Source organism: Toxotes jaculatrix, chromosome 7, assembly GCF_017976425.1.
Source record: "Toxotes jaculatrix isolate fToxJac2 chromosome 7, fToxJac2.pri, whole genome shotgun sequence".
Classification (NCBI taxonomy): Eukaryota; Metazoa; Chordata; class Actinopteri; family Toxotidae; genus Toxotes; species Toxotes jaculatrix.
Genome location: NC_054400.1, coordinates 1,376,902 through 1,515,012, shown reverse-complemented (window position 1 = coordinate 1,515,012; position 138,111 = coordinate 1,376,902). Strand labels below are relative to the sequence as shown.

Here is a 138,111-nt window from a genome sequence, read left to right as displayed (position 1 = left end):
GGAGCGGAGATAAAAGGACGAATCCAGGGAATCAAAGCAGTTTTTGCCCAAAACTCCTCTCCGCCATATCTGCACCTGTTAAGACGCATCTCTCTCCTCCATCCTTCCCTCCTTCCTTCCCCTTGTAGTTTCCCCCCCGAAAAAAAAGCTCCAAAAAAAAGATGCAACTACCATCTCTACCACTCTTTTCAGCCGCACAGCTTTTCACCTTTTCCTCGCACAAACCTGCAAAGAATTTTTAAAAAAAGAAAGAAAAAGAAAAAATGAGAGGAAATGTGTTGCAGGTTCATGATGCACCTGCTCCGCCGCGTGTAGTTCCAGGAGAGGGGCTGGAAGCGGAGGTCCACTCCAGCGGCAGGAAAAACAGGCTGCTGATGGAAGCAGAGAGGCGGGCAGCGAGGCTGGATGTTCCCCGGATGGTCGCACGGAGGACGGGGTGCGAGCTGACGGCAGACCGCCGCCGCCGCCACCACCTCCGCCTTCTGTCGCTCCTGCTCTCCTCCTCATCCTCCTCACTCTCCTCCTCCCCTTCTGGCCGATTTGGGGGGCTTTTTCTGGGGCTCCTCCAACAATAAGCCCCGGTGCGTCCGTGTCACCGAGAGAGAGCTCGTGAGTGGGGCCGGTCCGCTCTTGGTACTGAGATTTGAATAAACACACACATACACACACACCGCGGGGGTGATGATAAATGCCCATTGTGCCCGGAGGAGGAGGAGGAGGAGAAGAAGAAGTAATGAATCTGCACAGAGAGAGAGAGAGAGAGAGAGAGAGAGAGAGAGAGAGAGAGAGAGAGAGAGAGCAGCTGCGAGTGGAGGACCAGCAAACCTCTTAAAGACACAACGGTCTCATTTTTCCTCTTTTCTTTCTCTCTCTCTTTTGCTTTTTCTTCTTTTCCAGTTACAATCAAAACACTGTTAACCCTCCTACACACACACACACACACACACACACACACACGACGTCTGCCTTTTAGCTGCTGCTGCTGTAAGAGACAGTTGGAGCTCAGAGGCTTCCCTCTCTGATGATGTGATGGTGGGAAAACAAAGCAAACAACAACAACAACAACAAAAAAAAAAACAACAAACAACAAGGTAAAGCAAACGAAATTCGTTGAAAATGACACCTGACAGCATCTGGTCGAAACGAACTGAGCTTTATTTTGAGGAAAATAAAATTTAAATACGTTTTATTTCGAGTTTTCGTTTACTTGTTTATTTATTGTTTAAAGGATTTTTTTCCTGAAGTATTTTCAGTTTTCAAAAACCTAATTTTGTTGTAGCTTCCGATGATGAAAATTTCAAATGGTCTCATTTTGAGGGAACAAATTTTAAATCAGCGTGGAAAAGAGCTCAAAGTGCTCAGAAAAAAAATGAACAAGAATCTGATCATTTACATTTGCACGAGGAAAATCCATCTACTGATGAAGATCACGTGAAATGATAGAAAGCTCCACAACAGTTACTAAATGAACCTTGATATGAGACTTAATCATTTTGAAAAAAACAAGTGATTTTATTCATGTTTTCAAAGTTGAATTGAGTAAAGTGATATGATTTTAAACATGTTTTTTTTTAAACCCCTGTTAAAAAAAAAAAAGAATAATGTGAAAATTTCATTTTTCTTCATAAACTGAGAAAAAAAACTGACCACAGATCATCAGGAGGCCAAAAAACAAAATGAAAGAAATTCAACTTATTTTTCTTTGTAAAAATAATAATCATGAAAATATGTAATTATATGAACAATAATGTTCCTTCAAAAAATCCTTATTTCAAGTTTTTTTTTATTGTTTTAAATTAATTAAATTATCAGTGATTATGATGAACTAGGCTAACAGTATCCCCTTACCTCCAGTCTTTGTGCTAAGCTAGGCTAAGCTCAATCTCTGTTCTGGACGCACACACAGGAAACTGAAACATCTGAACTTTTCTCCCTGTTAAAACACGTCACAGCCAATATCTCACTGATTCCTAAACCTACTTCTCTGTAGCAGAACTTAGACAAACCCTCCTGCAGGTTGTTTTCACGGTGGTTCATGGAGAAAATACACAGATTGTAATCATTTAATAAACAAACACCAAACAAAGTTTGGTGTGAAAAGAGACTGACTCTGTCCCAGCTGTCCTCTCTTAAACCTGCAGAGTCCAGAGATCCTGATTTGTCTCTACATGACGGATGTTTTTCTTCCTAAAAGAGCTGCAAACCCTAAAATAACTGAATTAGTCTGGTTGCAGAAGACAAGCTTTGGGTCTCATGAAGGGTCTAAATCCTCTTTTTAAGACATTCTTCCTCTTTTCTAGGACAGTGACAGAAGATGTCCAGAGCTGAATCAGACCAGGCTTAGGGTGCTGAACCTGTGCTGTGTACAGTACATCTAAGCCACAGGCTAGGACATTCATGGTCCCCACTGGATGAACCTTTCTGACTTCAGCTATACGTCTAACGTCTCAGCTCACTTTTCCTTTAGTGCCACACTGAGGTTTACATTTGTGGCTGTAGATGAAATATTTCGACACCTATAGGTTGCAGTACCATCGGCTTAAAGCCGAGTGTAAACAATTAGACATGAGGTTAAAGGATAAATTACCCAGCAGGCTTTGCCTTCAGGGCGATGGTGGACCCTTCCTTCCCCTCTCCTCAGACATGTCAGTGGATTCCCTCTGCCCTGCTCTGCGCGCTGAGTTAACATTTACGTTGCTGGGAACATCTTTGCACGTTGGATGCTCATTTGCCTCTTAAAGGGCCCCGCTGCTGCCTTTTCATGGTCCTGTAAGAATAATTTAGTGCGGGAGGCCCGAGATCACTGGAGATTATGGCTATGAAAGGGGAAAAGGACGCGTTATTAATGCTTGCTCATCGGAAAGAGGCGAATGAGAAAAGGATCCCCAACGGGCCTGGATTCACTGTAACACACGGCTCTGCCATGGGAAACCAGGAGCACTCCGGTCTCATCTGTGACGCTGGGAGAAAAAACAAGAAAAACAAAAACAGCCTTTTGAAAGAAAGAATGTGTGGTGATGCTGAAGGACACTGAGATTCACTACAGGTCCCTGCTGGAACATGACAGTAATGCATCATGAGATAATGTACATTAAGGTCACCATAAACTTACTATCAAACTCCACAATGAGTCCCTGCAGGAATATTATAGAAACAGCAAAAAGGCTCCATGAGATCAAAGGGGATCCAAACTACTCTGAGCCACAGAGACACCACAAGTCATGATATTAGAAATATATACGAGTTTTCAACCTTATTTTTACTGCATGCATCAGCAAACACGTGTAATCAATCTACTTATTGAAAAGAGTAGATACAGATGCTGCAAACGCCACAATCAGTGGTGTCGTCCTGAGTGACAGCAGATCGAACACCACGTTCCTCTGAAGCAGGCTGGTGGTGCAACAGGTTTCCAGTGGAACAGGGCCAGAAGAACCAGTAAGACCAGTAACACAACAGACAGGTCACAATGGTGTGAGGAGCTGTAACAGACGAGTGGTTCATAGCTCACATGAGCTCAGTACAGCTGCAGAGTTAGAGGGAATCTGTGACGTAAACTCCGTCGCATCACAGCCACTTGATTCAGTGTCAGGAGAACAACACTGAGAGTCTCATGCCAGCAGCTCTGTGAGGCTGTGCGTAGGCTCAGTGATACTCTGAGGTAAACGTCAACATGCTAGCACGCTCACAGTGCTAACACGCTGTTGTTTGACCATGTTTACCATCTTTTTTTAGCAGGAGCACGATAACACTTGGTAATTAGCCGTAAACACACAATCTGTTTGACAGTTGTTGAGATATTTAAATTAAAAGCACAAATGTGAGCCTGATGGTAGCGCTGGCACATCATCTGGGAACCTCGAATGTCTGTTCCAAAAAAAAAAACAAAAAACAAGCAGATGATGAGACTTTTCACTGTTTGATGAGTGAAAATTTCTGGGAGCACTTAAGTCAAAAGAATCCACCCTTCAGGGAGCATACAAGGAAAACTTCATGGGAATCCATCTTACAGTCGCTGGCTCATCAGAATCAGTAGGATTCATTAAGTGGGGGCCGTGAATGAACCAAATTTCAAGGTGTTCCATCCAGTAGCTGTTGAGATATTTCAGTCTGGACTGTGAATATTTCATTAAGCTCTTCTAATTAGCCTTCCCAGTGTCAGCGGAGTCACCGGGCTTGTTTTTTTGTTTCTGCAGAGTTAGCACATCTGTGGGAAGACCCCCCACCGGGCTGCTGTTAGCCCAGCCAGGCCTGGCTGTAGAGCGCTGGGGGAAGGTTGGGGGGGGGGATCTCATTCCTGAATAAATTTAGGGTCTCCTATAAAGGCCTGGGTGTCCAGCCCTGGTGCTGACCTCTGACCCCTGCAGAAGAAAAGTTATTGAAGCCACTGGTGAAGCCTCCTAAAGCTGACCATCAAGGAGGGGCTGGGAAAGTGGCCTGATGGAGGCGAGGGGTGGCTCAACGGGGTCACAGCAGAGAAAGACAGGAGGTTTTAGGAGGGTGAGGGGTGTTCAGTGTGTGTGTGTGTGTGTGTGGTGGGGGTTGTCATAGAGTGAAGAAGTTTCCTTTGAGTTGACCCCCCCGCCCCATGTCCACAAGTGTGTCCCTGCAGCTATTGTGACTCTGAGCTACGGCAGGACAGAAGGCCTCAAACAAACCGGGTCTAAACAATGTTTGGCTCCTTTTGTTTCTCGCCTGCTTTTCTTCTTCAGCCCTCCATCGCAATCTACTGGCCTCCTTTGTATTGATTTCCCTCATTCAGCAGCTCGTCGGCCTCTTTCCGCTGTTTTATGTGCTCTTTTCTGGCTTTTTTTGTTCGCCACCTCCGCAGCCAACCCCCCCCCCCCCACCCCTGCTCTGGCATTCTCTGCAGTGTGAGAACGCAGTGCGCCTTTTGACTGGATGCAACTCATTAAAGACACCTAATTGATGAAGAGTGTAATTAGTGTGACAATCAAAAGGGGAAATCAATATGTTTTTAGCCAAAAGAGCCAGATCAGGGAGGACGGGATGGAGGAGCAGTGTGTGAGGAGAAGCGTATGTTTGGGTGACAGCAGCATCCGGACGATCGCTTTCACTTTTACACACAAAAGAGGAGAAATTTAACTTCCAGAAAAAAAGGCTGCTTTAATTACTGACTTCTTGTCAGTCTATTAACTTACACACTTAACATACACACACATCAGTACAGTACATCCACTGGTGCTGCTGCTCTGAGCATTTACTTTCATACTGAGGCTTGGAATAAGAAATTAACGGCTCCCACAAACAAATTAAAACGCCCGAGGACATCTTCTGTCCCACAGAACAGCATCATGATCACGCAAAGGACAAAAGAACGAGTAACATGTGATTCTAGGCTCAGAGGTTTGACCCCTTAACTCTTAAACGCTTATAATGTTGATAAGGAAATTAAAATTTGGATCTAAAGCTGTAGACACTGAAAGAAGAACAAAATGTACGAGCACAGAAAGTGTTAATATTTAATTAAATATTTAAATAATATTCCATCATGAATCAAATAAAAGAAAACCAATTAAATGAGAACAGGAGAGCAGAACGTTTTCAGTCTTTAAAAACTGCTGATGTTCGAACACATCTGAAATAATCTGGTGAAGTGTCAGTTTAAAAAAAACGTCAGAACGAGCTGAAAACCAGACAGGTCCATACTGAACGAGCAGGTCCAGGACCAGGAGCAAAGTCCTTCATTAAGTGATGCTGAGCGAAGGACTCGGGGACGTAAGCAGTGAAATTTAGCTGCTGTTAGAAACTCACATCCTCAGGCAGGATCCACCCGATGAATGCACAAAGTTCAGGAAATCTCTGGAAATCTTTTCGTTTGCTTCAGGATCTGCTTCAGACACGTGCTGACATCATGTATTCATCGGGGGATGAATGCACCGGATCGTTTTTCTTCTGTTCACACACAGTAACTTGTGAGAAAACAGCAGCATGTTTCAAACATGTCACTTCCTGTAATGTCATAATCATTTCTTATGACACCTTCCGCACAGATCAAACCTTCTGCCACATCTGCCTGAAATCTGTTCTGTCTTTTCATGTATAGATTAGTTTAGATCTGTGTTGTGTCTTTTAAACGGACACTGGAGAATAAACAGTCTCACGATGAACCTTTTCCTCTCGTGTTTCATCCTGTGACGTGTTTCCTCCCCGAGGCAGCTGTGTGTTTGATGACAGTTCAGAAACTTTGAGTTTCAGCTCTGAGCGGCAGCAGAGTCCACAGCAGGAGACGCTGAGCGCTCCTTGTCCTTTCTCTTCTGTGCTGCTTGTCTGCCCCCTGCTGGTGAGGAGGGGGACTGGGAGTCCTGCTGGGAGTCTTTGTGGGAGAGCTCAGAGAGGAGGAGGTCCACGCTCTGGGCCAGAACAGAGTTTAGAACCTTCTGCTCCTCTGAGGAGAACCGGCCCAGGACGTGGCGCTCCACCGACGTTTTCCCCGTCGGCCGGCTGATCCCAACCCGAAGTCTGAGCATCACCTGCAGCAGACGAGAGGACGGGGGACGATCTCGATGATCTACACCCTGACTCACATGATCTGCCTTCACTCTATTTTGTGCTTGATTCTTTTTTTACTTTGAAAAGACAAAGATTTCCAGTGCGTTTGTAATTAGTGCCTCCCTTTGTTCTACATGTATGTGTGTACATGTTATTTCCACTCATATTTTATTTTGTACATATGGTCTACATTTACTGCATGTATTCATTTTGCTTTGGCTTCATCCATCTTTGGATTCCCTTCTGGATAAATAAAGTTCTGTCTTGTCTGATCAATAACCCTAACCTGTGAGCAGAGGTGTTTAAAGAAACTCTTGTACACTGGAGTCAGACATGTCTGAGTGTCACCATCAGTTTAACCAGCAGAACAAATAAATTAAATTAAAAGCAGGCACTTAAATCAATCAAATAAAATACAAATCAAGTGTAAACCTGAAATGTTGTGAGCATTTCCTCTATGTTTTATGTTAGTTACTGGACACTTACATCCGTGTGAAGACAGTCTACACAGGAGCGGACTCCATTATGACCTCTGTGAAGAAGAAGTCCAAGTTAACTTTGCAGCAGTGAGGTCTGATGTTTACAAAAAAAAAAAGTAAATTATGTATTTGCACGGCACGCTGGAGTTTTTACAGATAACATTCATTTCTTTAACATTTCAAACTTTCAAACTGCAGAGTGGAGACGTATTAAGTTCCATCACAACAACCGACCTGGCACTTCCCCCATGTTTGATGCTCATCTTCCCCAGAGGTTTGTCCAGTTCATCGTGGACCAGCAGGATGTCTTCAGGCTTGATGCCGTATTTAGCAGCTGGAGAAGAGGAAAATATTCAACGTGGCATCAGTTTCACACTCACACACGAGAAATGTCCAAATATTTACTGTAAACACACCAGATGCTGCATCAGTGTCAGTGTCACTGCGGTTGTTCATTTGATTTCTGTCCAATTAATTATTTGTCCAACAGAGTTGATTTATTAGATGTTTATAAAGCAAAGAGCACAGAGTTGGAACACACACACACCTGCTTTGGCCACCGACACCCCGTTGACGTTCATCAGCAGCCTGGGACGGAGCAGCACCACGTGTGTGTGCTGGACCTCTGACACGATGACCTCACCGGACACGTTCTTGTCGCCGCGCCAACGGTCAGCCACACCGAGCCTGGAGGCGAGAGCGCCCAGCACCGCCATGCCGATGCTGTGTCTGGTACCCTCCATCCCCGGGTTACCCAGCCCCACCACCTGAGACACACACACACACACACACCAAAGGTTTAATCATTAATATATATTTTTTTTATCATTTAATTTCATATAAAGTGCAGTAAATAAAAAAACTAAATCAGATCAGGATTTGGTGTGACCCTCCTCCTCAGTGCACCTGCACACAGTTTCTCAGCAGGTTGGCTAACATAAGGTTAGAAACCTTATGTTATATTGGGTAATAGCGTTATGAAAATGGATTTTGGTTTATTCTTTACAGAAAAATCCAGACAGAGCTGTATGTCCACTGAGGAGACAAAACACACATCCAGCCTCTGCCTTGTACTGATGGTACTGATCCACTGGCAGCATCAGCAGCTCTGTTAACAGAAATACTATAGACTACATTGTATTAGACTCTATGGCTGCTGACACACTGCAAACATTGTGTTCTGCCTCCACACACTGAGCTTTTATTTATTTTTACTTGAACAGGACGCAGTAAAAAGGCAAGTTTTTTTTTTTTTTTTAAGAAAACATAAGTGTCACACAGTTGTTCCTATGGTGCCAGGACCTGGTGAAATTATTGTAAACATAAAATATCTATTTTATGTTTGTTTGTTTTCCCTCCTGTTATTTTTGTGGCTATACTCAAAATGTCACTAAACCACTCACACCTGTAGTAAACAGAGAGAACAAGCCGAACTCCATTCCAAAATCTATCAATTCAACACCACCTTTATTAGTTCCAACCATATGCTTGGTTCGACTTAAACACAGTTTCTGAAGTCATGTCAGTTTAGATTGTAACACATAGCAGCACATATTCGTATGGCTGTTAAACCAAATTGTAAACTGACTGAGACTGACTCATAAAATGTCCTCAACCGTAAATCATGAGATGCATACGCTGACCAATCAGCAAAACAACACGCAGTTGTCAGATTTTTGAATGACCTTCCAGGCTGGTGACTGACTGTTGGTTAGTAAACACAGCAAACCGTAGACGATGTGAGGTTTAGCACTTACCAGCTTTCGGCGGCCGTGTGAGTGTATTTCTGCTTCGATGCCCATCGCTGGCGTAAACGGCTCACTGAGCAAAACTCGGTTTATCACTCTTGTCAAAAGTCGTCGCATTGTGACAAAGTTCAACAGCTTCTTGAACAACTGCGACAAATAACGACAAAATGTACTTAAAACCGTGACTTTTTTCATTCGGCCAGCAAAAACAGACTGTCTGCTCTTGTTAACAAGTCAAATTTCAGACGTTTTCCCAAGAATTCACGGCGATGAATCGACATTCGCCTTTATAATACAGTGTAATTTGAGTCTGTAAATTGACTGATTTCTCAATGGGATTCGCTGTATCTGAAATGAATATTTATCTGTATTTGCCTTTAGTGCATTAGCTCCGTTATACAAGAAGCTTCTCTCACTCCTCAGAAAACTGCAAAGTTTTTACATCGTATTTATGTCTTAATTGTGTGAAGGTAACTTTCACCGGCGTTGGTAGCATGCTAAGGTTAGCTTCCTGTACCTTGTTGGCTAACTCAGGTCAGCATAACAACGACAGACACACAGAAAACAACCACAAAATACGGAGAGAACACTGACACCAGGGCGACAGCCTATATTACAGGTTAAATTTAGAATTTATGTTTTTTTTAATACTTTTTAATTCTAATGTCAGGTAACATGAGCTAGCCCTACTGTCATGCCTCTTATCATACCAGTCAACGAGTGTCACAAAGACAACATGAGCCCGCAGGATCTCCCTGCTCTGCTCGGCTACAGCGCCATCTACCCCGGCGAGTGAGAAATACACTTCTACAGACGACAACATAAATGTTGTCTTTTTCAGAGCATGTACTCAAAGGAAAACACTTGGACACTGAATTTTCTGAGTGGATTAGTTCACACCGAGCAACAAAAAGTGGCTGCAAAGTAAAGTGTGGCAAGTGAAGGAGACTCCCACACACACCTGTGATTTCTAACACACCTTCAGCCAATCAGGACTCATGAGAACAGCTCAATCAAGAGCACACAGTTTGACCAATCAGCTGTCTGAAGACTGAGATCAGTTGATTAAATGAGTGGAGTCTGGTGTGCTGCTGCTTGGTTGGAGCAAAAACCTGCAGCCACACGGCCCTTTGTGGAACAGTTTGGACACCTCTGGCTGATAGAGTTTGGATCACTTTGTGGCCTTTGAATGTTAAAGCAGAGGAATGTAAACATAAAAATCTCAGTATGTTTCTAGTAAATAACCCATGTGGGTACACGTTACAATTCCTCACATTAACTGTATTTTTGGGTATTTTTTTAAACTCTGGTTTTGAAAGGTGTAATTTTGAAATGTGAATGCGATATCTTTAAAGCTGTTAAAGTAAGTGTACTTCAAGGTGGAATAAAGAATCTAGATTTGCATCTGGAAAAGTAGCAAGAGAAATAACTACTTAGAAAATGACATGCTGGTGACAAAAACTGGTCTACAATATCTCAGTTAAAGGAAGACAAGAAAAAAAGTCCTTGTAATATTTATTTGTTGGCTTATTTTATTTAGAAAACAGTTTTTTTCTGATTCTTTGCATTTTTGAGTTGTAAATTTAACGTTCAGCAGACTGATCATCAGTCTTGAGATGGGGAGCAGGGAACAGCGTCAGGCACTGGCTGACACCTCTCCACCACAGCGTTGATCTCGCCGACACTCACGCCATCGTAGGTGCCTGTGATATACGTCCAGTGGGTGTCTCCGTTGTGGTTGGTCCTGCTCAGCCTGCCGGTGAAGGGGATGTCAGCCGTCATCTTCCTGCCATCCATCCTCACAGTGCAGGAGTGGTTGGGTGGGACGAGCAGCTCCACAGAGACGGAGTGGCTGATGGACTCCACCGTGGTGGTCCCCTCTGAGAAGGTCACCGTCTGCTCCTTGGTGAAGTCCACTGTCCCCGGGCCGAGGATGGGCACTTTGGCCTTCATGGTGGAGATGGAGCCGTTGCGGGTCTCCCTGCCGATGTCCCAGGTCTTTTCCACCGTGCTGGTCTTCTCCAGCAGCACCTTCTTCTCCACATTTCTGCACTCCAGGTTGGTGACCTTGGTGAGCTTCAGGGCCTCTGGAGGATGGTGGAACAGCTCCATCTGGTCTATGCCATACTCCACATGAGAGATGTGCTGGCTATAGCTGTCTCTGTTGATAGCCAGGACCTGGTATTTCTTGTACCAGTACTCATCGCCCTCCCAGGGGAGGAAGAAGGCCTCGTGTTGTGTCACCACTTTGCCAAGACCGTATTTGTTTTTCCCCACATAGATGTCTGAGTTGGGGCAGGTTTTGACAGCGTACTGGGGGACGGACCCGTATGAATCTTCAACCCACTGCAGGAACTCAAAGTGGTCCACGTTGACCAGCACTTCAAACTTGGAGGATGCATACTCTTTGTCAGCATAGGGGTACTGGCAGAAGCTTCCTTTGCTGGGAGTGTAGAAGCCAGCCTCGCAGTTGACTTTGCACACATAGTCGGTGCGCTCGGTGTAGCCGTTGAAGATGGCGACAGCGCCATTTGGGAGGGAGCCATTCCATGTGACCCACTTAAGGTTGACGTGTTCGCCAAACATGGGGAAGGAGTGCGAGGCCGTCTCAGTTTCTGGGATCTCCCTAATTTTGGCAGGGTTGGTGACTTCCCGGGAAGGGACAACATCTTCAAGTGTGGGGTCAAGCCATGGCTCTAAGTGACAAGACAGAAAGAAGTTTGGACAAAGTTTAGCTGTGTAGCTTAAAGTACTGACATGGAACGTCTGGAGACTTCATGACCAAACAGGCAGATACAGTACACCAAGTCAATACATGGGGTGGCAGATATTATTAATGTACTTGCCTGTGTACTTTGGGTGTACCTGGATATTATAAAAATACATCTACTCATTGGCAGATGAGCATTTTTGAAGAGCAGGCATCTTCAGTATTATTATGAAGTGACTCACTGATGGGTTTTTCTTGTTCGTCCTGCAGCTGGGAGACGTAGAGCAGTGGGTCAGACTGCAGAGCTGGGCTGCAGAGCTGCAGCACTGCCAGGACAACAGCGACACACCACATCATCTGGCCACACAGGGAAAACACCACCGACGTGGGAAAGCATCATTTGAGCAGGTTTTAACGTTCAGCTTCCTTTTGATTATTTCCCATTTAAACATCTTCAGGGTTAGAAAAATCCTTTAGTTGTACACAGTGTGACACAGAGAATATTCTTCAAAACAACATGATGTTTTTTATGTCTGCACCGATGAAGAGGTTGAAGGCAGTGCTACCTTTGCCTGATAAATAACCTCTCACATGTCCCTTTTTTGATAAGTGCATTATTTTGCTGCTTTGTGCAAATGTGATTGTTGTTGTGTAAAGACCATTGTTTATGACAAAGGACTGTGCGAGAGAGCAGAAAGCTACGTTGTGTAGATGTTGTAATTCCTCCTGATTGTCTGTAGAGGCCGATAAATAACAGATATTGTGTAATGCTCCTTCTACAAAAACCATTTTAAAGTTTTTGATCACAGATTATAAAGATGTTTGAGTCTTGTTTTTGAGAGCAAGATGTATTTGGCCTCAATTTCCTCAGCGTATTGTCAAAATTAGAGTAAGAACTTTACAAAAATTGTATAATATACTGTACACAGTGTAAAAAGGTACCTGCATATAGTGTAAAGAAGAAGAATGTTTCATTTACACACATCTATGAAATGAAGTCAGAAGTGTTTTTAATCAGACGCCACTTGATGGATATTTTATTATTATTCTGAAAACAGAAAAAAAAGCAGCATCTCCTGAATGATTTCAGATTCTTCACATATTTTAGATCCATTTATTGCTGATTATCAATTATTTCTGTGTACAACAATCATTAGGCAGTGAAATGATGCAGAATGTTGTCAATCAGCTCTGATTCAGATGTATAGAAGCAGTTTTTACCTCGACAGGTTCCTCCTGCAGTGACGCTACCTGCAGCCTGTGCTGAGTTTTAAAACCTCCCTGCAGACTTATTGCCCCCAATAAACGGGAGAGTGAGCAGCAGCAGCTTCTCGCCCGTTGACCCAGTGTACACGCTCTCCTGCTGCTCACTTTAAATCTGATGTGTTAGTGATGAAGGAAGGACTCACAGCACAAAACAACCACAATTAAGAAGTTTAAAAGTCGTTTGTGGAGGTAGGAAGGTTGACTGAGCATGTTTGGCCTCTTCTGCCTCGGTGACGTTGTCCCTCTGGGAGCACCTGACCAGTCAACCACTGTCCTCTACTGTCAAGACTCAAGGACGCCTGAAAAGCAGTCGCTCTGGAAAGAGACAGGCTTTCCCAGCATGGACTGGATTCACAGATCCAGCAGACTTAATCCTCAGGAATGACACCTGAAGACCAGTTATATTTACATGTGTTTAATAACAGCAGACAGTTCTCTCAGACATGTCTCTTTGAACAGAAGAACACATCCGTGCTCTGCTTTGAGCCTTTTGTTGCCGCCATGTGAAAAGGATTTGTGTCCAAACTGGCTGATTTTAACGCTTTCAGTTGATTTCGAGGAACATTTGTTCCTCTGTGGGCTTAGAAAATGGTTCCTGTTCTTGGGCCCATAATCAAAGCTCAGTGGATCATGTCACAGCGCTTAGTTTCCTGCCAAACCAGAACCAGTTAGAGAGACTATGGTAAAGCTCATCACGCTGTTTTGACATGAGACCTACTTTGTCCTTGACCAGGAAACATCTATCTCCAGCTCTCCAGGAGTGCAGAGAGAGTTGTCACGGTGATAATGATAACAGAACCCTTTATTGATCCTATGTAGGAAGCAGCCACCGCCCTCCTCTCTGTGAAGTTACTCTTTGATGAGACTGTTAAAAGTGCTTCATAAATAAATTTGCCTGGATTTAATGTCCCGTATCTATCAGGGGACAGAGGATTGCATGATGTCCAAAGTGCTGTGGCGCTCTCTCTCCATTGATGACAAGATACTGTATGTTTAGATAAGCTCAGACTGGGAACAAAGTGATTAGATCTGCTGTAATAGTGGGTCAGTGATTAAGACGGCCCTTGTTGCGTAATGTCGCCGGCTGCCAAGATTAAACCAGAGGAGAAGCCGCTCAACACGGACATTGTTCTCCACGCACAGCCCTATCATTGAAAATCGCTGATGTCAGTCCCATCTGCGTGCGCCCTTGAGACAGAAAGTTATTATCAATTTATTTATTTAGGTCTGAATGAGGACTCTGTGTGAAACAAGGCTGTGTAAAAGTCATTTACACTGACAAAACTGCACTGTCACAGCCTTCAGCTGCTCCAGCATTCAGCTGGGCGTCAATGCTTGTAATGAACTTGTCATTCAAACAACGCAGGAACTTTATGTCATTCAGATTCAAAGGAAGTGTGTTATTCAGACGTACAGGGTGAGTGTGACAGGCAGTGGCTCAGACTGAGGCACAGTCAGTGTCGTTGTGAAACGGTGTCTCCCTTCTTTATTAATTCACTGCTGGAACATTTTGTCCAACATGAAATGAATCATAAAAACAAACTGTTGGATGCATGTTCACCTGAGTGAGGGGAGCACCTGTAACACCTGTAACACCTGTACCAAATTTCATGGCAAATCCAAAAATCTAAAATCTAAAATTTACTGAGAAGCACAAAAATATTCCTACAGCAGTCAGCATGTGCACAAACAGAAAATATTTTCCAATTCAAAAGAGTGTGAAGAACAACCTGTAAAAGGTTTTAATTCCTGTAAATAATGTGTTAGAAGTTTCATTGCAAATAAATATATAACTGCACACTTTTAAAGTTCTATTGCTGCAACTGAGTGTTTTTTTTTTTTTGTAAAAACCCTGGGTCTGTTTGAGTGCCCTTAATTTCACTGCAAATTTGTTTGGGTTTGCCAGTAATAAAAAAAAACTAATTAGTCCTTACTAAATATTTAAACACAACAAAACAAAAAGTAAACTACTAATAATTTAGCATAATTTTCATTTTGAATGGAAAATGTTTATCTGCAAAGTTACTTATGTCTCCAGCAGAAAAGTACAGTGGAGAAAAATTTACATTTTCCTCTGAAATGTTGTTTGGGAAAAGTTCACAAGAAACTCCAAACTGCACTAAAGGACAGCAGTGAGTAAAAGCACCAAGTGTTCCTGATTTTAAAGGTTAAAGTGACACGTGATTTTGTTTTTGAATTTATTTTTATTGTAGTTTAAGTTTTCTCTCAGCACTAAAGACATGTTCCATTTACCACACAACGTGTATGTCATTGTTTTTATTGTGACACATCATTTGTTTACAACATCACACACTTCAGATGTTTAAAAAATCTGATATTTTCATCAGTCTTTTAGGGACAAGGCTTGGCATCAGCCACAGGTTCACAGCGGTCCACCACAGCCCGAACCTCTCCGATCTGGACTCCATCGTACGTCCCAGCGATGGACGTCCACTGGGTCTCTCCGTTGCGGTAGGTGCGGCTGAGGCGAGCTGTGTAGGGGATGTCGGCTTTGATCTTACGTCCCTCCATACGGACTCTGCAGGAATGGTTCGGCGGGACGGTGAGCTCCACGGACACGGTGTGGCTGAGCGACTCCACCATGGTGGTTCCCCTGGAGAACTGCAGCGTCTTCTCACCGCTCAGTTCGATGCCCCCGGAGCCAATGAGGGGGATTTTAGCTGTGATGCTGCCGGTGATGCCCAGCATGGTGGCTCGGCCGATGTTCCATGTTGTCTCCACATCTGTCGTCTTTGAGATGGTGACTGTCTTCACCACCGTCTGGCACTCGTTGTTAGTGACCCCAGAGATGCGCATGGTCTCAGGAGGATACTGGAAGATGGCGACCTCATCAATGGCGTACTTGACGTCGGTGATGTGCTGGGTGTAGGCGTCCCTGTTGATGCTCAAGACCTGGTATTTCTTGTACCAGTACTCATCGCCTTCCCAAGGCAGGAAGAAGGCCTCAAACTGAGGAACAACCTTCCCGAGACCATACTTGTTCTTTCCAACGTAGATGCCAACACCTGGGCAGGTCCTGACCGAATGCTGTGGCACTGAACCGTAGGAACCTTCTTTCCACTCCAGGAATTCAAAGTTGTCTTTGTTGGCCAGGATCTCAAACTCAGGGGCGTAGTACTCACGGTCTCCGTAGGGGTAGCGGCAGTAAGGGCCCAGGTTGGGGTTGTAAAAGCCGGCCTCACACTTGTACTTGCAGATGTAGTCGGTGCGCTCGGTGTAGCCGTTGTAGATGGAAACGGCTCCGTTGGGCAGAGAGCCGTCCCAGGTCAGCCACTCCAGGTTGACGTTATCAGCGAACATGAAGGACGAAGGCAGGTCCTGCTGCTGCTCCAGGTCAGCAGGAGTCAGAGGACCCGACACCACACTGCTACCAGCTGGTTCAGGCACCAGGTCCTGCAGCTCTGGGTTCAGTAAGGAAACTGTGTAAAACAGAAAGTTTCTACATTAAACCCAGAGAGAACTTTTCATCAAATGCTATAAAACCGATTTAGCCTCCATGGTTTGGTAAATACTACGTATGTAACACAAAGCTCCCATCTGTATCTGTTTATGACCAAAGCTAAACATGAAGTACAGGAAACCTTTTCTGAGCTGTGAGCTCTTCTTCACGATGTCCTGCAGACTGGCTGAGGACAGAGCCAGCAGGGCGGGCAGCAGCAACACAGACAGCTTCATCTGGAGACGAAACACACGGTTTATTCTTATTTTTACCCTTTGAACAACAGAACAGTTAATAAACCGGATCCAGACATTCCTTCCATTCTGCCCTGAGAGAGGATGTCAATCTCAGACATTAGAGTGGACAAACCCGACTTCATCCAAAAACCAAATGGACCCAGATTTTTTGGGGGGGACACAACAAATATTTTACAATTGCAAATGTGATTTTTGTCTTTTGAACATGTTACACTGAAGCGACATGTTACAACCTTTATCTCTGTCACAAGATCAGCTGTTTAACAGTGTGAGGTCATATTTACAGCATATTTCAGTTTTATAATAACTCTGTTTTATAATAATATTGTTCGCTGCAAAATAGTTGAATGTTTGCATTTGGGGCGTGTGTACATTTTTTAAATTTTTATCTTGAATTTTTATTTTTAGTACACTTTGATCCTTTGATTCTTTTGCACACCACATCATATTTCACTGCAGATATTACGTGTTTGTGAGAAATAAACTTTTGAATCCTTTGAATATTACGAAAATAGCATATTATGATGTTATCATATAATGATAATAACAACTGAAATATGAGTCACTTTTTATCAGTTGTTTGATAAAAACATTTATCATTTATATTTTTATTATATTGTATATTAATAATGATTTAATTTATTGATTAAGTTCAATTCAGTTAAAATCACTAACTTCATTCACTGACATTTGATAAAGCTAAGTCCTCATCTGACACATCTTTACAAAACAAAGTCAGAAATATTAAATCACAGAAAAATACACTGTAATTGATTAATGCAAACTGGTTACCAGAGATTTTTGCAGATTTTTGTTGATCGTGATAATCAGAGATAATCAGTGATAATCAGTGATAAACAGTCCTGAGTCTGACTGACTGCAGGTGAAAAGACACTGAGCAGCACTCACCCTTACAGTCGCTCCCCACTGAGTCCACCTGCAGTCACCACCTGGTTTATATACACTGGTTTATCGCTGAATCATAAAGCAGACTGTGTACTCTCTCTCTGTGTCTGGGCTCTGGCTTTGACCAATAAACACAACTGGTGCACTGGGTTTGTTAACACCTGACGAGGACGGATGGTTGTTCTCGTCCGAGCACAGAGACACGTCCGTCACAGCTGACAGGACTGTGGTGCTGCCAACTCCTGTTTCTCTCTGATGATGTTCGATCACATCTATCTGGACAGACGCACCTGCAAAGTTATCACAGAGGAATGGAATCAAGTACCTAAGGTTAATAGTCGCTGTAAAAAGACACAGACAGTAACAGTAACCCTCTGGAAACCAGTCTGGATCCAAACCAGTCCACTAATTTCAGTGTGAATCCACTGATACGTTTTGATGACAGAGAGCTACATGAACAAGATGAGTTCATGTTTCATGCACGATTCATATGTAAAGGAAAGGATGGACATCTTCAGCTCTGAGCAGAAATAAACATGCTCCACCCTCACACCAAATAATCTGACACTGTCTCACTGACTGGTGTTCCACTGGTTTCCACTGGTCGCTCTCCCTGAATTATCTTTTACCACAGCACCCTGTCTGAGCTGGACACATCTGGACTGAGTCCACGTTGAAGAGCGTTGAGTATGAGGCCACATCTCAAACAGCATGTTCTTCAGTGGGAAGCTGAGGCAAAACAGCTCAATGATCAGAGACTGACCAAGTCAAACACGATCCAGTGGAGATCCTGAGATTTTAATTCAATCGTGCTATTAGCTGTTGTAAATAAATCAGGGAATGCCTTTTGGAAGTAAGAGATTTGTGGTTGAAGGGTTGCTAATTGGAATTCCCAGACACGTTTAGAAATCAGAAATGAGAACTGGATTTTAAACCTGCCACTGCTTCTGATGAACTGCCAGAAGTTTAATGATTCTGGATCGGTTGATGTTACCGATCTTTTGTTTGCAACAACCCTGCTGCTGCCTTCATGTTCTCTCAACCCATTTCAGAATGAGTGCAGATAAATCCAGGATAAGATTCAGGATTATTAACATGTTAAGGAAAACAGACTGATAAGGGTGTGAGTTATCAGTTATCTCTGTCCTCCAAACTATCACACAGTATCAGTGACCTTCGGTGTATCAGCCACGCATTGCAGCACCTATTAGTGCTTCCAATCACCTGTAACAAACTCAGAAAGCTCCTCACGCGACGATTGGAAAATTAAATCGCCAACGTAAAGGTGAGTGTGCCAGGTCTTCTTCATCCTCGTGCTTTAGATTTACCGAGCCCGACTCTGGACACTGAGCCAAACCTCAAAGGAATAATCCACCAAAAAAGATGGAAGCTTAATCAGCTCGGATTCACAGCAGCTTCAGCTCTGATGATCAGTTCTGTGTGTCACACCTGATCTTCACTGCACAGCTGCAGGAGATGATGAGCTGCAGGTCTTCATGCCGTCGACAATTTGTGGTGAGCAGTTAGTGATCTTCCACTGCCACCTGCTGGATTTATTGGTAATTTCAGCTAAGGTGTTATTTCACTGGCTTGTCACTCAAAACCACAAATGTCAACCTCATGGTGGCCCTACAGGAAAACTCATCAAGATACACAGCTGTCTTCTCTGCCACCATCTCGTGTCTGTCTTGATCCTTCCCTTGAGTGTTTTTTTTTTTTTAATCATTTGCCTTTCCTCATTTTGGATTCTCCTAAAGTTCCATGTGTTTTACTGTGGCATGGATTACTGGTCCACGTGTATTCTCCTGCACAGTCTTATGCATTATATTTATGTTCCTCTTCGTATGCTGACTTCAGAAGATGTGTTGTTTTATTTGGTTTTTAAAGGGCCTCTTGAACAACTTGCCCTGGGAAAACCTGCACATTTTCCATCAAATCTAATCCCAGAAGGATAAATAAACAAATACATTTAAAAATGTGGGCTTGTCAACAAGAGAAATGAAAAGTTAATGATTAAACCAGCACTGGTGATGACGGAGCAAAGCAGTTTAGGGTTTAGGAAAAATACATCTAAGATTGAGAAAATCTGGTAACACTGAGAAAAAGAAGAATCATCATCAGAGATATCACAGAATAAAACCTGAGAAAATACTGTCCCTCTACTGCTACCTGCGTTTTTTTTTCACAAGTTGTGTTCAATTAAGATTCAGATAAACTCTGCCTAAACAAGCTGCACAATCAAATCATTCATCGTCACTGCTAAGATGTGTAATGCTCATCAGGTGAAAGGTGTTTCTATAACGAAGCCAGAGAGAAAATACTCAAACATGTAAATGTGAAGAGCAAACGAGCAGAAAGAAATGCACCATACAAGGTGAAACCCACAAACATGCGTGTGCTTTCACTGAACTGTGACAGGAACAAAGTTGTCCTTTCAAATTTCAGGCCTTCAGGGAGGGGCCAAAAACGCAATCGTAAATGATAAGCTCTGAATGTAAACAAGACTCTACTTCCTTAAGAGAAAAAATCCCCTTATAAACCATGGTCAGGTAAAATACAGACAAAGATAAGGCGGTATTAGACGTAAAGCATAATCAGTAATTCATTAAATAGCTGTCGAGACATTTCAACCAAAACCAAAAATGTCAAACTCGAGGTGGTGCCAGAGGAAAAGTCAGAGGGTCACCAGCATCTGCAGGTTTCATCCTCTGGGAGCCATGAATGTCTGTACCACGCTGACGTCTGTCTGACAGACAGAAAAACCACCAAACGAAACCCAAAGTGAGGCTCACACAAAGAGCCGAAGCCTGAGCAGACACACCTGCTGATAAAAGAGCTGAACCGTCTATCTGCCCAAGGCTTTGTCCCCTATTTATTCCTCTCACTTCCTTGACTTCTTTGATAAGTTAACATTCACAAATGGGGAAACACTATTATTCATTATCATGTCTGTGTTTGTAATTGCACATTTGTACGATAACCTGATGATTTTTTTCCACGTCTGGTCACAGGTGGTACTGCAGCCCCCTTCACCACCTGGATTTTTTTTTTTTCAGCAAAAAATCTGTTGGTTTCTTTTGCATTAAGTTAAGAAAGGAAACAATTTGTGCGTCCACAGGCTGTCAGCCACGTCTCTGCTGCCTTCACAGGAGAAGAACCACTCAGAGCCGAAGCAACAAAAACACTGAAGCAGTTTTTAATCTTGCAGTGCACAAACTGTTAGATGTTAAAGTCAGGTAAACAGTAACGGGACCAGTTACTGTTTACTTGTCAAGATAAAGTGAAAGTATGCACCATGTTTATTCAATGACGCAACCAAGAAGCAGCTTCAGTATATAAACCAGAGGGAGACTGGAGACTGGAGGTGCATCGAGTGATGGACTCTGTGATGGTGAGTACTTTTCATCTTAAGTTCTGTAAGAACTCAGTTAGTCAAACTGTGAATCTGCATCATGTAAAAGTATGAAAATATTTCTGCACATTTCAAGGTGCAATTTAACGAGAGTCCAGATTCAGTGTCTGGATGAAGCTTGTGTTTCAAGGTTTGTTTAACACAGTTTAATCATCTGTCGGTGACCAACAGTGACCTCTAACCCCGGCTCTGTGTTTCATATCCAGATGAAGCTGTCAGTGTTGCTGCTGCTGGTCCTGCCGGCTCTGTCCTCAGCCAGTCCTCTGGACACGGGGGACAATGCTGAACAGAGAAATGGTAAACGCAAACTGGTGTTATGAATTTGGGGAATGGGGTAAAAAGCTTTTTGGGATCTGTTCATCATAAATAATAATAATAATTAATTCACAATGGAGTAAAACAACAACAAACAAACAAAACTGATCAGTGAGTCAAACCTTTGTGTGTTGTTTTAAAGGTGAATATAACTCTCACAGCTCTGTGCCTTGTATTAAAGCAAACTGTGCTCTGTCCCTTTCTTTTGTCCAGTCTCCTTAATGAATTCAGATCCAAAGGACAAACCTGAACTCAGATCAGTGCAAACAGATCTACCTCTTCTGAGTGTTGCTAAGTTAAGGCAGAAGAGGCAGATTCCGTCTTCACCCTTTGTGTCTGGCGATGGCTCAGACCTGCAGTGGGTGACCTGGAACAACTCTCTCCCAAAGTATGCTGTTTCGATCTTCAATGGATACGCCGATCGCATCGACTACGTCTGCAAATACAGGTGTGAGGCTGGGTTTTATACCCCCAGCAAGGGTCCCTACTGCCACTATCCCAACAAAAACAAAGAATATGATGGTTCACCCTTTGAGATCCTGGTGAACCGAGACAACTTTGAGATCCTGGAGTGGAAGGAGGATTCGTACGGCTCGGTTCCCCAGAACTCGGTCAGGACCTGCTCCGGGGAGAACATATTCATAGGGAAGAACAAATATGGACTTGGGAAAGTGTCTCCTCAAGACAAAGCCTTCTACCTGCCGTGGGAAGGTTATGAATATTGGTACCATTACTATCAGGTCCTGACTATTAACAAGGACATAATCAGCCAGCAGATTTATGATGTTCAGTACAACGTCAATGAGTCTAAACTCTTTTACTATCCTCCAGAGGTCCTGCGACAATCAGCCATCAGTAACTACGAATGTCGCCCAGTGCTGAAAATAGATTCCCTCTCAAAGACATACCAGGTGGAGCAAAGCTGGGACGTCGCCGTTTCTATCGGCGCAGGTGTTAAAACCAGCATCACTGCCTCCCTCCCCCTCATCGTGTCTGTGGGTATCGAGTTCAGCACCGAAGTGACGCTCCAGTTCTCCTGGGGAAACACGGTGGCAGAGGCCACCACTGATACTGTCACTGTGGAGCTCACTGCCCCGCCAAACCACCTGTGCGTGGTTAAAACGGTGCAGTATAAGTACAAAGTTGACATCCCGTTCACTGCACGTCTCAGCCGCACCTACGGTAACGGGGAGATCCACACGATGTCCATCAGCGGGACGTACGACTGCGTTCAGGTCGGGGAAGTCCGGGCTGTGGTGGACAGATGTGAAACTCTGAACAACTCCACGCCTTGCACGTGAGAGCAGAGCGTGAGAGGCAGCAGGGGGCAGCAGCACACCGTGACATGAGTTTTCTATTCTCCTCACTGTGTGTGTGTGTGTGTGTACATACACCTCAGAGTGTGTGTATTTTTATATCTTCCTCTGTTTTATTGTGTATCTGTTTTATTGTGTATCTGCTCTTCTGTTTTGTTCTAATTACTTTAAGACCAAAATAAATATCAATCAGTCAGTGTAATAAACCTGCCTCAGTGAATAATCAGTGACGATGGTTCAGCCTTTGCTCAGAGGCACTCAGGCCGGACAGCTAGGCGAGTGAAATGGTCTCATCCAGCAGTTTTACTGCAGCTCTCACTGCCACTTTATCAGAGATGAATAAAACATAAACTCCCATCTTTCTCTCTGTCCATCCATCTCTCTCTCTCTCTCTCTCTCTCACGGCTCTGATGTGTTTATTCACCGTGTGGCTTCACCCTTTCTCTGCCTCCTCCACCATCTTTCTGCTCTCAGCAGCGTTTTAATCATAACAAACTGTATAAAGTGGTGCTGTCACTTTCCATCTGAGCAGGATGAAGAGAAAAAAGCAACAATAACAACAATAATAATAATATTGACCATACTCTCTCAATGTAACTGAATTACAACATGCACCTCTCTATATCTTGTGTTAAGCTAAATGCTAACAGCAGCATGCTAACACGCTCACAGGTCTCAGCTGACCTCAGCCAGATATGTTTTATTTGGGACTTTTAGTTTTTAGTGACAGGCTGAAAAATAAATAAAGAAAATGAAGGACAGCTAAATGCACAAGTGAAATGAAAATAAGTGAAAAGTTGAAAGGTCACAGGTCACAGGTCACGCTCTGTGAGCGTCACAGCAGCAGATTTTGCAGACTGAGTGGACAGTGCGTCCGTCAGAAGGTCAGAGAGAGACGCTGCCGTGTGTTTTAGGCGAGCCTGCACTTCGCTGTCAGGCTTCATTTCAGCCGAGTGAGCTGTTCCGGTCGGGGTGGGCGGATAGATGGCCGCCCGCGCTCTCAGGGTGACAGCGATCAGGCAAACAGCTCATTAACCGCGGCCCGGCTAACAGGCCGCGCCTGTTTTAATGAGATCCCGTGAGTAACGAGCAGTTTAGTGCCTGAAGCCACTGTTGGCTGAGCTGAGTTATTATCTGTCAGTCACACATAAACATCAAGACACAGAGCAGATACACCACAGGCTGCGTATGTTTGCATGCTCCACCCCATACCTGAAACTTATTTATTAACAAATAATTATTTGAAATAGTGGTATTTTATTTAAAAAATGGAGTTTGTACAGTATAAACAGTTACACTTTGTTATTTTAATGTTGTTATATATTTGATTTAATTATAAATTTATGTCACAGGAAACAACATCATCCTGTGCTGATTCGTCCTGATGTATGTTAATTTAACATGTAAACAAACAGCCTTAGGCACTGTGGTGAAAACTGTGTGTGTGTGTTTGTTTGTTTGCTGACTGTTCTCTCTCTCACACACACACACACACCACTCAGTTGCAGAGGATCACAGCTGTATAGACGCAGTCAGCAACCACACAACATTCCCACATTCTAATGTAACACGATTCATTATTAATCACATAAAGTAGATTTCTTTTCCAGCCAGCCTCAGAGGTCAGAGGTCAGAGGTCAGGAGCGGAGCAGTGCACCGGGAGCTGGTTGGGTCTCAGCTTTATTTTTGTGATGTGAAAAGTGCGAGCTTGGTGTGAACTGAGAGGAGAGTCTGTGTTTTCAGATTTCATCAGGTTAGTGTGGATGAACAGGAGCTTCAGTGTTGTGCTTCAGTGCAGCACATGGGTAATGACCTATATCATTATTTTTAAGGGACATCACAGAGTATATATAACACTTCATAACAAAGACACCACGATTCCTGCGGTGCAGAGCTGAATCTGTTCCAGCGAGCGAGGTGCGGATTGGATTTGTGCCCGTGGTCGCACGCCCCACTGGGCACACAGGACCATAAGAGCTCATTGTCATGTCGGAGGAGCGAAGCTGCCGTGTTCGCCATGAAAAATGCATCTGCTTTTTCTTTGAGCACATTTGCATCTCACAGCGTCATCTTACCTGGCATCTCACGGCAGCGTGACGGCAGCTGCCTCGTTGTGTTTCGGTGTGTGCAGACACGGAAACGGGAACTGGAGGGAAACAAAGTGCTTTCCACGCAGCAGCCAATGTGTCCATTAAGTACCATTAATTAATGAAGTGCTGTCAAAGTGATGTGAAGACGCACCTTTCCATCCTTAACTCCCCATTTGTTGTCCCACACACAGAGGCAGAGTTGTCTCAGAGGTCTGAGGAGGGCCTGCAGCGGCCTGTCTTCAGGCCTTTTCAGGAATACTGCAATGCTGCAGAGAACTTTTTGCACTCAACCCACCAGATCCTCGTCAGCTTAACGAGGTGGACAACTGGAGATCAAGGGTTAATTAGAACTCAGTGGGAAGAACCAGATGACTGTAGTGTAATGCGGAGCAGGTTGGCTCTGACAAATAAAGACCATTAGCCTGAAGCAATCAGCATCTTCTTGCTGCTCCTCACACTCAACTTGGTCAAAGTAATTTACACTGTGAAACTGAGTTAACTGAGACAGGTCAGGTGCCTCAGCCACACCTCCAGTTACCTGTCAACATATAACTCAACCCATCATGTTCAGTTTGTATCAGATTTCTCGACCCACCCTCACTTTACCTTCTGCAGCTTCACTCAGCCGCAGAGATTCGCTCCGTCTCTGAGTCTACGTGGACTTTTTGTGAAATGTCTCCTTTGCTGCCACCGCTCCCCGTCAGGCCTCCTGCGTCTTCCGTGACCTGTTCGCTTCATGAACGTGATGAGCGTTGACCTGCCATCCCCTCCGGGCCGCGATCTGCCCACTCTCTCTGTGCCTGCCCTCTGACTCATCTGTTCCCCTCACACTGATGTTTATGTCACTGGCTATGCTAATATCCTGAACAATATGCTAATGTGGGTCAATGAATATTCATTAACGGATGGGAACACATTCAGGATGACAGCTGGGAGCTGAGACGCGTTGTCATTGGAGGAAAGGTACGACTTAAACTTTGTGACTCTGTGTGAACTTCCTGTCAGGATGAGTCACCAGGTGATCTGAGGTAGTTAATGAAGTTGCAGGTGAGTTATCAGAGAGATGTGTCCCTGTGGGCAGGTTTCTCATTGATCTGAGCGGTGAGCTCTTCAGGCAGGAGATTTTTTCCAAGCTAATGTAAATTTAATGAATAAAATGTTACTACAGTTTTAAATTAAATGCAAATGATTCTGCTTCATCAACACGACTCCCTCTCATCCCACCATCTACCGGAGGTAAAAGACAGGAAGCTAAACACAAAAACAAATCAATCAGTGAGCGATCAGTCACATCAGCTGCTGAAACACGAATCCTCTTTAACATTCATACTTTTCTGTTCTAAGAGCTTTGACCTACAAAAAGCCTGGATGGTTGTAAACGGACAGATCTGTTTATGACCATCCAAAAAGTTGTTGCTGTTCAGGATATTAGCATGTCGACTGACAGTTAAACCATTAGATGTAGATTAGATCCACGCCTGTGAACCAGAGAGTGGTGGATAACACTCAGGAAGTGACAGTTTCTTTCTCTGACTTTCATTTTTATGCACAGTTTGTTGAAGTGATCACACACTTGGACCTCATCTGCATATCTTAATGGTCTGACCTCGGCTGTGACAACAATTTAACCTTCGTTTATTCATGGAGGACTTTTCCAGCAGCGTCATGCTTCATATTGTCTCAAAGTGCAGCACAGCCAGCGTGTTCCTGCTGGTGTCTGTGGAGCTCCACTGCAGCAGCACAGGAGGGATGGTGCCTTACTGAAGGGGTATAGGTCTTAGTAACTTGAAGAGAGAGAGTGTGTGTGTGTGTTCCTTTCTACACATACATTTTCTCAGCATGTGCACGTTGTGTTTGGAACGTGCTGACCATGACTCTGATGTAACCTTCACTGATTTTAATTTAAATAAGTTTAACGTGAGAAGAAGTTTCCCTTTGCTGTCACGAAGCTTGAAAAGGAAAATACAAAATCTCTTTGATCATTTGAATCATCTTATTCAGCTCAGCACAAACATCCCACAGTGCAAAGCTGCTTTTACTGGGATCAAACTACAAAACCACAGAGCCTATATATACACACACACACCTGTGGAGTCACAATTAACCAGGTGAGGACACTCACGTCGTTAGGCTGAACATAGAAATGCTGCATCTAGATTCACATCATACACAAAATATAGAAAGAGTAGAACATGTAAATAAAACCATAAATATACAGAACCAGACCAGGAAAACTCTCCTGCAGAAAATGACAAAAAGAAGAAAAAGAAAGAGACGTCACAAAATCAGAAAACAGAATTTACTCGAACATCAGGATCTACGTTTAGGTTTTGATGGCCTGAAGGTTTCGAGGCAGTTGATCCACGCTGCCTCTCATCTCAGTTAAACATCCGATCTCTGTTTTAATCCTGTTTTCAGTACCTGCAGAGTGAGGTCGGTGGTCGCTCTGTGGGGAAGTATGAGCACATTCTGATTTCCTGTCTTTGATTCAATATGCAGCATTTCTGTGTTGAAGCTGACGACCTGAGTGGACTCACCTGGTTCGCTGTAGCACCTGCAGGTATATATCTGAGGTATTTCATGTGTAAACATTATGTAGACACTGAAATGTTTAAATCCCAACAAACAAAAAACAAATGTGTGAAAGAAACAAACGTGCTGCTTCACTTTTAGTTTATCTTATCAACCTGGCATCTCACTGACCAGGTGTGTTTTCACCTCACTTTGTGAGTGAGACAGATTCCTCTAAATTCAATGCAGCTGATGGGTGAAGAGATGTGGTTTGAGTAGAATGAATAATCCTCCTCCCAGCTTCTGATATCTGACATGTGTGAACCATCTCCTGCAGTGTTAGTGGGGCAGAGGAGGCTGCGATGGCGGTCAGGTGCTCTCAGGCTCCATATCCAATAAAAGCCTTCTCAAACAGAGATGCTCTCCACGCGCTTCAGTGGAGACGAGCTGGAATATTCCTTGAAAAAGCCTTTTTCCTTCTAAAAGTGGGGTCAGAGCGTCAGAGGGAGGGCCACACCATCAAGTAGAAACCTTTGTGTTTCATTATTAATAGTACCGCTCTGTAGGAGGGGGAGGAGGTGTCTCTGAAACAAGCTGTGATGTATTGTACTGTCTTAGACCAGCCTGGTCTCACCAAGACTGGACTGAATAACCACACACCAATTTCTTTAAGTCATTTTGTCACATGAGCTCATGTAACTTAGAGAAACTCTGAGAACTTCAGAATGTTTTTGTGATACTGCTGTTAAATCTCTCCTAATCATCTGGTTTAAATTGATTGAAATGCCAACTGAAGGTTTTCAGAGCCCCAAAATGAATTTCAGCCATGACCTGACCACTCAGTTGTACTTGTAGTTGTATCTCAGCGGTGGTATTTTAGAGAAGCTGTCTCATTGTTTAAATGTCATTTTGTAATTTAACTGTTTGAAAAATACATGCAGGAGCACTTATCTGTTCTTCTACATCAGCTTTTGGTTTGTGAACAAACTGTGGGAGGACAAACAAACTAGCTAACTTCTAAGACGCTAGCCAGTCATGTCACGTGACATGTGATTCACCGTAGCCTCCCAGTCCACAAAGCTAGGCCGGAACAAAGATACTCCACAGAGATAAGCTGAGAAAATGGAAATTTATTCTGTTTATTCCGGAAAACTTTTGAGGGGTTTCGAAATTTCTAAAGCATAAAAACAACAGATCCAAAAGATGAATCAATAATCTGTTAGCGATGTGGCTTCTGACACATTTGTCTTTCTAAAATGATGCAGGTCTGAAAACTTAGAAATGCTTTATCTTAAGTCCTGAGGAAACTCACAGCTACAACTCTCTACAACTCTACAAGTTTAGAACAGAAGTCAGTGTTTCTGAGGTCCTGTATCTTCACTAATGGAAATGCTGTGAGACCTGAGCTGCCAGCTGAATGCCGACAAAGCTAACAGCCTCGGGGGTTTATGTATCATTATAAATGATTTTACGCGCCTTTAACCGCTGGAACCAAATCAAACAAAGTAAGAACAGAAGCTCACGTCTGAAGACAAGAGGAGCACAGGTTCTTTCCTCTGTTTTGTCTGAAGGCGAGGGCCTGTTTGTGCAGCGTTCAGGATCACAGGGCTGTTTGAATGGATCCAGACTCCGACCTCTGCTGCCCGGGTCGGTCGATGACGCAGGGAGAGAGCGCCGAGCGGCAGCCTGACATCACGGGCCGTAACATGAGGATAACTCTATATATTTTATAAACACTGGGGTTTGGTGGGAAAGCCGGGGAGGGCTAACGCGGTGGATAACACTAACATCACATTTCCCTCACCCGCGGCGTTTTAAGGAGATCCAGCAAAGCCTTTCAGCTCACCACAACACTGAGGGCCTTCACACCTCAGTGGGTAACGGTCCAGGAGTCTGACCTTTCACAAACAACCTGCAGGCAGATGAAATGATAATAGAGCTGCCAGGTGCCAGAGGTTCCCTCCCTGCCTTCCCTCAGACCAGTCAGAGGCACCTCTCACACTGAAATCCCTAGACTAAATAATGGAGGAAACAGTAGACACCTGTTAGCTGACGGGCCGGATCAGAGGAGGAAGCCTGCTCTGACGTCCAGCATTTACATGTGGAAAGGAAAGTCACGAAGAGCCGCTGCCAGCTTCAGTTTGTCAAATCTGGACTGTGAAGACTTCCTGACATCAACACAAAAGTGTTTCAGATACACACCACCAGCAGCCGTTAGCTTAGCACAAACACTGGAGACAGGGGAAAACGTGTTGTCCTGCTGAATGTTCATATCATCGACAGACCATATCCTGTCATTTCTCTGTGGTTAAACTGGAGACCAGAAGCCTGAGTGTCTGCTCTTTCTCACGCTGCATCTCTCCTTTAGGAATGAAGCTCCTCATTAACATGACATGAGTTGTGATGACATTAAAGTGACATTTTGTGGCATTTTCTCCGTCTCCAGGCAGCACACAGAGGTGAGTGACAGGGACAAAGGGGGATATGAGAATGTGACACGACACGTGACACAAACTGAACCGACAACACCGACGGACCCACTGCTGATCCCGTGCAGTTCGTCTGCCGGAGTTTGTCTCAGGAAAAGTTCTGCTGTTGTTTCTCATTCACCTTCCACGGTCCCAACTTCAGACTTCTCATTTCTCTGTGATGGATTTATGGTTCAAGAAGTGTCACACATACTTTTGTGTTTTGTTTTGTGTGTTTTAGATTTATTAGCTTGATAAATGCACACAAAATTGAAAACTGTCAACTTGCACAGATGCATCTTTAATGTAATATCACCATGAGTATGGGAGATAAAACAGAAACTTCCTGGATTAACAGAGATGACAAAAATCATTTTCTCTAATTGTCTCACAGGACTCTCAACATGTCTGTCTTCCCATGATTTGCTGGGACAGACAGTGTTGCTGCCAGTGTGTTGCCTCATTTCAAACCTGCAGGCCAGTTTGTCAGAAGTGACTTTACTGAGGCCGAACGCCAGAAGCCTGAGGAGTCATCTCTGCTAAAAACAGCTTTAATGAGGATCTGTCAGGGTAGATGAACGCCACACACTGTGTCTGTGTTGTACTCTGTGCCACGTCTGATTCACTGCACAGAGGTGACTGAAAGCTGTGTGTATATCTGTTTAGTCTGCTGTGTGTCATGTGCTTTACACTCCATTTGAGTGAACTGCACGTGAAACACTCGTCGCTCCTGGCGTTTCCTGAGCCTCTGCCTCTGATGTTTCTGCTTATCAATACAGAAATCAAACCTTTATTTAAAGTACATTTTACGAATAAATGAAAAACACAGATACAGAGACTGCAAGTCAGAAAAGTGTACATCACAGCAGTGATGGACTTTATGTTGTTAAAGAGGCCTGGCAGCTCGTCAGAGGTGAAGCCTCCCCTCAGATCTGATCCCTCAGAACAAAGTTTTACGGCTCCCCAGCGTCCAGGACCTCAGCCCTTCAGCGCCACAAATCAATGGGAGTTGGAGATGGAGAGTTTAGTGGACTATCAGGGCAAATCGAGCCGCCGTTTCTCCCTCTGGCCATCGCTGCTCATGGATCACGTATAAACAGTTATTGCTGTAATTATGGGAAAGAGCCCCTGAAGCAGCCAGCAGAGGCTCTGATCACTGGTCGCTGCAGCAGTGTCATCCTGCACGAACACACACATTTGACAGTCTCACATATTTGGAGACAGAAAGACATAAATGCTGAGTTGGACACGTTTCCGCTCGTCGTAGAGAAGCTGCAGGAAACAGACTCGGCGTGGAAAACCTGAGGGAGGAGGAAACATCCTGTCAGCCCGCCGGCTCGCTCGGATCAGACCGTGTTCTGGATGATGTTCTGACTGAAAGAACAAGATCTCAGATCAGTGACAGCGAGGTGGGAGGGGGGGGGGGGGGGGGGGGGGGGCGCTCGTCAGGATGTGAGTGATACGATGGAGGGTAATCTGGTGGGTGTCGTGATGTTGTGTCACATTAAGGATTCTGCAGCCCCTCGGTGCCAGTCAGGCTTATGAGCTGGAGTGGAACAAATGCTGGAGGACACAGATCCTCGCCTCGAGAACCAAAGAAGAAAGAGAACAAAGAGGAAACAGATGAATGGACAGACGCTGTCAGCGAGGCCAGGTTTTAGTCTCTGTACGGCCATGATAGTACCAAACCCAGCAACCCTCAGAGGCAGCAGTCTGTGATCCTGCACGCAGTCACTGCACCCTCACCCCCTCCCCCACATCCCTCACCCCCTCCAAAACCACAAGCTTTCTGTTTCTGTTCTGGTTGAAACAGAGAACCTGAACATTGGATTAAAGCGCAAATTTTTACTGGACAGAAAAAAACTGGTAACATCCAAAACAGTTTTTTTGTGGTTTCTACATTTTTCACAGAAGAACTTTCTTCGGTTTCCTTTTAATTTCAGAAAAAGCTGCTGCTGAGTTCAGAGTTAGTCGCTCCTCCTGTCGAAGCTTCAGTCTGATGCAGTGAACGCATCGTCTGTATCGGACTTCGCCTCATCAGTGCTGACCTGTTACCTGACCTTGCCAGGTGCAGAGAGGTCCCACTGTAAGCGAATCCATCGGCCTGATGAGAGAATCAATGCTAAGTGGAAAACGTACGCTGAGACCCTGTTTGTGTTATTGAGCGATGTCAGTGGACGTACAGTGTGTGGGGGTTGGGGGGGGCTTTGAGGACTGGTCCTCAAACACAAAGACTGCTGTACAAGAACAGAATGAAGAGACAGAGACACTGAGACAGACCAGGACACAGAGGAACAGAGGACTGTGTCACAGCAGATCCTGATCAGCAGATCTTTCTCTTTACTGCACTTTGGATGAAGCTAATTGATTTTTAAAAAAACTACCCAGTACTGTTTGTTTACGTTCAGGTGACAGCGTCCTCCAGTGGCCGCATTAATTATGGTGGGAGCAAAAGAAGGAAGTTTGGTGACGGCATCATAGATCCACTGAACATCAGCCTTTAACAGAGGACACTGCTGCTGCTGCTGCTTTCCTGTTTGATGTGAAACTCCTCTGTTTTTGATGCTCGGAGCAGCAGCTTCCTCCGGAAGCAGCTGGATGCTGAAGTGTCGAAACACAGCAGGAAAAGCAGAAAAGAGAAGAAATAACCTCTAATGTCTCCACTCATTAATATTACAAGCTCTTGTCTGTGGAATCTCTTTCTGCTTTAACCTCTAAATAATTCACACAATAAAATCTTTTCTTTCTCTGCCTCCCTCACACTCGTCTTTTCTTGGTGCTGCCTTAAGTGGAGCGATGGAAGAGAGAGAGAGAGACAGAGAGAGGTAGACTGTGAACAGAGGGAACACAACAGTGAGGCAATACTCGTTTTAGTGAGTATCATATTTCATCCAGACCTTTCTTCTTAAGAAACTATAGATTTTTTTTTTTTTTGGAAATGTTCTTTTCACTTTCAGCCCAGCTTTCCCGGCCTCTGACCAGGCGTCACACTAACAGGAAATGATGTAATTCATCTGGAGTCAGTGGATCTTTAGTGTCCACACGAACAAGGAGACAAATCTGAAGAATTTTTCCTTTATGCATTAAAATGTTCTCCTTTAATTAAACCACTGCCATCTGTTACAGCACTACATTATACCTGTGGACACACTAGGGATGGTAAAGTGGGAGAAAGCAAAGTTCTGCAAATAATAAATAATGAACAATAATGAACAACATTCACATTGTACCTTTCAGCCTGTAAATACAAACAGACCGGTCTGAAAAACTGTTCATGTCAGATCCAAGTTTTAAATCTGAGTCAGAGATATAAGCAAAAACAGAAAAAGCTTTAAACCAATGTTTAGCACCAAACCTCTGGTGTCAACAAACCATTTGACTTTGGCTCAGGAGGACACGGTTTGGACCCTTCACCAAGCTCTGTGCCCAAACCTAACCTAACCAGGCCTAACCTAACCTAACCTAACCAGGCCTAACCTAACCTAACCTAACCAGGCCTAACCTAACCTAACCTGCAGTGGTGGCAGTCTCAGTCTCAGGTTCTGTACCACTGCAGTCTCCTTCCTCCAGGTAATACAGTTGGCTGAGTTTGCAGGTGGGAAGCCAGTGAGGGATCATGCCCTCATTGTGCTGCACTGCAGTTTGTGCTGGTTGGATCATGGAACAAGCTCCCAGGTGTTACGACCTCCCAGAGCCGCTCAGACGTTTCAGTGTTTCTCAAAGGGACTAAAACACACTTTAACTAATAACCCATCAAATCAGGTCATATGATCCCGTACAGTTAGATTAGGTAACCAGTGACCAGCATAGAGCAACTACAAGCTAAGTCTAAACAGCATTGGTCAGATCCTGCTGAATAACACTAAATAATGTCCACGTGATGAAGCTGGTAAAACTTTGGATCCTGACCTGTTGAGCTGTCACCAAAAACTAAAACTCTCAATACGCACATCGTTCCGCCACCGACCAGGAGCATGTCGCTGGACTCAGTGAGATGACTTCAGCTGGATTTGGAGCGACCTGGACGCAGCCTTCAGGTGTTTTTTTTTTTTCCCCTGCAGCGCGCGCTGCTGTGACGCGCGGTCACATCGCGTCAGGTCAGCATCGGAAATGAATGCGCTGCATCAGCAGACAGGATGAGACCGGATCCGGTGTGCAGATCATCATACATCCACAATTAATTCTAAGCGGATCAGAGCTTTTCTCCCTCCTGTGTTTTCACCCGCGTCTGTTTGGATCAGCTTGGATCTGTTTTCTGCATTTTCAAGCTTTTGTTGGGGCTAAAGAAAAACCTGCGCCTGGAGCCCGGAGAGAACATATTTCCAAGAAGATCTGTGGATTTTATAGAATTATTACAGTTATTGTATCTGCAGACTGTTCTGGAGCCGAGAGCTGCTCTTAGGTCAATGAAAAATAAATTAGAAGAAACTGTGAGAGAACATCTCCTTCACAGTTTCACAGCTCTGCAGCTGTGGAGCAAAGTTACAGGTTGAGAAGTAACAGAAGAAATGTAAAGAAAAAAAACGCCTTTTCCACTCATTCATGCACCGAGACAAATCTCTGCTCCTCGTTTTTTTTTCCAGATCAGACGTGTGCGTGGATGTAATACGCTGCTGTTCAGAGTTCTAGGTCCGGTTACACCTCTGACAGCCTGAAACTCGACCCTCCTGAACGTCACCTCTGTCCGCAAACCGGGGCGCCCCGAGCCGGAGGTGCCGCGGGAGACGCCATGGGACGATCCAAACACTGATGTGATGGGTAAGATCACGACCTGTGTCTGTAGACGTGTCTGTGGGTCCTGTGGCGCACTGAGGAGCGAAGTGGGTGTAACTGCGCCAAGTGCCAGGAAACGGTTCTTCAGAGGTTTGAGCCAATGGAAAAACCTTGATGCTGGAAAACGTTTTAAAAACGTGTCAAATGCGTCAAACTCTTAATATTTTATCCAAATCGCAATTTCACTCATTAAAGCGCTTTTCAGCAGTCAACATGGGATTCTGAACATCTGTTGTTAGCAGTGACTAATAATTTAAACAAATCTGTTTGTACTTTGGTTTATTTCACTTTTACGCAAGAAGCTTAGTTACATGTTTCTTTGGCAAAGTCGCTCAGACACGATTAAAAGGACGTGTCCGCCTGCGTGGACTCACACAGAGACACTTCATGAAGGACTTACTGAGCAGACTGAGTGAAACGTTAAACTCCACGTTTATTCTCTGTAAATCGATCATGTGGTGCTTTGATGTTTTAATGTAATAATTGGTTTGCACATCTGTGTAAGTTCCGGTGACACGTGACCGTTCTCATTAATCATGATCCAAGATTTTAGAAGTACCGAGGTCATGAGTCCAAGTTCTTCAAACTTTCACCACCTCAGGAAAAAAAAGAAAATCACCAGACACTGAATCCTTAGTAGTTAAATTTAAATATGACTCTAAAAATATTCAAATACACTTTGAAAATAGACCGTGTGTATTTTTAAATGTGAGCTACAGAGCTCAGAGTCACTGTCATCTCATCATGCATCGTAATATACTGCAGCTGTAAGGACATATGGAGAGAGATACTGCCTAAAGATACATGAGGTCTAAAGAATTTTCTCGAATCATTCGTCAGATTGATTTGATATTTTTAAGTTGCTGAGATTTCTTTCGGTCTGTTAACACTGAAGCTCTGTGTTAGCACTGAAGGATGGATGAAGGCTGAATGTTGACCTTTGAGTGTGTGTCTTGTCCTGTGATTTGTGTGTGATGCTGACTGGTGGCGTGGGCGTAAACGACACTCTGGCCCTCGGGGATGCTGATGTCCAGGGCTCCATCGCTATGGAAACGCAATAGCCAGGGACGAGCCGATCCTCAGGACTCTGATGAGATGAGCGGCTCAGAGCGGCGTTTAGTCACATATCTGAAATTCAACCGTGCATATGTTCGGTGTGAGACATCCATCTGTCCATTATCTATACCTACATGTCCTTCAGAGGGCTTGGGCGCAGGAGTCCCAGCTGACACGACACCATGTCTGTGCTCGCTCTCCTTTCAGCTCTGGCTAACATCTGTCCCACATCTGTAGCCTCAGTCCTGCCGTGGTCTGTGTTTTCTGCCCAAACTGTGGACGAACAGTCAGAACGTACATTTTTACCTGTTATCCAGCAGCAGGTTGCCGTGTCCGCAGCGGTTTGTGAAACCCTGAATTTAAAGAGTGAGTTTTTAAACAAAACATTTTATTGTATTTAATGCCAATGTTATCTTTCAGTTTAAGTGCTGAAAAAAGTGTGTGTTTGGAGTCGACGCCCAGGATGAATGAAGCAGCTTTATCCACTTTGTCATTTTAATAAAGTTCACAGTGAAGCCTGCTTGTGATGATGGGTGACTATAACTATCTGGATGTTTTAAGGAGCAGTGGAAGATGTTCAGAGAACCTGTAGGTAGAATCTTCCTGTGTGACACACAGAGCTTTTTCCTGTCCAGGCTCTCTGCTGTTTTTTTGGGAGGTTTGATGACGCGTTGCTCTGAATCCATCACAGTGTGATGGTCCCACATTAGCACACACTCCTGCCGACCCTCGTCACACCCACACAGGAAGCAGAGGAAATGAGATGATGATGATGATGGCTTCACTTCAGTCACATCTCTCCTCATGTGACTCTGCGTCAGCCTACTGGTGTTTTACTATTCATTAAATGCTGCTTTGGTTCCTGGTTTATTGTATAAAACATGAGTGAAAGCTGAATATTGGCAATTCAGATTTAAATTCATCACTAATGCAACATCAGGATGAGTCATTTCCCTCCAGGAGGATGTTTGACTGCTGAGTACAACAGTGCAGCAGCTCACAGGGGAAACCTGTTCAATTTCCATCTGTCCTCACATTAAAGGCTGAAATGTCCCTTCAGTGTTTTTTGCTAATGCACACTTAATTCTGGTTTGGGACCAGATTCATTGCATTAAGCATGAAGTGAATAATAAACTACACAACGTCTCGCTCAGATTACAAACAGACTTCTTCACCTGTCTTCATTCACATGTGACAAGAAAGAGAAAACTGAAGAAGTACCTCATGCCACCTCGTTTCCTCCTGTTTTCTTCTTCTCTCTTGAAAAAAAACTCTCCACAGACTAATAACTATCACCTGGGTTCTTCCAGGGCTGTTTTTAATGCTGAAGACTTTTCCACATCTCTTTTTGCTCGGGCTGGTTCATTACTGGTGAGGGACAGCACACAGCTTTCAACCATTAGACATTTTTATTTATTTTTTATCCACATGATGCAGAGAGACAAACACTAAAGCATCATGAACAGTCCCGGGGGCTGCAGCTCTGCAGGTTGGAGGGTGGTTTGCTGTTAGAGGAAGTTTGTGCTCTGTTCACTGACCTCAGCTGCCTCAGCTCAGCTGAACCCGTTAAACCAGGGGTGTCCAAACTGTTCCACAAAGGCCCGTGTGGCTGCAGGTTTTTGTTCCAACCAATCAAGAGCACACAGTGTGACCAATCAGCTGTCTGAAGGCTGAGATCAGTTGATTAAATGAGTGGAGTCTGGTGTGCTGCTGATTGGTTGGAACAAAAACGCGGCCCTTTGTGGAACAGTTTGGACACCTCTGCCTTAAACTAAAAAATGCAGAATGCTTAGTGGAATCCAGTTTGCTGTGAGATGCTAATCACAAACCAGAGGCTTATTTAGATTTCCATCTTTTAAAAACTGTGTAGAGTTTCTCTCACCTGATCTGCCAAACACAGAAACCAACCAATTTTTTTTTTTTATTTGTTACTCGAACCTTTTGCTCTGAGTTAAGGCTCCTAGGTTGGCTTTCATTTTAGACTGCATCTAAAGTTTGAATATCTTTCAGGGATTGATTATTAATCCCAACGACGGCACACGGTTTGTACAGTTTGTTACAACCTCGATGTGTAGCTGTGGCCATCGTCATCGTTTACCTGACAGCGACCTGAACTGGCGGAATGTTCTACTACTTTGTTCCCAGATCTCTGATGTTAGTACAATGGAATCCAGTGTTTTAATTACTGATAGAAATCATATCCAAAGAAAATAATGTTGCTGGCAGACGTTGTTGGACCACCACGTCCACAGCCTTAGAGCAAGTTGCCTGGAAGGATTTGTTCAGGGGAAAACATTGTTTGCTGAAGCCTGTAAAGATCCGTGCTGATGCGTTTCCTGTTGCCCACCTGTGGTGGTTACTGTGAGCATGCATCGGTCCAGTTCATCATCATCAGGATCAGACCTGCTAATATCTGCACTTGGCTCTCTGTAACGTTTTTTTTTTTACTTGGCCTAATTTACTGCCTAAATGTGCGCTGAGTCGTATCAGGTAAAAGATAAAAATCGATTTACTCGAAGCAGCAACATTTTCAGTAATAACTTCTGGCAAGAGAAACCACTTTAAACATTTTGGATCTGCACAGTAAAGTTGTAAAATTTTACAGCAGCATCATTATCACTCCTCTAACCTCCTCACTCCTCCTCCTCTTCACTCCCTCCTCATCATCCTTCTGTCTTTATTCTTCCACCCCTTCTCCCTCCATCTTCCATTTCTTTCCTTCCTTATTCTCTCTTTCTTTTGCTCTCCCTCTCTCCTCCTTGTTTCCTTGTTTCTCCTTCCACTTTTCTCTCACTCCTCTCCTCCTCCTCCTTCTCCTCCCTCAGGCTGTTGATGGAGAGGACTTCGAATGTCAGCCGGGACAGTGGTCATCGCAGGAGGAATTCTGGCTACAGTCATCTTACTGACCATCGTCGCTGTACTGTGTTTATGTAGGTTGCAGGTACGACTGATTTATTTTTCACTGCACGTCTAATGTTTAACAGAAATGTGAGTTGGTACCGTTAACTTTTCCATCTGTGCGACTCCAGCACTATGGATCTTTAATAAATGTAATGATGATATATGAACCTTAACAGGACTAAGAATCAACAGCCGAACTGCAGCGGAGCTTTGAGGTAAATGCTAACAGGCTCACAGTGACCATGCTAACATGCCGACCAAATTAAAATTTGACCTGATGATGGCGCTAGATGAAAAGTCAGGAATCACCAGAGTTCTAACCTCATGGTGGTTCATCCTCTGGAAACCCTGACTCCTCCTTACATTTATTTACAACTAATCTGCAATAACACGTTTAGAAGGAAACAAAATGCTGAAGGGAAACACTGAGATTTAATATTCACATAAGGAGCAAATGCTGTGAATTAATGTTAAATATTGATTTTCCACCTAAATGTCTGACCAACTGCAGTGACTCCAGCATTATTCAGCTGTTCGATGGTTCTGTTCAGGCTCTCACAGAACCTGGTTCAGGTCAGGGAAAGATCCTGGTCTGGTTCAATGCAGAAGAAGTCCACAGTGACTTCAGACGCCACCTGTTCATTTGCATTTAACCAAAACCACAAAGCGTGTTTGCTGCCTAAGCCACAGAGGAACTCTGGATCTGAACCTGGTCCTCTGTTTCATCGTGCTCCACTTTGTACACCTCTACCTTCCACCCCATGTAGTGCCTTCATCTATTTCAAAAGAAGGTTTATCACAACACAGTTTGGAAAACTATGTAGTTTCTGGGACACAGAGTTTCCTCTGGGGACCATGAATGTCTGTTCCAAATTTAATGGGATAGACGTCTTTGAATTTTTAGCATGTTTGTGTTAACATGACCGAGAATCGTTTAAAGTTTTGACAGTGACTCAGACCTGTAGTTCTCTCCTCTTGTGTTTAACTGCACCAGTATTACTGCTGTAAGAAGGAGGAGTCTGAGAAGGGGGAAGAGGAGGAACCAGAGCTCGCCACCATGTCGCCGTCCCGCCCCCTGGCTCTGTCCGCTCCTCCTACGCCTCCGACACCGGAACACTACAGCGACGAGCCCGAAACCTACCCCCCCACCTTCCTCACTGAGGCCAACGGGCCCGCCAGCTACACCCCCACCCCTCCGCCACGCAGGTGCCAGCGCTCGCATGCCTTCTGCCCGTCCTGCGCCCGCTGCTCACTGCCCTTCTATCTGCAGCACCCGGAGCGGCTGTGCAACGGCGGGCGCAGGATCAGCTACAGGACTGTGCAGCAGCAGGACCTGGAACTGCCCATGGACCTGGCCAGCTTCTACCAGAAGCTCAACCTCATCCGCTCGGTCACCATGAGGGAGGTGGTCACCCACAGCGTCAGCACCGACGTGTAGGAGCAGGCTGATGTAGACAAACTGCTCTGAATCTGTACTGTCTGCAGACACACTAACATAATCAGTTATACAAGTATTGTGCAGCGGTGGCAGCATTAAGACTGTACCTTACCGATAAATGACAACACTGAGGGCTTTCACGTGACAGCAGCCGGAGGTCTACATCTAAATGCAACTGTAAACAGCTGAATGAAACAGTTATGACTCAAAACTGATCATTTTGACCAGTGTGTCTGATTTTGTGTTTTAGCTAGTCAAGTAACTAACCAGTATGTGTGTGTCAAAGTATAAAGAAGATGATTTACAGTTTGAACTTCTGTCAGTAAATTAACACAGACTTTGTTTGAATGCACCACACACGAGACAGAAATGAAGTCCAGTGCAAACAGGACCTTTCCTCAGTGAGGCTGATGGCTAGTTAGCTAGCTAGCTAACAGTTTGTTCAGGTCTAACTGAGTCTGTTCTTATTGTCAACAAATCCCATGCGTGGACCAAAAAAAGAGATGTATTGTGTACAACAAAGCTTGATATGTCTTATTCCTCTGAGCCACAGAGCTCCACTATTAAAACACACACACTGTAGTTTGTTTTGACTCACTCACACACACGCTGTCCTGCTGCCCCAAATACTCACTACAGCACCAAATGTGGATCAATCCACCGCAGAAAATAGTCCCCAACAAATGTACTTTTTCCTCCTAAGTAACGCTTTTTAAAAACTACAGCGACCGGCTGTTTTGTTTTACTGCCTTTCTTTCTTTTTCTAATTAAACTAATTATAAGGCTGAGATCTACGCCTTATTGGAACCTGTGGGTTTGGAGCTGAGCGATAAGGACACATTAGGAAGTCAGAAAGTGCTGAGAGACGGACTGATATATCTTTGCTTTGGGTCTTTTCATGGGATTTGTTGACAGTAAGAGAAATATTGAACAACCTTATTCTTTAAACTCCAAATCAAGATTGTTTGGAGAAGAAACAGAGCTAAGGAGAAGTTAGCAGACTGGAGACCACCTTATCAGACTGTTCATACTGACTCAGACTGTCACTGATTTTCATCCTCAGTCACAAAAAACTTTTTCAGTTTATTCACTGTTTTATCTCCAACGGACCAGTGCTCTGTTCTAACACTGAACGTGCAGATACAGGTGCAGTATCCTTACTAAACCACCTCACTGTGGTTCATTTATGCAGTGGAAAATCACACAGGTACGCAGACAAAATGTTTGTGTGAGTGTGTTTGTTAGCGCAGCAGCAGCTGCACAGTCAGTCCAGTAACTTCATGCTCCACATTTCTTTCTTTCTCTGTGGTTTTCCTTCACTATAACACAACCTAAGAGCCAAACAGTGTTTTCCAATATTAAAGTTCATTATCTGTTCACTCCACACACCCACAGCAAACCTACACAGGTGTTTTCACTTGTTCTGCCTGATTATGGCTCTTCTCAGCATTTTGTAGCTGTGTACAGGCTGAGTCAAGGTCCAATCAGCCTCACTGAGTGAAAACACCTGTGTGGGTGTGCCGAGCCCTCAAGGATAAAAACCAGTACCCAAAGCAGATTTTCACCAGAGTGAAACTTAAATTCTTGACATTAAAATTACTCAGATAATCACAAATAATCATCTGATAGCAAATCAATGTAATTAAAAATCTTTTTGACTTATCTTTTGAAAGTTTAAGTTTTAAATTTATATTTATATTTAAGCAGCGACATTTTTTCACCATAGATTTCAACAGCAGATGGAACATTTGATATTAAGACTGGAATGGTTCATCTCAATAATCAAACTGATGATACCTGATATCTGTCAGTTATAGGTAAAACTTCTGTTAGACCCACGTTTGTGTTCACTTGTGTAGATTTGTCAGTGCGGGGTTGTGCTTTTTTTTTTTTCTGTTTTTTGACTTGAATTCGACAGTGAACAGCTGAAGTGCTGATACTGTCGGGATGTGACTGTTCCAGTGTGTAAATTCATTTGTGTGCAGAGCATTTAAAGGGCTTTTCTGAAGCATTCAACGATCCAACGACTGTGATTTCTGAAAGACAACCTTTATTATTTCTGACGTCCTGTTGTAGATAGATGCTGTCCTGTAGGCCATAGTTCATATAGTATCCAAGGAGTTTTACTCCAACATGAGATTTCGAGCATTTAAGAAACAGTTGGACAGTAGATGAGTGTTTTGGTATATTTTACAAAATATTTCACATCAGTAGAGAAAACAGCTCAGCTCCAGGACTTGAAATGTTTTCCTTGTGTCACAAAATGAACATAGAGAAGAAGTGTTTTGGGACTAAGAGAAACTTACACTGTAAGTCGATGATAACGTGTATGATAAAAAAAGAAACTGCTACAGAAAGGACACGAGCTCTGTTTATTCTGGCGTGTTCTCTCAGAACATGAGTCTCAGTGTGTTTTTCATCTCATGTGATTTGTTCTTCTGTATTTTTAATCAGTGTTGAGCCTCAGGTAGTGAGACTCCAACATCGTTCCTGAGTAAATTAGACGGATGAACGAGTGCACAACCTGCAATTGTGTTGCTTCCACTTTGTCATGTTTGTAAAATAGCAACCAAAGACAATACTCAAGTTTGTTGCTATGTTGCATCAATAAAAAAACATTAGCTCATGTGCTCAATGCTAACCTCATCTCATTAGCTGTCAACACACAGCCTGCAGTGTGTTCTGGACGTGAATCTGTTCTGGATGAAGCTGCAGGTTTTACACAGAAACTGCTGCATTTCCTTCTTCTGTGCTTCAGGCGTCGTTTCTTTTCTCCTGCAGTTCGATGGATCTGAGCTTTGAAGCTGTGACACTGACCAGCAGGGGGCGTCAGCCATCTAACGTGGCTGCTGTGTGTGACAGTGGCTTCATTTACAGTGTCAATGAAATGATGTGAAATGTTTGGTATCTGTGTAAAGAAAACTGAGGCAGAACAGCAGAGAGTTCATTCCAAACAGGTTTTGTTCTGTTCTGTTGCTTTTCAGTTTTGAGCCTCATTAAATCAGACAAAGTCAACTTATTTCCATCAGAGGACGCCTGAGGCACGAGAGAGGAGGTCCCTGAGGACGGAGACATCTGCATCAGAGCCTCCAATTTTAACACAACAACCTAAAGAGCGGCTCACAGAGGAAAACACCACAATGATTTCACCAAACAACTCAGCTGCAATTTCAGAGAGAAGATTCATCTAATGTTTCAGTAAAGTTGCCAGGTTGAATCCCAGGAGTGAAAACCGGACAGAGAAAAGTGAATGAGAAGACGAAGCAGAGGTTAAAGAGCTGTTTGCTCCTTCAGCAAAGAATGAACAACAAAAAACTCACAGATACATCATTTTAATACTTTTGAATATTAGTCACCAGCAACTGAAAGTGCGAAGTGCAGCTGTTTTAGTGCAGCTTACGTTGTTACTGAAGCTGTGTGATAACAGGGAGGCCTGGTGGCCCGGAGGCTGGCAGGGACTTTTAATCCCCATCTCTCTGCTGTCCAATAAACTTCCCCCCACAATGAACATGTTTTTAAAATGGCATGATTTTAGATGCCTTTTGCGTTTTCCTGTGTGTGGTTCAGTTCCTTTAATATTTTTTCTCCTCGCTCCCTCGACACAGAGATTAAAATCTCCAGAGATCATCCTGGTTAAAATAAATCCTCCACCTCAGCAGCTGCTGTCAAGGCTCCTTCGAGCAAAACCCCGAAGCTCAGGCTGCAGACAGGAGCTGCACACTGTACACAGAGCAGGAGCTGCCTGTTTGTTTGTTTGTTTGTTTGTTTGTTTGTTTGTTTGTTTGTTTGTTTGTTTGTTTGTTTGTTTGTCTGTCTGTTTGTTTTTTAATATTTACAACTCGCTGGGTCAACATCCCTGAATAAATATATTAGTTCACGTAAAAACCACAAAGGCGACAAATGCGTTCATTTGAACTGTTATTTAATTGAATTACAAGTCAGTACCATTAGCTTTTCAGTTTATTTTAACAGTACACAATCTCCATACTTAAGTTTTGTACAAAGAGGTATCAGTTATATAAAAACACAGTACACAGGTTAAAAATGAGACATACATGTACACGTCTGAATACATTTCAACCATACTTCAAGTGTCAGGAATCTTTCTGTCTGTGTTTGTCTCTCCTCCTCTGTCACACACACACACACAGACCAGAACTGGCATCAGTTGAACCGATGAATAACCATCGGCTGGCATCAGGAGCGTCACGATAAATGAAAATGTGCTATGACTAATAAATATGCTTCCATATCCTGCGGGTGTGCCGGCACGGCGCCAGGCGACAGGGGGTGGAATGGAAATATACATTTTTTTTTTCCCCTCCTGTTGGGCCGCGCCAGACACCGAACTCAAACACATTTAAATAAACAGTATCTGTATTAAATATTCTAGCCATGCAGTATATTCAGTTGAGAAATAATTTAATAGATCTTTTCGTCGCAGCGATGAACACGACAAGCTGCTGACTGATGATGGAGGTTTGTCAGATCAGTGACTCCACTTTGTCTCCAACTCCACATGTTGTTAGAGGAAGATTTTCTCTCAGAGCTCAAACACTCGTGATGAATGAATAATCAGCGTAACCAGTTACAAACAGGCTTCATGGCTGAGATGTGATGATCATGAGGGAAGAAGCCAGCTGAACTCAGTCGGAACCAAAAGAAGTGTAACAGGAAAGTCTGATGCCCGAGAACGAGACGAGGGAAAACATTTCCTTCGTCTCAGCCGACAAATTCATTTGTTTGTTTGATTTTTTTTTTCTTCTTGTGATATTTTAATGAATTGTTTGACACTGACACTGAAAAGTCGCAGCAGCTGATTTTATGTTTCTTAATCAGAGACGATCAGCTGATTCCCATCTCTGCCTTTTTCACTGGGTATGTTTACAGGCACAATAGTAAGGCTCCACACTGTCACAGGTGTTTTCACTTATTTTGACTGAGTACACCTTTACCCAGGACTGAGTCAGCCTGATTGATTGACACCTCCCCACACTCTTCTGTTTGGATTTGTCTGTCAATCCAGATGACATAAACACATATTTTCTCATTTAGATGGAGGGGTGTCCAGAGAAGACACTGAGGAGTTTCACAGGATCTGCTCCTCCAGTAGAAACTTACACCTGGGTCCCTCTCATACTTTGAATCTAATAACCTTGTCTCCCTGGTTTGAACCTGGGCACAGGTCTAATCAGACAGAGTAACTGCAAACACCTGTGTGGCTGTGCAGCTTCGATGAAGCTAAACGATCCACCTGTCCTCTCAAATCTCAAATCACACAGCGTGGCTGTGGCTGTAAAACACGTCACCACGTGAGAAGTTCTCATTACATCGATATTTTTATGCCCAGTTCCTTTTCTGTTTATTCCAAATCAATTCTGTGTTTGGAAAATGAACTAGAAAAGAAAACGAACAAATAGTGTTTTTGTTTTATGTGTGAATGAACAGGATTCACTGACTGTCTGATATCAGGATGACCAGATTTCATTTTAGATCATTTAAACTATCCAACAGACAAATGGAGCAACATAAATCCAAGTTGTTGGAGGAAGTTCAGTTTCCTAAGAACAGATAAATGGTTCCAACTCTTTAGCTTCCCCACATTATTCACAGTAACTGCTGTACAAGTAAACATACCCATGTATTTCCTCATGCTGGAGTTAGAGTCTGGGTGGAGAGAGGCTGCGTGGTCCTGGACTAGGAGGGTGGAGGTCGTACGGCGCGGCAGGAGTGGCAGCAGGCCTTGCTGTAGTACCAGTGGCTGCACAGGTTCACCTTAAGAGCCAGCAGGCAGTTGGTGGAGGGACGATCCTGGCAGCTCTCATCTGGGGCACAATCAGAATCAAACCATTAATTCTGGACCCAGAACCAGGTTAAGGCAGCCCGGGGGCATCTGTGAGACCAGAACAACCCCTTTTCTGATCCAATGGGAGAAACGCCGTCACACACTTTCACACAGATACATGAAAATGAAAAACATCCAGAATAAAATCAGTCAAATCTTCAGAGAACAAAGGAAACTGGTGGCTCAAACTTTTCATTTTAACCAATAATAAATCAGTTGAGTCCCTATGTATAGACACGAAGCCTAACGTAGCTCCAACTCCTCCCAGTGACCTACAGTTACCTGGGGGCTCGGTGGGGCAGGCCTGCAGCGTGCAGGTCTGTTTGGCCACCGGTTTGGTGAGGGGGTCACAGCCTCGGACCAGCTCTCTGCCCTGGTAACACTTCACGTCCCTCATCCTCACACCCACACCACACGTCTTAGTGCACTGAAGACACACAGGACCAGAAACACAGTCGTTACACACACACACACACACATCAGAACGGACTGTCAGTGAAACTCTCAGTGAAAACAGGCACATCAGAGGTGTAAAGGTGTGTGTCCTGCAGCGGCCTCACCTCAGACCAGGGGGTGGTGTACCATTTGAAGCACGGCCTCTCAAAGCAGGTGTTCTCCTCTTCAGGCTTCTCGCTGCCTCCACATGCGTCATCGTCAAAGGTCTGGAACTTTCCTCCGCTGATGCCGACGCACAGGACGATCCTTCGCTTCACGCCGCGACCACAGGTCGTGTTGCACTAGAGACGGACAATAAAGTTACTTCAGTTAGAAAAATGTTTTTAGATATTTTTTGAGGCACAAACCCTGTGGCCTAGGCTGAGCTGAGTCTGACAGGGAGACGCTCTGACACAGGATCTGAATCATCAGACTTAGGTTGGCAGCTGCATTTCATGACAGAATACCGGGTCAGTTTCAATCTGCATCACAATTAGTCCGACATGGGTTAATGTTTGTTTTTTCATAACATGTTAACAAGGTGATCTGATAACATACATAAGACATGAAACTGAGAATCACATGTGACAAGCAGGAACCACACAGTTACTGAGAAGTGACAAATATCAAAACTGCTGTTAATTCATTTTCAGTCACTTCATCATCCGATGTTTTGGGCATTGCTCATAAACACATGAAGCACTGGGATGATTCGGGTGCAGAGATGACGCCTCACCCTCTCCCAGTCTTGGCTCAGCCAGTGTGGAGCACAGTCTCTCTCCCCACAGGGGTGGATGGCCAGCGGCTTGTTCTCCGCAGAGCACTGGTTCTCTGGGACCACGCGACCGTCCGGAGCCTTACAGTACACGTGACGCACCATCTTCCCCTGGCCGCACGACCCCGAGCACTGCAACGGCAAGGGTCAAAGGTCAAAATGCAAGACTCATCAGGCAGCATCCCGGTTCCCATCACTGTCTCCTTCAGCCACGTTTTGTCACGGAGATCAGAGTCAAACTCTGCTCGTCTCGTCACGTCACGTCGCTCTGAATGAAAAGGAAGCACGAAATGAAATGAAGTGGCAGCGTGACACATGACACCACATCAGAGGAAAGGAAACATCCCATCATGTCACGTCACATCACGCCATGTCATATTAATTTAAAATAGCATCACGGGGTCGTCGCACTGCGCTGACACACGTTTCCTGAGTTCACCAACATCTCATGTTCCTCTGACTCTGTGGTGAGCGATCGGCTGACACGTCCGCCTGCTCACGACGGTTTCAAAGGAAAATCAAAAGCTTTTTCAGAGAAATTCTGAAAATCTGGACAAATTCATCCAAAAGGTCTTTGTCTGATTTAGATGAACTGAGCTTTTAAAGTAAAATCAAATGTGTGAACACTCACAACACGTTGGCTCAGATACAGGTTTTTTATTCAGTGTGTCAGTTTTGAGGATGCAGATATTGGTGCTGCTGTATTGGACTTTATTTCTCTATATTAGAGATGATTGCTGTTTTATCCGACTCATTTACTTTCAGGAGAAGGACGTAATATAATAAAGCACAGATTTATCGCAGGGCTGTTGGACGGGTTTTGTTAGACCGCACAGCTGCAAATAATAAACTAAAAATCAGAGCAAAGCAGAAATTCAAAGTTACATGTGCTCACAGTTGGTCATTTTCTAAATAATAATAAAGATTACTGACCTAACATTAGCTGTTGCTTTGGGAATTCTATTTTACAGCGTGCAAAGAGCATTTCTCAGCCGTTCGAGCCTCCGCCTGGTTTTTCCAAGTTTGCTTCCACGGTTGTAAATTAGACCTGAAAGTTTCCAGACTTTGAATCAGAAACTACATTTGTCTGTACAACACAATAAAAACCATAAATTCACACTGTGGCACTTATTACAGTTATTCGCTGAGGGAAAGACAGCTGGGTGGTTTTTTTTCTAACAAACCTATCAATCTCCAAAACGATAGATGGAGGAAAAACTGTTTAAAATATGAGGAAAACATTTTTAATGAATGACTCAGACATGAGTTAGAAGAATAATTCTCAAAATCAAGCAACTGACTTTTCTTCACTGTTTTTGCAGAGGAGAAAAAGATATTTGTGAAATGTTTTTTTCTTCGGAGAGCCTGAGCCCGTTCACGTGTCCGAGCAGCAGCTGTGTTATCACACACTGTGTGTGTGTGTGTGTGTGTGTGTGTGTGTGTGTGTGTGTCAGTCATGTACAGCAGAGCAAAGACACTCACAGGCCCCCATTCAGACACAGTCCAGTGGCGTTCGCAGGGCGGACCGGTGCAGTTTTTGATGTTTGGCGGTCTGGTCATCGGGTCACACGGTCTGGTCTCATCAGAGCAGCGGACGTCGCGGGTCACCTGGGCTTTACGGCCACATTTAGCAGGACACTGGATCGAGGAGACGTACACAGGGACAACTCAAGCTTATTATTACCAAGATGATTTTATAAAGGACATACTGTCGTCATGCAGCAGCTTCAGGTGCCACATGACGCATGCATGCAGCAGGTTTATTATTAGCTGGTCGTTGTTGGAAAGAGTGTGCCGCTGAGAGTGCAGCACAGTTACTGCTGCTCAGACACCTGAGCTGCTCCACTAACTTTACGTGGAGACGTTTTTAATCACTTGGTAAAATTTTGCATTTTAGCATAGGAAGAATATCGACATATTTATCGACATGTTTAGTATTAATTGTTGCCTGCAGCTAAGATACCTGGTTTAAAGTGTAAAGTAAACTATAAACAAGAAAATATTAAATGTGCTACAAATACTCTGGGATTCCAGCTGAATGTGTGGCTGTGTGAACACGGAGGAGAGAGAGAGAGAGAGAGAGAGAGAGAGAGAGAGAGAGAGAGAGAGAGAGAGAGAGAGAGAGAGAGAGAGAGAGAGAGAGAGAGAGAGAGAGAGAGAGAGAGAATCTGCACTGCAGGAAAACGTCCCTCTGACTGACGGAGGTTTGATCAAAAATCAAACAGACAGTTCACAGTCCTGTAAACGTGAATTCTCAGCAGGGTAAATCGTACCTCAGTCCACTCGGCCACCTCCCACTGAGGGCCGCAGGCGGGGCTTTTGCAGGCTCGTCTCTCCACGGGTCTCTCCAGGTCGGCCATGGTGCAGAGGTCGCTGTAGACCGAGCTGTCCAGGCCCGGCGAGAGCATCTTCCAACAGCGAACCTGACGAAACTGGAAACCCTCCCCGCAGGTCCTGGAGCACTCGCTCCAGCTGCTCGCCTCCCATCTGAACATCAGTTCCCTCTCATCAGTTCAGTTAAAGGTTCTGTGCAGGTACACGCTCAGATTTGAATCATTTCTGGTTCATTGAAGTGATTTTCCAGTGGACTGTACCTGGGCTGACATTCTCTGCCAATGCAGAAGTCGTGGACTGGCTCTGGTCTGGTCAGAGCATCACAGTACATGTCGTGCACCTCGACGCCATCGTAACGAACACATGTGACGAAGGACTTGGACACTCCTGCGTTGTGAGCAAGAATCGACAAGCTGGAGGCAAAGGGAGGCTGATTCATGCAGAACATTTTACACACGAGGAAGCCTCAGTGTGCTTTCAGTAAATAAAGTTTATTGTAGTAATTCACTGGGATTCAGTCAATATTATTCACTCCTGTGTTGGAACTTCTCAGATATGATCACACAGACATGTGTCCCGTGGTGTAAACACACAGACAACACCAAATTTCATTTCACCAAACTAGTGTTGATCTGATTTTAGGTGAGTGAAGACACAGTGAAACGTCATAATCCGGCTGCCTGTGGATCTACAGTGTGTGTGTGTGTGTGTGTGTGTGTGTGTGTGTGTGTGTGTGTGTGTGTGTTTGCACCTATAGAGCACGTCATGCTGCAGGGCTCCTGAGAGGAAAGTTTCCAGCGATACATGTCTGCAGCACTCAGTTTAAGGTTCTTCTGGTAGAACCTCTGATTCCCCCTGAGACACACACAGACACACACACACACACACACACACAGATACAAACACATTAGGGGCGTGTCATACAGGTAGCTTGAAAAGTTTGTGTAGAAGCTCTGATTCCTTCTCCACCATCAGACTAGCTGCTGTGGCTTCATGCTGATAACGAGCAGGACATGAACCTGTGACGAGGCTGCAGATGGATTTTGAGATAAATATTCTTTGTAGGACATTTAAGGATAGGCAGTGGCACACACGCTCCGTCCCAGGCCTCAGACATCCACAGTGTGACAGCTGATTCACAGCCGGCATCCTAGCAGACGCACTTTGTTTTTTCATCACATCACATAAAAGTCATGTGCACATTCTTGTCATAACACTGGTCATTCTCCCTCCGCCTTCGCCGGCCGCCAGACATTTATTTGAAAATCACAGGCGCTCTGAGTTATACCTCGCCGGCCCTGCGTGTGAGCCAGACTGATTCCTGCACATTATTTTCTCCCCAGAGGTGACTACAGTCTGACGGCACACTTTCCCCTCCGCATCATATTTTTCACTTTTTTTGTAAATACTTTGAATTATTTGTTTCTAACTGAGGCTGTAAACCCCCCCCCCCCCCCCCCCCCCCCCACATGTTCCTCTGCTCTGCTTGTTTCCTCCCCTCCTCTCTCCTCTGTCTCTGTCTCTCAGAGGACAGGGCGTGTCATCATGTGTTTTATAGCGGCTGGCTGTAGAACCGAAGCTGTGTCTGGACACAGAGCAGGTAAGCCAGCATGAATTATAAATATGATGAATGCAGAACCTGCTTGGTCTACCTGTCTTCCTGCTCTGCAGCGTATATATCTACCTGTCTGTCTACCTGTCTATACCACAGTACATCTACAATACCTGTCCACCTGTCTGTCGACCATCTCCCTGCATGTCCAACCCAACTGATTAACTGTTTGTATACTTACCTGTCTATCTGCCTACCTGTCTGTATATCTGTTGGTTTACCTGCTTTCCTGCACATTAGTCTACCTGTCCACCTGCTCTCTGCCCGTCTGTCTTTGTCCCTTAGTGTGTCCCCCTGCTTGCTTTCATGCGTTCCTCTGGCTACGTCTCCGTGAGGACGTCTTCAGAGGAAAACAAGAGTCCACGTCGTCCAGCGTGTCTCTCATACAGCCTGCAGGATGTTTCCAGCCAGCAGCAGACCCAGGGGCCTGACGATGTCTGGACACTGAGGCCCAGTGTGACCCAAACCCAGAAACATGCAGTCCAGACTCCTTCCAGCCTGAGGGGACATGGCTTTCTGTGAGCCTAAACCTGACTGGCTGTGTGTGCATCATCTTAAAACTCATTTGAAATCTGTCCTTGATGCTCTTCTTACCTTTGTTCTCCTGGATCACCTGGTCCTGCTGGATTACCTGGTTCTGTTGGAGCGGCTGGAGGTCCTCGCACCGCTCTGAACTGTCTTGTTGTGGTATAAAGTGTCTCCGCTGTCGTTGCGTTTGCGGCCCAGAGTGTACTCCAGGGTGTCGTTTAGACCGAATTCTCGCTCCACGCTGCTCAGGTCCACCTCTGCTGGTCCCAGCTCCGACGAGAACAAGCTGTCTCCCTCTGTCAGCAGCTGATTGGTCGAGATGTTGATGAGCAGCTCATCGGGGTTCATTCGTCCGTCCAGCAGGACCCTCCAGATGAGGTTTGGGGAATCTGGCCCTGAATCCAGAGGTCCACCAGCAGGGGGGGGTTTGGCAGTGCTACCTGTGTGGCTGCTGTTTCCCTCTGATGGATCAAAGAGGAAAAATTCAGCTGATAAATCTAAAGAACAATCTGTGAGGCAGCTTTTGGGAAAACTGTATATTATGATATTAAGATGTGTATTATCTTCTGTTAGACTGTACAAGTGCCGACCCAATAAACCGGTTACTCAGTGTCTACAAAGGGAATCTGTGGTTGTTACGAGCAGAGAGAAGCTGAAAAGATAAACTCGGTTGGAGCTGTTTCAGTCAGCGCTGAGTATCTGGTCTGTGCTGTGACGTCAGACTGTGTGCAAAGTGTTGGCGAGCCTTTCAGCCGCCGCTCCATCTCGTCTCACCGCCCAAAGCAATGGTGTAATGGCCTCGGCAGTCAGCTGAGCGAGCTGAGAGCCCGCAGGAAGGCCATTACCGCTCATGTTTGTGATGCAGCCATTTTTAAAAGGAGAAAACACCACAAAGCTCTGAATTTTTCATCTGCTCCTGATCTTCTTTATGTGTCTGTGCCATGAATAATGCAGCGCTTCAAAGGGCCATCTCACACACACGCAGGAAAACAGAGCGAGAGCGAGTGCATCGGGTTAAAAATCTGACCTATTTTGTCTGGTCTGCCAACGAGCCACTGAACCAACCTATGATTTATTCTCCATCTTACTTCCTCTTTCATTTTTTCCCTCTCACACACACTGTCCTCTCTCTTTTTAACACAGTTTATCAGCACAAACGATACTGGATAAGTTAAAACAAAGACAGCACGGTGCTTCCACTAACTCCTGACTAAACCTCAGGTCAGTGAAGCTGTTCTCTCTTCTACTCTCTTCTTTTCAAACGGAACATTTCACGAAGCCTCACAAAAAAACTGATCTCAGGCGACTCAGCATCAAGAATTGTTGATTTGCATGAAGCTGCAAAGTGTCATAGCGTGATCTCAAAGAGTTCAGATATGCATCAGTCCACAGTCACACAAAACTGTCCATAACACTAACCCTGGACAGCTCGCCACCATCAAAGTAAATCCACCACAGAATGACTTCAAACACAGAACATCCCCAACAGAGACACTGTGGACTGAGCTCAGAGAGACACGGACGCCAGACGTCCTCAGAATTTGTCTGAGCTGAAGCTGCTCTGCAGGAAGAATGGTCCAAAATTCCTCCTCCACGGGTTCACTTACTGTTTCCATCAGCACCGTGAACGTTTAATGGGCGAGTTCCACAAAGACACAGCACAGACTGTCATGGTTTTTGTGTTAATATAGAATATAAATTTTCGAGTGTGTTGCTAACACCGGTTCCTACCTGTAAACTTTGGGGCAGCTGCTCCATCCTGGTCGCAGTCGATAGCCGCTGCCTCCTCATACACCTCATTGGTCTCCTGGTGCTTTTGAGCGTCTGCTCCTCCCTGCTCCAGCTGGCCCTGAGGGACCGTCTGGTCATAAACACTACTGTTAGGGGACAGCAGGATCCCCACCTCCACCGACACCTCCCCCGCTGAAGTGTCTGATCCGGTGTACACAGGAGGAGGTGGGATGGGTGGCAGGGAGTCCCGGAGGACGGTGTATTCGTAGGTGATGTACGGGGTGCGGCCGTTCTGGTTCCACACCTGAGTGATGGGAGGAGAGTGAGTCGAGTTAAGGTCAGGTTAGTTTACACAGGTGTCAGATCAAAACCAGGACCAGATCAGCTGATTTCACATTAAGACTTTTGCACTTCAGGTCTGTTGTTTTTGTCCAGACTGTCGAGCTTTGGAAAAAGAATTTGAACTCTTGTCAGTTGTATTTAAATATGTGCGTAAAACGTCATCCCTGATTTCTGGTTTCAGAGCTGCCTTCAAAATTTGAAAATGAAGCTCTAAACGTCACAGACTTCTCAAACTTGTTTTTTACACGTTGTGCATCTCGGCTCACTTAAGCCTCCAGGACAACCTGATCCATATGATCAAAGTAAATCCAGACATAGTTTCAGGGTCCTGCAGGTTCTGATGATAAACACCCATCGTTAGCGACGATGAACCTTCGGAGTCTCTGTGTTCCAGCGTCCTGCAGAAAGATCTATCAAACCCGGTCTGTGACATGGACGCCGTTCAGGATTTATGGCCACTGTCAGGATCCAAGGCCTGTACTCAGTCAACCCGAGACACAGACTCACCGTTGTGTCTGCATTACATTTACATCTTTGCAGTTTCACCCTTAAAAAGCAGAGGACACAAACACTTTGAGGATTTCTGATGCACTTCGGGGGCTGAGCTGCATCAGCTCCACCGCTTGAATCACACGTGAGCATCACGTTGCCAGGAAATTTCTGCATAGACTCAAGTGTTGGCAGCCCCTCCCACAAAAAAAAAACCTTCCTCATGAGTCAGCAGTTTTTGTCGGCGTGACCTTTATCGAGTTTAAGAGTAAAGAACCGTGGCTTAAAGCTTAAAGTCCTGGGCTTCTCGTTTACAATTATCCAACAGAGACTGCCAAGGACAGAACAACAAACATGCCTTTGTTTCTGTAATTCAAAGGGTTCTGGAGAATCTCAGTAGAACATTACAGAGTAACGAGGGGTTTGTTTGTGCCTTAGGGGTCAAACGGCAGGCAGCTACAGGTCAGGGGCCAAAGTCTTCTTCACAGACACTAATATTCACAGTGTTGGGTTTATTTTCTGAGAGGATCATCTATAGAGGGGATATAATGAAACCTCCAGAGACTGTGAGAGGAAAAGTCAATGACAGTCAGGTGTCTGTGGATGCTGAAATCTTTCCTGACATGTTTTTTGTATGTGTCCAGGTTTCACAGTGTATGTGAGTAGAAATTTAGTATGTCTTGTCTCGTATGTTCTCCTGAACTTCAGAATACGGTTATATGAGGCACACCCTGTGGAGATCTGTGTCAGATCTGAGTATTTGAAGCAGTTTTCAGTGTCACCAAAGAGGCGTCTGCAGATCTGACCTGAACCAAAGAAGCCTCCTGGATGAGAGGTGAGACGTCTTCAGGATCTACAAACAAGTTCAGCTGCCCTTCATTCAGCTCCTCTCTGAGGCTTCAGAATTCAGGTGAGTGAGGACAGTTAAAGTTCAGAGGTTAGGCGTACCAGAATATTGATGGCCTGATCAATGGGGCCTTTGGCGACAATGTACTCGATCCCGGTCTCGTACACGTCCATGGGCCGGCGGTACTTGAACACAGTGCCAGCAGCGTGGAAGTTCTGGGGACTGTCCACCTTGTAGGCCCCGTTAAAGAAGAAGTTTCCCGCCTGGTCGGTCACAGCTGTGGAGCGAGATCGATATTTGAGTGTGATATCGAGGCCCATCAGATAGGTGTATGTGTATGAGGAGCGGGAAAAGAGGAAGTACCCACCAAGAACATCAGCCGACTTCTTCCTCTCGATGATCTGAATGTCCCATGATCCTTCAGGGATTTGAGTGATGAAAGAGTAACCTTGATCACAAGAAACGAGAAGCGGGGAGTATTATCTGTAATCTGTCCTTGATAAAATGTAGGATCAAAAGGCTTGCTAAGACATTTGCGGGTAGACAGCACTGAGGTTCAGACGCTCACCCAGAGTCGTGGCCCCGCGGCGGAAGTTTCCGGTGACTCTGCTGCAGCTGCTGCCGTCCCCCTGACAGACCCCACACTTATCCAGGGTGTTGGAGGAAAACAGAACCCCGTCACATCCGATTGGCTGTGCCGCAGAGCGGGAAAGGGACGCACAGAGGATAAAATTAAAAATTTAAAAAGATTATTTAGATTATTTTTTATCCAAAAAGATTAAGTTTGATATAAAATGAATCGTCTTTTAGACGTTTAGATGTTTAGATTCATTCATGTTTAGCATCTACATGTTGTGTTTTCATATTAAGGTTTTTGGCCGAAGCTCACTTCATAAATCAGCCTTAGTGAGAAAAGCAGCAGTAAATGGAAAAGTTCCTGGAGTTACATCAGAGGTGTCTGCATTCGCTGTCACCTTAGAAACAAAGTTATTTACAAAAAAAATCCTGAAATGGATAAAATGTTTGTGACACAGGGAAAACACAAATGTGCTGCTTCGTGTTTACATCAGTTTCTCTCACTCGTGATGGACGTTGACAGGGATGAGTGTTTTTAAATTCTGACTCATATAGAAATGTTTTCTTCAGACTCAGATTCTTTACATGTTAAAATCAGTTATGTTCATATATGATAAAACGGCAGTAGCATTTAAAGTGTTTGAAATCTCAGCGCACTGGGACGACTGTTCGTCGTCTCTCTGGCTTAAAGCTCTTGTTGCCTCTTCTTGACTCACTGTGTAAATTTTGGACAGTTGCATTCTGCTGCACAAGCTGTTCACAGCATGCGATTGTCATTTTGTGAATTTTTAATCCTTCCAGCCATCTGTCACTTCTACTGTTTGTCAGAGAACTAAGTTTGTACCATCCCAGCTTCCTCCCGTGGTGATGACTGCACATTTCAGAGGTGCTGAAAACTGAAAGCGGAGTGAAACAGGTGCAAATAAATAAGAAGCTGGACTCACCTCACACTTACCGTCCACGCAGACGCCGCGGTAGCTGCTGTACTTGCAGGAAGTGCCATCTCGTGCCGTCACCATCAGCTGCCTCTGGCCATCGGTGGTGGTGCAGTGGAGGTCACAGGGGTTGCTAGAGATGTGAACGTAGTCGTCTAGAGAGGACCACAGGTCAGAGGTCGGTGCTGTGCAGCTATCTCCTCATCTACTACTGCATCATTGTTCCTATTCACTCTGGTACTGCTGCTGTGTGAGTAGCATAGTAACTTCTCCATCCCCAGCATGTGTCAGTGTCCAATCTTTTGTTTCAGTAAACTAATTGGAACATTCACAGCTGCTGTGGTTTTTGTACTATACCAACACATAAAAGCCAACAAGTTGAATAAATAACTAGACTTTCAATCAGGAACAGGTTTTAAAACAGCATACTGCAGAGTGAGAGAGAACCACTGAAGCACATCAGGTCACAAACTTTGTTTTAAACAGTCATTAACAGATGCTACTGTTTTGGATGCAGAGCCTGCTGAAGCTCAGCAGCTCAGGCTGCAAAGACCTCCTTCACCTCTGGTCTGTTTAATGGGCTGTCAAGGCGTTTTATGAGTGTTATTACCAGGATACAGAGGTTTCCACTGGTAGTTCCTCCCATTGTAAAGCTGGGAGTTGAAGGACCAGCACTGCTCTTCTCTGAAGCTCCTCCCAGCGGCAGGACATTCCTGCAGAGCAGAGAGACGACACACACCATTTAAAAAGTTCTGTTTCACACTTGTTAGGGCTCAGTTTTACAGTATGTTACACAAATAAATTCCTTTTAAGTGTTTATTTGTTCAGGGATGGTTTTCTGAGTGAGTCCCGCCCGGCTTTACTCTCAAACAGCCACAGTCACGCAACAACCCCAGTCCTCCACTGTCACCGAGTCAGACGTGCTGCGCTTGTTTTAATAAAGAGATGAAGTTAAGTGATGAGAAATGAACTGGAAGCCTGTGACTCACTTTAGTGTTGCAGAGATGATATTTCTTCGCGGTTCCTGTACAGGTCATGTTGTCCTTCCCAGAGGCAACTTTCTTTCTTTGGAGAGAAAATAAGCATTAAAAGTAGGGATGGGGCCGATCCGATCCGGTATCGGGTTCCGATACCAGCATTTTTCACGGATCGGAAATTTCCGATCCAACCTGCGGAGATTTCCGATCCATGGACCATGTCTGTGCTTTAATGCTGTCTGCTGAAATGACTCCACAGGTGATTCCCTGCCGGCTGCTCTGCTAACTGGCTGCAAACGGCAGCGTGTCTCATTACTCAGCGTCTCATTGAGATAAGCCTCTGTTCAGGAAATCCATTCCACAGTTTGCAGCCAGCTAGCAAGCGAGCATCGAGCAGCACCGTGGCTAACCAACTTTTTGCAATGTTTGCAAAGCCGTTGTACCGAGGGGCGGAAGCTCCGTCGCGACCTACAAGTGGTAATAAGTAGCGATTAGCTCAATGCTAACACAATATGGAGAATCCCATTGACGGGCTAGCGCATTAGCATCTGTCGCGCTATTTTATATATTTAACTTTTAAACAAACGATAAACCAAAGCGGGACACCATAACAGGTGAGTCATCCAGGTAATTCACACACCAACAATATATTACTCACAGACTTATGTCCCTTCCAGCTACAGCAGGAAGAAGATGAACCGTGAGTGAGCTTCCGCCGCTCGGGATGTTTGAGATTTGAAAAACCTTTATTTGTTTCTGCTACAAGAGCCAGTATACTTAATTTATGCTGATCACATCAAGAAGCCATTTTTATTTCTAATTTATTTGGAGAGGGGCAGTCTAAGAGAAGGTTACCCTTTATGGGTATCTCTTGAATTTAATAAATATTGACTGTTAACAGGATTTCCTGTTTTTCTGACTTTCTTTTCTGACCTTATACTTCCCTCAAGTTGCGTTTTGGGACATACATGCTTACATTCGTACATATCACACTTGCCTGTAGAGAAAATTTATTACAGCATCATATAAAATCAACAACAATAATGATAATAATAATATTAAAGCAAACACAGCTCTGATATTGGAATAGTATCAGTACCGGCCGATATCCAAATTCAGGTATCGGGATCGGATCGGAAGTGAAAAAATGTGGATCGGTGCATCCCTAATTAAAAGAATTAAGAAATAAAAAGTGTGTGTGTGTGTGTCTGGAGGTGGACTGACTGACCTCTGTTTGAGGCAGTGCCTCTCCTGTGACATAACTCCGCCTCCACAGGTACGAGTGCAGGCCGTCCACTTGGCCCACTCCCCCCACCAGTACGTGGTCACCTCCAGCTCCTCCTCCAGACTGTTGGAGGCCACACCCTCCTCCTACAAACACACACACACACACACACACACACACACACAAATATACATGAACACACAACACACAATGAACACACAAACAGTGGTAATCCAGCTGGCAGTTGTACTCGTAGTGTTAATCATGTTAATAGTATTTTGGAGAAGCAACTGTTTGTGTTCATGTTGCATCTGAATCTGCCAACATTTTCAGACAAACCAAAGCTTCTCAGCTCATGCAGTCAATCAAATTACACGACTTTTACCATCTTATCTGCATTTTTCTCTGTCGCTCTGCTCTTTCAATTGCAGTTTTGTGTGAAGGGGCTCGTTAAATACCGAGAGTTTGTGTTTGATTTGCGATCTGGCACAGCAGTCGGTAATGGCCCACTGCTTACCCACATTACCAAATTCATCTGGCCCACATGCCACCGGGGGCTGAGCGAGGAACCCAGAGGAATGTGGCTGCACGACCATACCCACAACACAGCCTCGAGCTGGGAGGTTTTACATAGGCCACAACCAGGACTGTCTCTAAAAGCAGATTACATTTGATTTGTTGCAGTTGGACAACATTTGGTCCAGAGTCTCAATTCTTTCACAATCCACACACACACACACACACACACACACAGGGTTTTGTCCCGGGCTTCAACGTGTGAAGACGGTCAGCATTTCACACATTCCCGATGTGCAGGAGCAGCATTAACTCAGGCCGATGGCTGTGTTGCTTCACTCAGACAGATTCATCAGAGCGACCGCTGGAATGCGCACCGAGCTCCGCGAAGGTGTGAGACAGAGCAGCTATGAGAGCGGGCGAGAGACACTGGAAATACCAGACAGAGTGAGAGAGAGAGAGACAGGGAGAGACAGACAGAAAACGAGAGTGACGGTAACTCCTCTCAGAGCTCAGATGACTTTGTTTATATTATTTATAATATGAAAATCCAGTTAACTTTCACTGAAGAAAGAAAAAACAAAGGAAAGGGCCAAAAAAAAAAAATGGAGCGTGGGAATGACAGGTGGATCGGTGCTGAGTCAGCAGTAATGCAGGCATTGTACCCGACTCAGAGGGAGCTGAACTGGAAGCGATCTACATTCCAGCCCTCACCTACGGTTTAGGTAGCGACCGAATGAATGAGATCACGAATACCAGTGACTCAAATGAGCTCCCTCTGTACAGTGGCTGCTCTCGGCTTCAGAGATGGGTGAAGGGGCTCAGACGCACAGAGGGAGCTCAGAGTACAGCCTCTGGTCCTCTGTATACAAGTATAAGCAAATCATTGTCATGGTTACCGTTAGGTGCGAGATGGGATATGAATTACAGAGGTGCTACTTTCGCTTCTGCTCCTGACTGATGAAACTCAGAATCCACAAACCTCCAGAGTCTTTGTAAATGTGTATAAAACACAGGCTCTTCCTCAGGATTCCCTCTAAATGGAGGAGCAGCATGGATTTTCCATGTTGTGGCGTTACTGCAGTCATTTCACTGTCCTACTGCTTCTCAGAGAAAGAAGAGGTTAGAGAAGAAAACTGAACTTCTGAAGCCAACACAGACAGACGGGAGCGTCCACCCTGCCTGGTGCAGACCAGACGCTGTGAAATAGTCTGGAGACTGTGGGTGATGTTTTCCTCAGCCTTAATGTCACTGCTGAGGAGGTGGGTGTTCTGGTAATGGAAGCCTTTCTGAATTTGTCATGTTTTCTTGTTGTTCTTGTTGTCAACAGGTGTGAATATTGAAACAGTTTTTCTACACAAAGTTAAAGAGAAGAGTTCACACCTGTTCCTACATACGCAGTTCATTCTGTTCTGTTCATGGTCAAAAGAAATCCACGTTTAGGCTAAAACTGGCTACGTTTGGTTAAAAAGCTTATGTTGTTTTTAAGACGTCTGGGCTACCTGCACGTGTTGCTGGACAGAACCTCATTCAGTTTTCAGCCAAATTTAGCCTAGTTCTAACATCAGAGGTCTTTGACTTGCAAATCACCAAAACAATAATTACTGTCTGGTGTCGTCCCAGTCTAGTCAAAGGTGTGTGAGATTTCATGTTAGACAATAACTGACACAACAACCTATCACACACAGACTGTCTTTTAGTCCATGTCACAAAAGACAGCGTGTTTTCCTGTGTGTTGTGTACCTGCAGCCCCCTGGTGGACAGGTTCCCCACAGACACTGCCAATGTCAGGAAGCCCAGCAGGACCACACCAGTTTCCCAGCATTGTTCCCATGACCACACCCTCATCCTGGCCAATCAGAGAGAGAGAAAACAAAGACAGAAAGACAGGTTTAATATGTGGACACAAGCGGACAGGCCATTCTGGTGCCAAAGGTTCCCAGGTCATCGCTGCAGCTGATTGATGTGTCCAAAAGCAGCCACTGTTCAACTGACCTCTGACCTTTGAGCAGAATGTACGAAGCATATAGTTAGGAAAACTTACTATAACCCAGATTTCTAAGAATAATATTTGATCCACTGATGCTTTTTAAAGAGTCTTAAAACCATCAAGATTATTTCAACACAAAGAAAAATGTTGGGAAAATCTCACTGTGGCGTTTTGCCTGAATTTGCCTTCTGCCCCGTTTATGATGAAAGACAATCAACTGCCAGTTGCCTCACACCAAATCATACATGTGACAGTTTTCACCAAACACAGAGCAGCCAACGTTGTGATTAATGGACAGAGTCCAGGCCAGAAACCTGTCTGTGTTTCTGGATGGAAGCACCCAGTGACGAGTCTTTAACAAAGGCTGAAGGGTATGAGGGGAAATATCATGACCACTAATGAGTTCTCGTGGCATTAAAAACCCAAGTCCAGGCACTTATGTGAATTGTGGATGAAAGCATGTTGCTGAGACGTGTGGGTGTTTTTTCAAGTCTTTTCCTCCAAATTGAGGCCTCTCAGCTTCCAAACCCACAGAAGGGCCCGAAGTTGGATTTTTTTAACGCCACGAGAACACATTTGTGGTCGTAATATTTCCTTTCTGACTCTTCAGTGAAATCCCTCGCCTCCCAGAACATCTGTGGTTGTTTAGAGGGGGATACCTGAAGTGCTGCTGATGCCTTTCACCTTTACAGAGAGAGGGGAGGGTGTCTGACAGTAAATCACACGAGTGCTGACCCACGAGTCAAGAGCGCACAGCAGTAATTACAGAGGCATTTTCAAACAGCAGAGAGTGCACACACACTCACACACACACACACATACACACACACACACACACACACACACACACACACACACACACACATGCACACACACACCAGTGCTTAATGATGTGCACAGAGTAAAGCTGCTGCTCCTCACTGATCTTACAGTCCTGGTGACAGTGTTCGCTGTGCTGAAATATTTCATCTGCCCTGTTCGAGGTTCACCAGCAACAAAGTGTGCGATTTGAATATTGTTGTTATCACACTCATGTGACGAGCATCAAGTATGGAGCCCGAGTCAGAACGTAGCTTAGCATAAAGACACACAGGGAAAACAGCTCCTGCCAAAGTTCAAATAAGCATCTAGCAACACATTTAAAGCTCTCTAACTTTTTTTTAACTTTGTCTTTTGATTGTTCCCCTAACCCGTCACACTGTGTGCGCCTACAGGGACTATTATCTTAATATCATTAGACTTGTATCTTGTTAGCTGGTAGCTGTAAGTGGATTACAGCATCAGGTGAACTGTGCTTCAGATGTAACCCAGTATTCACTGTCAGGGCTCCAAGCACGTCAGAGAGCGAAACAACGGCACGGCACAGTGAAGGGCATTTTCTCAGACAATGCGCACTTGTGCCAAAACCAGCGTGCCGGCGGCAGGTATGTGAATGTGCTGGCAGTCCGCGGCGGGTTGGCGCTGGCAGGTGGAGGGTGACACAGACAGGCTGTTGAGAGGCCACAGGTGTTGGAGACGGGAGTTGGACAGCGGAGGGGCCCGTGTAAAAGTTAAACAAGCCTCAATGTGCTGGATGGATGAAGGTAAGTTTCCTAGGACTTTACACAGGTAGGCCTTTGTTTGGCTGTGCTATATGAAGGCAGCTGCTTCAGACTATAAGGCAATGTGGGTGTCTGTATGCAAACATGAACATGAGCAGGCACAGACACAGGAAAAGGAAGGGCTCTTAAAAACTCTGCAGTTGTATATAGGAGTTTAATGACTCAGTGAAGCCGTTGATTTGAAAAGGCGTCTGCAAAACGGCGGCTCTGAAAAATGTCTCAGCAGTAACAAACAAAAGTTTTATTCCCAAAAAAAACCCCAAAACAAATGGAAAAAAAACATTTATAGAAATGTTTCTACTCATTCCTGCAGCAGAATCCAGTTTCTTTTGTCGGTTTATGGGATCAGTATTTTCCAAATGCTCATATTTTCACTACAACGCAGCTAAATGTTCGCCGTCACTGTTAGCTGTTTATTTCTACCATACACAACTATGGTACATTCATAAATAAAAAACTTAACATCAGGAAAAAGTGAAGATGCCTTGTTTCACACAGCCTGTTGCATTTTGTTTTTCAGCAGAGGAAAGTATAAAACTCCTGAATCATTTTGAAAAACATCCTGAGTCGTTGCTGGTTTTGAGTTTTCACGCTAGAAGCTGAGAGAGGAACGTGGGCTTTAAACAGACACACTTGCCTGGACACAAACATATGCCTACATAGTGTAAATGCATGCAGACACACACACAGATGAATTCTGCTGCACTGCCAAACACACACTGCACCTCCAGAAAGTTTTCAACCCTTATCAGGGAAACACTCTCGGCTGCAGCAACTGAATCAGCAAAAGTCGGGAGAGCGGAACGATTTCTGAGGGCTTTGTGCTGCACACGTGCACACATGTGTTTCCACACACACACAGACACACACAGACACACACAGACACACAGAGCTTCAAGGAAAGGGCTCATAGTACATCCCGTGTCCTCAGGTCCAGTTAGGCAGCCTTGTTAAAATAAGCAAACAGCTCGTCTCGCCCTGTTTGCAGTCTGGCTTTCTCTGGCACTAAATATTGGTGACAGGTGTCTTAAAGCAGGCGCAGCAGCACCTGGACTTCATTATCCAACCAGACACAGCTGGAGCCCTGCCAGCTGCCAAACACACACACACGCACACGCACGGACACTCAGTCAGACACAGCTACACATGTGTATACACTCAGACAGTGGTGTGACTGAGTATGCACACACACACACACACGTCGGCCACCACGCACGGCCACGCTCGAGCTCGAGCTCGAGCCATGTGCACGTACAGGTATGCAAACACCCGAGTGTGAATGTACACACTCAAAAACACAGCCGCACACTTTCTCTTACTCTGAGTGTTGTTCTCTGCTGCTTACACACACACACACACACACACACACACACACACACACACACACACACACACACACACACACATCTGTATGATTACTCCGACCTGAATCAAAATCTAAACCTGACTCTAAACTTCAAATGTCCCCTCGTCGGTGTGGACAGACTAAGGTGTCTCTCTCTGAAACACCCATATCCTCACTTTGGTGGACCTGCCTCATTTCGCCACCTGGCTGAAACATCACCATTCTGGTCCTCACTCTATCAAAACGCCCTGAGTTTGCAGCAGTGTCCTCACTATACCACAACGTCCTCAGTTCACCACAGTGTCACTCACACACTTTCCCTCAGTGTTTTCAGTTTGGTGAAGTGCCCACACTTCACTGAAGCACTGTCATTCTGCCACCATGTCCTTGTTTGTCAAAATGTCCTCACTTTGTTAGGACGCTCTCAGTTTGACGGTGTCGTCAATCCGTCGAAACATTTTCACTTTGCCACAAACACAGTTTGGTATAAGACACGAGTACCTGAGACACACACACACACACACACACACGGCCTGTTGCCTTTCGCTCATCCAGACAGGGTCTTCCTCCTCCTTCCTCTCCCTCTGCTGTCTCTTCCCAGCCAGCCGGGCAGGGCAGGCCCTCAGGACAAAAGTAAACACAGTCCCCCTGTCCTCCCTGTCTCCCCCTCCCTCACCCCTGTGCCGTCCCCACCCTGACGACCCCCTGGGGCCCCTCGCCTCGCTGTCTTGTTTTTGCAGTGCTGGCAGCTGCAGCAGACAGACAGACAGCAGTAGTCTGTCCCCTCTGAGACAGTACTGGAGCAGATATCAGACCGATGCACCGGGCCAATACTGGATGTTTATAATACTGGATCTCAGCCGGACTCTGTTCACCACCTGTCATATGAATATTGTATGTACTTATATCATAATTCAAATGAAGGTGTGACGCAGGTTTAGAATAAATAGGTGCTGAAATGACTCACTTCTTAACTTAATTGATGAATCTATCCAGAAAAAAATGCAAAATATCTGCTGGATTTATTCTTTTTCTCTGTTTTATACAACTGAAAGGTGAAAATCTTTTTCTTTTATTACTTTTATTTACATTTATTAACAATTTATTTATAAAACAATCAGTAGATGAATGGATAATGAAACATCACTCGTTTTCATTACGAGAAAATGACGCTGGACTAGAATGACAAAAGGACGTTCAAGTGACGCTGAAGAAAATGTCTTTAACAAATTAACGAGTCCAAACAAACATTTTGAATAAACTAACTGGGCCTTTGGTTCAGGGGTAATTACACCAGGAGGTGCAGGTGGAAGCGTTTTCCCTCTGATTTTCTCCAGAGGAAAACCCTCTCACACACTGACCAGCGTACAGCCAGGTGAACCCACAGACTCCAGACTGCATTCATTTAGAGCTTTGCAGCTGTAAACATGTGGGATTCACGCAGCGTGGAACAATTAGATTCTGTCACCACAGGTTAAGATCTGTAGACGAGACCGCAAACCATCAGTCATCAGTGACGCAGTCATCACAGCCGCGTGCTGTAAGTGTACACACACACACACACACACACACATCACACTGGTGGTGGGAGGAACCACCACCTGTGTGATGAGTGGGTGACCCACTCCACCTGCTGAGCCCTGACCCAGTGAAATCTGTGCTGATTCTCCAGCTAAACTCCAGTGATTCGGTTTATAGAGGCTCACACAAGCGTTGGTGTTTGTGTACCACAGTTATTCAGCGTGTGCTGAAGCCTGTCCAATCTGATGAACAACAGTGACACAACTTGACTGGCATTTTCTACAGTCTCTCAGTGAGGACAGACAGAATGTTCCAGGCCAGATTCAAAGTCACATGGCAGCAATAGATCGCTGCAACATGCAGAGTCTCAGTGGAGAGTTGGTTACATGGTTAAGACAATTTTGTTGATTAGATTTGTACAATAACCACTGCATACTTTTATTTTTTTTTTTATATATTTGTGACATGATAAAGTGGTGTGACACACTGGTGATTAGACAAACCCCAGTGTGTCGCTGTCTGCCTTCCAAAGCCCGTGTTGGTCAGACTGTGGGGGGCGTGTTGGTCAGATTGGTGTGAGGGGCTGTGGGTGTCTGCATGTCGGCGGGAAGACTCATCTCTTCAGCCTTTCGCTCCATAAGCCAAACTCTCTCCTTGTTCCTCGGTGGCGGTTCCTTCTCCAGTACACATGCAAAGTGGAAAATGGATCGGGGTTCTCCTCGGCCTCTCATGTACAATAAAAGAAATCAAAACAGACAAAGAGACGGGGAGAGTGGATGATGGTTTAGAGATGGAATGAGACGGAGAAAGAGGAAGACGGAAGACTCAGAGGATGACTAAGCAAGGCAGTCCGAGAAGTTGAGGAGAGGTCAGCGGAGTGTAGTTGCCCCGGGGGCAAACAGAGGCTGGGTTAGATGGCTCACACTTGAACTCCGACCTATTTATTGACTTGCTCTTCGTGGCTGGTTTTCCCAGGAACGCAGCCACGCTCACGTCATTTGTCTTTCATTCTCTCACAATGGAAAAAAAATAGATGTTACTTTAGGTTAATGAGCCTTTCAGTGGTTTGTCTGACCATCACACTCAGTCTGTGCAGTTTGACACAACCACTGCGTTTAGCCACATTTAGGCGAAGCGACAACTGTGTGGACCGTGGTGCAAACGGACAGTGGAGAAGTGGATTACGCTGCAGCAGTGGTTTCAGAGCTTTCTCTCTTTTGGCAGCAGAAAAACTCGTCATCATTTGAATGTGCTGTCGTCACTCTGAGTCCAAGCTGACCACCGTCACTATCAGAGTCTAAAAGGTGACTGTAAATCCACCTCAAGAAACTAGTCACTCTTGAAAGATTTAGACTAGTTTCACACCAGAACTAAATTGGGTAGGGCCTGCCTTCAGGATGCAAGGCTAATATTTGATTTGCTTCCCATCAACCAATTTGACATGGCAGTGAACACTGCACAAATGTTTTTAATTTTACTGGGACAAACTGTGATGGACATTCAGCCAAACACTGCTGAATCATAAGCAGGTCTACTTGTCAGACTTCCAGTTACTTTTATTCTCTCAGTTGCGAAGGAGTTTCAAGATTAGCTTTTCTAAAGGTGTTGCTGAAGAGTGCAATAAAGTTTGCAGCCACTTTCAGAGAAGCATTAGAACAGACATGGGACTGAAGACGTCCAGAGAAAAGACCTGAGCTTCACGTGATGCAAAGCAAGTCAAACACTCATGATCAGAAGTTCAGAAATGGAAACTTTAAGTTGAACTGAAATGAAACTACCTGAATTAAAACTCTTTAAAAGTTTTATAGACACCTAAATCACTAACAGCCATTATTAACTGCATTTAAATAGCTATTTACATCAGTGAAGGTAGATTAAATATTAGCAACACCTTGGTGTATAATACAAAACAGCTCAACAGCACCACAAACTGTAACCTTCAAATAGCCATTAGGTTGAATCATCGCCTTTCTGGAACAGTTTGAAGAGAAACAGCAGATTCTAACGTTCTAAACATCTAACAAACTTTTCAACCAAATTGAAAGCTTGATGTCTGCACATTGTACGACCTGCAGATCATTAAATCAAGTTCTAGGTTCCCAGAATATCAGAGTGAAATCCTCTGACCTCCGATCTGAAGTGACTCCAAACTTTAATCCTGACACGTGCTATGATTGGTGTTAACACCAGGAGTCATTTTGTTTTCTACTTTGCAAAGATAAAGGTGAATAAGTTCTGAAAGTGAAGCTCGACACTGGACGTGGAGATTTTATCCTGTAATTCACAGCAACAGTTCAGAGCCACAAAAACCAGAATCCACATTTTGACAAGTAGCACTGGCACGAATGCTAGCCTCTACCTCACCAGCTAACACACACACACACACGCACACACACACACACACACGCACACACGCACACACATCTCCCAACAGCTGACAAGTTTCCAAACAGACTCTGGCCTCTCCAGACACACACACACACACACACACACACACACACACACACACACACACTTCTGAAAGAGAGTCAGCATTATTTTGTGGATTTGTTTTGGTCTGGTGCAAAACACAAGTCTCATTGGCTCTGGTGTACCTCGTAAATACACACACACACACACAGACTGTACATACACAGAGCACAGATGCAAACCACACCAGCACATGCAGACATGCAAGCAGCCAACACGGACACACACACACAAGAACATGCACACACACTGAACTACAAAATACACAGTGAAGCACACAAACTCAACACAACTTACACAAACTCTAACACAATATAGATAAAGTCTCTCTCAAACACGGCGTGCACACACACACACACACACGCACACACACACGCACGCACACACACTCAGAGGAGGTTGCAAATATTTACCCACTCACCTCGCCTGCAGCAGTCCAAGGGCGTCTCAGTCTGTGTTGAGGATGCCACTCAGAGTGTGTGTGTGTGAGTTTGTGTGTGTGTGTGTGTGTGTGAATGTGTGTGTTAGCGTGCCAGTGACAGCAGTGGTGTGTTGTGGTGTGTTGGTGAGTAGTGCTGCTGTTGCTGTGGAGTGAAGAGGGAGAGACAGAGAGAGGGAGGAAGAAAGAGAGGAAGGGAGGGAGGGAGGTAAGGTGTACTCTCCCTGCATCCCTCTTCCTCCTCCTCCTCCTCCTCCTCCTCCTCCTCTCCAGTCAGCAGGAGCAGCAGAGTGGCAGCAGACAGAGAAGGTGGGAGGATCGGAGGAGTTAGGAAAAAAAAAAAAAGCAGGAGCAGCCCTGTCAGGCTGAGAGCAGCCAGCCTGCTCCGACCGGTGTTTCTCTAAACCAGACGAGTGTATTAGCATCTACCCTTTAGCTTTGCACCTTCCTACTGTCTGCCTTCATCCTTCCTTATGAATCTGTTTTTGCATCTCGCTCTGAGAGACAAACAAATGGACAAAGTCACAGACGGACACATCGGAGACAGAGGGGAACTCCCTATTTCCCACAGTGCTGTCCTCCCCTGGGTCCTCTGCCTCCACACTGAGCTGGAACATCGGTTTCCGGAAGAAACTTTCTCATTCATTTTTCTCAGGTTGCACTGATATGTGTTTTTTTTTTTTTTGGCAAGCCGATAATTTGTTTGCCTTTCAACTGAGGAATGAACTCTCATGATGGCAACAGGTGAAAAACACAAACTCACAAAGGAGCGATTTTAATCGCAGGAGTGGCAGCAGCAGAGGAAGAAGAAAAAGAAAGGGAGGAAAGAAGAAGGAGAAGATGCCACATTTCTCACTGGTTCCGTTATGTTCATCAGCTACTCGCTAACCATTCAGTGCTGGCCCAAACTGTTTTTCTTTTTCTTTGACATAAGAGCCAATAACATGTGCCCTCTGATTAGGTGCTTATATGTAATAAATACAAAAAGAAATGAAAAAATATATACATAAAGATAAAAATAGAAAATCTATTTGTCTCTGGGTAAAGCTTGTTTCTGGATGAAATTCCAGTTGTTGTAAATAAAGTTGAGAACTGGTTTGGAGATTCAGATGAAACTGGTCAAACTGGGCCATAATGGATGGCAGTGGACGAGCAGATAAAGGTTTGCTCCGTGATCTTCTGGTGAACTATTCCTTTAAGTGACGGTGAACTGGGATTCCTCCTTCTCCCAAACACACTGAGAAACACAGAGCAAGCCAAAAACAGATGGGAGGACGGCGATTCAGACGGAGGAATGAGACGAGGACAGAAGAGTGAATGATGAGAGGAGGACGAGCAGACGTCTGAGGACCACCGTGTCTGCCCACCATGTCGTCTTCCCCTCTTTCCCCTCATCTGTCTGCCTCCCTCCCCCTGCTTTATTACGATCTCTCCTCTCCTCTCTTATGTTTTTCTCTATCTGCTGTTATTTCTCACCCCCCCTCTCTTCCTCTCTGTATGTTTCTTTCTCTCCTCTTTCTGTCACACTCCTTTCTTCACTTCTCTGTTTCTACAGCTGTCTCTCTGCTGCTTTGCAGCTTTGCACTTGTTCTCTCTGTTACTCTCTCGTCTCTTCTCTTTCTTGATCTCTCACTTAATTCTGTTCACTGAGCTTCATCAGTGCATCGGTATATTTTCACACAGATTCTGTTGTTCATAATTCTAAATTGTGTGTTAAAGTTGTAATCCTTAACATTTGAGTCCTCTGTGATTTGACAGTAGTTGTGTTTACTGGTGTGTTTAATAATCCGTGTCTCAGAGTTGACGCACGTATCAACCACTGGGGGCAACAAATGCCTTGTTCAGCTCCTCCGGTCAGAAATGTGCCTTCATGTCTTCCTCTGACTCTGTCTTATTCTTCTTCATCCATTTCTCCCTTCCTGCTACGTCTGCTGCTGGTGTGTCTGCTGGCTACATTAGCCGCCGCTGTGCTCCATCGCCAGATTTATAAGCTGATAGACAGAGATCAGGGAGGCTGCCAGACCAGAGGAGAAAGCCCAGCCCACCGACACCAACTCCAATTAAAGCTTACCACCCTTCACACCACAGAAACATAACAGCTATGGACAAAATGTGTTGCACGAGGGGCTTACAGTGCTCCCATGTGTGCGTTTTTGTGTGTGCCCATTTGCAGCATGCCAAACAAAGTCTGGAGTCATTAGGGTTGGCGCACGCAGACAAAAGAGCAATTAAAGGAGTTATAAACAAAACCGCAGAAAGAAGAAAAAAATGCAAAGAAAAAAAGTTGCCCATTTTAGCTTCTCTCTGAAACATGTGAGACAAAAGACACTTTTTCCTGAAAACCTCAGATGAAAAAACTGAGAAATTAATTCTTAAAACTAGCAGAAAACCTGGAGGTTAAGCAGATCCAATGTCAGTTACAGAGAGTTTCTCCCTCTCACTTTCTAAAGGCCAAAAGACGCCAGCAACAAATTATATGTTCATTAAAAAAAACACCAACACTCACACACGTCCTGACACATCTACTCCCCAGCTTCATCACATTTCATGGCGTCTGTACCGTGACTACCTCCGACATGATCCAAACACTCAATTCTATACTGAAACACATCTATACATCACATCAATGCTGGAGCGCACTGTTGCTCTGAAACACTCACAAAAATGCTAAATCTTCATCCATATTCTAAAGTTACTACGGTGAGAATGTTTGTTTTTAAGCATCATTTAGTTGAACCACATCATAAGTTTTCATGAGGCCTTTGCACACTTTCTTAAATGTATTCTAAACAATCACAGCAGCTTTTTCTGTCTGTTGGAAAGATGAAACGCAGCAGTTGCTGTAGCTCGGAGACTTTCCTGGGAAACAGGGAGCTCCTCAGAAGCATTTACAGAGGAAGGCATCGGGAACTGGAGCCAGACTGAATCACTGAATGTGATCAAATATCAACGCAGACTTTTTCTTTCATGAAAATGTTGAAATCATCCACTCTTCATCAAACATGATCAGACACAGTTTGGCACACAGTCTCCGGTGTAGGACAGTTTTATTGTTAGTTTTACTTTACGTGCTCTGCAGTAAAATGTTTACCTGAAATGATATTTAACAAAACCCAACGCTCATATTACGTTTTCCTCCAGAATAATACCGTAAGCATCCTTCAAGAAAAACCTAAAAACATAGCTGTTGATGAAAGTACCATTACTTTGTTACACAAAGCCTTAAGAAGCCGATGAGTTACAAATAGTTCTGCAGATGCAATTGTTGAATTTAAGTGAATCTGAAACATTATCTTGCTGTGCCATAAACCGCTGTGGACAGCTGTTTTTGGTCTGAGAGTTTTTGAAACTGTCATCCACAGAAGAACAAGGCTTAGCTTTTAATTAAAGTTTGATGAAAGGGAAGAACAGCCAAAAGCCTCCGTCAGGGAAACTGTAGGAAAAATATAATTTCCTGCTTATTAAGATGTTTTATATAATTGAGAGAGCAAATAAGGGGTTTATTGGAATTTAAGTCAGAACAAAGGATGACAGTAAAATATCTGATGAACTAAAAGCAACAATCAGGACGACCATTTACTGACAAGGTCAATTAACACCAGCACTGAGGCGGAGCTCTCCCCTCACGCTGGTTCCCGTTTGTCCCGAGTGACTGGCTGGCTGAAACATAAGCACTGCCCTCCAATTATTTGTGAAAAGGGTCCAGGGGTCAGAGGTCACAACTATTTATTACTGAATCAAAAGGAAGCCCAGTGTTTTTTCAGATGCGTCCAGGAAGTCTGCTCTACATTCCCACACTAACCCTCCGTGTTTAGACTGAGGGGTCCTGAGGTGAAAGTCACCACGGGCCACAAACTCCCCTGGACAAGAAGAACCGAGGGTCCTCACGTTTTGCTGCCAGAGAAATCCAGATTAACAGGACGTTTAGTCCAGTGAGTCCGAAACATGTGTTTTTTAGTAAAAACATCGTGGTTCTCTCAGTGATCCCGGCTGGCTGACAGGCTGCAGATTTACTTTCTACCTGACTGAATATTGAAAAACTTTGTCCGGTTGAATCCTGATCATCTGGTATGAAGCATCATTCAAACGCTGCCAAAGTGAATGTTCACTGTTTTGTTTTCCATCAGACAATTATGTAATATGTGTGTTTGTGTGTGTGTGTGTGTGTGTGTGTGTGTGAAACAGAAATGTTTTGTTGGCTTCGAATGAATCGTTCATATCTACGGAGGGAGCTGGTCCTCTTCCTCCTTTCTACAGAAGCCCAGAAAGGACAAACCAAAAACATTTTTAAGTTACCTGAAGGCCACCGTAGGTTCTCCTACATGCTTGGAGGGGGAGGTGTAATCTGCACCCGCGCCGCTAGATGCCACTAAATCCGACACACGGGTCCTTTAAACTCCTAAATAACTGCATCAGTTTGAGCCTCAGAAATCTGGTTCTGGTCAGCTGTCGCTGTAGCTGTGAGCGATGGAAATCCCACCACCTGCACATGCCCATGAGCGTCAGCGCGGACTGTACATTTGGCCTATATAAGCATTCTATGTGTGGATATGTCCACAAACACTGCGTAAACCGAACACGCTCTGTGGCAAACTACGTCACTGTTTATGTCTGTGTCTATTCTGAAGCGAATCAGGGTCTTTAGCCTCCTTCCATTTCACCCACTTTCACATGGTACATTCCAAAGGTCACCCTGGCCCTGACCCCTCTGCCCTCCTGACCACCAGGTCTTGGAGGCTGAGCAGGAGCTTGGGGTGGGGTCATCTAAGGTCATCTGACTCACCCTGCCACTAACGGTGCTACTAATGAAGACTCGCTCCAGTGCATCAGTTTACTTCACTGCAGCAAATAGCTTTTCACCCACAGGTGGGCTGGACACATGCACATTCTTCTCACAGAGGGTGTCACAGTCCTGCTGGGTGCTGCAGTGGGAAACTAAAGGTCACCACAGTGCAGCCAGTTCGGCCACATGAAGGGCACTTACTTCACTCTGCTGAGCTCAGTGCTTTTCTATGTGCACATTACAAAAGACAAACTACTAACTAACTAACTAACTAACTAACTACTAACCCTAAACCTAACTTCAGGTTCGGTATCTTCTGATGCTGTACAGACACATAGACGGGTAAAAGCTTTAGATGGGAAAACAAAGCCTGCAGACGTGTTTTGAACACAGCAGGAGGGATACATTTGCAGAGAAGTTCCCGGCAGAGGGCGTGGTTAGGCCATGGCAGCTTTTCCAGAACCATCAGGTCTGAGAGTTTGTTTCCAGCCTGGGCCCCGACAGCTCGGGTTACTGAAGCACTCTGAGAATCTGAGGCGTGGGGGTAAAGCCCCTCAGCAATACTGCACCCTTTGTGTCACTGCCTCGAGCCCCTGAGCAGGTGTAACAGCTGAGGGGAGAGAAGAGGAGGGCAACTGCTGCCTCACCACCATCGTGGGATCACGCAAGACATTCGTACAGAGATTCTCTCTGGGAACAACAGAGCACAGAGTCAAATATGGCTTCACTAAGAAGAGGCAAACACGAACGAGCCTTATAAGGCACGACATTAACTCATCAACTGACTAAAATTATACAAAAAGCTCAGTGCTGTGTTAAACGTCTTCATGTGTCCATTCCTGTCACTGACAGCCAGCTGAGCGAGGCTGGGTCCAAATCATATTCTGTCAAATGGGGTCAATAATCAATACTCAGTACATCAACATGTCTGATACCTCAGTACTGAATGCAATCTGTTTTCCAGGAGAGCAGCAGAGTCGGCTGTGAGGAGAACTGAAAGTGAGTTTCATTCTTTGGTGTCTGAATCATGATGAGATACTGGCGCTGAAGTCTCCTGAAAAACACTTCTAAAAAGCAGAGAGGGGCATTTTCCACAGCACAAGTATTTACCACCCTGACCAGTGTCGGGTGAACGTCTTTACTTTAATGGGAGCAACTGAGCAGGTTGGGCGCAATGCCACATCACACGGCCACAACAAACAGAAACCCACCACAGCTGTTTTAAAGTCCTCCACCAGATTCCATCTGCTGACTTGGAGCAGGCCTTTAGACTTGGTTAAAATCTAATCTGCAAAAAATTCTTATTGTTTGTTTTAACCTTTAACTGAGCAGCACATGGTTTTACTGGTTGGAGGGGATGATACTTGGTGCCAATAGCTGCCCACAGATGCAATGTTTCTATGCAGAAATCCCCCCGACTGAGCAGCCTAATCCAGCAGAAGAGCAGCCACAGAGAAGATGACGCCATAAAATCTACTGCCCACAGGATCTGACAAATAAAAACTACTAACTGTTGAAAGCTGCACTCATCAGCTGCACATTTTTTCAGAGATCAGATCAGACCAAAGAGTGTTGGCCATGGATGGTCCAACAAAACCCTTCAGTACTTTCACTGACTTTTAAGTAATCAGTCCTGTATTTTCACATGGGAACTCCTGTACAGTTCAGTTTTGTTGTTGGTTTTGATGCTTTGTCATGGGTGTGTAAACAGAGCTGCGTACAGTGGGGATGTGTCGGCCTTGTTCCCAGTTTGCCTCAAAAGAAAAATCAAATCCAAAACAATGATTTTCCTCATAGATCAGAGACAGTAGCGCCCGTGTACAGTGAGCCGCACGTTATAAATGAACACTGTACTGCACAATCACTCAGGATGAACATTAGAAGCATGATAATGATATGGAGACCGGAGTGGTATCCAGGCTCCACATGGTCCACAGGTATTCCACAGCATGGCGTGGCATGCTGGCCCTCGCCCTGCTCGAAGCCCCTCCCATGTCACGCTGGTATGCAAACAGCTGCCCGGCGATGACACTGCACATAGAGGCCTCTGAGGACCTGCTGGCCTGGGGGGCATTTAAACTTTAAAGGGCCAAACTGGACAGCTGGGTGTGTCCATGCTGCGTGGGTGTGGGTGTGTATGTGTGTATGTAGGCTGTATGTGCTTCCTCTAGTTCATCCACTCACTACTAGACTCTATAGTCACACACAGTGAGGACTAAGGGACCTGAGGACATCGACTTTCCTAGCTGACGTCTTAATTGCTGTTGTTTTAGTGCTTGAACAGACGACTGAGCCGCGACAGTTTATACTTTATCTTCTTCACTCGTTCGGTTTAACTGACGGAGACTGAGGAGCCTCTGAAGCCTGCAGCTTCTGTTTGCCGTCCCTCCATCATGGGTGCGTTTATTGCCAAGATGCTGCTTCCTACAGTCAGCAGCCTGGTGTTCCTGCCTGCGGCCAGCGTGGCCGCCAAGAGGGGCTTCCACATGGAGGCCATGGTCTACTTCTTCACCATGTTCTTCACCGCGGTGAGAATGTGCCTGTGGTCCTGTTTTGACGGGACAGACTGAAAGTGTGTGGCTTAATTGTTTGTGCTTATGTGAAATGCAGTCAGCTGACAGCACTGGTGTTTCTCTTTACAATCAGAGGGGTTCATATTTTTTGAAACTGCTCATCTGAAGTTCTTTGGTTTGTGGAGAAGCAGAGTTGGGCCTCAGCATCGTTTTATCTGATCTGAATCCAGTAAAGAGGAGATGCTGTGTTCTTAACTTGCTGCATTTCTAAATGACTACATGGATGTTTTGCACATTATTTTATGACTTTGCTGATACTAAAATATTTACCAGAAGATTAAAAATCCAGGCATTTTATCAACTTCCCGCCGAATGTAAAGAGAATATCATTGGCTCGGATATTGTCTCTGTCTGTTTGATTTGAACTTGTGTGTCTTTCTGTAGATCTATCACGCATGCGATGGACCGGGCCTCTCCATTCTGTGCTTCATGAGATACGACATTCTGGAGTACTTCAGCGTTTACGGCACGGCTCTCTCTATGTGGGTCACACTTATAGGTGAGTCCTGGTGCACGCTATTTAACGTCTCTGCGTGTTTCTGCCAAAACCAGTGTCTAAAAACATGACGTGACCTTGAGAAAGACACAAAGATCCAAATCTGCTCACTTTTTGTGTAAATTCAAGCAGAAAGCAAAAGCTAGAGAAAGAAAATAATTATTAATTAGCATTAAACAGCTGCACCTCTCAAGCACAAGGTTAAACACAACCGGCTCTGCCTGCAACAGGTGCTGATAACATATGTTCTGCTCACGTGCTCAGAGCTGCTTGCTGTTATTTTTTCATATGATCACATACAAATACACACACACACACACACTAAGCCCCTGAGGTTTTGTAGCAGGGGCTTTAAACCAGCAGCTGATGAGGCTGAAGGCTCCGACAGCTGACGCTGAGCTAACAGCTAACGGAGAGCTAACTGTAAAACAGTCATGAACGCTGAGCCCAGGCCTTTGCATTCGGACACTGTTCACGTGCAGCGCGTGTTTCCTTGTCACAGCTCTGGGCGACTTTGATGAACCCCAGCGTTCCACTATAACCATGTTTGGAGTGTTGACCGTCGCTGTGAGGATCTACCAGGACCGCTGGGGCTACGGGATCTACTCTGGACCGATCGGATCAGCCGTCTTCATCATCACTGTCAAATGGGTGAGTGGCCTTAAAATGGCAGCGACGACAGGTTATGGAATCTCTCTGAATCTGTCCTCTCCACCATACTCCAGTCTTTCTTTTTCTCCATCTCTTCATTATTCTCCTCCATCTCCTTCATCCATCATCTCCACCTATGACAACTTTTACTTTTGCCCTCTCTTATTTTAACATCTTTTGCTGTTTCTCAGCCTTCTCCCTTTCTCTTATTCTCTTCTCATTTTTCTCATTTTCTCCTTTTCTTTCTTCTTCTTTTCCTTTTCCACCCTTTCCTTGCACTTACTTTTCTCCACTCTCCTCTCCTTCCTTTGCCCCTTAGCCTTTCTCCACCAAATCACTCAGTCACTCTCTTGAATTGCGTGTGTCTCGTGACTCTGTGGACATCTCTGTAATGGACTGAATGTCTCCTGCTGTTTCAGCTGCAGAAGATGAAGCAGCTGAGGGCGGTGTATCCAGAGAAGAGCGTGTACACGCAGCAGGTCGGTCCGGGCTGCTGCTTCGGTGCTCTCGCTCTGATGCTGCGTTTCTACTTTGAGGTGAGTATCGTCCAAATAAAAGTAAAATTTCAAGATCATGTCTTGGCCGTGAGATTGTTTCTGCATTCTTACTTCCTAATTTGCGGTGTTTACCTCAATTAGTAAATTCGACATTACAGTTTTCTACATAAAGAGTCTGAACTTCATCGACATGCAACTATTACCATAGCAGCCAACTGAGGAGACTATGACTATGACTATGAGTAACTCTAGTTACTCATATGTTGAAATAAACGAACATGAATAACTGAAATCACCCTAAATTGGATGTAATGTCTTCTCTTTGCTGCAGGAGTGGGACTACGCCTATGTCCACAGCTTCTACCATCTGTCTCTGGCTGTGTCCTTCGTGCTGCTGCTGCCGAAGAAGAACCGCTATGCAGGGACGGGACAAAACGCTGCTAAGCTCAGCTGCTTCTCTCTCTGCTGCTGCGTATGTTGTATTTGTTCATTCTAAACAGGACAGTAAGGCTGAAGTGGAGAGTAGACGGGTCGTATGTGAGGGCAGAACAGACCAGTTAGAAAACTGAGCCTGTTATAAAGCAGCACCATTCACTGCTCAAATGTCCTTCATGTCACACTAATCCTGTTTCCTAATGGTTCCCTCCTCAGACCATGTCCCCTGGTACCTCTAAAGAGAAGACAAGCCAAGATAAGCCAAAGAAGAAGTCCTCTCGGACCGTGTGGACAGTCCCCACTGAGAAGCCATGGACACGAGGCTGTAGCACCCCCACCCTGCCTCTTTACAACCCCCCACCTTCCACTCCTGTGAAAGGGACCAGCATCAGCAAGCTCAAAGAGATGAACGGCTGGAAGTGACCCCAAAAACACAAGTGTCAGTCAGTCTAACGTAGGAGGACTTCATTCTGAAGAACAGGCGTAGATCGTGGTCGGCTACGAGCGGGAAATGGGAAAATCACCAAATAACTGTCAGCCAAATGCTGATAAACTTGTTATGTGGCTGGTAAGTTAATCTACTTCAGCAGGAAACCAACCATCATGTGGAAGTTCCTCTCCACTCCAAAACATCCTTTTTGGCCAGTAGAATATTTAAGGTCAGCAGCGACGTTAGGAATCCACCAGCCGCTGCAGCCAGCAGGTAAAGAAACAAGAGCACCCTGATGTGCTTATTAAATCTGAGGGCAAGAGCAGAAGGCGAATCGGGTCTCCGGTGCCCTCAAAGACCCGATAAGGACACAGCTGTCTGAAGCACTTGTCCAAAGCTGAGGACAGGCAGCGTGCTACGAAAGAACACACACAGCACGAACAGGGAGACGGTGGCTGAGACAAGCCAGTAAAACTGACTGGAAAATTTATGAGAAGAACAAACAGGCAGATGGTTTATCTCTCCAAAATATATAAATTGTCTTTAGTAATGTTCCTCAGGGGAGAGCCTTCGTCTGCTCGCCTCTGTCTGTCCGCCCTCCCCTCCTCTTTCTCTTTTCCGTCCCTCTCAGGGAAAGGAAGCACGCGGCTCAGTTCAGTTACGAGAATTACAAGACTGTAAAGCACATTTTACCGTTTTTATACGTCCTCGAGGTGCCAAATGTGTCATGTGGAGCATCAGACAGGGCGAGGGGAAGCGGCGGCCCAGACGTCAGTCTGTAACGACCGAAGCATCAACAGGTGGACTCTTCTGTCTGTGAGCTCTGGTTCACTGACCGAGCAGCTTCTTCAGACTTTATGTTTCTGCTGAAAACTTTTATTAATATATTGTTATTTATTGCAGTATACATAATATTCTATATTCAGTATAGTGTGCATTGTTTTTTTTTTTTTTATAATTTTGTAATGTTTTAAATAAAATGAAATACTGTGACCCTGTGTTTAACTGGTCATTAGGGACAGGGTGGAATTTTAACAGCCTCCACTCTCCAAGCCTTTATCATTATGCTGTGATATGTACTTTGCAGAGGCCGACCATTGACAAAAACCCTGACTGGCACATACTTCAAGGCCCACTCCAGTCTAGCAACACTAATCCAATTCCAAACCCACATATCCCGTTCCACTTTCACTTCAGGAGGACACGGAGCTGTGCGTCCACGCACGTCACCTGCCCCGAACACTACCCAAAGACTACAAACGTGTTCTGCGTATCTCAGACAAAACAGTCTCCGGCCAAAACGTGAATGAACCTCCCCTCCACCAGGGAATATTTTTGAGCTGGGGCCAAGCCGCCAGCTTCTGTGCCCAGAGAAAGGTGTTTTTGTCTGGGCTCAGAAAGCTGGCTGGCTGGCTGGCTGGGCCACCGGCACCTCCCAGCTGGCTGCACCGCTGGGCCCTGACAGGACGGTAACTCGAGCCTTTTATTGCACAAGTGTGAAACACTTTTCAGCTCCTTTACGACCACTGTCTATCCCGCTGCACTCTGCTGAGGGGCTGAAGCCCACACACACATTCAGGACTGGATTACTGTACTTGTGAAGACTTTCTGCCGTCTGTAATCCGCGGCCTTAACAGTAACCTTTAAAATATACCGAACGAATCCTGGTCTTGACCCGAAATTCAAGCCCAAACCTTGAAACAGCCTTTGTGAGAACCAGAGAAATGCCCCCACGCCAAAGACTTTTCAGGATCAACTGACCCTAAGGATGATATGTGGTCCTCATAAGGACAGAGACACAGAGTCACACACACACCGTCTGAAGGCCTGAACCCGTGCCTGTCCGCCGCAGGTTGTATGGGCCGGCCGCACCGCTCCGCAGACAGCGATAGTGTCAACACAATAAGCGCTGATTGACAGTCCTCCACGGCCGTCTGCGCCCACATTCCACGGCGGCGTGGAATTTCAGTGGGTATCGAAATATAATAAAGAAATACATCTGAACAAATAAAAAAATATGACTTCTAGACCAGAAAAGAACATTTTCTCCAGTATTCCACGTGATGACCTGTTCAGAAAAGGTACAGAGAAAATGTGCCGTATCCGTTTTCATTAGAGTCAATTAAGCACCAGAGCACACGGCGTGAAGTGACTGCGACAGACTCCGGTATGTTCGGTATGTTTGTGCTTTCAGTTATGTGCTGCAGATCCTTTCTATGGTGAGACAGCAGCGCGTGTGCCACGGCTCCTCTGTGTGTGTGTGTGTGTGTGTGTGTGTGTGTGTGTGTGTGTGTGTGTGTGTCAGCTGTTTCCACAGCTGTTGTCGATGCTGAGAGGTCAGCTGCCTCTCGGCGAACACCACCTTCACTGCGGCCACATCACCTCTTCACCGCTGATACTGAGTCCCAGTCAAACACTTCAGCTGCCACTGTCTACTACACTGCAAGTTTATTCTTCATAACATAATCTTAACTCCAGGTTAACCAAGTCAGGTGTCTAATCAGACATCGTTCCCACTTTACCATGATGTGCTCTTTATTTATTTATTGTCAGTCAGTTAACAGGTGTAAAGGTAGCTACTGAGAGGTCTGTCTCACTGTCTTTTGTCTTTATCACAAGATCAACTTAAACCATGCGCATGTCATCTAACTGCATCTAACCCCAACATGCACACACTCACACACCTTTGCAGTGGCAGGATCAGTCAGGAGGATTCATCCCATCGCTTTTGTAACTTCCTGAAACAGATGACGCGAGAACACAGGGACTGCCCAGGTGTGTGAGAGCAGACTGGGTGAGAACTTCTGTCTCTCCACGCAACTTCTGTTCTCACGTGTACGACAGTGTAACATCACAAAAGCCTTTAAGAAGAGATGAAAGTGCAAAGTGAGCACTGTTACCTTCACTTACACGTGTACTGTAGCGTCTCTCACCCATCGCTATGATGACAAATAGACAAATCAGATCTCTTGTATAGGGCAGCTTAAGATCTGTGGCTAAAGCTAAAGAGCCATGACATACAGGGCCGGAGGAACACAGCAGCGGAGCGTCCTCAGAAATGCCTTCATGCTAAAATTGTGCCTTTGCTGCCACCTACTGGGCTACAGTACATACTATCACCCTGACCAAAGGATAAAACCACAGTGTTGTAGAAAAGTGTTGCAACTGTTGATTTATAATTTCTTTCCACATGTTTTTACTTCAAACCACAAGTTTGACTCAAAGGATCACAGCTGTGGTCTGAGACAAGGAGAAATAAAAAAACACAGCACTCAGAAAAAGATAAAACATTTATAATAAATCTGGTGTCGTCACTTCTGAGGTGCGGACTCCAAACACCTCAGATCTTTTGTTGCAGTGCGACCTCCCTTCATGTCTAAAGGTGGACTGGTCCTGCGCCTCTGTGTGGGTGGTGGTGGTGGTAGGTGGTGTGTGGTGAGGTGTGGCCCAGTGCGGTGCACAGATGGACGGCCATGGAAAAATGAAGGGGCTGCTTCCTTAACCTGCCACAGTCAAACACACAGTGCTAAACATTTCAAACGGACGTGGATATGAAGGACTGCGGCCCTACTTCAGTGATCGCTTATGATTTTCCCATCAGTACCTGCAGAAGGCTCTTCACAAGTATCTGCATCTCCCATTGGTCTACGCACAGCTTCAGCTCCCTTCCTGCTTCAGATGGGCCTTCTGATTGGCTCGCTGTTACCTCATTCTCATTAGTCAGAGTCATCTTTTGGAGCTTCTCACTCAGTCTAAGAACAGATTACAGCACAAAACACACTTGTCTAAGTCCTGTGTCAATAACAGTCAATTACACCTTCGGTTTATGACAAATTCACACAGTATCAGCATTTTTTTTATGTGGCTGTTTAAGTGAAATCAGTTTCCACTCAGCTGATGTGCCACTGCTCATTCAGAGGCACTAACTGTAGCCCTGTGGTGGCAGCACCTACAGCCACACAGCTACTGCAGAAGTCGGTGACAACTTTATGATACATCAGTTTATCTTAAGTTGTTCTAATTTATGTTTTTCTTTTACCTGTGCCGGGGTGGGGTGGGGGATGTGGGGTCATCTGGCCCAGATTAGGCAAAAGGTTGGGTCCTGGAAAGCTGTGGACTTATATACAGGAAGTGTCAATGGGACTGTACCAAGTGCTCTCCACATCGGGGGGTTGGGGTGTGCTAATTTAGATATTTTGTTTGTTTTCTGAGACTTAAGTTGGACATTTTTTGGCTTTGATTTATAGGAAGTTGATTTCAGTTTGTAGATGAACTGCCCTGTCTTGTTTTTTTTTTTTTTTTGTGGTTGGTTATTGTGTTAGTGCTGTATGTTATCCCCTGTGTGTACCTGGTCTGATCAGCCACTACAGTATATATATGGCCCCTTTTGTTCAGGGAATGTTTGATCAGTTGAGTTTCGTTCGGTCTGCTGGTTTGTTAAGCTGCTTTCGTATTATACTCTGAGTTTTCTTCTGTTCATTTCACCTCTTTCACCACAACCGTTTTAGTGTTTTTTAGGCTTAATAAATCATGGCGTAGTTATGTTGAGTGACAGCTAGTGATGTTGCGACGAAGCCCCGTGAACGTATCGAATCATTCAGTGCAATTGCTTCGCCTAAAGGCTGATCAAACGAAGCCCCATTTAACACCTCATTTGGGAGCACTGACATCTGCTGGTCATTTGATGTAAAGCAATTCGACTGTGATAATGTATGTGTTCTAAGGGTTGTCAGAATTCCCGGGGTGTAGATAAATGAAATAAATCTATCCTGATTGTGGTCTACATAAATCTGTGCTCTCTTTAATTAATATGTATACTAATTGTATATTTACAATTATATGTATATGTATATTTATGTATATATATTTATGGATATATACATACACACATATTTTTATATTATATATTATATAATTCTATCCATCCTCCATGTGATTACATTATACTTTACCTTATTGGGAGATATCATGTCAAAATGATCCCACATTGCTGATGTCTTCCGCTTTTTTGGTGGCTCCATTTTTAACCCAGTCACACAAAACACTGTGTTTCGCGAGCCTTTTTCTGAAATTCGAATCGGTCGAATCACAAAGCGAGGCAGTCACGTGATTGCAAAGAAACGGGGCCTCGTTTGCCGGTGGTCATGTGATATTCTGACAACTGACACAGGCTTCGGCACAGGCTTCATTTGAACACGCCCCCTTTACTCGATACAGGCCTCGGGGCTTCGGTGTCAGACGTAACATCACTAGTGACAGCTCCATAGACAGACACAGGCAGTTAGCTCTTTGCTAAAGCATCGGCTGGGCTAGGCGGCTACATCCAGAGGCCTCCGGCTACCTCCAGCGGCTGACCGGGGCTGCAGTGTCCGTGTTTGTTTGCCAATGTTCGGATAGGTTGTTGTGACAGTATGGCTTGTTGTAGTGTAGACTGTACTAACCGACCGTCGAAGGAGTCTGTGTTGCAGTGTTTTCGGTAAGTAAATTTCTCGCTATTTTACCTGGATGTTTGCGCTAATTAGCATGTATTAGCATATTTTGCCGCTAGCTAATTGCCGATTTCTGGTCGCTGCTGATACAGATAGAGGACCGGAGCAGCTAATGTTAGGAACGCTGCTGCGGTGTGTTCCGTGCTCTCAGAGTCCGTTTATTGCGGGAATACGAGGCTACAAAAGTCCGACATTGCATGGACAGAGCGGCTCCGTCAGTAAGCGGCTGCTGTTGTTGTAAGTGGATAGTGGATGGAGGCAGCGGTGAAAGCCGGTAAATATTAAATATCAAACATTTTATTATTATCATCATTTTTTATCGTTATCATTAATAATAATGACAATAATAATAATAATGTTTTTTACTTTTTAATTTATTTTATCAATATGAAATAATGATGATTGTTTCACAGTTGAATAACAGGCTAGAAATAAATTTCCCCCCACAGCTCCACCTAAAACCTCTCTATCTGAAAGAGTCACGTTTAAAACACAGCAACAACATTATGATCTCTGTTGTATGCTGTGTGTCGCGGTCGTACGGGGTCGAGCTAGTCGGGATGTAGCTGCCGCTTAGCTTGTTAGCCTAGCTGATTAGCTGATTAGCCTTAGGCTAGCTCGGTTGCTCCGAGCTAAGTGGCCGGGTTCTCGCCCGGTTGACTACAGCTGACCCGTAGAGTAACCGCCCCTTCGCCAAATATGGAAAGTACACTCCCACTAAAATCCAAGATGGCGCAGCTCCAATGCCCATGGTTTGGTCACAGAACCGACTCCCCGAAACCAATGGGTGACGTCATGGGTGCTACGTCCATGTCTTATACAGTCTATGGGTAAAACACATACTTTCCAGATTTAGCTGTGACTCCTCGTGTCAACCAGCTCTGTCCTCCACAAACACCATCGCTCACTGTGATGTAGAAAGGGAATTAATAAGGATCTTCCATTTAGCTCCTCAGTTGGAAGCAGCAGCATTGAAGTGGCGGCACTTTCTCATCTTCCAGGTACAGTAGAGATTTAATTTTGTTTGAACTTGTAACATGTTAAGCTGCAGCACATCTGTCCTAACATCTGTCAGCTGTTCCACAGTCAGTGAAACACAGGTGTTTCCCAGACTTGTCGTGGGTTTTTGTGTTGCTGACCTGTGTTGCTCGGAGAAGGACCTGCAGGCCTGGATGTTGTCCATCAGCTGAGCTCTGACTGCTTGTCCTGCTGGACTGGACAAAACCTCAGACTCACTGCAGCCGGGGAACAGACTCATGAGCATAGGAGGCAGCTACACACACACACACACACACACACACACACACACACACACACACACACACACACAATTTACTTCTATTTACTCCTACAAGTACAAAATACTAATAACAAATCCGTTGTTTTCTAAGAGAACGAGTGAAAAATGTTTATCTGAAAAAGTTAATCTGAAATAAACCACGAAGCCTGAGTTACACATATTCACTGTTTCTCATTAACTGAATGAAAAGGTTAAACAAAGCGTTAGTAGACCAACATCTCCTCAGGTGTCTGTGGGTGTTTAAGGAAAGTGAGCTGAAGCTCTGACCTCCTCGTTGGTGGGATCCAGGATCAGCATGCAGATGAAGTCCTGTCTGGCTCCCTCCGGGTTCAGGATCTTCCTGAAGGCCTTCGATCTGTTCTCGTAGTACTGACCGACTGTGGGGTTGTACTGGATGGCCAGAGAAAACATGTCAGCTGCCTCCTGGAAACGCCTGCAGATGCAGACACACAAACACAGTCACAAGTACACAGTAACATCTGAACAGGATTTAATGGCCTTTCTCTGTGCGTTTCTATGTGTGGATGCTAATTTGCATGTATATTTGTGTTTGTGTGTGTGTGTGTGTTAGTGTGGTTCTGACCCGTCCTGGAAGCAGAGAGAGCCCAACGTGTTGTGGAGGACAGCGAGGCGCTGCCGGAGAGCAGGGTCATCAGGCCGCATCATCTCCTGAGCCTGCTGGTAGTCAGCCAGAGCATAACACCACTCGCCCTGCTTAAAGAAACAGTCTGACACACGCACAAATACACACACGCTTACACATGACGCAAATGCTCTGTGCGCAGCACAGAATGAGATAAACACACAGACCAAGCGTCCACAGCCTCACCTCCTCGGTTCAGGTAAAGGCCTGCCTGGCCCTTTTCCTCCTCGATGGCCTTGTTGAGAAGCAGAGTGGCTTCAGCGTACAGGCCTCTACCGAAGCACTGAACGGCAAAGTCATTGTAGGTGAGAACCAGCTGAAACTCCACCTCCTTTTGAAAAGAGCCATGCTCATCCTTTTTGTCTCTGGCCTCCGCCTGACCGACGACCCCTGTGGCCTCGTCCTCCTCCTCCTCCTCCTCGCTCAGCTCCACAGCCTGGACCAGATCTTCGATGGCGGCTGTGAAGTCTTTCAGGCGTCGGTAGAGAATCCCTCTGATGGACACAGAATCAGAGGGAAGCCCTGCAAACTTATGAGTGACTTTTTTCACACATAATGTACTAATCAATGAACTGATTATCAAGTAATCAATAGGTTAATTGTTGATGAAAAATGTTTATATATTGCAGCTCTCTGTAGCCACAGAAGGAGACATGTAACTCACCTGAACAGGTAGAGGCGTGCGTCCTGCGGGCAGTTCTCCAGAGCGATATTGATCATGCAGAGGGCTTCGGGCAGCTGGCCGGTCAGTGCTCTGCTCACAGCTGTTTGTCTGGCCTGTTCACTGGTTCGCTGCAGCTGCAGCAGCAGTGCTCCGGCCTCTGGGCACGTCGGGTTCAACACCAACGCCGACTTCACATCTTGGTAACATCGTGACATCTGGATAGAAAATGGTTCTTTAAGAACAGATGTGGTTGTTCACAGTAGGTGCAGTATATTTAAAAAAAAAAACTATAAAGAACTTTATACAGTACGAGTGTTCTTTAACTCAGTCTGTACTGACTATTTTTCTGTCTAATTATGTAGATACACTGATTAAATTTTATTACGTCAGAGGAGTAAAGGGTATTTGCTGCTGGTTTTAGGTATCTGAAGCAGCTGTGACCTGGTGGAGCTCTTGGTGCAGTCGGGCTCTGAGGACATAAAGGTCTGAGGTGGGACCGTCTGACACCATCCAGTCGTCCACCAGCTTCAGACAGTCAGCGTGGTGACCTGCAGCTGCCAGACAGGCCAGGCTGGGAGGAACAGTGTGTGTGGATGAGAAACAAAACTGGAATGAGATAAAGCTGCTCTAGTTTCGATCTGTGTCTCTATGGTCAAATATAACATGTATCTACAGATAGAGAGAATATCTGGCATCAAGTGTCTACAGATTGTGAAAAGCTGGATATGTTTTACAAGACATTAGTAAACCTCTGCAAAAATACAGAGCATTAATGTGGATCTCAGTCCACAGGTTCCCGACCTTCTGACTGCGTGAGCCCTGCAGCCGGGCTTCACCTCCGCAGCTTTGCTGAAAGCCTCCAGAGCCTCCAGGAAAAGACCTCGGTCAAACAAACACTGGCCCTGAGGACAACAGGAAACGGAAAGATGTGTTTACCCTAAGTTGCTTCAAATAGATGCACACTGAAGTGTCTCATTCAAAGCTCTTACTCTTACCTGTAGATAGTAAATGAAGCCCAGGCGGTCGCTGAAGGCCCCGGGCTGCAGGAGCCAGGCCTTTTTATAAGAGGCTGCTGCTGACTGGAAGTCACACAGCTGCAGGTAAGCCTCCGCCTGACTCACATACAGCTGCACCTAAAACACACAACAGCAGAGACAATCATACTGAGACAAAGACGTGATGTGTTAGTACAGCCCAGCATGGCCTTTGGGTCGTAGTCGGTCCAGCACCTGTTCTGGCTGCAGTGTGATGGCTTTGGAGAAGCAGATCACAGCCCTCTCATACTGGGACACTTCCACTGCTTTGTTTCCATTTGTGTAACTGAAAAGGAAACATGAGTATTATTCAGCCCTGAAAACACAGCGTAACACAACTGAACATCATTTTAGCAAATCCTGAGGCTAAAGGAGATTCACTCCTGAAAATGTGTGTCTCTTTCATTTCACTCATGACCCTCACTGCTCTGCAGCCTTGCTCTGAACGATGAGGCTCCCCTGCAGCTCTGGCCTTCGGGGGCGTTTCTCTCCTGGTGCCAGGCAGATTTTACTGGAGCCGAAAAGCTGCTTGAAGGTGCTTTTTCTCCAGGCCTCATCCAGCTGCTGTTCGGACACAGCTGTGGGAAATAAACTCTGCTCCTCCTCCTGCTGGCGGACAATCGTGTGATAAAGATTTAATATCACGGTAGGTTTATTTGTCACACACATATTTACAAGACAATAACAGTGAAAACACTTCCCAGCTGAGCCTATAATACAATTATTATATTGATTATGTTACATTAATAATATAATTATTAAACAACTTACAGTACTTAGAAAAACTGAGGTAAAATGCATTTTTGAAAAAGATGAGGTTAAATGGTTGAAAATGAAATGCTGTTGTAATGTTTCCTCCATGATCACGTTAATTTTCTTTTTAACTGTAGTTTGAACTAAAATAAATAAATAAAAGAGTGACTGAATGAACAAATACATAAATAAATCGGTAAGTCAAACAGCTGCAAATAAAAAGCCTCACACTAAAGTTAAACTCATTGAAACTCCGGTGAAGTTTGACTCGTTACTACCGTCTGATGACTTCTCTCCTCAGACATCGTGTGGTTCAAAAAGCTGACAGAAGCTGTTTCACATGAGCTCGGTCACTTTTGCTCTTTTTATTTTTCACTTCGCTGGCATTTTAGAGTTTCTAAAATCTGGACGTCACCATGGAAACCAAGTTCAACACAGACACGGGCTTTTATTTTGTAAACAAAGAGTTTGTACATTGGGTGAGAGGATTTCCGTCCGTCTCTTCCGGCGCCGTTTCAGTCCTGACAGGATGGAGTTAAATAGTGTTGTGTTTACTGTTCACAGCTGTTCTGGTGTTCTGCTAAAGCTACGATGTAAAATGATGTTTTAAAAAACATCTGAGTCTGGTCACAAAGTTAAGCTTTGTTACTGGAAATGTCTTTAGTTTGTCGTAGTGTGTGGTCTGGGAGGAAAAAAATCAGTAGAACAGGTTTCATAAATCTGTAACACTGTGTCACAACAGTAAGTGCATCGGAGAACCAGTCGGCAGTTTGAGTTTCCCTCAGCCTTCCCCTGACCTGCTGAACCGGAAGCAGACTTCACAGTCATGCCCGCCTCGGCACCGAAGAAGAGCCGTTGATTCGACCGGTTAGACGGTGAAAGTACCGTCACGTGATCTTTGGTTCAGGCCGAGCAACTGTTCCCGCAGCTACACCAAGACTCTTATTTTGAAAGCGGCACACCGGGAAACCTGAGGCACACTCGGTGATCAGCTGACCGAAATGTTGACAAAGCAAGTTGGCGGCCGGTGGAGGAAGCAGAAACCGCACCGACGGCTTCAGACTGACACGGCCGAAGTGTCCGGTGCTTCCTTCACGGACTCCTGTGAAACGGACGTGTCTGTGCTGTGACTCCTCTGAGCTCCCATCGTTTCCTGTTTGCACAGCAGCTGGTGTCGATTTATGCCCAGAGTTGTGCTGTTTGACCTGTGATCCATGTAAAAGGTGCACAAAGAAGAGAAGGTGAACGCAGGGAAACATGGACATCCAGAGCGAGAGGAGGAGGCTGCTGGATGCTGAAGGTGGAGATGAGGATCTCACGGGACTCATGTCGGAGCAGGATGCTTATCTGAGGTCAGTCATTAGCTCAGTGACCTGCCTGACCACACGCAAAGGAAGATTATTAAAGGATCAATCCAGGGCTTTTATGTCTTTACTACCAGTTACTGCAGATGTCGCTCCAAGGATCCAGTCTTTTCCAATCTTTTCTAAATGATGTAAAAATCATTTAGCTCTTCAAACACAGTTATCAGGTCTGTCAGAGTCAGCACCGAGGCTGGATTCATTTTATTCACTTTATCATTGTGAGGTAATCAGTCTGCAGAGTGCAGCAGTACTGTAACCCTCAGCAGGCCAGTTTCTGCTCTTTAGTTTTATCTTTCTGATTTACTGACTGGCTGCTCAGCCTGTAAAATGTCAGCTTATGGTGAAACAAGTTTCCAAGGCCAAAGGAGACGTCTTCAGATTGTTGGTTTTGACCAGTGAACAGCTGTCAGACATTCAGTTAACGGTGATGTTAAAAACAGCAGATCCTCACGTCAGAGAAGCTGGAGTCAAACAAGTGATGAATGAATTGAATAATGGCGCAGACATCAGGACTGCTGGCGAGTACATTCCTACATTCTGTTCCTCTTTCCCTCCACAGCAAAGTGAAGAACAGGAAGTTGTACCTGGCAACGTTTGCATCTGTTCTGGGTCCCATGAGTTTCGGGTTCGTGTTGGGCTACAGCTCCCCCGCCATCCCCGAACTCACCAAGATCGCTGACCCACGGCTGCGGCTGGACGATGTCCAGGCCTCCTGGTTTGGGGTATGAAATGAAACTTAAAAAATAAAAAATAAAATGAAAGATTTGAGATGAAATCATTGTTCCTTATGTATGAAGCTAAAAAATTACTTCCTGACAATTTACAGAAGTGAATTAAATCAGTAGTACTGCAGATGATTATGACCATAACATTAAAACACACTTTGCATTTGACACTTATGACTGAACAGTCAGACGCTCACATGAGATGAGAGTCAGTGAATATGGTGTAAGGAGGGTGTCATTTCAGACATTAGGTGACTGACAGTTGGAACTCTTCCAGTGGTTTGATCCTCTGGGTTGAATCATTGGTACAAAAGGTTAACTATGTTTTATGCACATAAAAACTGAAGGAGAGAAGATTATCTGACTTCACCACCGCTCTGATCCACACCTCTGACTCCCTCTGTGTCCAAAACGTTGAAAGAAATAAAGCTGGTGGTCACTACATGAACCTGTCAGTGAAATCCAGAGTAAAATACTAATAAAATGTTGGAAGTTATTTCCTGAAGCTCTGTGTTGTGTGTCTTTCAGTCCATCGTGACGGTGGGAGCGGCGGCGGGCGGCCTGCTGGGCGGGTGGATGGTGGAGAAGATCGGCAGGAAGCTGAGTCTGATGTTCTGCTCGCTGCCGTTCGTCTTTGGTTTCACCATCATCATCGCGGCGCAGAACGTGTGGATGTTTTACGTCGGCAGGCTGCTCACCGGCCTCGCCAGCGGGGTCACGTCCCTGGTTGTGCCGGTAAGAAGTGGCCTCTGCAGCTGACAGGGAGTCTGAACAGTGATCACATTCCTCGTGTATCTGTAGTATTTTCACAGAAATATTGGCACATCTCAGTGTTTTCAAGCTCAAGTTTATAAAACATAAAAATCGCTCTTTTTTTATGCTTTAATTTTTCAAAAATTTAAAAATGCTAAGTTTTAGCTTCTTAGATTTTTCTTTGTTTCCTGTGATTTTGTTATTCACCAAACAATTTATCAATGAATCATGAAAGTAATCAATATTTTAATTGAATCAATAGAGTAATTGTAACAGACAAATTATTGCTTTTCTATAAGCAGAAGCTTTTGTCAGAAATGCCTTTGAGAGTTGGTCGATCTCTGTCGGTGACTGTGACGTTCTCTCTTCACAGCTTTATATCTCTGAGATGGCACACGAGCGAGTGCGTGGGACTTTAGGCTCCTGTGTGCAGCTCATGGTGGTGCTAGGAATCATGGGAGTTTATCTCGCAGGTACGTAAGCTCAGATTTAACTGTCGGTGGCGTCCTTAGGTTTCGTTTTGTAAAGTCTGACTCCAGGTGCATGAAACTCAGTGACCGTGTAAGTGAACTAAGACAAAGCAAATTGCAAATGCATTTCAACCGACATGAAGGCAGTAAGACAAGATGAAACAGGAGAATAAAACTCACAATGCAGTGCAAGACATGAATGAATCAAATATAACTTTATTAAATTCAGTGGCAAACAGAAGAATTCTGCAGGTTTCTCTCTGACACTGTGTCAGGGAGCAGACCTGAAACTCTGCCACAGCAGTTTACAAGCTGTAAACCTCGTGTTTTCCATGATGTAACTCAGAATTTTACTACATCCACCTCGATGACAGCAGCTGCATAAAGCAGAGTTACACATCTTCTTATCTGAAAATGTGTTTCTGTGTGTCAAACACCGTGTGACAGCGTCGTGTCGTGTAAAGTGCGTTTTCTGAGGTGGCTGTAGAGTTTTAAAGCTCCGGACCAAAGGTTGTGAAGACGACGGGACCAAAACCTGGTCCTCATGTGATGTGGTCTTCCTCAGATATGATCGGACTCCTCTGCTGCCTCTCTGCTCGACCTGTGTGAAAATAGCTGCTTCTCACTAATCTTGTTAACCGCATGCCTTTCACGTTCTCTCAGTAGTAGCTGGTGTGTCACGTGAAGCGGGTGGTCTCGTGTCGGTTAGGGTGCACTGGCACGGCGCAGATACAGCAGTCGTGAATGAGTTCAGTCAGTTGTTTGGTCGTTGGTCTGTGTGATGTTTGTGTTAAAGGCCTCTCAAAGGCTGTTGCAGCAGATTAAACCAAAGATACAGATTAACAGCTCTTTGTGTAACAGACAGAAAAATAATCAGCATCGTTTATGATATGCTGTTAACTGGTTTATTATATTTTCAAGTAAAAAATTGTGGGACATTTGAGAATCAAGTGATTCATTTGTGACTTGAAAAAAAATGAACCACCGGATGAATCGATAATGACAGTAATCATTCAATCATCAGAAACAAGTTTTCTTACTTGGTTCCAGTGGTGTCCAGCTGTGCAGATAGAATTCTGCCTCCACCTCAAACGTGTGGGGGTCAGTGGAATCACTGTGACTGTAATGAACAGTTTTCATTAAAACTACGTCGTTTGTTTTTGAGACGCATCTGATAAATCTGACATCAGCGTCTGAGCTCTGACTGCAGAGCTTCTCTTCCATCCCTCACTCATGCCACTTGAGAATGAAACTCTGTGTTCGAGTGCTTCTCACATGAGGCTCATTGTCGTCGTTAATCCGGATAATTCACAGACCTCGCTGTCAACAGTTTTCACTGGAACCACGCAGTCCTTCACCTCTGTTCTGTCGAGGCAGAAGCCTCAGCTGTCTCAAAAGTGTGGACACAAACAACCGAATGAGCTGCACGACTGTGCGTGGTGTTTGGGTTAAATGGCCCTTTAATGTGAAACAGGTTTGATGTTTATGTTGCTGTTATAATAAACAGGAGACATGAAAAAAAAAGCATTGTTACCAAACTGTTTCAGGAACCTCTGTTTATTTTTAATGGCAGATTTTTCTGCCAGTTAATCACGAGCTGGAATAACCTGATGCAGAATGAGGAAATGTGTCTCGGTGTAATCTGCTTTGCAGAGGAGTAATTGTTTAATAGCTCGGAAGCTAAAAAAAAAACAGCTCCTGTTTGGCACAAAGGAAAACTCTGTGGTCAGAGCAGAAGCTTCAGTGGAGCAGTCAGATCACTGTCTTACTGTCTTACTGATAAATGTGGACACAGGGACAAGGTCATCTCATTTCAGAACCCACGTGATTCACAGACAGAGTAGGATCCCCGTCCGTTTAGGGAGGACTGATGCATCAGCCAACAGAGGTTTGCTGTTATTTGATGGACATTTCATCATTAGCTTTACTAAAATGAGGAAAGTTTTAAAAAGTAAATACCCCACACAGCTGTGGTGCAGCCATGTGTGACCATCTGCACAGAAGACTTTCACATCTTAGATCTTTGTCTTTTTATTATAGAGACAAGTTAAATAGGAGGGAAAAGAAGTGACACTGGGGAGGGTGGACAGGTTGGACAAAACAGGACAAGTCCAGGAAATGTGAAGACTTAAGGAAACTGAGGCAGGAATTTTTCCCCTGTGACATTTTATGGACCAAATGACTAATCAGTTAATCAATAAAGAATGAAAATGTTGCAGCCTTAGTTCTGAAGCAGTTGTAGATCTGTGCGAGCTTGCTCTGTGACCTGTGACCTCGTCCTGCAGGTCTCTTCCTGGACTGGCGCTGGCTGGCGATCTGCAGCTCCATCCCACCAACGCTGCTGATGGTCTGCATGTGCTTCATGCCGGAGACGCCTCGCTTCCTGCTGTCACAGGGAAAGAGGCGGGAGGCCGAGGAGGCGCTGCGCTTCCTGCGAGGGCCGGACGCCCCCGTCGAATGGGAGTGCGCTCGCATCGAGGAGGCCTGTGAGGAGCAGGTGAGTGTGTGGTTGGTTCAGTTGGTTCGACAGCACCTTCCTCCTCAAGGTTGTTTAGGTCAAATGGTCTTTCTTTTGTCTCTCAGGGCTCTAACTTCCAGATGTCCGACCTGAAGGACCCGGGTGTCTACAAGCCTCTGGTGATCGGTGTCATGCTGATGATCTTTCAGCAGATGACGGGGATCAATGCTATCATGTTCTACGCTGAGAACATATTTGAACAGGCACATTTTAAGGTGAGGGGGCTTTAAATTTATTCAGACTCTCAGATTTCCATCCAGTTACAATCACACATGTCGGTACCGTCGGTTTTTACCTGTAATTTTACCTGTAAGTTGCTCAGTAAAGTGCTGTGACGCAATTTTAGGTTAAGGTCTGGATTTGTTTGATGTGGTGAAAGTGAAAACCATAACAGAAATCAAAATGGGCCTGGTCTTACCAAAGGCAGTTCCACATTGGTGTCATACGTTTTGATTTTAAATATGAAAAATAAAATATGATAAACTGAACAATAAAGCTACAGATTTGTGTACATTTGCAGTAAAAACACGGTTTCATCTTACTGAAGTGATAAATGTGAATGTTGTTGTTCAGGAGAGTGACCTGGCCTCGGTGATCGTGGGTCTGATCCAGGTCGTCTTCACAGCAGTAGCAGCGCTGATCATGGACAAAGCTGGAAGGAAAGTCCTTCTCATTATTTCAGGTATTTTCAGTCACTTTAATAATTTAAACAAGTTTTATTTATGTTTTTTATTTAAAGAAAAAGAATCAAAAACTCTCAGTTTTAAAATACTGAACTTGTCTCTCTTCACGTTTCCTGTCATCTCTAATGTCGATGCTCTGATAAAAGCATTAAATGCCCCAAAATACAAAAAAAATGACATTTGCAGAAAATTGTTTACATGATCTGACACTGGTGGTTCCCGTAGTGGAGAGGACTCCCTCAGCTCTGTGACCGGAAAAAGTCTGGACCACATATGAATATGCAAACAGAAAACATACAGTGCAAACGTCAAAGGCTGCGAGTCTGCAAGATCATGACAGATTTCGTTTGTTTTCCCATCAATAATCAAGGTGTTGCCATGGCGATCAGCACCACAGCGTTCGGCGTTTACTTCTACCTGATGTCCAAACATCACAGCACCACCTCGCTGAGCCTCTTGATGCTGGACGTCCAGGCGAAAGCTGGTGAAGAGCCCCACGCTGACCTGGCCTGGCTGGCCCTGGCCAGCATGGCTGTCTTCATCACAGGTGAGACTGAGGGTCACGCGTCGTTGTCTGGCGTAACTCCAGTCCAGTCGAAGGTCTTAAAGCTGGATTATAAACAGCACAAAGCATTTTTTATTTTAATCATCAGGTAAAGTCAGAATGATGAATCACGATTCTAAATGTGTGGAGAAATAATTTTGTTTCCCAGATTAACTTGTCTTTGTATTCAGGTTTTGCTCTGGGTTGGGGTCCGGTCCCGTGGCTGGTAATGTCGGAGATTTTCCCCATCAAAGTGAGAGGGTTTGCCAGCGCTGTCTGCGTCCTCACCAACTGGAGCATGGCGTTCATCATCACCAAAACCTTCCAGGATATGATGGTAAGAGCTCAACGTCACACTGAACCAGGTTGAATGAAGATGATGAAGATTTTGTTTGTTTTCTATGTCTTTTTTTTTTTTTTACTGACTAACTAAAGAGAGGCCAGAGTCTGGTCCTAAATAAGTTGTGTATATAATGTTGTTGCCTTTGTATGTGTTTTGTTATTTATTGTGAAACTATGAGACCTTCCTCTCTGTGGCCTCTTTCAGAATCTTCTAACCAGCGCCGGAACCTTCTGGTTGTTCGCCTCTGTGTGCACCCTCACCGTCATCTTCACCATCGCCTTCGTCCCAGAAACCAAGGGCAAGACTCTGGAGCAAATCGAAGCCACGTTCAGGGGAACCTCAGGTCCATGAACTTAACCGACAGCTGGGTGTAAATGGTTGGAGGACGTCTGTCCTAAACCCTTCAACATTAAAGAATTTGATAATCAGGTTATTAAATAACAGGGGAAATCCTTGACAGTGAGGTTGTGCTCCGATGTGAAATTCAGGCTCTTGGCAGCAGAGTGACTCAGAGAGAGCAGATTCTGCACGGGGCTCGTTCCTGCTCTAAAACCTTTAGATTGGATTCTCAGACTGTGGTGGAGCATAAAGTACTGAAAACCCAGTGCTGCCTTCAGTCATATCACTCTACACTGCCCCCTGCAGGTGTCACTGCTGTAATTCACCTCTACGTCTACAGATCAGCAACGTTTTTCTGTGCAGGTTTAAAATGTCCTCAGGTGTTGGGCAGTTTGATAGTTTCAATATACGCACTAACATTTTTCAGAGAGTCACACAGAGTCTCTGTCCTTAGGGGTCTGAATTCTTTACTGTGAGAGCAAAATAAGTGTTAAAGGTATACTCCATCTAAAATTTTACTCTCTATCGCTCTTTAAAGGTAATTGTTAAAAGTATGTGTTTCCATCTTTCAAAGAGAAAATAGACAGTGGTGAGCTTTAATTATTGGCATTATGATGGATTCCAAAAGTGCAGAGTTTTTATCGAGGCAAAAACAAAAAACAAAAATGGCAGAATGTCCGTGGCTGTTTCTCAAACTGCAGCTGCAGCGTAATCTACTTTTTTCAGCGTTCATCCATATTTTCAGCGTGTTGTTCTCTCCAGCTTCTGTCTGAATCCTCATGTATCCCACTGAACTTTTACGCCACTTTAATTCTCATTTGAAAAGCATGCAGTGACATGCAGGGACTTGTGTTAACTCAATTTGATTCAGTGCCAAACTATAATTACTATTCCTGCTTTGCCAAATAAGAATAATGTCCATTGTTCTTTTTTCTCAGATTTAAAGAAAAGTCTTTGACGACTTTTGTCGAAACAAAACTTTTTGACATCAGAATTTTGTGAGAAGTGAAAGCATCATGAATTAACTGGAGTCTGCTGTTTACACTGACTGTCCTGACTGTTAATATAACTCTGTAGTTTACTTCATCAGAGAAATCAGGTGAGATTAAACCTCATTAGGTTTTTTTTTTCAGCCCTTTTGCCTTTGTTGAGATAATGACAGTGAGAGAGACAGGAAAATTAGAGAAGAGAGACGAGTCTGACATGCAGCAAATTCAAACTCGGGCCACTGCAGTAACAACTCAGCCTTAATGGTACGCACTATATCAACACTATCATCAGTTAAAAACTACCAACTGTAAACTCTCAGTAGAAAGAACACGGGTGTGTTTTTGTAATCATTTTCTCTTGGGATATTCTTGTACAGGAAATGTTTTATGTTATGTTTTTTCTTTTTCTTTTTTTTTTTTTTTTTACAGTTAATATGATTTAATGGGATTTGTCTTGCTATGAGTTCACTGAAGCTAGGAAACAGATACACCATTCCACTCTTTAAACCCTTTTCTGGAGCTGAATGATTATAATATACAGTGTATAATTTACAAATTCACTCAGCGTTCAGTCTGAATAAGATTAAATGAAGCTCTTTGTTCCAGTTTCTCCACTGTGAATTTCCAGGTTTGAGTTCATCATCCTGGAATTGTACCAAAAACTGTCTGTGAATAAAATCTGTTGTTTTAAACATACTGTGTTACGCAGAGATGATTCAATAACCTAAAGCTTTGTAATTTGTTGGTGTTTGGGAATAATATAGACCAACATGTGTACAAGGACGTGAGATCCTGAGTCTGTAACAGTTAAAAAAAATAGGTAGAAAAACGTTTGTTTTCATAATATAATATATATATAATATAATAATAATATAATATATTTTAACACATTATGCGCATGTTATGTGTGTATGCTGTATGGCTCATCACAACCTAACAAAAAACAAAACAAAACCTTCAATCTTCATACTTTTCTTGTTCGTTTAAATTCTGATTTTGCGCACTACGCTGTTATGTGTCACCTTTCAAATTAAAAGCCCCGTCAGGTAAATTATCTGCCGGTGTGGCCTATTTATAGAATTTTTTTATCTCAAGTTTAATTAATTACACTAAAGAAAATAAGCAAGAACATAAAAATCATTAAAATATGTTATCGAATGTTTTCTTCTTCTATATCCTTTAAAAGTCGGCACCCTGGGCTCTTATTGTGACAGCTGCCCTGAACACTTTTCCTGTCCGCGGTCAAAAATAGCGGAAACGCGTCCTGAGCTGTCCGGTGTCACCTCGTTCGTCGTCCGGGTGCTCCTCCGGTGGGCTGCCGCCGCTCGGGCTCGGTGTCTCGGGGATGCTGCTGCAGAGATGGAGTTGAACCACAAAAACAGCAAAGTGTCGGACAGAGTTTGAGACAAAGGGAGGGGGCTTAGCGTTAGTTCTCCAGCTGAACTGACTGCTGGATGGGCTTTTATTGAAAATAAGACCGGAGGACGTTAAGTTAAAAAAAACGGGTTGAAAAATGAAGCTGCTGAAGCCGAGCTGGGTGAGCCACAACGGTAAGCTTGTGCAGGAATCTGTTGGACCAAGTTGGGCTTTTGTTGTCGGAGGGGGGTGAACTGATAAGGAGGCATGATGGTGGTGGTGGTCGACACTTGTTTGACTTGTCTGTCACTTAATAGCCATTCACAGTTCAAACTTAATTCAACGAGTAAACACACACGTTTGGTGTTTTTGTAATTAACTGTATCGGTCCTTTCTCTTCCAAATGTATTGATGTTTGCTAACCTTAGCTAGCTAGCTAGTTAGCCCCCCCTCCCTCCCGGCTAGCTCGGATGCCCTGACGTTAGCTAACTTACCTGCCAAATGACCCGTGCTGAAGTTGCTTTCTGAGAGTGGCTTATAGTTTAACACGTTTACAACATTCTAGCGACATTTCAGCGACATTTCAGCAAACGTGTCTTTATTTTAGTGACAGTGAACAACACTGACATGGAGCTAAAACAAAAAAAAGTGTCTGTTGGTGAAACCTCTGAGCTGTCAGTTTGGAAAGTTAACCGCTGGAGAAACGGCCTGAATTTAGGATGCAGCTAACGACTGTTGGCACAAAAGGGCGACTGATATGGCCAGTTTCATTTTCATCTTTCCGCCTATAACTGACATTATTTACGGTTAAATGAAACGGAGACGGCAAGAAAATCCTTAGTTTTAAGCATCGTTAGCAATGAAAATGATAACAATCAGAATAATAAACTTTATTTGTATAGCGCCTTTCTTACATGAGATGCAATATTTTACGTAATTTAAAAATATTCTAAAAAGTTAGAGGTTGCACACAAACAATAAAACAGAATAAAACTAAGCAAAATGAAAAACAAAGCTGCAACCTCTGATATAAGTGGGCTGCATTATCAATTAATCTGTCCGTCATTTTTATAATAATTATTTAATCATTTAGTCTAAATAAATTAAATAGTGAGACATGCTCTTCACAGTTTCTCAGAACTCAAAGTGATGTCCTCAGATGTCTTGTTTGATCTGACCAGAAGTCAATCATCTTGATTTAAAACAGGAGTAAAGAAGTAAATTCTCACATTTGAGAAGGAGGTGCCTTCAAGTTTTTCCCTTTTTAATTTCTTGTTGATTGACAAATCATTTCAGTGTTAAAAACAATAATTACAACAATCAGAAACAACATGTAGAGATACTTTATAACCTGAACCACTTATGCCACAGTTTAAGCAGCAAATTAACTTGATAACTAGTTAATGATTTGAGAGAAGCAGTTTCTGATGCTTTAATCTGTGATGTGTCGTCTGTACTTCACTGTTGAATGTGTTCTTTAGTGTGTGTGCTGTTCACAGACTAACAGTTAGGTATTTTTATCTGTGTATTTTTACTCCTTGTGTCTTGAACATGCCTCTCATATCTCCTTTTTTAAAGTAAGGTAAATATAGGTTAGGTAAACATAAATCATATAGAAAACAACTGGTGTTGACACTATTGTACGAAGACAGAGCTGGAAATGTAAATATATTATCTGTTCACAAACGGGTCCCCTCGCAGAAAAATCCTAGAATGCGTGTTGAGTTAATCCACAGCCAGGAACAAACCCAGGAAAGAAAGAAGAGTGTCAGATCATGGACATGTTCTGACTTAGCTGTGGAAAATCACAGGAAAGTTGAGGAATTTTCCAGCGTGAAGCCGACAGTGTGAAGGCTGGTTTAAAAAAAACTGATATTCCTGTGTCGTGTTGAAATGCGTCATGTTTAATGTTTTACCCCGTAACAGTTGCTTTTTTCTTTTATTCTCAATTATCATTCGTTCTATATCTGCATTATAAGTTTCCTGTATCTGTGAGTCTGTGTTTGCTGTATGAGTCTATTGACTGATGTCATTAAATGTTGACATATGTGTTGTGTTTCACAGGCAAACCCATATTTTCTGTTGACATTCACCCTGATGGGACAAAATTTGCAACTGGTGGTCAAGGTAAGACCAGTACTGCTGACCAGTACACCTTCTGAACCTGTGCCTGACGGAAATGAACAGTGTTGTTAGATAATGTTTCCTTATCTGTTTCTCCACAGGTGGGGTTTTCAAATTAAAACAATGTTTTAATCCTTGTGTCGTGAAACAAAACGTCAGGGCTGTATGGTTGATTTGTTTTCAGGAGAGGATTCTGGAAAGGTGATGATCTGGAACATGGCACCAGTCCTCAGAGAGGAGGACGAGAAGAATGAGAATATTCCCAAAATGCTTTGCCAGATGGACAATCACCTAGGTAACCAGCCCTATCTGTATTAGTTTTCGTGTTGATTCAGATAACGCTGTTGACTGTGGGGATGTTTGGTTAGTTGTTATATTTGTTGGTTAATACACTGGTGTGGGCAGTTCTCCACGAACGTTTGTGTTTAAGATGCAGTTTCTGCCACAAACACTGCAGCCACTTCTGCCGACATCACAGAGAAAACACACAATGTTTGGATGTTGTACTGTTTGGTGTTTCAGAGCAACGTTAAAGCTCTTTCATACTAAAGGTGACACACAGGCAGCTGCACTTCCTGCTGTGTGCAGCCCTAGATTTCAGTTCCATTGCTGACTTCTTGCAAACCCCATAGTTTTGACCTGAAAGAAGCTTTGCACCACTTTCATGCCGTCAGCACAGCACACCTTAAATGACATTTGTAAGCTCCTTGACTGGAGCAGAACTTCATTCTCCAAAGAAGTGGAGAATTGTCTTCGGACCATCCAACAGTTCATTAAAACATCAGAACCTACACACACACGCCACGTAACAGAAGTAATGACAGGATGAAAACGGCAAGTAATTTAATACTGTACACCCTGAAGAAGGAAAGAAATAATAGTAATGTATTTATCTGCTGATGCCGCTGCCTGTTCCACTTCAAGTGTTTCTCAGTTAGAAGTCTGCTGTAACTGAGAATTCACAGCAGATGTGAGATACGAACAGCACAGACACGCCACCGAAGCGTCCATCTGTTCAGTCCTCGCTGACGCCGACCTCTGTGATGGCGTCACTGCCTCTATAAGCAGCCGTCCTGTCAGCGGCACAGACAGACTCTGGCTACAGTCTGATTGGTATCAGAAAATCAGAGAGATGAGACACATACAAGAAGAAAACGCTGTTTTATAGACGTCTTATTTTATTTCCTCTGCTCACAGTAGCTCTGGATGCCCATAATGAGTTTGCAAAGCTCATAGTGAAACAGTTCAGAAGCAGTCAGATTTAATAATAGTCGTAGAACGTCTGTTATGTGGGCATCTGCAGTGCAAGACGTTCATAAGCAGAGTTAACAGCAGTGTTTGTGTCTGCAGCATGTGTGAACTGTGTGCGCTGGTCCAACAACGGGCTGTACCTGGCATCAGGAGGAGACGACAAGCTGGTCATGGTGTGGAGGAGAGCGGCGTACGTACACACACGTGCACACAAACACAAAATGTGCAAATCCAGATGATGCAGTGTGTTGTGTGCTGTTACGATCCAGTCCTGAGGATTTAAACGCTGATGGTGTGTTTTCAGTTGAAATGAAATGTTTAATGGCGACCGTGTTTCTCTGTAGGTTCATCGGTCCGAGCACGGTGTTCGGGTCGAGCAGTAAGCTGGCCAACGTGGAGCAGTGGAGGTGTGTCACCATCCTGAGGAATCACACTGGAGGTGACTCACACACACACACACAAAACACACATACATATATGTACACACACTACATACCTTCTTACATACCAGCATCTTAGCTAGTGTGTTTTCACTAAGACCTTTCTGGACTCAGGCAGTGATTTCTGTGTGTGTGTGTGTGTGTGTGTGTGTGTGTGTTTGTAGATGTGATGGATGTGGCGTGGTCTCCTCATGACGTGTGGCTGGCCTCCTGCAGCGTTGACAACACCATCGTCATCTGGAACGCTCGCAAATTCCCAGGTAGGAGACTCACCTGACACCAGAACCAGAGCTCGCCGTGTCTGTTGCATCACAGCTGAAAAAAAAAATGGATGACTCATTAAATGGAGGTGTGAATCAATCCAAACGTGCTCTCTAGAATCAAAATTAAGTACATTTTTAAATGCGTCGTTCACAAAATAAAAGGAAATCTTTAAGATTTTGCACATTATGTCATAAGCTTTAACTCTTCTGCTTTTAAACCTAAATATTCAGTTTAATGTTACATGAGGTGAAGAAAAGCAGCAAATCTTCATATTTTAGATCCAGGAACTTGGTAATATTCAGTGGTTTTGTTTGAAAAATGACTAAAAATTAGTTTATTATCAAAATAAATTATTCATTTTCTCATCAAGTAATTGATTATACTAATGCAGTTTGATACCTAACTGTTTTTACAGGTAGTTTTTATGTTTGTTGTTATTTGTTTATTTATTTTACTTTCAGTTAGCCCCTTACACTGTGCTACGCTGTGTCCAGTCTGATCTGTGGACAGAGCAGGATTTCTTTCTTGGCAGCTCGTCATCCGTGTCCCTCTGTCTTATCTGTGTCTCCAGAGATGGTGACGTGTCTGCGAGGACACACGGGGCTGGTTAAAGGTCTGACGTGGGACCCAGTTGGGAAATACATCGCCTCCCAGGCCGACGACCACAGCCTCAAAGTGTGGAGGACGGTGGACTGGCAGATGGAGGCCAACATCACCAAACCCTTCAGTGAGGTACGAAAGCAGCGTGCCACAGCCGCACCTGTCGGCTGAGTGTGATGGCGTGGCGTGAGGAGGCTGGCGTTGTTGTGGTTGAAACATCTGTGCTCGTTATGTGTTTTCACTCGTTAATTCAGGTGTGTTTCTGCTGCCAGTTCTACCACATGCACAGTTTCACCACCGCGGGTTTCAGTAATTTTCCCTCTCTCTGTGTCTCAGTGCGGCGGGACGACCCACGTCCTGCGTCTGTCCTGGTCTCCAGACGGTCAGTATCTGGTGTCAGCTCACGCCATGAACAACTCCGGCCCCACCGCTCAGATCGTGGAGAGAGACGGCTGGAAGACTAATATGGACTTTGTGGGCCACCGTAAAGCTGTCACCGTGGTGGTAAGGACGTTTGAGCTGCATGTTTGTTCTTTACAGACGTACCTCACCCCAGATTTACCTGCACGCTGACGGATGTGTTTTTCTTTCACTGCAGAAATTCAACCCAAAGATCTTTAAGAAGAAGCAGAAGAACGGCAGCTCTCCGAAGCCCAGCTGTCCGTACTGCTGCTGCGCTGTGGGCAGCAAAGACCGATCGCTCTCCGTCTGGGTCAGTTCACACTTCACTTTGTTCTAAGGTGTATGTCAGGAGCAGGGATTCAGGTTCCTCTGTTCAGCTGCAGATTTCTGTCGTTGATGATGTTTGTGTTTGTAACGTTTAGTCTGAACAGCTTCCACAGATTTGATCCATCTCAGTAAACATAACAACGTTCAGTGTTTAAATGAAACCACTCAGCAGAAAGTTCCTCTCTCACTGTGAAGTGAGGAGGAACGAATGAAGGGATCCTGATCCTGACAGAACAGTCATGGCCTGTCTGCTTCTCCTCTCCAGCTGACCTCACTGAAGCGCCCTCTGGTGGTCATTCATGACCTTTTCGATAAATCAATTATGGACATCTCGTGGTGAGTAAAGACCGTAGATTACGTGGCCTACCACACGCACTACCTGTCCAAAGTTTTAGAACACCTGACCTCCCCCCTGAGACCGGTCCGACAGCAGCATACGGTCCTGCTCCCTGCAGAACAGCACTGTCTTAATGAAGCAGTAAAGTTCACCTCTGACCTTTGTCCCGTCTGATGAGATTCACTGGACTTTAGCTGCTGAAAATTCAATAAAAACTGGGAGAACTGGGTGTTCTAAAGCTTTTGACTGGTTGTACATACATTAGTGTCTGTTTCCCCGAGCTTTCCGGGCTCTCGCAGAGACTTCACACTGGGATGACGCTCAAAGAAGAAAATCGGAATACTTGAGTTATGATCGAATAGTGTCCTGTCACTCGTGTCACAGACAGATGGGCCAGTTCTGACTCTGCCACACTGTGCACAGCTCCATCTGTATGTGCATCCTCTGACAGGTGGTGTTACACCTTTACACATCCATCTCTGAATCTGGTGTGTGTGTGTGTGTGTGTGTGTGTGTGTGTGTGTGTGTGTGTGTGTGTGTGTGTGTGTGTGTGTGTGTGTGTGTGTGTGTGTGTGTGTGTCAGGACTCTGACAGGTCTGGGGATGTTAGTGTGTTCCATGGACGGCACTGTGGCGTATCTGGACTTCTCACTGGATGAACTGGGAGACCCGCTGAGTGAGGAGGAGAAGGTAAGACAGCATGGACTCGCATCAGACTCCAAACCCATGTAACCCGAGTCATGTGACTTGTTTACAAGTCCTGGTTGGCTCGTGATTGGCCAGTGTCACCCAAAAAGAACATACCAAACCAAAACCAGTCGAAGACATTTAACTGTGGGTTAAAAACCTGTTTAGCATCACCATGTCTTTCTGAATAAATGAGGCATGTTCTAGTGCCTTACTTTCCATATTCAGAGACAACTTGTCATCCACTGCAGTGATTTCTGTAACTGAAACCCTCATGATTTTCAGTTAAATAACATTTACTTATTCAGCTCAGAAAAAACGCACATGAAGACACTGCAGCTGTGGAGAGACTCAGGTCATTGCAACCTGGTTTCATCCAGTAATCCTGTAATCTCTGAACCTCCAGAACAGAAACGGATTCAGTTTCAGTTCTGGTTTCGCTGCAGGTCTCAGTTTATTTCTGTTTATTTCTGGTGTGGATGCTGTTTTTCCTCCCATCATTCTGTCCCGCACATTAAAAACCCAAACCAAACCTCTCTGTCTTCCTCTGGCGTACAGAACAGCATCCACCAGAACATCTACGGTAAGAGTCTGGCTATAACCAGCACTGAGGCCCAGCTCTCCACCACCATCATCGAGAACCCAGAGATGCTCAAGTACCAGCAGGAGCGACAGAACTCGGCCCAGGCCAACTCAGGACCGGGCAACGCCGGGCCCGAGTCCTCCGCCCCCAAACTGAACAGTGTGATGAACGGAGAGTCTCTGGAAGATATCAGGAAGGTGGGAAACTGAACTGTGACATTTATATACTTATAGGAAAAGTCCAGGCTGAGATTCACGGACTGTGTGGAATGAATTAGAAGTATGCAGCACAGATACCAGGATGGAAGGAAGAGACAGTATCTAGAACCATAGCTGATATTCAGCTGTTCAGATGGTACAGTGAACAGATGCAGCGCAGACAGGAGAACAAATGATGAAGGACAACCTGGAATTGACTGTGTTCAAATACGAGTTTATGGTTTATTAGCTGCATATTTCTGATTTTCAAAACAAACATTTCTTATGATATTTTTGGATCTTGAATTTCCTGGATGTATTATTCCGTCCTCTTGCAGAACCTTCTGAAGAAACAAGTGGAGACAAGAACCGCGGACGGGAGGAGACGAATCACACCGCTGTGTATCGCTCAGCTGGACACGGGGTGGGAAAACATGGAACGCACAGTGTGACTTTCACTGGTGGACAGAACTGATACCTTCATTTACAACATGGCTGAGCAGTCGATCACCGTTCTGCTTTCTTTCCAGGGATTTCTCACCGGCTCTGTTCAACAGCGTTCCCATCCTGCCCTCTGGCTCCTCCATGTCCAGTCAGCTCACCCCTCAGCTCAGCTCCGACTCCAGCCCGGGACAGGCCTCCTCTCTGGGGCTCAGGCCCAGCCACGACCCCATGCTCACATCACCTCCACCCAGCAGCACCACCAAGGGCCTGGAGGACAACAAGGACGGGTACGCAGGCCAGCCGGAGTGGAAGCTTTGACCTTTCTCCTCTGTTCTGCTCTCTCACCCTTGATCTTCTCTTTCCATCCTTCTCTTTGTCTTATGTTCCGGTTTCCCTATGTTCCAGTGTGAAATCCAGTCTGCTGCTCACTGCTGCCTCCAAGATCGAGCCAATGAAAGCTTTGGACTCCAGGTTCACAGAGAGGTCAAAGGCCACGCCAGGGGTCACAGCCGCCATCTCCTCCACCGCTGGACTCACGCCTCTAGACAGGTCTCGATATAAGTGAAATAGTTGAGCAAAAAAAAATGGTACAGAGGTGAAGCTGACCAAAGCTTTATGAGAGAAGAACCTGTCCAAATGTGGACTTTTCTGTTCGTCCAGCAGGCCAAAAGACGGCATCTCCGCCCTGAAGGATGTAAAAACCAAAGAAGAGACCAGCAGCGACAGCGAGGACAAGATCAACACCATCAACAAAAACCTGGCGTTTGGCAAGAGGAAACCTGAGCTGCTGATGGATGGAGGAGAGGTGGTGGAGAAGAGGAAGAAGGGACGGCCCAGGAAAGAGAAGATGGCCACTACCATGGCCCAGCCCTTCACCCAGGTAGAGGGATGGAGGGAAAAGATGAACCGATAGATGGATGGTTGGAGGTGGTTAGAGAGATAGGACGGTCTGTGAACCGTTTATTCCTTCATAAAAATATTAGTAAACATAAAAGGAAAACGTGTTTAGGTTGGGGAGACATTTTAATAAGCTGATTTTAAATCAAATACCAAGTAGTATGTAGAAAGTCCAGTGAAAGCTGCTTGCGTGCAGATGTCCTCAGAGTAGATGTGTGGGAACCAGAGGAAGATAAAGATGAGTGGTTTGTCCTTCCTCTTCCTGTCAGATCACTCCTCCAGCAGAGCGCGAGCCCAGCAGGGTGGCGGCTCCTCCAGCTCCTGTAGCTGTTCTCAAACTACCGACACCAAGTACACAGAAGGCCTTCAGTCTGCAGGTAACACACTGTGCACTCTGTCAGCTTTTGTTTTCGCTTTTAGTCGATTCAATATTTGTATCCAGACAAACTGAGTTTATTGTTAGATTCACTTTTAAGTTCAGTTTGCAGCAGAATGTGAAATGAAATGAATCCACCTGCGCGTGTGGAAAGTTCAGGTTGTTGATCTACACAGTCTCTGACAAACATCTAACAAACAGAACTGAACTTCCTTTTGAAAGGTTTTCATGTGTCTGCACCGATCAGATTTACTGTTGCTGAGTGTGAACATACGTAGGTTTTATCACATACATGTCACACATACTGTGTGTGTGTGTGTGTGTGTGTGTAGGTGAGCATGGAGCCGTCAGTGTTCCTGGAGGTGGAGAACGAGGTGTCTGTGGTCTCCGGCTCGAAGCTCAGCCAGCTGCGATGCTCCAGAGACGGACGGGACTGGAACACCCTGCTGCCCAGCTCGGTGGTCACGGCGGCAGGGAGCAGGTGGGAGGCTCCGGGAAAAACCAACAAAACAAAAACATGTTTTATATCAAATGTTAAGGAAATCGTATAAATAAAATATTTAGCAATACGAAATCATTTTCCCTGCTCTTCCTGTCCCTCAGCGATGTCCTCGCCGTCGCCTGTGAGGACAGGATGTTGTCAGTGTTTTCTTCCTGTGGGCGGCGGCTCCTTCCTGCCATCCAGCTGGGCACGCCGGTGTCGGCCCTGCACTGCTCGGCCCACTTCGTCATGGCTCTGACTGCGGGAGCGACGCTGTCCGTCTGGTCAGTGTCACGTGTGTGTGTCAGTATGTGTAACCACACAGTGGCGGTGCTGAGCTGGCGGGTGGTGATTTGTTGATTTGTCTGTGCAGGGACGTTCAGAAACAGAAGGCTCTGGTGAAGAACGAGTCTCTGCTCACCATTTTATCAGGTGAGAAACTGCAGCACGTGACGACACAGGAACAGTTTATCAAACACTCATCTGCTCTCCGTCCTCTGTCGTCCCATCAGCCATTAAACACTGGAATAATAATGAGAAGAAGAAGAAGAATCTCTTGAGTTGCATCATGAGGAGAAAATAGTTTTTATTGCTTTAAATGTTTATCTTATCTTGTTTCATAGCTCATTAAACTAATTCTGGGCACAGGGGACGATAGAGTAATCTCTGAGGACGATAGAGGACGTGGGTGTAATCTGTGTTTCTCTGCATGTGGCACGCGTGTGCCGACCCGACCTGGTGAGGCCGCTGCGGAGACATTTATTCAGCCCACCGTGTTAAACTGCCCTCACGTTAATGTAAAGGTGCTCGTGCTGAGTCCAGCTGTGTTTGTCTTCTGTGTCTGCAGGTGCTGACGCCACAGTGTCTCAGTCTCTGCTGACTCAGCAGGGCGTTCCGGTCATTGGACTGTCCAATGGGAAGTCCTACTGCTTCAGCTCCTCTCTGGAGACATGGTGAGACACTGAAGAGTCCGGTTGTTTGATTTTGTGTGTTTCTTGTGTGTCTGTTCCTGTGTACTGGAACAGGTGAGTGTCACACACCTGTTGCGTCTGTGGACAGTTGGATGTGAAAACTCATTTTTTGTGCGTACTGTCCGACATGACGCGAACCACGATAAGCAGAATCGTTTCATATTTTACAAACTTTAAGAAGCGTCCTCTGTCTCTCAGGACTCTGATAGCAGATAAAGGAGACTCTCTGGTTCAGTGCGCTGACTTCAGGAGCTGCCTACCTACCCACGATGCACCTGTGTCCTCAGGGCCGCTGGCTGTAATGCAGGGACGCAACCTCAAGTACGACAGCGTTTAAACTCCCCATCTCACCACCAGTGTTTCTTCACTGACACTGTCGTCGAACATGCGATATAATAAAACTGTGTGTGGTCCCTGCAGTGCTGGCCGGCTGGCTTCCCGCCTCTCCTCCATCCCTCACCACCTGCAGCAGAGCATGACGTTGGCCTTCCTGGAGAATCAGCTGGCGTCCGCTCTGACTCTGCAGTCGGCGCAGGAGTATCGCTACTGGCTGCTCATCTACGCCCGTTTCCTCGTCAACGAAGGTGCCGAGCCGCCGCCGTCGAACGATTTCACACTTTCTACAGACAGAACGGTGCTTTATTCCTCCTCTGACTGTGTGTGTGTGTGTGTGTGTGTGTGTGTGTGTGTGTGTGTGTGTCTGTGTGTGTGTGTGTGTGTGTGTGTGTTCCCTCCAGGCTCAGAGTATCGTCTCAGAGAGCTCTGTAAGGAGCTGCTGGGTCCCGTCCACAAATCCGCGGCCACAGCCTGGGAGCCCACCACTCTGGTACGACGACACTCTGCTGTTTGCTGGTTCAGCTTTGTCACCATGGTAACCGTTACATACATGCCGCTCACTGTTTGTTCTCCGTGTTTCCTGCGTGTTCAGGGCCTACACAAGCGGGAGCTGCTGCGTGAGGTTTTACCCGTCATCGGCGAAAACCTGCGGTTCCAGAGACTGTTCACGGAGTACCAGGACCAGCTGGAGCTGCTGCGCAGCAAATAACACACACACACACACACACATTTGGACTCATGATGAAACCAGTGTGTCTCGGCTCGGCTCGGCTCGGCTCAGCTTGGCTCGGCTCGGGTAAACTCTGACTGCTTTCATCGGCTTGGGAAGCTTGAAAGTCTGGTCTGGCTGAGTCCTGAAAACCACTTCCTCTGTTTTCAGTCCACAGCTTTTCAGGCACTGGGACGTTTCAGTGCTGTCTCTCACTGGGGACGAATGGGTGCTTCATTTTTTTTTTCTTATCACGGTTTGAGTTTGAACTGTTGTGTCGTCTTTTTTCCTGCTAGATGTGTGTTTTCTGACCTATGCACCTCTCTGCCCTCCTAATCATGAACGTATGAAGATAGAACGGTCACAGGTTCACTTCCTGTTAACGGCTGATGTGCAGCTGCTGAGTGTCCCTCAGAGAGAGACAGAGCAGAGGTGTAAATCAGAGTGGATGTAAAGGAGCAATATGCTTGAACCAAAGTGAAGCCTGTAGGTGTAGAAATAACCACAAAGGCTCAGCCGGATTTCACAGGCTGATGTTTCTGAATCTGAGTAAAAGTGACAGTTCTGATGCCAAAATGTGAAGCCACAGAAAAAATGACGATTACGTTTAGAAATTAAAATTTATACGCTGAAATACAGGAATGGATCTCTGGGAAAAGGAGTCAGAAGGGATCTCCGATGTTTTTTTTTACAGCTGATTATGACCCGTGAAAAACATCGATGCTTTGGGTTTGTTCAGAAGGAGGAAGCACAGCAGCCGAATCGTTCTCTGACTGGGCTTCAGTCTGTCAGCGTCAGCGTCAGCGGCTCCTGTTTCCTGAGCTCTAATATCTCACACTCTGCATCGAAGATTTGCATTTAAGATAATCAGAGAGAAAATAGTTGGACTAACACTATCAGCTCTGCTCGTTTCCTCTCTAATGTCTGAACACACGAGCAGTTTCAGACTGTAGCTTCGTCTTATCTTTGAAATCATGTGAACATGGAGCTGCACTCAGAGAGAGCCGGTGGAGAAATGTTAGATATGTTATTTGGCCTGTTTCACTTTCACGTGTCTCTTTTGTAAATAAGCTGAAATCAGAACACAGAAACACGACCAGGTCTCATGAAGATCAGGCAGAGGGCACTGCTGAAAAAGCAGCTCGTCAGGGCTGAAGGGGGAAAGTTACATGTTGTTTTTGTCTGATATCCATTAACGTGACAGGAAACCCGTCAGTGAACTTCACCTGATGAAGAACAGTTCTTCTGTTCAGCCTTTAGTTTGTCTGCAGCAGCAGTGATGCCTCCTCTGTGGGCTCGGTGTGTGTGAAGTCCCCGTTCTTTACTAATCTGTACAGCGTTTCTTTCTTTCTTTGTTTTATTTTTATTTTTTTTGTTTTTTTGCTGTTAGTCATTTTTAAATGTTTGTACAAGGCAATTTTTTTGTTTCCATTTTCTATAAGAAAAAGAAGAAAATGAGCAGAGACGAACTGATATTTTGCTTTTGAAGAAAAAGTTAAAATTAAACAAAATGAGGAACGTTTGTGCTTTGGTCAGTTCCTGCCACATTTCACATAAATGAAGTGTGTAACTGTCAGTTTGTTTATGTGCGACAACATGTAGGAAGTTCTCAAATGTGCTGACTCGCCGTGAACAGACGTCAGAGTTCGTTTGTTGCGTTTGATCAGGAGTTGGTATCAGTGACAGACAACGTCAGGAGCTCAGCAGCAACGTCCCAGCTTTTACCTCACTGCTGAAGAGAGTGTGTCCTCACACTGTCACTCCGTCCATTCCAGCTCATAGGATTCTTATTAAAAATGTTTGTGTTGTTGTGTAGAAGGGAGGAAATCAGTCAACATACTGGAATCAACTCGCAAATTCAGATTTTGTTCTTGAGCTGAAAAATCCAGGATCAGTGTGGTTCTGTAGCGGTGGAGACGTTTCACTCTGCTTCGCTCTGCGTTGCAGGTTGTTATCCCAGATCCTCGCTGCAGAGAGAAAGGCTTCACCAAACCGGTGACTTACTGATGTTAAAATCCACCTGTACCACCTGTAGCTGTTTTCACGACCTGTGTCCTGCAGGTTCACTTTCACAGGAGGCTGCGAACAAACTGATTATTTCTGAGGAAAGCTAAATTTTAACACACACACACACACGTGTGATGAGCTATTTCCTGACAACACCCCATGACTCTGTCTGTGGAGGAGAGTGCTGTGTTCATCTGCTGGCTTCCTCATCCACTGCTCAGATCTGTGACACACCGCACACTCTCTGTGGGTGTTCAGCTGCTGCAGAACAAACAGGGCAGCAGAAAATGGACGGATGTTTTCTGCATGTTTAGAATGAGCTGATTTTGTAAAAGTACTGTGACTTTGACCAGCAGAGATGGACATGTGGTCTTCTAAAGCACAGGTTGCCACCTGGATGGTGGTGAGCGTCCTCGGTGTGTTCTCTTATGGTGAGTTGCCTCCAAACCTTCTTCATCAAAGCCATAAATTGCATTTAGCTGTTATTGAGATGCTGAACCTTGTGAGGCAGATGAGGGAAATCTGCATTCATCTTGAATTCACTGATTTTATTTAAAAAATAAAATACTAACCAGTATTTTCACCACTGAAATGATCCACATTTAATCATATCATGCTTTGAAACAGAGATTTTGACAGTTCAGATTCTCAGACACTCCCACGGTGATGCAGCCCCTTTCATGTGGTGAATCTTCGTGCGTGACGCGAGTGACCGGTGTTGACTTTTGATGGATTCCTGTCGGTGTCACGTTTGTTTTCTGTGCGTTTGTGTGTCAGAGGTGACGGTAAAGAACTCTGACCTGAAGCTGTGCAGAGACAACGAGAAAGTGTGTGTCACTGACCTCAGATACTGTGGCCCTGGACCACCCTCATCTATACAGAGTGAGCGCACACACACACACACACACACACACACACACACACACACACACACAGAAGTCAGATATCTTGCTGTTCTTATCTCTCTTGGTTTAATCTCGGTTTTATCTTGTGTTTCACTGGTTCCTCCTGCGTTTGGTTTTCAAAAGATTACGAATTTTGACCTGAGTTCAAAACTGATGTTGAAATTAACTTCAGACTGCGTTAAAAAAAAAAAAAAAAAAAGGTGGAGGAAATTTTCACTCTTCAGTTAAAAAATGAGAAATACCACACGGTCAAAATACAGAGTTACCAGTAAAAGCCATGCAATGAATGTCATTTAAGTAAAAGTATATTCTGTATCATCAAGTATCAGAAGTAAAAGAACTCAATAGTCAGTTTACTGTCATTTAATACAAATAGAAAATCTTTACATGTGAGAAACTTAAACCCTGAAATGTTGCATGTTGGGTAGTTTGATATTTTACAATCTGAATTAGGAAAGAAACTATGAACTACACCAGATGTTTGCTGTTCTATCTTGATTGTGGAAGGAGCCGTAGAAATAAAATTGAATTGAAAATTGAAGGTACAAGTAGATTAAAACTTAAAGTAAATGTACTTCGTTACACTCCACCATTTGCAGACTCATTAACTTTTAATTTCTCAAACACCATCAGCTCTAGTTTTAATCTGAGTTTTAAAGTTTTCACCTCATCGTTTGTCATGTGTGCATGAATTGTGGGTCTGTAGGTGCAGTGTGTTGTTAACTCTGGATCCCCCTGTTGTTTGGCTGCAGAGACTCTGAACATGTCGTGTTACTTTGAGAAGTCACACAGATCCATGACATGTGAGTTGAGTGAGGAGGCAAACAGCCACATTAAGCCGGACGTCTCCCTCGTCTTCAGCAGGTAAACACCAACGAAACGGAGACATGTTACTGCTGAGATTCATTTTTAAGTCATACTCCAGTTGTATACTGGTACACAGTGTAGTTGATTTTTCTTTCCTCTTCAGGGAGAGAAGAATCATCTCCTGTCAGGCCATCTTCAACCCGGCATCCATCCTCAACATAACAGCCAGGATCAAAAGCTTCGTGATGGGCAGTGAGATCCGATCCCAGCCTCTCACTGTGTTTCTCTATGATGCAGGTTTGTGGCTCAGAGATGTGACTGTTTGACCTGCGATCGCTTCTTTTCACGGTAACGACAGTAACCCTCTCCTCCTCTCCTCTCCTTGCCTCCTCGTCTCCTCTCCTCAGTCAAACCCTCTCAGCCTGTGTTAACTGTCCTTAGCTCCACTGAGGACTCGGTGGTTGTGTCCTGGAGAAGCAGCAGTGACGACAGCTGTTGGCTTCGCTACAGAGACAACAACGCTCAGACTTCATCTCAGGTTTGCATCAAAGACACATAAACACGTGTGTTTGTAACCTATAAGGACATTACATGGACTAACAGTTGTCTTCTCTGGAGGCTGGAAGCACAGCACGCTGAACCCAACCCCATCACACGCCTGATTTTATCCTTAACAAAAAGTATTTATGCTGAATGTCATTTATTTTAATATATAAGCGTTTATTTTATTTGCACCAAGTCCAAATTCCTCCTGTCTGTCTCCTGAAAGAGGACAAGTTCAGTTATTTACACAGGACAACGGCAACATGGCAATGTCATGGCTACGGCAACTGACAACACATCAGGTGGAAAAACAGCAAATCTTTGACATGTTACTGTCTTCTGTTTGTGACTTTAACTCTAAAATAAAGTGAAACTGATGGAGACGAGTTTGAACACACACACATTAACACAGGTTTGTGTAACAGCTGAGGCTCGTACTCCTCCTGACCTTTTCAGTGCTTATCTTGGTTTCGGTTTTCAGTCTCTAGTTTCCGTTCCCGTACATCAAGATCAGGTGCTGGTCCACACGATCGGAGACCTCCTGCCGTTCACCAGCTACAGAGCTGCTGTGGCTTGCAGGGGGGAGTCTGGCATCTGGAGCAGCTGGAGCCCTGACGTCACCGTGAGGACACTGGACAGAGGTTCGCATTCAAACAGATAAAATTATTGGCAAAGGACTGAATTCAGGGAGAAACTGAGAGGAAGAATTAATTACAGGAGTGTTTTTAAAGAGCAGACACACAGCATCGGTTTCAGTTTGAATTCTGTGCTTTGTCTCTGACAGTGCCCTCCAGGCCTCCAGAGGTGTGTTACAGGGTGGAGAAAACAGACCCTGGAGGGGTTCCAGGGTCCGTTTCCGTTCGTCTCATGTGGAAGGTACACTGGACACACTTGGAGTAGTCATCTATAAAACTGTGTCCCTTTTCAGTAAATAAAGATAAGTTCATCTTCTGTGAGTATAAAGTCCGGACTCATCTTTGGTGGTTTGTTGTCTGCAGAGAATCTCAGACACAAGAAACTTCGATGTGAATTTTCACACCAGCTTTCTTTACGCAAACGTCTCGTCTCTCTGCAGGACCTCGACCCCCGTGAGGCTGGAGGTCGTATCCTTGGATACCAGGTGAGCTACCAGCCAGTGAAGAAGCAGCACCTGCGGGACAGAACCATTCCAAGCGTCACAGAGACGGAGGCGCTCCTGGTGGCGGAGGAGGGGAACTACAGTGTCGCTGTTTCAGCCTTCAACACGGCCGGCTCCGGACCTGCTGCACGTCTCAGCATCGACACACAGCGACAGAACAGTGAGTGGCACACAGGTCATCAGCATAAAGGCTTTATACGCTGAGAATAACCGTTTTATTAATGCTCAATAAATCATTTACTAATACTTGAAACTATTACAGCTCACAAACCCTTTGTAAATGCTGCCTTATCAGAAAGTGGTACCTTGCATGTGAGTAGCACCATCACTCACCAGATTATCAGCTGGGTGACTAAACTAAACTCAGTCAACAGCCCAGTAATTTAATGCCCCACAGTCCTGCAACACTTTAAACATCACACACAAACACACAAACAGACAGACAGACAGACAGACAGACACACACACACACACACACACACACACACACACACACACACACACACACACACACACACAGAACTGTGTTAATCTGTTAAATTGACAAATAAGCGTGTGCTCTCTGTTCATGCAATATCCTGTGTGTGTGTGTGTGTGTGTGTGTGTGCGTGTGCGTGTGTGTGCGTGTGTGCGTGCGCGCGTGTGTGTGTGTGTGTGTGCGTGCGTGCGTGCGTGCGTGTGTGCGTGCGTGCGTGCGTGCGTGCGTGCGAGCATGTTTCCATTTGTGTGCTTTCTCTGAGAAGGAAGCAGCTAAACTGTTGTGATGTTCAGATAAAACCTCTTGCAGCTCTCACATGTTCTCTTTAGTTTTTACTTGTTCAACAGAAACAGCAGCTGAATGTTGCTGCCGCCTGTTTCTGTCGGAGGTCTGTCAGCTCCTCGTCCTCCACGGTGACAAACCTCTGTCGTGTGGGAAACTCAACATGATCCTGTTGTTGGTTTCTGCAGATCTCCGGTCAGTCAGAAACCTGTGGGTTTCCAGTTTGCTCCCAGATATCAAAGGCCTTCGGGTCCAATGGGAGCCCCCCACCGCCCCGCCCTCCGCCTTACCTGTCAGTCATTTTGACGTCCAGTGGCGCTCTGAGACGCGTCCGTCCTCAAGCCGTCGGTCCACAGTGAACGGCTTCAACACCTCCACTGTCATACAAGGTGCGACTGTGCTGGAACATTGAACTCTGCGTGTATTTTTCTGAATGATCCGAGTTTTCCTGAATATTCAGCTGTATTTTTGGTCCAGAACCAAAACCTAAACCAAACTTTCGAGCACTAACTGTATAAAACACCTGATACATCATCTTCCTCTGAGTCACAGAGCTGTGACTCCTGCTCTTACACTGGATGACATGTTCCTTTACTGCATGAACACACTGTAGTTTGTTGTGACTCAGTCACACACACCGTCCTGCTGCTGTAAACACTCAGCAGCAAACGTGGTTCAATCCGCCGCTGAAAGTAGTCCCTAATGAATGCACTGTTTCCTGTTGTTTGTCTGATTAAAATCTACAGCGAGCTTCACTTTTTGGAAATTACTGAAGCCGTTTTCAAAAAAAGAAAGTATATGTTTGTGATTTACGTGTTGTTACACACCTCTACACATGTTTTTCCTCTGTAATCTAACACCATCTAGAAACTGATGACAGCCGTGTGGTTAATTTGTCATAATCAGCTCCTGTTTGTCAGGTTTTTGTGCAGCAGCTTTACAGTAAAAGTCCTCCACCTGAGAAATGTGAAGATCAGCAACGAGGCTTTGACAGCGACAAGACAACGAGGCTGATGAGACATCAAGCTACATCCCCAGAGAAGGTCTGACTCATACGGCGTGAACTAACTGTGAGCTGTGTTTCCAGATGTTGACCCTGATGACTCGTACCTGATCAGCGTGGTCCCCGTCTCGGAGCAGCAGTGTGGATCTCCTCGGTCCCTGCCTGCCAGTCTGCAGCAGGGAGGTAAACATGGTCACATGCATCCTGATGTTAGCGTGCTAACTGTAACGGTCACAGAACAGCTATGCAAAGCTCCCCTGTGATACTGGGGACACTGGGCAGAGGTGACCTCTCACCTCTGGAATCACTGGGCCACACCGCCCAGAGAAACATCTGACAGGACGCGTTCTCTGCTGTTTTCTCAGCTCTGATGGAGGCGGTCCAACTGAAGGTCGTTAGCGTGACCAAAACCCTGGTGATGGTGGAGTGGGCGTGGCAGAGGAAGTCTGGATCAACGGCAGTGAGCAGATACAGAGTGATGCTGAGGAAGAACTCAGAGGGACAACGTAGGTGCAAGGCATCACACTGGTCTCAGATTTAAACTGGTGAAATAACCCAAAGTAAAACGGAAACTTTTATCTTTAACTGATTATTTTTCACAGTTTTTATCCATTTAACCACACGTTCTTTTGGCCAGTCTGTAAAATCAGCTGTATCTGTAAATACAGAGACTATTCGAGCTGTGTCTGTGTGGCCGGACCAGTGGCAGCACACCTTTCCACACCTGAGACCTAACACTGAGTACCATCTGCTCCTGATGGCGGACAATGTTTCCAGAAACATCATCACCGTCAGAACAGGTTTTGGTGAGTTTCACTCATTTCTCTGGAAAATGATCCAAATATCTAAACAGCTGTAATAATATAAAACATGTCGTGTGTTAGAATCCATTTGTTTATTTATTTATTGTAAACAGCAGGACTTAAAGTGAAGAGTAACCAGATTATCTGACACAGAAATCATAAAATGTTTTGTCATTTTCTTTTTGGTTTGAGAACAGGACGTTTCAGCCGCCGTTACTGTGATGTTGTTGTGACGTTTGTTACTGACTCGGCCCGGAAAAAGATTTCTCAACTGTGAAATGGCGGTTCAGTCATTGGTCAACATGAAATGTTAAATAACACACACACACTTTTCAGACGAGGTCCCGGTGGTGGCTACAGCGACTCCTCTGCTGCTGCTGGCTGTCACTGTCATCATCATCAGCATCCTGTCCAGGACTGTGTGAGTCAACACACACACACACACACACACACATCATATCAAAAATCTCCTTTAAGAAAACGTGACTTTCTTGCATCAGCTGTCACATTAAAATTCCTCTGTGCCGTGAAGGTACAAGTCGTACTTCTTCCCCCCGATCTCCAGCCCTTGGGGCAGTGAGGCGGGCCGGTGGCTGATGGGCCCAAACCACCAGGTAACCAGATTTTTACAGCTTTCACATTTGGGTTTGTCACAAAGAGCGTATCACCGTTGTAGTTTCAGGTCATTTTCCTAAAAGTTTGTTCAGCCACTACGACAACGACGACTTTTTATCCATAAACACATTTTTTTTTTCCTGATTAAAACATCGTCATTTATTTCCTTGAACAGAAATCAGCAGAGAGGAGCATCCTGGATATCAGAGACTTCCAGGTGACGGATATACTCGGAGAGAAAAGTGGCATCATGGTCGTTCCAAACTCTCCTCTGTCATCAGGGGAGGACGTAGGTAAAGAGAGCTCTGTGCTGCCACTCAGTCACCTCATCATCGACCTGGACTCACAGGATGTTTCTGATACCGAGCACCAACTCCGGCCCCATCATGTGTCTGATGAGAACCAAGAGGCCGACGCCGCTCTGCTGCATCACATGTGTGAAGCTAATGGACGGTTTCCTTGTGAAGAGGAAGAGCACAGGCAGCTTGACCCCTCTGACCCCGCTGTAAAATCCCATCTTCATGAGCTCCTGGCAAACACCGACAGCCTGAGCTCTGCCTTTCAGGGGGAAACCGATGAGACAGTGAGCGGACAGACGGACTGTCCTTATCTGATCTGTGAGACCGGCTATATAGCAAACAGCTGCTTCACTGCAGAAATCACTGATGAAGACAAAGCAAAGCAAACAGTGTCTGTATTGCAATAGGTCGTTGGCATAGCAGGAAAAATGAGACCTAGAGAGCTAGCGACCCCTTGTGGCTGTAACTTTGCAATGCTAATGCTTTTTTTGTCCATTACAAAAAGGTGAAAGAAACAACAGTAAAACATGCACACAGTATGTATGTTAACATGCCAGTGTTTAGTATGCAGTGTTTATCATGTTAGCATGTTAACATGAATATTTACAATATTGACATGTTTGTCAGAATTTTGCCATAAAACTTTATTTCCAGTTAATGTCAGGTTGAGGAAGCGTTGAGCTTCAGTCGCTGGTTTGACCTTCACATCAACTGCTGCACAGATTTATCGTCCTTCTCAGGGAAAGTCATCTTTGTTTTGATCACACAATCATTCAGTCCTCTTCAATACTGCATTAGACTACATTTAATCGATGTATCCTATAACTATGACCTTTTTATTCTGTTCTTATTATAACAGTAATCAGGAAATGTTTAATATCACAGTGTAACTGCTTCTTGGCAATGCAAAAAACAGGCAGATGTTAACATAAATATTCAGGCTTATTAAAATTAGACAAAGTTTTTTTTTTTTTTTTAAAAACATTGTTTATGTGTAGATTTATGCTTCAACAGTAAAATGTTGCTTCCTGACAGCTGAAGCGACTGTTGCTGCTGTGTACTGTTGGAGATCTTTCCTGTTCTGTTCACCTCTGTGAACTGTAGATGTTGTGTTGTAGCACTGTGTGCAACCTGAAGGCGATTCCCTCGACTTGCAGCAACAGTTCAGGCAGCTGCTGGTTTTTTTAGACCCATCTGACCGTCTGGAGGTTAGAGGTTAGAGTTCATGCCGATCCAGTGTCTGATCAGCTGGTGGGCGATGGTCTGTCTGGGAGGGACGACGAGGGCTCCACGGGCTCCTCTGAACAGGGAGTCAATCACCTAAAACAAAGAAGCAAATAAAACAGATTTCTGTCCTTAAGAAATAAAACTGAAGCTCCATCCACACTAAATAAAAAAAACATTTTCAGGTCATTTTCAAAAAGCTAATTTCTCCTCTGCTGCTCTGCTGTCTCCTCCTCTCCATCACCACTCTGCTGTCACACAGTTACACTCAACACTTTGTTGCTCCCAACATATTTTTGTCTGTAGTTTGTTTAATGCTCACAAGTTGCTCACGTCCCCGCCTCAGCAGGCTAACATAAGCTAACGGTCGACTCTGTTGTGGTTGTACCTGTTGCCGTGGGAACCACCGAGCATCCTCAATCTCATTCTCATCCACTCTGATGTCGGTCGATATGGCGACAGCGAGGCAGCCGATCATGAGGCTGGAGGGCATCGGCCAGGGCTGGCAGGAGACGTACTGAACGGGCCCGACCTTCACACCGCTCTCCTCCTCCACCTCCCTCCTCACCGCCTCCTCGATCGTCTCCCCTGCAGGAACGGAGAAACCAGTTCTCACAGGGTGAACTATTCGTTTTAGGGTCCAGGTTTTTGGTTTAGGTAAGTCTGTGGATTGTGTGTGTGTGTTAATGTGTGTGTGACTGTTACCAGGCTCTATGAATCCAGCCAGACAGGAGAACATGCCAGCTGGGAAAACCTTCTTCCTTCCCAGTAAACACTGGTTTCCATCAGGGTGGATCACCAGCATGATGACCACTGGGTCTGAGAACACAGAGGACAGAGGAGCTGCATTCACACACCAGAGGTATCAAATTCATTTATTCACCACTGGTTTCATTACACACTCTCGAGTCACATTAAAATCTTAAGATCTTAAAATCTTATTTGTAGAAAAATTCTCGTAGAGTTTATCTGTACTATTTTATGCTTTAAATTGATCTTGGAAGTAACATTTTCCTTTGCAGATAAACTAAGTTTTATTTAGTGCTGCAACTAATAATTATGTTCACAGTGGATCAGTTACTGGAAGATATCCTGTTTTTTTAACACCTGAAAATGTCAGTGGCTCAGTTATGTTCATCAGCATAAATGCACAACCTGCAGGTTTCTACGCTCAGCATTAACAGCGTTTATCTTGAGATAAAGACGACAGAGGATGTGGGTGGTGCTTCGTACCGACTCGTGGGTAGCAGGTGTTGTGAACCCCCTGCAGGCTCCTGCAGTCCGAGTTCAGGCAGCTCCTCTTGTAGCCTCCCTCCTCCAGCTCGGTGCTGCTGCCACACGTCGGACAGAAGCTGTAGCGGCTGTGCCAGGCCAACACCGACCGAGCCTGAGCCACGATGCCTGAAGGACCAAGAGACGGTTGGTTAATAAGCTGATTTTAAAATCTTTTATAAAATATGGAAGTCCTATGAAAATCAGTTGTTCAAGCTGACGTTAAAGAGCAGCTCTGTGTCTGGGAAACGTCTGTATCTTCCTCACCGGCCTCTTCCTCGTTGAGTTTCAGCAGGTCCCTGTTGGGCGTCTTTGGGAAGGAGCAGTTCTTCTCTGTGCAGCGTTTTAGAAGTTGAGCTGCGTCTTCGTCTGTGCTGATGGCAAACCAAACTGGAGGCTCCTGAGCACGCTCCTGCGTCTGAGAGGACGAGGGTTTTTCTCTCTTCTCTGCTCCTAGGAAGATGAGCACGGTCGCGGGTTTCTGGAGAAGATCTTTAACTGCCTCATATCTGAACCGACACAGCTTGGTCTCCCCCTGCTGGAGCCAGAATCACAATCAAAAAGTCAAGCTACAGAAGTATAGAATATAGAATATGGCTGAAACCTTCAGAAGAACCAAGAGGATATTTGACCATTATAAGTCGGTGAGCCCTTCAGCTACCGAGGCCAGCAGCAATGATGATAATCCTAATAAATAACAGTCATAAAACTCCACAGAAATCAAATGAACGGCCTCCTGAAGCGCAGTCCACTGTCACACTGAGCTCAAATGTGGGTTAGAGACACAGAACATTTCCCTCTAACCAGAAACTGCCCACAAAAAATATGAAATATGTTCAAAACCTTTGAAATTTCAGACTCAGCCACGTACCCCTGCGCTGCCGTCCTCCTCCGAGCTGCTGACCATGGGGCTGAGGCTGGAGAACAGGAGGTACACTGTGTCTGGGTCACTCTGTTTGGTCTCCAGCCACACCTTGTCCGTCCTCTTCCCACTCAGCCGGTCCAGCGTCTCTCTGCTGAAGTAGTTTTCCTGCCGGCTGAGGTCAGAGCCCGGCAGGACTCGCCGGGAGCCGTCGTCCGTGCGGCTCAGCAGGTTGGAGATGTGCCTGTGGCCCCAGAACTTGGCGATGTCGTAGGCGGTTTGTGACGAACTGTTCACTGAGAACTTGTCACAACTTGAAGATGGAAGACAGAAAAGAAGTTTGAGATCTGAAGGTTTGAAACTGAATTCTTCTATTTATTAAAACTGAACAAATGACTATATGTAATTTATCAGACTTCAACTGAAACTCTGTATTTACTCATGATACAAAAAACCTGGATGTACCCATGAGACAGCAGCGCCTCCACCACATGGTAGTGTCCATTGCGAGCGGCGAGCATCAGTGCGGACCATCCGCTGTATCCCGTCTGGTTGATGAGTGAGGGGACGTGGGACAGCAGCACGGACACCTGGCTCAGGTCTCCTCTGGCTGCAGCATCCAGAAACTTCTCCACCATCTCCTCCTTTGCGCTCAGCTGGAGGCTCGTCATTCTGCCTGGACGATGGGGATGAACAGAGACAGGTGTGAGAGGGGGCGTGGCCGGGAAGAAAATTCCTCCTCCCCCTCCACCTCCTCCACCACCTCCTCCGATTCTTCCTATCACCACCAACTGGACTCGGCTCCTTTATATTTTGCTCCAGGAGAAAGGCCCCTCCCTCTCATCCTGTCATTGGCGCAAACAACTGTCAATCAACCCCCGGCCGTGCTTATTAAATCGCCGCGTTACAAAACGCACCTTACGTGAAACACCTTGAAAAACACGTGTTTGGGTTTTTACCGTTGAACGTTTTGACCCCTGACGGTTCAGAGACCGGGTCACCGCGATGTGGTTTTCGTGTCTGTGTGATCCAGGCTGTGGACACACGTGGACACCTGAGAGGTCACTGAACCTGCAGGTACAGAGGCTGAACTGTCACACCTGGAAATAAAACTGCCCGCGGACAGTAAAGCGCAGGGGGCTGACGCGGTTTAAAGTCCGGTGAACCAAGTCTGAGGTTCTGTCGCTGTCCCGGAAACAACGACACGTCCTAAACTGACTTAACCGTTTGTTCGGTTTGTTCGGTTTGTTCGTGACTTCAGTTCGATGAAAGCAGAAAGAAGCTGCAGCTTCAGGTGAAATGTTCTGAAAGACTCACCTGTCCCTGCGCTCCCGTGTCCCTCCTGTCCGGGAGACACTTTGTGTTCGTTGTGTTGGAGAAAACGGTGACGAGCTGCGTTCAAGAGCAACAGCGACTCTACCAGAACTGTGCTGCCTTCACGACCTCCGTATTTTTGAAGCTTTCAACTACAAAGTTCAACTTTTTTTAACGACTTGCAGCAAAGTAACAGTCACTGTTCAGCACTCTGATTTCACACTCTGTCCTCTGTCCTCTGTCCTCACTCTCCAAAAGTCATACATGAACATGAACATGATAACATGAGTCAGGTGTTTTCAGGTTATCAAAAATCTAATCTAAAAATCAAAAATGTATTCACTTATTTAACTGTGATTGTTGTTTAAGACGATTTCCAGTGTTAAGGCTGTGATGGCTGTTGGACATTACTTTTGTTGATAAAGATGTTTTTAAAAAAATACAAACTTGAAATCTGGATTATCCGAGGAGACTCTGAATGCAACTCTTTGCAGCACTTTCTCTCCTGCCTGCTGTTTCACTGCTGTTGTTGAACGCAGCGTCCTACAGAGAGCAGAGTCACTGTTGGTGAGCTGGTATTTTCAGTATCTGAATTAATTTCGTGTTTGTTTATTCATGTTTGTTTACTTCATGTTTGTTTACTTCATGCTGATCAGGTAACCTGGCTGTGAAGCTCCATCAGAAAATAAAACAATCGTTAAACAAGTAAAGCTGATTCCACACAGACTCCACAGAAACATGTGCTTTAGTTAATATTTTAATAAAACAATGTACAAAATAATGTTATCAGAGACACAGTGTCTCACTTCTTGAAACAAATAACCACTTCACAATCACAGATCATCTGAAAACCAGCACACACTCTGAAATCAGGACTTTTATCATTATAAATAAACTTTAAAGTCAGAAAAAATAAGTTAATTCACTGTAGTTAGTCACATTGATGATGAAACACAGGAGCCACAGCATTTACAGCCTGTTACTGACAGAGATAAAAGAAGCATCTGAATTTTGATTAGTTTGTTGATGAGAAGTGACAGAAAAAAATTAAGCAGCGTGGAAACACGACATTAGACTCAAACACGTTTTCACAGCAGGAGAGTTTCACATCTGTGAATCTGTCACACAAAACTGTAAGATATTTCTGTTGTTGTGCAGATGCAGGCTGTGTAATACTGCAACAGATACACAGAGACCAACACACACCGTGCATTTGTGTGTAGACACTGTACACGTGTGTGTGTGTGTGTGTGTGTGTGTGTGTGTGTGTGTGTGTGTGTGTGTGTGTGTGTGTGTGTGTGTGTGTGTGAGTGTGTGTGTGTTAGGAGTAAAAGGTGAGGACACTCTGGTGGTTTCCTCGGACCAGCAGCAGAGGTGGGAGGTCTTTGGACAGAGTTTCCAGCCAGCACATGTACAGAGCACTCGACACCGTTCCCTTCCTGGCCAAAGGCATGCTCCTACACACAGGCAGGAAGAGAGGGAAGGACGAGTGTTAGCGAAGAGCTCATGTTCAAGCTGAGAAAAGAAAATCAGGATGAGAGGGTGAAAATATCAGAGACATAATTTACAGGCTGTTTCTTCATGTTGCTGCTCAGGAGTCGACAGAATCAAACATACAAAAAAAGAAACCTCAGAGTTTTATACCTGTGTACGTTCATGGTGGAGTCACATGGGTCAGAGGCCGATGTGAACTTACCACAGAAATCTCAGGATCTTTCACAGGATCTGTGAATTTATCAGCCTTTAAACAACAAGAATGAGTAGAAACTGAAACTGAGGTTCTCACATGACGATGAGTTTGGCGGTGCTCGAGTGTTCCTTCAGCAGCTCGTTCAGCCTGATTTGACGGTTGGTCTGAAAGCCACACACAGCATGTCAACACAAACGTCTGCTGGTTAATCAACTAACGTGGCAGCTTAACTAAGTCGTGTGGTGAGAGCCGACATGTCGACGTGTCAGGGCAGACCTTGGCCTTGTACAGCTCCAGTTCGTTGTCGGTGATCCTCCACGGCTCCTGGGCCTTCAGCCTCTCTGCAGCCTCCTGCTCCATGTCGTCTTCCTTCAGCCTGTACGGCTCGATCAGCTCCTTGAAACTCAGCTTACTGCAAAGTGAATCATACGTGATTTATTTCTTTATTGAAGCAATGGGGTCGGTTTTAATTTCAAGCCTCTGTACGCTGACTTTCACAAACTCGTAGTGGCAGATTAAACCGATCTGACAAATCTGGCTAAAATTTTATTAAAATAAAAACAAGTAAATTCGCTTTAGTGCAAAACGTCACATTTTTTCCAAATCAGCTGCTGCCTGACGCTGATCAGTGAAGTTCTGAAAGATGTGACTGTTGCTTTGGCAGGGTCATAAATGTCTTCACCGTTTCTTAAATTTAGTTTTCTTTGTGATGAGACAAAAATCCATCACCACACATCTCACTGAACTAAAGGGAGCTCAGAGCTCGTACTTGTGCTTCTTGGGTTTGGTGTTGATGTCTCCGAGGACGTTGATGTCAGAGAAGTCGATTCTGAACCTGCTGAGCAGCGTGGCCATCCTGACAGGACACAAGGACACGGACAATACATTAAAGACGTTCTCCTTCGGTGCCCGTGCTTTCCTTAGTAACTGTTAACACTGTCAGGTTGGAGCTTGTGTGTTAGCACTGAGCTTGTCTCACACTCGGCGGTCGTGGTCGATGCGGTTGATCTTTCCGCCGACGAAGACGCGTATCCTGCAGTCGCCCCACTTACTGCGGTTGGTCAGCAGGTAGGGGATCAGCAGAGTCAGACCTGCGAACGGGAGATTAAAGTTTTAATTTATTTCATCTGCACCTTCTCCTCATTTGTACGTTTGCCTCAGATGTTTTCTGATGAACTAGTGGACACTGTGAGCAGCGACACTGAGACAAACAGAAAATCAGAGATCCCCTGCACAGCTGTGTGTAACTCAGTTCGGTGTCTTGGTGCTTCGTTGTGCAGAGAGCCTTCTTCACTGTGCTGAACTGACCTCCATCATCAAACAGCCACCACACATCTATGGTTCCTTTCCCCTGTTTCTTCCTGAACTGCTGGCTGGACTCCAGCAGACGCTGGTCCGTCAGGCTCAGTGGAGACTTGATCTCTGCAGCAGACGACAGCACAGAGACACGGTCCAACACAAAGTGAAGGTCAAAGAAACGTGGAAGTGAGGAGATCAGCTGTTCGTGTTTCCTGTGCCTGAATTTCCGCCCTCTTCCTTCCTCCCTCTTTTACCTCTCATGATGAGCGGGCTGCTCTGGTTGCTGGTGGTTTTTGAAGGACAGGAGTCAGAGTCTGAGTCTTTGGCCAGACTGACAGAGACCACCACCTCCTTACCGCCGACCGGTGGCTTCTCGTGTGACGACAGCAGCTCGTCTGCAGGGACGAACAGGGGACACAGACAGATACAGTACACAGAGCACACATGACAGGGAGATGAACCCATGGACATTAAAGACAGATGTACCTTGTCCCTGAATGTGAGAGATGTCCAACCCTTCCTGCAGTCGGAGGATCACCACTCCAAACTGCAGGTCGAAGGCGTCGCTGGAATATAAAACACAACTGAACTCAAAACTCTGCCGTCCTGCAGAGGGAATCTGGTTTGTAGATCACACGTAAATTTATTTGAAACTGCTGTTGAAGAGGAATCAGTTCTGCTTTCGTCATGAATGTTCTGATGTTTCTCACTGAGTTTTACTGCATCACTGTTTGTGATACAGTAACCAGGCCCCGGAGAAGCAGCTGAAGATGAAGATGTTTGTGTTGTTTTTATGCATTTTATTTTTTGCATATTTTAAAGCTTCATGTTGGGGCAGGCATCGTAACTGACCTCAGACTACAGATGCAGTTTGTGGCGAGGTTCACACTTTACAACTGTTTCCCAAAGAAAACGTATCGTAAACTGCAAATTACACACGTCACGAAACCCGAACCTGACGTGATCCCAAACCTCAACCATGCTGACAGCAGGAAAAGTCCCTGAAATGTTATCGGCTCTTTTTAAAAGACACATCCACCCTTACTGTATAGTGTTGATGTAAATCTCCACGTCTCTCATGTTTCCATCACTCCAGTTGTTCTTGAAACCCATGACCAGTGTATTGGGCTTCAGACGACCCAACCCGACAGCCTGAAGATCAGAGAACAGAGATGATTAAAAAAAAAAAGAACACTGATGCTCTGAACCCAGAGGAGAAGTATCACTCCTGAAACCTGCTTTTGATAAACAAACCAGCAACAGAGGAAAAGATATTTCCTCAGAGGCCTGACGTTCGTACCTGCAGGAGGAACTGCGTCCCGTGCCTCAGGTTGTCAGAGAACACAGGAGTGTAAAAGGCCTTGATACGTTTTTCATTGAGCCAGCGCTGACAGCGGACGTGATCCTGGAACAGCTCCTTAAAGTTCGGCCGACGTGACGCCTGAAGCAGAGGAGGAGGCTCAGGTCATGGACAGAAGACACAGACGAGGAAACACACATTTCCAGGTGTGGAGTACAGGAGAAAAGGTATCTGCAGGTAGATGTCTGTTGTGCAGCAGTGAACCTGTACGTACGGTCTTGACGTGAGCGCAGACCATCAGACCGACGTTCTTGGTGAAAGAATGAACCAGGTGAAGCAGAGCAGGACGAGAGTTTGGATAACCGGTCAGCACCAAACACTGCGGCCTGCCAACATGGAAGCTCAGCAGTCAGACTCCTCACAACGACTTTTAGCTTCATGTTTGATAGAAATCACAAGCTGTTCTTGACAAATAAGGAAATTTTAGAAAAACAGTTTTTAAAACCAAAAAGATCTTTTCATTTTGATGACTCAAAAACTGATGTTTACACAGTAAATCATTGTCTATTTACATTAGAAAACCACCTGAAGCTTATGAAATGATTCAGGAGTATTGTTCCACTGTTCTCTGCTGGATACTTTCATCTGAAGCACCATGAAACAGCATCAGTGGATTCAGGTTTCAGCCTTATGGGTCTGAATAGGTATGAAAACTGTGCCGCGTCTGAACCCAGAACCAAATCCTAGATCTGACCTGAAGTTTTTAACATGGTCCTCGACTCCGGTGAGGTTCAGACAGTGAGTCAGAGCCTGGTTGTACATCAGAGCCTGAGTGGATGAGCCCCAGTTCACATCTACAGGAAAACATCGCACACGTTAGTTAACAGCTTCTCTCTCAGTCTCTTATTGGCTCTGAATATGGACGTATTTCCCCTTTTATCCAGAATAACCAGGAATATTTGAAGTGAACAGGTTCAGTGAAGATTTATAATGGATTATAAACACGTTTAGAATTGAGGTTCGACTAGAACTGTGAAGAGATCCATTACAAACGCCCCTCACAGGGCAGTAACACAGCTAACCAGTGTCATCTGTCAGGTTTCTGATGAATAACATACAACGGCTTCTCACTGATACATAACAGGTGAAAATTGATAAAAGGCAACAGCAAAGATTTACTCAAAGTAACTTTGGCAGCATCTTGTGGCCATTAGAGGAACTGCATTTTAGGACACCTTGTTTTTGGCTTCAAAATCAACGGTCGTTGCCACTTGACAGCAGCTGGAAAACTGCCTGAAACAAGTGGTGGCTTTCTGATCCGTTTTATTGTCAGTAGAATTGAAACGTGACACCATTATGTTCTCACCTGGCTTCTTGTAGCCGACGTAGATGTAGAGAGCGAGGACGATGAGCAGAGTGACCAGAGCCGCCCACCAGTTGATGACAAACATCACCACGCAGCACAGGATCGCCCCCGCAAGAGACACCCACATGTTGTAGTATTTGAAGCTGGGGCGCCACCCTGTGGCGAGGGACGGGAACGCAAACAACACAGCAAATATTAACACACCCCGACAAAGAGAACAGATGCTTTATGGGATGATTGCTGCGGCTGTCTGTAGCAGAATGTGCAGAATGAAAATCTGAATTTGTAACTGTAATAAGTTAAAAACATTTATAAAAATTACAAAAAAGAGCCATGTGGAATGTCACTAGAAGCCAAGTGAAGGTAATAATCATCAGGGTTCAGTTAGTGGGAGGACAGAGTTTACCTGGAGAGTTGGCGAGGGAGGCGTGGAAGACGGAGAAGTTGATGAGAGCGTAGGAGGCGAGGAAGAAGTTGGAGATGATGGGAGCGATGATGTTCAGCTCCGCTAGAAGGCAACAACAGAGAGATTCAGTATTCAAGACCAGATGTTGGTTCTGTTTCTTACTCAGGAGTTGGGAGGTGTAGCCGTAGTGATGCGTGCAGCAGCCTACCAATGAGGATGAACGCCAGGCCGATGCAGAAGGTCAGGACATAACCACGGAGAGGCTCGTTGTTCTTCCCATAACCCTTTGCAAAAACACTCAGCCCTGGGTAGATGTTGTCTTTACACAGAGCCTAGAATCACAAGAGGCTTTACTCATTCATTCATTCATTCATTTCATTCATTCATTTCATTTGTGAAGTCGATAGTTTGGTAATTCGGTTGTTCAGCGACAGAGATTTGACATTAAAACACTGGCTTTGGGATGAAAACTTTCGGTAACTGTTGGATCAGGTTCAGGATCAGATTCTGGATCAGGATCAGATTCTGGATCAGGTTCAGGATCAGGGTCAGGGTCAGGATCAGGATCAGGATCAGGATCAGGATCAGGGTCAGGATCAGGGTCAGGATCAGATTCTGGATCAGGGTCAGGGTCAGGATCAGGATCAGGATCAGGTTCAGGATCAGGTTCTGGATCAGGATCAGGGTCAAATCAAATTAAACTTGTTGGTTTCTGACCTGGAAGACTTTGGGTGCACTGACCAACGAGGCCAGAGCTGAGGACAGAGTGGCTGAAAAAATCCCTGCAGTGATCAGAGGACCGAAGCCCGACACCAGACTCATCACCTGGACAACACAAGAACACAGTCCTGCTTCATTTAGGTTCACAGTTACAGTCCATTCAGGGTTTGTAAACAACTAACACGACTCACAAAAAAAAGCTTGCTTATTTGTTTATTGGAAACAGTTGTTGACAGTCCTGCTGTGTCAGCTGAGTTTTAACAAACTACTGAGAACCTGCAGGCTGTGAACACATCCTTCCTCCACCCACAGAGCTGCTGGGTGAAAATGTTTGACCCAAACCAGCAGCACAAATTAACAGGCCCTCATTCTCATTTGGTCCAAAACAGCTGAACATGGAAGACACTGAGGGACGGGAGACAGCTCTGTTCTCAAACCTCGATACCTACCAACGTCATGTGACGTCTGTTAGTTGTTAGTACTGAAGAAACCTCATCATCGGCTCTTCTGAGGAAACAGCAGCGAGTGAGAGGATGAGAAATACACAGCGGTTAGATTTATTCACATCTGCTTCTCTGTTCGGTTTTATTCTACGCATTTTACAGAGAAAACGAATAAAAACAAAACAAAAGCAAGTGTTTGTGTCTGTAGGAAAGAGACTGTGCTCCATGTCAGTGATACAGACGTCAGTGAGCTGTGTGTGTGTCTGTGTGTTTGTGTCAGTGTGTGTCTGTGTGTGTCTGTGTGTAGGTGGATGCTGTCAATGCTCTCATTCAGTTCTGTCTCCAACCAACGAGAACCTTGTGACTCAAAACAACAGTCACTATTATCACTGCTGCACTTTGTTTGAGAACGCACGCACGCACGCACGCACACACACGCACACACACACACACACACACACAGACACACACACACACAGTGCAACCATCTATGGCCACATGCAGAAACAGGATCAGAGCAATAGTCTGACTAAAATGCTTCTATATAAACGCCGTCCTTCTTGATTTAATAATCAATCAACATTATCGAACTGTATCAGTGAAATCAGCGGAGTGCGTGTCAGTTACCTGGAAGTCGTTCATGAGGCCGTACTGACAGCCTCCCTCCTTACAGATGGAGAAGTCGTAGCCTAGAGTGCAGGCGGCGTCGGTGCAGTTCACCGTGTCGCTCACCGTGTCGTTGTGGTCACCGGTCGCGTCTCTCACAATGCAGGATCCTGTCGGAGGAGAAAACCAACGCACTCTGACATACGGTGACAACAGAGGAGCTGGAGGGCAGAGTCTCATCATCAGGGAGGTTCAGTCCACCTGGTCGGCTTGTTGCAGTCAACCAGTCTCTGTCTCCGTCTGCATCATGTATCGTCCTCACAGAAACTTTTCCACATCACTGATTTTTCACACAACCGCATGAACATTTTCTTTTCAGTTTTTTAAAATTTAAGATGTGTGCAAAACTGTGTGTCGATTGTGTTGTGTTGAACATTAACCTGCAGAGATGGCGACAGCCACATAGGTGAGTCCTGTGATGAGGATGGCGAGCAGGGTTCCTTTAGGGATCGCCGACTGAGGGTCCTGAAGGTGGAAACATGATGAGAGTCGACTCACAGTTACAGTATCCAACTTCTTCTAAAAGTTTTTAGTTGACACGTCATCCAAAACATGTCTTAACGTAACGAGGAGGTGCATTCAAAGGCTCCTGTGACCCAGACTCACTGAACAGTCACATGTCAATCACATATTGATTGACAGCTCACGGCTATCATATTTAAATCAATATGTGAACTCACGTCTTGTCTACTCCTACTCTCACACGAGGCTTCAAGCTTGTATTAGCTGTAAGAAGACGGTTACGTTTGACTCCTGGTTCCTGCATTAGTTCAGACTTTAATACACAACTTCTCTGTCACAGTTTCATCCTCCCAGAAACTCCACCTCCACATGAGTCCCCCTGGATAAAAGTGCCTTACAGTGAGGTCTCCAGAGATGTTGGCTCCAGCCAGGATCCCAGTGGCTGCTGGGAAGAAAATGGCGAACACAGAGAAGAACGTCTCATCGTCTCTGAAGTCTGGAGTCAGGTTCTCTAAGAAGATGGCCGCTGTAGGAGGAGAGAGCCAGAACAGAGGAATTTGCAGTCTGGACTTTAAATTTAAATTCTAGCACAAGACATTTTACATGGGATTGATTTGGATATGGATTCAAACCAAAGAGAATAATTCTCGGGCAGGGATGATAACAGCGCAGACTGACAGTGGTAGCCGAAGAATCCTTTGGGCTCTTTGCTTTCTATTGCCATGAAGCTTCCTATGAAGTAGTTAGCGATGGCTCCCAGCAGGATGATCAGGAGGACAATCTGAGCCTGATGTACAGAAGGACAGGAAGACAGCTGTCAGTATTAATGCCTGTCAGTACAGTGGCTGTTATACCCTGTGAGCTGACTGCAGGACCACAGTAGCTTGTGATGGTCTGTGGCAGGGGGGGTTTGGGTGTGGATTCGCAGTCCTACCTTGGCTTCCCACTCCATCCCAGCCACAGAGATTCCCAGCAGCAGGATAACGGTCAGAGTCCCGACGATACGAATGTCATTCAGTTCATCAGTCATCAGGGCGTCAACGTCCTGCAAACAGTAACCAGAGCAGGAGCAAAATCAGCATCAGCGTTAGTGCGCTACAGACATACAGACAGAGGTTTAAACAAGACACCAGAGTATTTCTCACATTAAGCATCTCAACGACTGTCTCCGCGAAGCCTACGACGTACATGGCCACAGCCACAGCGTTGGCAAAGGCGAAGATTAGACCGATGGAGCCTCCAAACTCCGGCCCCAGACTCCTGGAGATCAGGTAGTACGCCCCTCCTGGACGGAAGAGACGCACAGAGTTAATTACAGTTCCATCGTGAGGCGCTGGTGAGCTGGGCGAGGCTCAGAAGCTCATGGACAGTAGCTTTCTCACCTCCTCGTACAAAGCCGTTGGTTGCTATAGCAGAGGTCGACAGACCAGTGATGGTGGTGACCAGAGTGGCCATCAGAATGATGGCGATGGTCAGACCTGTTACACATAAATAAACAGAGAATTTACAGTCGAATCTCAAGGAGACGACCAGTGACCAGATCCTGCCCATAAAAGCTACACACGGTGTATCATTCTACAGCACACAGTCATTTCTGTTTATCTCCACTGATGAATAAAACACAACTGGTTGGTGTTATTCTATATTTTTCTTGTCCTTCAGCACTTCCTGATTTAAATGATTTGTTTGAATTATTTTACCAATTCCAGCCTGTCCGACAATCCAGGACATTCTGATGAAGAGCATCACACCCCAGATGTTCAGCATGCAGCGGATCTGCAGCACACACACAAACACGTGACTGAGCTCAGATCACATTAGACATCTCAGGGAGAAACAGAAGCTATTTTCATATTTCTCCAGCTACATGACACTAACCAAGACTCCTTTCACCCAACCAAACTTGACAGTTCCTCCTTTTGCCTCCTTGGCTGCCAGCGCCGCCGCCTCCTCAGCTGCCGATGGCTCCTCTCCATTGGCCAGACCATCCTCAAATGGCTCCTGACAGCCAATCACAGCCAAGGACGTGGAAAAGAGCGAAAGACAAAAAGGCACAGGTGAATAACAGGTTATGAAGAGTTACTGCTCATCATCGTGAATATAGTACAATATAGTACAATACACTGCAGATAAGGACTATGATTAGAATTGCATAAGAACACATTAGTATTCATTATACCAACCACATAGTCATGTTTACATTAGTGGAGTCAAGGTTCAGGCCTCAGTAAGACTGTGTGCTTCTTTAGATATTATGATGTGTTGAAAATGTGAGTTCACACTTTGTGTTACTGAGCTCACACGTCATCCACCATCCTGCAGTCATGATGCCTTCACTGCTCACTGTTAATGTACAATGTGCGTCTATGTTACAGCTACCTATCTGTATCAGAGGAGTGGGAGCAGGGCTGGGGATGCCTGCAGGGTCATGAGAGGCAGCATTGTAGTGTGTGTGTGTGTGTGTGTGTGTGTGTGTGTGTGTGTGTGTGTGTGTGTGTGTGTGTGTGTGTTAGGGTCATGCCTAGGAGGGCATGTTTTCTGTCTCACGTGTTTGTTTACTTCAGTCAAATTCAAAAGAAGGAAGCGCTCACCTGAACTGAAGGAGAACAGGAGGCAGTGCAGTTGCTTCAGTGTTTAAAATAGGGGTTATAGCCCATAACACACTTTCTCTCAGGAACAATACAGAAGGATTTACAATGTGCAGAGTATGAAATCCATGTCATTAAGGCCATTCTGTGTTAATGTCAGTGTTTAATGTCATTTTCATACTTAACAGAAACTCATCTGACTACAAAGATCAAGGCTTTACATGTTATGTATATTCTGCTGATCACACTTATGAACTTACTAATAATACTTAACCATAACACTTTGAATTCAGGAGTAGTATATATAAAACGTGTGGATCCTTCTTGCCCTAGAACTGGTTGCTTTAGCAGTGAAATCTGAACTGAAGTTATTTTAGGTGATGAAGAAAACGAAACACGGTTTAATGTCGTTACTTTATCGAGTTCATCGTGCAGCTCCGACAGCGACGGTCTGGTCAGCTTCTCCCCGAAAGGCGCAGCAGTCTGCCGGTAGAACTCGATGTTGGGCACGGCGTCGATGGTGTTGTGTCCGAAGGTCCTCATGTAGTAGGTGTTGGAGTGGGAGTCGGAGATGTGCGTCTGCCCCGTGCCCGTTGAATGGAGGCTGACCGAGTCGCTCTTAGCCGTGTCCGGCTCATGGAAGACATCAGGCGGGAGCCCGATGTCCATTGCGCTGCCCAGCGCCCCCGAATCCGTGAACCCCACCACCCTGAAACGACTTTTGGACTCCTCGGGCGGCTTGGATCCATCAGTAGGGGCCGGTGCCGGGGCCGGTGCCGGGGATGGCGCTGCGGATTCTGTCACCACATCCACCTGGAAGCGGCTCTGAGCGGAGCCCCCGCTCCTCAAGGACGGTTTCTGTCCCGACATGTGCGCCCGGGTAGACGATAACACCCGCCCAGAGAGTCTCTGATGCACCGAGGGTCAAACGGTTACCGTGAAATAAACACCTGCTCCAAAACCACGGTGCGGTCCAGGCAGCAGCGCAGCAGCATTTAGTACCAAGCAGCGAGAGAGGACCCACAGAGATGCAGAGTCACAGAGAAACAAACCAGGAAATCCAGATAAAACATTCAGAGACTCCTCTGCTGTCCTCTTGGTACTGAATGCGCCTGGACACACGGCAATGACCCGTGTGCAATGTGCGTAAAAGGACACCAACTCTCTCTCTCTCTCTCTCTCTCTCTTTCCCACTGTGTCCGTCTATCTCTCTATCTGTCCATCTGTCCATCCATCCACGAGTTGGCGTCCACGAGTTGGTATCGTCCCCTCTGATGGTGACTCAAATGGTTTATTGTCATCGCTCTCTTTCTCCCTCTCCTCTTCTCCCTGGACTCTCGAGACATCCCAGCATGTCGGGAACACGGCGGAGCAGAGGAGGAGCAGAGAGGAGAAGAAAGGATGGATCGGTGTCCATTACGCATCAAACTTTGGCACGCGTCCTGGCGCATCCAAGTCTAGAGAAACGGAGAGGAAGAGACGGGGAGGAGGACACTTGAAAAGATGAGAGAGCATCGGAAGTTTTACCCCATGAAGTTTAGATAACACTAGAACATTAATCTGCCAGCGAAGAAGAATTAAACTGTCTTGGCGACCAAAAACATTTTCCAGCAGCTCTACACTGGTCATACCCACCAGAAAACTTTAAACACAACGTCTGAAATAAATGTAGGACTTTAAGGTGTGTGTGTGTGTGTAGTGGTACAATACATTTGTCATCACTGCTGGTGACACACTGAGACATGCACACGGAAGCCTAGGCACGCAGGGTGTGCGTGCGTGCGTGCGTGCAGCAGAATCATTAGCATAGGGAACAACGGCTGCCTTCTCTGTCAAAGTTCTTGATGCCGAAGTCAAACACTGGACAATAAATACAAGGACAGAACGACAGGAACCAGTTTAACCAATGTGACCAGTTTAACTTTATTCCATATAAATGTTAAGTGCAACATGACTCCATCACGATGTGACTGGGATATTTCTGTTAATGTGAATAATAAAGTTTATTAAGGAGTCCTGAGTGTACTTGATATTTTATTAATCACTTTACAATGGTTAAATAAATAAATGTGTTACTGTATGATGTAATTCCATTCAGCTGCTGTTTGTCATTTACAACACTACAAAGATCAGAACCAAAAAAACCACGCTGTGATAAGAGTAAAGACACTGAAGTAGCACTTCGGGCCGTGACTGTCAAATTAAGTACAGAGATGATTAGAACTAAATGTGCACAGTCATTAGTCTGTCCCTGCTCACCTGACACCTGACAGGAGGAGCATCGCAGCAGCTCCTCTGATGGGTTACACATTTACAGACACTGACACCCTGTGGCCACCGTGAGAACTGCAGGGCCAGAGAGGGAGCGTCCTCAAAACCCCAACTCAAAGGAACGATATGTGACATATTTACTGTACTAAATCATAAAATGACCACGACGTGTCAGCAGTGATTGAGGACATATGCTAAATACTGGTCTCTCTGACAGCAATGCCACAGACAATATGGTCTCCGTAGAAATTTCCGTTTCGTTGCGGAACATTACGTTTGGACCTGTCTGCGCCTGCGCACTGTTCAGATATAAAACAAATTGGCGGGTAAACACAGCGTACTGTCTGCGCCTGCGCACTGTTCAGATATAAAACAAATTGGCAGGTAAACACAGCGTACTGTCTGCGCCTGCGCACTGTCCAGATATAAAACTGGCGGGTAAACACAGCGTACTGTCTGCGGCTGCGCACCGTCCAGATATAAAACAAATTGGCAGGTAAACACAGCGTACTGTCTGCGCCTGCGCACTGTCCAGATATGAAACAAATTGGCAGGTAAACACAGCGTACTGTCTGCGGCTGCGCACCGTCCAGATATAAAACAAATTGGCAGGTAAACACAGCGTACTGTCTGCGCCTGCGCACTGTCCAGATATGAAACAAATTGGCAGGTAAACACAGCGTACTGTCTGCGCCTGCGCACTGTCCAGATATGAAACAAATTGGCAGGTAAACACAGCGTACTGTCTGCGGCTGCGCACTGTCCAGATATAAAACAAATTGGCAGGTAAACACAGCGTACTGTCTGCGCCTGCGCACTGTCCAGATATGAAACAAATTGGCGGGTAAACACAGCGTACCGCAGCCATGGAAGCAGAGAAAGCAAACTGCGTCTCCGGAGACAATGTTGGATTCTACCCGACCTAATAAACGAAGTAAAACGCGAGTGAATACTGGAGTTACACCGGAAAGATGGAGACTGCTGAGAGCCAGGAGCCAGGAGCCAGAAGGACTTTTAAGACGGAAGTCGAGTTGGCTAATTTTCACCTGAACAGGTGAGCACTGAGCTTCACATAAGGTTAGCTAACTCTAACTGATTTACCACGGCTACTAGTGAGGGTGAGCATTTTCAGTACTCTCATTCACGCGTTGTGCAGTTTGGTTATGAAGGCAGCGAGTATTTGAGACATTGGAGTATTTGAGAAGTGATTCCCACAAGTGCTGGCTAACACCGTGATGCTAACACACGCTAACGCCATCATGCTAACACACGCTAAGACGCTAACGCCATCATGCTAACACAAGCTAACACACAGTAATAGCTAGCAGCCAGAAGAAGAGGAGTACAACATAGAACGTTTGTTTTCTTTTAGCTAACGTTACAGTTTGTAAGTCAGCACAAAACTTGTGTTATTAGGTTTTTATTAAGCCGCTAATTCCGTTTAGCACAGTGTCCTCGACCTGGCAACCAGCGTGAGCTCCGAGTCTGGGGAGGAGGGGGCGGGGGAAGATGGCGCGCTCAGAGTGTTCAGAATGTGGTTTGCGGTACCTGTTTTAAGCGCTGGGTGTTACATATTACTTCTTCAGGTACCAAACAGTACTTGAGTAGATGTGCAGAAGTATTATTCTCAAACTATACTATATATAACTATACTACATATAAGTATATATAAGTACATATAGATAGGTTGCTAATACAGCTTCAGCAATGTGTGATCTACTGTGTAACTTGTAGCTGGTTCAGATGGTCAAGAGTGAAAAGTTCAATATTTCTTTCTGATATGCTGTGATGTAACATCAAATAGAAATACCCAAAGAAAGCACAAGTATCGCAAAACTGTAGTGAAGTACAAAACCTTAGTAAATGGATCAAATGGCCAGTGATCAGTCAGTGAAACCAGTGGGAGTTTGCTTCATTCATAGTTTTATATCATCATGGAG

General features: G+C 45.1%; 13 protein-coding genes across 18 annotated transcripts; 6 read left to right on the top strand and 7 right to left on the bottom strand.

Moving 5' to 3' along the window:
• Positions 1-5,126: 5,126 nt before the first annotated feature.
• Positions 5,127-9,447, bottom strand: ptrh1 (peptidyl-tRNA hydrolase 1 homolog). 3 transcript variants are annotated; one of them, XM_041043357.1, is made up of 6 exons: positions 9,258-9,447; positions 8,750-8,887; positions 7,540-7,759; positions 7,227-7,326; positions 7,000-7,045; positions 5,127-6,494 (listed from the first exon to the last, which is right to left on the bottom strand). In XM_041043357.1, the coding sequence occupies exons 2-6, from the start codon at positions 8,855-8,857 to the stop codon at positions 6,216-6,218; spliced, it is 753 nt and encodes a 250-aa protein (XP_040899291.1). In that variant the 5' UTR covers positions 8,858-8,887; positions 9,258-9,447; the 3' UTR covers positions 5,127-6,215. The 3 variants fall into 3 exon arrangements, with proteins under 3 accessions (XP_040899291.1, XP_040899292.1, XP_040899290.1); XM_041043358.1 differs by having other exon boundaries at positions 8,750-8,878; positions 9,392-9,434; XM_041043356.1 differs by having other exon boundaries at positions 8,750-9,447.
• An 898-nt stretch (positions 9,448-10,345) lies between these two features.
• LOC121184901 (natterin-3-like) lies at positions 10,346-11,807 on the bottom strand. The gene is made up of 2 exons (XM_041042822.1): positions 11,693-11,807; positions 10,346-11,436 (listed from the first exon to the last, which is right to left on the bottom strand). The coding sequence occupies exons 1-2, from the start codon at positions 11,805-11,807 to the stop codon at positions 10,346-10,348; spliced, it is 1,206 nt and encodes a 401-aa protein (XP_040898756.1).
• A 3,261-nt stretch (positions 11,808-15,068) lies between these two features.
• On the bottom strand, positions 15,069-17,421 carry LOC121184908 (natterin-3-like). The gene is made up of 3 exons (XM_041042834.1): positions 17,343-17,421; positions 16,319-16,412; positions 15,069-16,156 (listed from the first exon to the last, which is right to left on the bottom strand). The coding sequence occupies exons 2-3, from the start codon at positions 16,410-16,412 to the stop codon at positions 15,069-15,071; spliced, it is 1,182 nt and encodes a 393-aa protein (XP_040898768.1). The 5' UTR covers positions 17,343-17,421.
• A 3,301-nt stretch (positions 17,422-20,722) lies between these two features.
• LOC121184802 (natterin-3-like) lies at positions 20,723-22,503 on the top strand. The gene is made up of 3 exons (XM_041042684.1): positions 20,723-20,730; positions 20,958-21,048; positions 21,280-22,503. Exons 1-3 carry the CDS (start codon positions 20,728-20,730, stop codon positions 22,365-22,367), a joined length of 1,182 nt encoding a protein of 393 aa, XP_040898618.1. The 5' UTR covers positions 20,723-20,727; the 3' UTR covers positions 22,368-22,503.
• Positions 22,504-37,343: 14,840 nt separating this feature from the next.
• On the top strand, positions 37,344-39,619 carry LOC121184910 (protein FAM163B). The gene is made up of 3 exons (XM_041042836.1): positions 37,344-37,434; positions 38,106-38,221; positions 39,176-39,619. Exons 2-3 carry the CDS (start codon positions 38,129-38,131, stop codon positions 39,617-39,619), a joined length of 537 nt encoding a protein of 178 aa, XP_040898770.1. The 5' UTR covers positions 37,344-37,434; positions 38,106-38,128.
• Positions 39,620-45,316: 5,697 nt separating this feature from the next.
• Positions 45,317-60,634, bottom strand: adamtsl2 (ADAMTS-like 2). The gene is made up of 18 exons (XM_041042685.1): positions 60,530-60,634; positions 58,274-58,416; positions 57,058-57,133; positions 56,679-56,781; positions 56,078-56,223; positions 55,126-55,249; positions 54,925-55,005; positions 54,659-54,834; positions 52,880-53,183; positions 51,252-51,609; positions 49,760-49,863; positions 49,269-49,395; positions 48,948-49,161; positions 48,157-48,312; positions 46,636-46,806; positions 46,025-46,201; positions 45,747-45,891; positions 45,317-45,444 (listed from the first exon to the last, which is right to left on the bottom strand). Exons 1-18 carry the CDS (start codon positions 60,632-60,634, stop codon positions 45,317-45,319), a joined length of 2,838 nt encoding a protein of 945 aa, XP_040898619.1.
• Positions 60,635-75,280: 14,646 nt separating this feature from the next.
• On the top strand, positions 75,281-78,862 carry mymk (myomaker, myoblast fusion factor). 2 transcript variants are annotated; one of them, XM_041042784.1, is made up of 6 exons: positions 75,281-75,462; positions 75,892-76,006; positions 76,506-76,654; positions 77,074-77,190; positions 77,483-77,623; positions 77,833-78,862. In XM_041042784.1, exons 1-6 carry the CDS (start codon positions 75,328-75,330, stop codon positions 78,007-78,009), a joined length of 834 nt encoding a protein of 277 aa, XP_040898718.1. In that variant the 5' UTR covers positions 75,281-75,327; the 3' UTR covers positions 78,010-78,862. The 2 variants fall into 2 exon arrangements, with proteins under 2 accessions (XP_040898718.1, XP_040898717.1); XM_041042783.1 differs by having other exon boundaries at positions 77,803-78,862.
• Positions 78,863-81,327: 2,465 nt separating this feature from the next.
• On the bottom strand, positions 81,328-88,204 carry LOC121184318 (tetratricopeptide repeat protein 16). Its single transcript, XM_041041925.1, has 13 exons — positions 88,178-88,204; positions 87,571-87,752; positions 87,342-87,432; positions 87,108-87,245; positions 86,914-87,014; positions 86,554-86,683; positions 86,113-86,327; positions 85,635-85,942; positions 85,389-85,533; positions 85,073-85,238; positions 84,645-84,778; positions 81,621-81,711; positions 81,328-81,519 (listed from the first exon to the last, which is right to left on the bottom strand). The coding sequence occupies exons 1-13, from the start codon at positions 88,202-88,204 to the stop codon at positions 81,328-81,330; spliced, it is 1,920 nt and encodes a 639-aa protein (XP_040897859.1).
• A 622-nt stretch (positions 88,205-88,826) lies between these two features.
• Positions 88,827-97,331, top strand: slc2a8 (solute carrier family 2 member 8). Its single transcript, XM_041043157.1, has 10 exons — positions 88,827-89,251; positions 89,823-89,985; positions 90,517-90,723; positions 91,115-91,214; positions 93,497-93,708; positions 93,795-93,944; positions 94,303-94,411; positions 94,783-94,959; positions 95,148-95,293; positions 95,504-97,331. The coding sequence occupies exons 1-10, from the start codon at positions 89,157-89,159 to the stop codon at positions 95,648-95,650; spliced, it is 1,506 nt and encodes a 501-aa protein (XP_040899091.1). The 5' UTR covers positions 88,827-89,156; the 3' UTR covers positions 95,651-97,331.
• Positions 97,332-97,934: 603 nt separating this feature from the next.
• On the top strand, positions 97,935-110,927 carry LOC121185051 (protein HIRA). Of its 2 annotated transcripts, none has more exons than XM_041043021.1 (25): positions 97,935-98,177; positions 100,048-100,110; positions 100,292-100,402; positions 101,458-101,548; positions 101,703-101,797; positions 101,963-102,058; positions 102,634-102,794; positions 102,999-103,166; positions 103,261-103,374; positions 103,657-103,727; positions 104,312-104,417; positions 104,973-105,194; positions 105,533-105,618; positions 105,725-105,925; positions 106,044-106,187; positions 106,302-106,518; positions 106,805-106,912; positions 107,244-107,392; positions 107,515-107,676; positions 107,766-107,824; positions 108,240-108,345; positions 108,562-108,684; positions 108,784-108,947; positions 109,101-109,189; positions 109,292-110,927. In XM_041043021.1, the coding sequence occupies exons 1-25, from the start codon at positions 98,141-98,143 to the stop codon at positions 109,406-109,408; spliced, it is 3,060 nt and encodes a 1,019-aa protein (XP_040898955.1). In that variant the 5' UTR covers positions 97,935-98,140; the 3' UTR covers positions 109,409-110,927. The 2 variants fall into 2 exon arrangements, with proteins under 2 accessions (XP_040898955.1, XP_040898954.1); XM_041043020.1 differs by having other exon boundaries at positions 106,299-106,518.
• Positions 110,928-111,167: 240 nt separating this feature from the next.
• LOC121184811 (interleukin-6 receptor subunit beta) lies at positions 111,168-119,252 on the top strand. Its single transcript, XM_041042698.1, has 15 exons — positions 111,168-111,846; positions 112,193-112,297; positions 113,073-113,184; positions 113,291-113,424; positions 113,535-113,665; positions 114,152-114,311; positions 114,455-114,546; positions 114,746-114,968; positions 115,757-115,957; positions 116,656-116,754; positions 116,937-117,077; positions 117,240-117,377; positions 117,711-117,795; positions 117,907-117,988; positions 118,165-119,252. The coding sequence occupies exons 1-15, from the start codon at positions 111,774-111,776 to the stop codon at positions 118,693-118,695; spliced, it is 2,307 nt and encodes a 768-aa protein (XP_040898632.1). The 5' UTR covers positions 111,168-111,773; the 3' UTR covers positions 118,696-119,252.
• On the bottom strand, positions 119,136-123,030 carry nudt12 (nudix (nucleoside diphosphate linked moiety X)-type motif 12). 2 transcript variants are annotated; one of them, XM_041042699.1, is made up of 8 exons: positions 122,964-123,030; positions 122,112-122,322; positions 121,656-121,959; positions 121,052-121,322; positions 120,746-120,913; positions 120,218-120,331; positions 119,901-120,100; positions 119,136-119,608 (listed from the first exon to the last, which is right to left on the bottom strand). In XM_041042699.1, exons 2-8 carry the CDS (start codon positions 122,315-122,317, stop codon positions 119,498-119,500), a joined length of 1,374 nt encoding a protein of 457 aa, XP_040898633.1. In that variant the 5' UTR covers positions 122,318-122,322; positions 122,964-123,030; the 3' UTR covers positions 119,136-119,497. The 2 variants fall into 2 exon arrangements, with proteins under 2 accessions (XP_040898633.1, XP_040898634.1); XM_041042700.1 differs by having other exon boundaries at positions 121,052-121,319.
• A 722-nt stretch (positions 123,031-123,752) lies between these two features.
• LOC121184100 (solute carrier family 12 member 2-like) lies at positions 123,753-135,096 on the bottom strand. The gene is made up of 26 exons (XM_041041518.1): positions 134,315-135,096; positions 133,191-133,313; positions 133,013-133,088; positions 132,695-132,790; positions 132,458-132,597; positions 132,247-132,357; positions 131,991-132,099; positions 131,711-131,838; positions 131,231-131,315; positions 130,812-130,960; positions 129,739-129,846; positions 129,230-129,353; positions 129,022-129,123; positions 128,616-128,771; positions 128,004-128,103; positions 127,524-127,635; positions 127,250-127,390; positions 126,995-127,101; positions 126,436-126,515; positions 126,204-126,344; positions 125,959-126,072; positions 125,630-125,741; positions 125,420-125,506; positions 124,927-125,062; positions 124,747-124,814; positions 123,753-124,417 (listed from the first exon to the last, which is right to left on the bottom strand). The coding sequence occupies exons 1-26, from the start codon at positions 134,768-134,770 to the stop codon at positions 124,282-124,284; spliced, it is 3,297 nt and encodes a 1,098-aa protein (XP_040897452.1). The 5' UTR covers positions 134,771-135,096; the 3' UTR covers positions 123,753-124,281.
• Between the last annotated feature and the right edge of the window lie 3,015 nt (positions 135,097-138,111).

What these genes read in the sequence shown, in the direction of transcription:
- slc2a8 (XM_041043157.1), top strand. Translation starts at nt 89,157, where the DNA reads ATGGACATCCAGAGCGAGAGGAGGAGGCTGCTGGATGCTGAAGGTGGA. An exon ending in TCCAGGCCTCCTGGTTTGGG is followed by an intron (nt 89,986 to 90,516) that starts GTATGAAATGAA and finishes TGTGTCTTTCAG; the next exon opens with TCCATCGTGACGGTGGGAGC. An exon ending in AGTCCTTCTCATTATTTCAG is followed by an intron (nt 94,412 to 94,782) that starts GTATTTTCAGTC and finishes TCAATAATCAAG; the next exon opens with GTGTTGCCATGGCGATCAGC.
- LOC121184811 (XM_041042698.1), top strand. Translation starts at nt 111,774, where the DNA reads ATGGACATGTGGTCTTCTAAAGCACAGGTTGCCACCTGGATGGTGGTG. An exon ending in TGCCAGTCTGCAGCAGGGAG is followed by an intron (nt 116,755 to 116,936) that starts GTAAACATGGTC and finishes CTGTTTTCTCAG; the next exon opens with CTCTGATGGAGGCGGTCCAA. An exon ending in AGCATCCTGTCCAGGACTGT is followed by an intron (nt 117,796 to 117,906) that starts GTGAGTCAACAC and finishes TGTGCCGTGAAG; the next exon opens with GTACAAGTCGTACTTCTTCC.
- LOC121184901 (XM_041042822.1), bottom strand. Translation starts at nt 11,807, where the DNA reads ATGATGTGGTGTGTCGCTGTTGTCCTGGCAGTGCTGCAGCTCTGCAGC. An exon ending in CGAACAAGAAAAACCCATCA is followed by an intron (nt 11,437 to 11,692) that starts GTGAGTCACTTC and finishes CTTGTCACTTAG; the next exon opens with AGCCATGGCTTGACCCCACA.
- LOC121184802 (XM_041042684.1), top strand. An exon ending in CAATGCTGAACAGAGAAATG is followed by an intron (nt 21,049 to 21,279) that starts GTAAACGCAAAC and finishes TCTTTTGTCCAG; the next exon opens with TCTCCTTAATGAATTCAGAT.
- LOC121184318 (XM_041041925.1), bottom strand. Translation starts at nt 88,204, where the DNA reads ATGTCTGAGGAGAGAAGTCATCAGACG. An exon ending in CCTTTACCTGAACCGAGGAG is followed by an intron (nt 85,534 to 85,634) that starts GTGAGGCTGTGG and finishes TGCGTGTGTCAG; the next exon opens with ACTGTTTCTTTAAGCAGGGC. An exon ending in TCCTTCTCCGAGCAACACAG is followed by an intron (nt 81,712 to 84,644) that starts GTCAGCAACACA and finishes GGTAACAGCGAG; the next exon opens with CCAATCAGAAGGCCCATCTG.
- ptrh1 (XM_041043356.1), bottom strand. Translation starts at nt 8,935, where the DNA reads ATGAAAAAAGTCACGGTTTTAAGTACATTTTGTCGTTATTTGTCGCAG. An exon ending in CACACGGCCGCCGAAAGCTG is followed by an intron (nt 7,760 to 8,749) that starts GTAAGTGCTAAA and finishes TGTGTGTCTCAG; the next exon opens with GTGGTGGGGCTGGGTAACCC. An exon ending in AAACATGGGGGAAGTGCCAG is followed by an intron (nt 7,046 to 7,226) that starts GTCGGTTGTTGT and finishes TCTTCTTCACAG; the next exon opens with AGGTCATAATGGAGTCCGCT.
- LOC121184910 (XM_041042836.1), top strand. Translation starts at nt 38,129, where the DNA reads ATGTCAGCCGGGACAGTGGTCATCGCAGGAGGAATTCTGGCTACAGTC. An exon ending in TGTGTTTATGTAGGTTGCAG is followed by an intron (nt 38,222 to 39,175) that starts GTACGACTGATT and finishes TAACTGCACCAG; the next exon opens with TATTACTGCTGTAAGAAGGA.
- LOC121184908 (XM_041042834.1), bottom strand. Translation starts at nt 16,412, where the DNA reads ATGAAGCTGTCTGTGTTGCTGCTGCCCGCCCTGCTGGCTCTGTCCTCA. An exon ending in GAGCTCACAGCTCAGAAAAG is followed by an intron (nt 16,157 to 16,318) that starts GTTTCCTGTACT and finishes TGTTTTACACAG; the next exon opens with TTTCCTTACTGAACCCAGAG.
- adamtsl2 (XM_041042685.1), bottom strand. Translation starts at nt 60,634, where the DNA reads ATGAGGGTGTGGTCATGGGAACAATGCTGGGAAACTGGTGTGGTCCTG. An exon ending in GAAGTCGGCTGATGTTCTTG is followed by an intron (nt 54,835 to 54,924) that starts GTGGGTACTTCC and finishes CTCGCTCCACAG; the next exon opens with CTGTGACCGACCAGGCGGGA. An exon ending in ATCAGGCCATCAATATTCTG is followed by an intron (nt 53,184 to 54,658) that starts GTACGCCTAACC and finishes CCCATCACTCAG; the next exon opens with GTGTGGAACCAGAACGGCCG.
- LOC121184100 (XM_041041518.1), bottom strand. Translation starts at nt 134,770, where the DNA reads ATGTCGGGACAGAAACCGTCCTTGAGGAGCGGGGGCTCCGCTCAGAGC. An exon ending in ATTTACATCAACACTATACA is followed by an intron (nt 126,516 to 126,994) that starts GTAAGGGTGGAT and finishes TTTATATTCCAG; the next exon opens with CGACGCCTTCGACCTGCAGT. An exon ending in CTCTCACATTCAGGGACAAG is followed by an intron (nt 126,345 to 126,435) that starts GTACATCTGTCT and finishes TCGTCCCTGCAG; the next exon opens with ACGAGCTGCTGTCGTCACAC.
- mymk (XM_041042783.1), top strand. Translation starts at nt 75,328, where the DNA reads ATGGGTGCGTTTATTGCCAAGATGCTGCTTCCTACAGTCAGCAGCCTG. An exon ending in TGCTGCGTTTCTACTTTGAG is followed by an intron (nt 77,191 to 77,482) that starts GTGAGTATCGTC and finishes TCTTTGCTGCAG; the next exon opens with GAGTGGGACTACGCCTATGT. An exon ending in GCTTCTCTCTCTGCTGCTGC is followed by an intron (nt 77,624 to 77,802) that starts GTATGTTGTATT and finishes TTCCCTCCTCAG; the next exon opens with ACCATGTCCCCTGGTACCTC.
- LOC121185051 (XM_041043020.1), top strand. Translation starts at nt 98,141, where the DNA reads ATGAAGCTGCTGAAGCCGAGCTGGGTGAGCCACAACG. An exon ending in CTCTGGAAGATATCAGGAAG is followed by an intron (nt 105,195 to 105,532) that starts GTGGGAAACTGA and finishes GTCCTCTTGCAG; the next exon opens with AACCTTCTGAAGAAACAAGT. An exon ending in GTCACGGCGGCAGGGAGCAG is followed by an intron (nt 107,393 to 107,514) that starts GTGGGAGGCTCC and finishes CCTGTCCCTCAG; the next exon opens with CGATGTCCTCGCCGTCGCCT.
- nudt12 (XM_041042699.1), bottom strand. Translation starts at nt 122,317, where the DNA reads ATGACGAGCCTCCAGCTGAGCGCAAAGGAGGAGATGGTGGAGAAGTTT. An exon ending in ACTCAACGAGGAAGAGGCCG is followed by an intron (nt 120,914 to 121,051) that starts GTGAGGAAGATA and finishes TTGGTCCTTCAG; the next exon opens with GCATCGTGGCTCAGGCTCGG. An exon ending in GGTGGTTCCCACGGCAACAG is followed by an intron (nt 119,609 to 119,900) that starts GTACAACCACAA and finishes TCTTTGTTTTAG; the next exon opens with GTGATTGACTCCCTGTTCAG.